This window comes from Glandiceps talaboti, chromosome 2 (assembly GCF_964340395.1).
Source record: "Glandiceps talaboti chromosome 2, keGlaTala1.1, whole genome shotgun sequence".
In the NCBI taxonomy this organism is placed as follows: Eukaryota; Metazoa; Hemichordata; class Enteropneusta; family Spengelidae; genus Glandiceps; species Glandiceps talaboti.
Window position 1 is genome coordinate 32241126 of NC_135550.1, and position 144179 is coordinate 32385304.

At 35.5% G+C, this 144179-nt stretch overlaps 7 protein-coding genes across 18 annotated transcripts in view; 4 read left to right on the forward strand and 3 right to left on the reverse strand.

The window, feature by feature from the left end:
- Nucleotides 1–638, reverse strand: part of LOC144453689 (uncharacterized) — a 3213-nt gene extending 2575 nt beyond the window's left edge. The window contains exon 1 of the mRNA XM_078145021.1: nucleotides 354–638. Coding sequence (XP_078001147.1) covers nucleotides 354–480 — 127 coding nt within the window. The 5' untranslated portion in view covers nucleotides 481–638. The remainder of the gene's footprint in view (nucleotides 1–353) is intronic.
- A 125-nt stretch (nucleotides 639–763) lies between these two features.
- Nucleotides 764–7062, forward strand: LOC144450904 (lysocardiolipin acyltransferase 1-like). Its single transcript, XM_078141664.1, has 7 exons — nucleotides 764–853; nucleotides 2100–2323; nucleotides 2786–2795; nucleotides 3122–3310; nucleotides 3919–4050; nucleotides 4450–4581; nucleotides 6047–7062. Exons 2-7 carry the CDS (start codon nucleotides 2141–2143, stop codon nucleotides 6562–6564), a joined length of 1164 nt encoding a protein of 387 aa, XP_077997790.1. The 5' UTR covers nucleotides 764–853; nucleotides 2100–2140; the 3' UTR covers nucleotides 6565–7062.
- Nucleotides 7063–30028: 22966 nt separating this feature from the next.
- On the forward strand, nucleotides 30029–44537 carry LOC144450601 (eukaryotic translation initiation factor 5-like). Of its 2 annotated transcripts, none has more exons than XM_078141248.1 (11): nucleotides 30029–30057; nucleotides 30202–30342; nucleotides 31232–31487; nucleotides 38135–38216; nucleotides 39068–39240; nucleotides 39480–39740; nucleotides 40355–40519; nucleotides 40796–40957; nucleotides 41437–41604; nucleotides 42591–42713; nucleotides 43605–44537. In XM_078141248.1, exons 3-11 carry the CDS (start codon nucleotides 31416–31418, stop codon nucleotides 43731–43733), a joined length of 1335 nt encoding a protein of 444 aa, XP_077997374.1. In that variant the 5' UTR covers nucleotides 30029–30057; nucleotides 30202–30342; nucleotides 31232–31415; the 3' UTR covers nucleotides 43734–44537. The 2 variants fall into 2 exon arrangements, with proteins under 2 accessions (XP_077997374.1, XP_077997382.1); XM_078141256.1 differs by having other exon boundaries at nucleotides 30035–30085.
- A 2203-nt stretch (nucleotides 44538–46740) lies between these two features.
- On the reverse strand, nucleotides 46741–49886 carry LOC144447597 (ciliary microtubule inner protein 1-like). Its single transcript, XM_078137677.1, has 3 exons — nucleotides 49760–49886; nucleotides 48702–48938; nucleotides 46741–47991 (listed from the first exon to the last, which is right to left on the reverse strand). The coding sequence occupies exons 1-3, from the start codon at nucleotides 49816–49818 to the stop codon at nucleotides 47763–47765; spliced, it is 525 nt and encodes a 174-aa protein (XP_077993803.1). The 5' UTR covers nucleotides 49819–49886; the 3' UTR covers nucleotides 46741–47762.
- A 1323-nt stretch (nucleotides 49887–51209) lies between these two features.
- LOC144447534 (kinesin light chain-like) lies at nucleotides 51210–89197 on the forward strand. 11 transcript variants are annotated; one of them, XM_078137584.1, is made up of 17 exons: nucleotides 51210–51520; nucleotides 59794–60070; nucleotides 61307–61534; nucleotides 61946–62024; nucleotides 62468–62696; nucleotides 62928–63015; nucleotides 63626–63727; nucleotides 64096–64179; nucleotides 64396–64629; nucleotides 68662–68679; nucleotides 70438–70505; nucleotides 71536–71644; nucleotides 74449–74610; nucleotides 78117–78152; nucleotides 82475–82605; nucleotides 84577–84643; nucleotides 85440–89197. In XM_078137584.1, the coding sequence occupies exons 2-17, from the start codon at nucleotides 59804–59806 to the stop codon at nucleotides 85542–85544; spliced, it is 2007 nt and encodes a 668-aa protein (XP_077993710.1). In that variant the 5' UTR covers nucleotides 51210–51520; nucleotides 59794–59803; the 3' UTR covers nucleotides 85545–89197. The 11 variants fall into 11 exon arrangements, with proteins under 11 accessions (XP_077993710.1, XP_077993725.1, XP_077993717.1 ...); XM_078137599.1 differs by having other exon boundaries at nucleotides 84577–84634; XM_078137591.1 differs by lacking the exon at nucleotides 78117–78152 and having other exon boundaries at nucleotides 74449–74637.
- Nucleotides 89198–91570: 2373 nt separating this feature from the next.
- LOC144450947 (BTB/POZ domain-containing protein 9-like) lies at nucleotides 91571–99443 on the forward strand. The gene is made up of 11 exons (XM_078141709.1): nucleotides 91571–91696; nucleotides 92133–92385; nucleotides 93072–93438; nucleotides 94119–94383; nucleotides 94746–94968; nucleotides 95361–95480; nucleotides 95739–95848; nucleotides 96650–96839; nucleotides 97178–97285; nucleotides 97738–97816; nucleotides 98242–99443. Exons 2-11 carry the CDS (start codon nucleotides 92201–92203, stop codon nucleotides 98503–98505), a joined length of 1911 nt encoding a protein of 636 aa, XP_077997835.1. The 5' UTR covers nucleotides 91571–91696; nucleotides 92133–92200; the 3' UTR covers nucleotides 98506–99443.
- Nucleotides 99444–132503: 33060 nt separating this feature from the next.
- Nucleotides 132504–137676, reverse strand: LOC144453536 (15-hydroxyprostaglandin dehydrogenase [NAD(+)]-like). Its single transcript, XM_078144850.1, has 7 exons — nucleotides 137584–137676; nucleotides 136297–136423; nucleotides 135451–135557; nucleotides 134776–134872; nucleotides 133647–133723; nucleotides 133060–133208; nucleotides 132504–132624 (listed from the first exon to the last, which is right to left on the reverse strand). Exons 1-7 carry the CDS (start codon nucleotides 137674–137676, stop codon nucleotides 132504–132506), a joined length of 771 nt encoding a protein of 256 aa, XP_078000976.1.
- Between the last annotated feature and the right edge of the window lie 6503 nt (nucleotides 137677–144179).

Sequence of the window (144179 nt, forward strand, 5' to 3'; positions counted from 1 at the left end):
CCACCATGACAATCACATTTAAATATGTGTTGTCTTTTGTTTGAGGGACATTAAAATGTTCGACCTAAAATGTTAACCCCTTTAGTACTCAAATCTAGCCTGAAGTATAGTTAGTTTATATTATTATAATATGAAGATATACTACTAGGGTTTATTTACACCATGGTTATAACTATTATATAATAGATTGTATTCAATGGTTATCACATCAACACACGCACTATCACTTTCAAAGTTTACTCGTGATAGAACAGTCAACATGGCAGTATTATTTATAACACAAAAAAACCTCACGAAACTGAAACTAAATGTAAACAAACTGAAGGTGATGACCGATGGTTTACTAAACTTACTCTCATTATGTCTCCCTCTTTCTGCGTCTTCATTTAACTCCATCATACTGGTTCCAAATGGATTTCTTCGCCTGGTGACGAGTGAAGTGTCACACTCATTCGTGTCAAATTCCATATCCATATTCATCTGGTGTAGCTAGCTGATCGCCGAATGAGTCTAGCAATTAGTTGTAGTATCAAACAGGTTGGACAAAATGTAAACTGTTTTGGTTTCAACTAAGTTGGAGAGACTAAGAGTACTACTCCTTCTACACCTCAATTCGTACACAATTTAAATAATTTTCTAATCGATTCTTACACAGGTAAACAAAAGGACTGAATGAATGGAATGAATGAGCGTTGCAACTGACAGAATTGCGCCCCCACGCAAGTTTTGATCATGCGTACAAAAGGTATCTACAACCTTTGACCTTGAAAGACAAGCTGCAATCTGTCGATTGTACTGACTGTGTCTGAAATGATATCACTTGTTCCACCTTGAATTTTTTTATCCGATGTGGGTAAGTGTTAATTATCCTGATATAAATGTTAAAGTTCGGGACTCATGAGTCCAATTTCATCTGACTTTTTCAAGACAGTGTGCTTGCAATGTCACTATCCCAAAAGTCGTATGATTCTTGTGTGTATTTGATTTTCGAGTTGCGCCCGCAGTAGTTGAAACATGGTTGAAATGACCTCATTCATCTGACAAAAAGTGTGAATAACTACCAGTTTAGGGTATATTTACTCGTAAATGTGTACCTGTAGATTAGTCTGAATTATAATTCAAACGCTAATGCTCGGCGTTTGGGAGCGAACGACCAAATTGTAAGCTGTACATACTGTACTGTGTACGGTTACTTCTTTTCACGTCACAATGACTATTATATAACAGTATAGTAAACAAGATTATCTCTACAGACAGTGTTCATTGTTGATCTTGATGAAGTACGATTGTTTAGTTAGTTATGGTTACCTTAGTGATGTATGTCATCAATTAGCTACACGTTTTCACTTATTTGCATTTATCAGTGTAATTTTATGTTGATACATTTTTTGTTTACTCTGATATATTTATTCATAGTACAAAGGGCAGGACTATCATTCATTGAGACCCTTCACTTGTTTCTAAATTACTGAATAACACTTATATTCACAAACTAAACCACACAACACAACTAACACTAACAATTTAACTACATTATAAAATTTGCAATTGAATGGTTTTTTAGAAAGTGAAAGGAACAAATAAATAAAACAACATTATAATTTTAGGAAAGACATTTATTAAGGTCTAAGGTAGGGAATGAAGTGCAGTTGTTAGGCCACCCTTCCCCCATATGTTTATACACAAGATTTGTGTTGTACATTTTGAGATCTGTTTAATATAGACACCTTATTGTATAGAAACAAGCAATTACATGTATTAAAATATCACATGTATCACCCAACAGTGTATTTTAACTTTTAAGTGCAGTGAGGAGGGTAAATCTACCTGAGTTCCAAACATAAATATTAATAATTTCTTTTGTACAGCAAAATAATTGAATTGTTATCATATCCCTCCTTCTTTGTTTTGAATATTGTAACACTGTGTGTTTTCACTGTGAATTGAAAAGTTATCTTACATTACACACTCATCACATTAAATATATTGTCTGTTGAAAGATAGAAATCATTGTACTGTACCAGTTCAATAACAATAACTTATACCCTATTACACTATTGTATCGTTGCACACACCATGATGTGTCTTTTCTTCACCAGATTTAACCATACAAGAGACTAACCAAGAAATAGAACCAGTCATGGCTGGAATGTTCCGTAATCCTGTCGGTGGTGTGTTCTTTGTGGTAGGCATATTTTGGCTGACCAGCTTTCTAGGTGCGGTATTTATCATGGGACCTTTCCTACCACTCTTATTTATCTACACCCCACTCTACAGGAAAATTAGTGATCACATTTTAGCCAAGTGGGTCACATTTCCTGTGGTAAGTATGCATAGATTACTCCTAATGCAATCTGATGTGTCTATGATTACCTACAGTTCTGTGTATTCAATATCGCTGACACTGATAGCTTCTTTTGTTATATTTCTCTGAAAAATAAGTGAATAGAAAGTGAAATTTGGTGCATATTTTTTTTGCAAAGTGAAACACAAATCACATTGCCAGCTTTAATTCCAGGAATAACTATGTACTTTTTCAACAGGCAAAAATTAAGCTCACTTTATAGCAAGAGAAAGAGGATATGAAATGACTTTTTATATCAATAATTACCATGGTATATATATCATAGACCAGTAATGGTAGAATATAGTAAATATATTTCAGCCATGGTTATGTTCAATTCAACATCATATTATGTCCATATTTATAAGATAAAATTTATAATGTGTGTTTCATAATCCTATCTTTATTTCATGTGTATTATTGCTGCTGCTGCTTCTACAGGCTCTCCTAGGTAAGACATAGTACTTTTATTGCATATTAGTAGAAATTACTTTAAATACTCTATCTGAATATGTAACAGTTTTATATGCTGGTGCAGAGTCATAAGGATGTTTATATTTGTTCAGAGAAAAGATCATATAAACAAATGAAGATTTTATATGTGTATTAGTGTGATGGAAGAAACAAAACACAAAACAATAACACTTTAGTTATATAATGTGTTCCATTTGTGATAAGAAATACAAACCAAATATTTGAAATGGTTATGACTTTGTTATATTTCACAAATGATTAATGTATGCTGCTGATGTCAGAATGTCATTTTTGTATTATCAGAACTTCTTTATGGCATCAAGATAGTGGTGAGTGGAGACTCCTTCAAACCAGCTGACAAAAGTATCATGATAATGAATCACAGAACAAGACTTGATTGGATGTTTCTATGGTGTTGTCTCATTAGGAGAAGTGCGTTACATCATGAAAAAATTATGTTGAAAATAGGTTTGAAGAGCATTCCAGGGGGAGGTGAGTTTAGACTATAGTAACATTGGTAGCATTTCATTAATTTAATATTTGTAGTCTAGACTTAAAGCATTTGTAGTTCAGATCATCTACATATTGGGTTTGGGATTGTATCATACCTGTATAGGTAAATGGGAATGGAACATGTTACTACAGCCATGGTCTATTAAAGATAATCTAAATATTAATTACCGATATGACTGGAAAGAAAACCAGTTCAATGCCATAAATAGTTAAGAATACGCAAAGGATCTTGTTTGATGAATATTTTTTTACAGATGGTAAACAACGTTAATTTCTTATTTGCAAAGTTTACAAGACAACTGTGGGTATTTTGAACTCTCAAGTGACAGGAGACTTCTTATGGTTATCTGTAGACCAAATATTGTCTCTGCCACACAATCACCACAATTTTAGTAGGTTTGTAACAAACATATTCCAATGTTCTCTTTCTGGATATTCTATGCAAGTGGCCTTCTTAACTGTTGTTGGTTCGGTGTTTCCTGTCAGTCTGCACAATGCAATAGGCCTACTGATCCTTGTTGCTAGATGTTTCTTTCAGGCCAGGCAATGCAAATAGCCGACTAAATCTTTGTTGGTATTCTTTTCAGGTTGGGCAATGCAAGTGGGCCATTTCATCTTCATTCATCGTAATTGGGAGGTGGATAAAGAAATCTTAAGTGACATCCTGGACTATTTCAGTGCAATCAGACATCCAACACAAATTCTGATATTCCCAGAAGGTAATTTGAAACAAAAAATTAACCAAAGAAGTGAATGAAATGTCCATATAATAATCTCTCGGTACCAATGTTCATTCAAAAGTCCTTTAGATTCTGACAGGAATGGTGCCCTCTAGAGTGTTTTTAGAGAAATGAAAATAACTGAAGTGAAAGTTAAACTTCTTCATTGGGAGATAGTTTGCTCACATATATGGAATTGAGGATTTACTTTTTTGAGAGTCAAAAACTAAATGTTGTCTTTTCATTTAACAACTAACTGATAAAAACAGGATCTTGGGATCATAAAATACACTGTAGCTTTCTGACTTTTGTAGATCATATGTAGGCATTGGATAGCACCACCTCCACATCAGTGGAATTTTTACCCTTGTCACTTCTAACATCATATTAAATTTCCAGGTACTGACCTTAGCAAGGATAACAAAATGAGAGGAATAAATTATGCCAAGAAGAATGGACTACCAGTGTATGAATTTGTAATGCATCCAAGAACCACAGGATTTGTATTCTTGGTGGAAAAGTTGAGGAAGCGTAAGTGTATTTTGTTATCCATCTTTTCTACGACATGTTTTAAAAACTTAGATAATTTAAACTTTACTTTGATATTTATCTTTTATCTTTGTGTAAAATCTGAAGACACATGAGGGTACTTTGCTATCCATTGCTTAAACAGCATGGTTTAAAAAATGAGCAAACAGAATGTTGACTTTGATATTTATTTTTCTTTATTTCACGTAGAAAAGCAGAGTACATGTAGGTGTACTTTGCTATCAAAGTGTGTCTACAGAACGTTGCAAAAGGTGGTTGTGACTTCAGATGTAGTAACAATAATGTGATTTGTAAATATTGTTTTATAGTAATGGATGAAAATATTGTTATGTCTATTTTGTAGTATGGTGTGGGACTGTGTAGTGTTATACTTCTTACAGAAAAGTGATAATAATTAATTAAATTATGGCTTCTTTCCAAACTCATTGATAAGGAGACAAATGTTTGCAAAAAAAAATTACTTGAATTTTTTGTACCTGTGTATAATAGATCTGGTCATTAAATGCCTTCTTACGAGTTGCAATTCAGATTTGTCATGTGACTACTAGTAATCAGTCACGTGACTACTACTAATTAGTCATGTGACTAGTAGTAATCAGTCATGTGACTACTACTAGTAATCAGTCATGTGACTAGTAGTAATCAGTCATGTGACTGAAATTACAACATGTGACAACTTTCAAGGACATGATTAAGAGATTAGACATTTTGTTTTTCAAAAATTAGGACATTTTGTTTTTCAAAAATTAGGAATACATTACATGAAACTCCTTTCATTTGAGATGATCAGGCAAATGGAAAACGAAATACAATGTAGAAGAGGTTGAGTACTATTATAGTATAGTTTGTATCCACAAGTTTAAAATTCTATAAAATTGGCAATGTTTGAATTGTCAGTAGGTTTGTTTACACAGTCACTGTAATTGTAGTTGAGGCTGTGGTGACACATGTCAGACACTGACAATGACATAGTGTGAAACAAAGGTTTGTTGTATGTTCTGTTGTTTGTTTGTTTGTTGTACCTGTTACTCTTAACAGTTGACTTAAATGGATGACCCATGGCCTGGGTAGGATTACAGTTATAATTTATTACTATTTGTCTCAATATTTGTGGTGTCATGAAATCCTGTCACCACACTTCATCACAATGCCGTAGGCCTGTCCTCATATCATTCAAAAAATAGCTTTAAAAAACCATAAAATTATATTACCCTATTTGATGTGGATAAATGTTTTGACGATAAAAAGGAAATGTTTGGAATGAATAGAACAATAATTGTATTGTCCATTTTTTCAAAATTAAAGTTACATGTATAGCGGTGACACTAAGAATAAAAACCGTGTTTTAATTCTTAGTATACAACTTGTATGTGTATAATTGTTGATGTGTTCTCTATATAGGTGTTGTGTTTGTAGCTAACATATCATTTTACCATCATGTTTACAGAGAGAATGTTAGATGCTATCCATGACATCACTATAGCATATCCTCAGAATATCCCAGAGAATGAACTAGACATCCTCAAGGGTAACTTTCCACATGAGATTCACTTCCACATTGAACGTCACCCCATTGTTACTCTACCTATCAACGATGAAGATCTTCAGAACTGGTGTAAACAGAAATGGCAGGAAAAAGAAGCTTTACTAGCAGAATTCTACAAACATAAAGAATTCCCAAATGTTGAAAACAGAGAAGTAGGAATCAGTAAAAAACTTGCAATGACTTTCACAGCATCACTAGTGTTCTACACTGCCTTCAATATTGTTGTTTTGATGTGGATGCTGTCCAGCAAAGCTGGAATCACTTTCTTCATCATTGTGTCTATTTTCTATATCATTGCTGATAGAGTTTTTGGAGGAGTAGACCGCCTTGAAATCCTATGGTACAAATACATGAGTAAGATTTATTCATATATTTTCTCCGCAAGGACACCAAGGGAAAAGAAACTAGCCACAGAATGAATAGTTTCATTAAAAGTCATTTTTGATTTTTAAATTTTTGTACAAAGCCTTATATTTGTGATATAATTTGAGAGTTGGCTAGACTATTATTTACCAAAGTCTTTGTTTCCTATATTCCCCATTTTTTGTTCTAAATAACTTCAATCAAAGAATTATATACTGTTTATTTTTATGTTAAATATTCTACCCAAATGTTTTGATATATCGATATTATTACTTTCCCACTTAGTTAAATGTAATTTGAACATAAATAATTAGACAATTATCTTTTTATGTTAGTGAAATTTTAGTAATATTTTGATTTTGTATATTTATATCAAGAACCTAAGTATTCATCACCTTAAAAGGAAGAGAGATTGATCTGTTTAGAATGTTCGGAGATCTTCAAGGATTGCCTATTGGTGACGGGCTAATGTTCATGACCTTGATTTTGATTGAACGTACAGGCTGATATAGGTTGGAGGAGGTATTATACTATTGTAGGTACATGTGTTTGGATTTTAGGATTTCATTTTCATTCATCTATATATTTTGAGGTGGAGGGGGAGGGAGAGAGAGGAGGCTATGTGTAAGTGTGTACCTTTGAGGGTTGACAGTGTTAACTGTGAGGGGTCACATATGGCAATATTCAAATACCAAAGATTATTGCATAAACACATATTTATTTAGGAAATAAAGCCATTCTCATTATAAGTATCTTGACTAGATGATTTTGTCATTGTATTTCATTTAAAATGGCAATACAGAGTTTACACTTTCTTGTTTATAATTACACAAGTTTTATTTCACAAGAAGCAAAAGTGACAAGGATCTTAAAGTCACCTTATGGCTTGACACTGTTCTGTGTTCTACATAGCATTGTGCTGCACTGATTAGTCATTCCGGGTTTTCAATTAACTATTATTTTACATCATAACTGATTTCTGTAGCAGACATTATCATTAGCTGTATACATGTATTCAAGTTGATAAGGGTTGATGTATTGTGCTAGGAATACTAAGAAAACAAAGACATTGTCAGATCTAAAGATGACTGCCCAATATCAGTGCCATATGACTAATGATACTTGTGTAAATATAAAGAGGAAGTGAAAACCTGGTACTTCTCTTGAATCACATAAGACATGTGGAGTAAAATGATAAAGTCAGTCTAGAGATTATGAAAATTCCTTTATTTCCTACACTTACATTTCCCTTTATTTAACTTAATAACTTAATAACTGTCAGAATCACAGAAAAGAGGGATATTTTAAATGTTCTGTTTATGAGGCTAGTCATCCAATTTATTTCCATACACATCACATTCATGAAATCAAAATCTCACATGTCATATTTTGAGCTCCATTTACAGCAATGTCTACTTCATGATTACCTTGTGAACTTTGCAATGATAATCATACACATGTAGTGTATGATTCTAGACAAATGATGTATTTGTTAAACTTAGAAAGGATTTTTTACATGACATGGCATTTTTGTTTGTACAGGTATACATTATGTACAGTATTCTATCACAGACAGTACCATACCATGTTGACCATTAGTGTCACAAATTGGTGCATGATTTTATTACTTCTATCCATATTTCAGTGCAGTGATTCAAATGACTGAAACTACCTGTAAAGTATCAAAACTCTGCATGTGTTTAAAGGTATGACCTTGACAACACAGTTCAAAATCAAATTGTTGAAAAGGTTTATTTTTGATATTTTACCCCAAAGCAGGATGTTGTGATGTCAGATGATTATAACTTGAACTCTGTCACCTTTTAAGACCCTGAAATGTCAAAGTCAATGCAAGGTCAAACATGCTCTAATAGTCTATTTCCAATATTTTACATTCAGACCAGATTTTATGACATTAATTTAAAATACAATAATTGAACCGATACTGTAATTTGTTTCATTTGGAGAAATGATCTTTACTTTTCTGTTTTTCATGAACCCACCCAGTAAGTCACCATTTTTTAACTATCACGCAAAATGTATGTTCTAGTTTGGAACAATAGGGCTGAAGTGTAAGATTGTGTACACACTGTAGAATACTGTATTCAGTAAAGTTTCCATACATTTTTACAAACATATAAAAACAAAATCATATATTTTACAAAAGTCAATACACTTCATGCTGTAAATGTACCGTATTTAGTACCAGTGTACAGTGACATATACTAGTGTAGAAGAGGAACTAAAGGATAACTTTATGTGAACTTAATTTTGATATATTTGACTATACCTATTAAATAAACTGCCAGTTATCTTCCAATTTACAATCACAAAAGAGATGAATTTGTTTATGAAACTCCTCACGTGAGTTTGTAATGCTCAGTATGATTAATAGAATTATGCTTGCAGCCATATGTTTTATGATACAATCTTGTGCAGGAATAAAACTACACAGTCTCACACAAAGGAAACCTCCAAAAAACTGAAGAAAGTCCATATAGCTGGAAGTGGTGGTTGTCAATTTGATTTTTTTCAAACATCATAAATGTGTCATTTTAATGTACACTTGATGTATTTTAAATAATGTAAAATATGCTCAAATGAAAACTTGTTTAGCGTTAAACAATGGGTGAGATGAAGTCTTAATTGAATTTTGTATAACTATTTACTGTATGACATGATGACTTAGAGGTTTTCTGATGTTCAGTTTTGGACTGTCTAATTACTTAGTTAACATTTCTGTGTCTATTTAACAATCAGCTAAGCCATTTATGAATGGAGAATTCACTAAATGACTGGATATAAGATATTGATATAGGTGGTCTTCTGACTATATCCCCTATTTGTCACAGTTGCAGGCTCACAATGGGCCTTTTAGTATGTTTAACAATGCTGAGAACACTGTTATCAGATATTTTTATCATCTCTAACATGCTGAGAACACTGTCAGTATTACAGGTTGTAAATCATTTAGATAATAAATGTGTAGTTGCCAAAAGTCTTTTTATTATGACAATCTGAAAAAGGCAATCAATTCTTTGACTAATAATCATAGTACATTGCACACACACACACACACACACACACACACACACACACACACACAGACAGACAGACAGACACACACACACACACACACACACACACACACACACACACACACACACACACACACACACACACAGTATTATAAGAGGTTTATTGTTCTCCAGACTTCAGAGGACCCAAGTGTGAACACACGTTTGCCTTTGATGGTTGAAAGTCTGAATCATCAAAAATATTTGATAATCTGCCAGAAACAATTTGCTTTTTAAAAATGTGGTAGGTTAGTGGTGGAAAGGTAGTATTTCATATCGAATTCTAGTATTAAATCTGTGGTTGTAGCCAGTATTTGGTTATGTCTGTACTCTTAGACCGGTGGTCAGAGCTGTAATTCAGGAAATATTAGTAGCTTTGAAAAGAATTTTGTGTAAGTTGATTTTAGAGAAAAAGTGAAATGTATACTTTTGACTATTGTACACTTTGGAAAGATGAGGCTTTGTCTGACAAGGTATTCACACCATTGAAACATTTCTAGATTTGTTTAAACTGTGTCAAGACATGTTTTAAGGTAAGTGATTCTAAAATGAATTCAGTCACAGGTAGAGACACACTACCAAACTGAATGTACAGCATACTATTTTTGTGATGGATGTTGTCCAATATTGATGTTGAAATCTGGTCAAATGATATCTGTATTATACAACACATTCATACAACAGTATGTGATTTCTGATTATCAGGAGATCCCTGCTAAATAATAAACCACTGCTTTGTCATTCGTTCATTGTTATTTATCAAAATGATACACTAGTCTATTCTTTATTTTGTCAGGACATCTGTCCTGCAGTTCTGATAATTTAAAGAGTTTAATCTCCTTTTCATTGTTGATTGATACAAATATAAAAATTATATTATGTGGTGTGCAAGACTATGCATGCATTCTGAGTTGTCAAACCAAACAATGCAAAACAAGTGCAATCTCCTTTCATGTAAACATAGATATAGTGTAAAAATACCCCAATATTACCAGTATTTAAAGTCTTGCTCTTCTACTAAACAGTGGGAGGGTGACAGGTTATCAACTTTTATATTAAAAAAGCAACATTGTGGGCCAGTTGAACATGAATACTTGCCAACACATAGGGCATTTTGTAAGAAGTTTGGCAGCAAAATATGTTTGATAAATAGTCTTTTAAAATTGCGATTTTGATGTCCCTGTCAATAACTCACAAAGTTTATTTTATGTGCAATAGGATATATACAGGAGGATTCACCATGAATTCAAACAACCTATTCAAAATAAAGTTGACTTCAAATAGGGGGGTTCTAAAGCCTGTCAAATGATTTGATATCTCATAACATAATTATTGTCACTATATTTGAGAATAACCTGTATCAGTTTTCAGTTGTTTATTGGTTGTTGTGTGCAAGTAATTCTTGGTACCTGCAATAGCATTTTACCTCATCCTAGGGAGTCAAAATAGAACAAGAAGGTTGACTTATTCTCAGTACCTGCAATAGCATTTTACCTCGTCCTTGAGGGTCAAAATAGAACAAGGTTGACTTATTCTCATATGCCTATAGTAATACATGTGAAGCATGTGGGGCAGAAGTTATGGTGATGACCAAGTTATTTTTATGACGTGCCTAGGCAGTAATAATCTATTTCAGATACCAAGAATTACAAGTCATAGAAAGGGCCTTGTCACTGGGAGTCAGAGCTGTGAAGTGATAAAATCGGTCAGTGAGGAGTATTTCCAAGTAAAACAAAAACACAGATTTCATCTAGTGTAAGCATATTACACAAGTTTGAAGGGAATAATTTCAATGTTTAGAGTACAGTTTGCCATTCAGTCTGTATAGAATAGTAGCCATATTGTTAGTTTGGTTATTTTGGTTATGACATACAATCTAACTTGGCCATGCTACAATGAATTGTAAGCTCATGTTATTAGTTGATGTATTGAAAAGCAAACATTTCAAATTTCCATAGTGACACCAATTCTTTGACTTTAATTTTGTTGTAGATGTTCTCACGTTGTCATTTCTGAATATAATCATTCATAATCTGTTCAATGAAGAAAAACACTCATTATCACATAATTGTGAATATCACAAATGTATTTGAGTACATGCCAAAGTCAACAATTGATTAGTACCTAGAATGAGACTATTTTAATTTTATATAGGTTGCAAGCTTTATCACAAGTATCCTATGATTATCAATTTGGTTATCATAAAATGTGACAACGCTACCAGATTCTCCTTCTGACTGGATCTTGTGTACATGTACATACAGGTGGCTGTGTTTTACAGTATATAGCAGCTGAAATGAAATGACAAATAAACTTTGTTGTATAGAATTGGTATCATATTGTCAAGAAATCTTGGATTTCTGTACGCAACAGGTTATTGTATGGTGTTGTTTTAGAAGAACTTCTGTATTACGAATTAAACTTCATGATAATTAAGACCACTCAGTGTCCACTCGTTTTTGTATGACAGACATACACAGATAAATATACATTGTATTTTTTGGATCTGTCTTTAGAGGTTTATAGTTGTTGATATTTGCACTCTTTACTTAATTAGTATTACTATAACTTACTTGTAGCCATGACCATGACCATGCCCTTAGCAAGAGCCAAGTACTGGTACCTTTTGCAAAGATGACAACAGTAATATGTATGTTGGCTAATAAACATTCAAAAGTGGACACATATGTACCTAGCAACTAAGACTGTCCATAGGAAAACAAAATACTGTGTAAAGGTAAAGATGATGGGTGGTCAAGTGAACAAGCTTTCTTGAATGAATAAATGTGCCTGCTGGCTATAAAGACATTGCCCATAGCAACAGGTGAATTACATTATCTTTAGCAAAAACTGATAAATATAGCATCCAAAATTAAACAAATGTGCATAGAATAGAACCATGACTATATCGTCCATAGCAACAGCTACACGCCAGTGTCTTTTGTAAAGGTAAGAATTGTGAGGGGCACTAGTGAATTAGCATTCAACAGTAAATGCATGTGCATAGCAACAACCAAACAACAGTGCTCATTGCAAAAATATCGACAGCAATGAACTTGAACATTTTACCCCAAAAGTGTAAAATCAACTGTAAAACAGTTTGTACTTGAAGACATTATTGCATCGTGATAAAGTTCCCTTTCATCTCTAAGACCACTATATTTTCTACAGTCGTGTGAACCTTTATATAGGACGTAACATGTGCAGTCAAATGAATACAGGTAACCCATATCATTACACAAGTTAGGTCCCGAGGTATGCTAAAGTGAAATTTAAACTCAGATACTTGACACGTATTCACTATACACCGGTACCACGTCAATCGTCACATATACTGTATAAATACAATTATACCGTGTAACTTACCAATAGCAACCGACGTCGGCTGACAAAGTTTAACAGCAGTTGAATACAAGTTCCTGAAATTGTGTGTGTGTACATTAGCGGTGTCCGGGCAGTGGATACACAGAGTGTAAAATCTATGTAGAAACTTTTCTCGACCATTCAAGGTTACAGAATGTAGTATGCGTCCGGTCAGATATGAACTGTGAAGGGAAACAATGCATCGATTGGTTTTATAAACAGGTCTATTTTTTGAGTGAAAATTTATAACAGTTTGACAATTTGACAAAGCTTTGATAGGTAGGTCATAACGTTACATTGTATTGTGTTGTGTTGTGTTGTGTTGTGTTGTGCTGTGCTGTGCTGTGCTGTGCTGTGTTGTGTTGTGTTGTACGCACAGGTTAGACAGTAATGGTTGACTTCAAACATGTTTGGCCTCCACCAAGGTTAACGAGTTAGTGGTCTGAGAGTACGAACAAAGTTGTTTGTTAATTCTGTTATATTATATTGACTAGTGACAGTGCGTAAGTTGTACAGTTGTACAGTTACTGTAATTCAAGGACAAAAGAGGACACTGGCACTTTCTGTAAGTATATGTCCCTATATTTTCAGATATGACCTTTCTACCAGTAGTATCTTTATATTTGACCCAGAATTTCACCTTCTGAGTCAAAATTTAACAAAGAAAATGTATATCACTAAACGTAAAGTAAAGTATTTCAGGAATATATATTGTACGAAGACTTGCAAGGTTTATTAGAGCAAGTAAAAGCTAACTTGACACCTGAAAGGCGAACTTTTCTTACATTCAACTGCAAGACATCAACATATTGACAATAAAACTAGTGAACAATAGACGCCAGACTAACAAGAAAGTGTGGCTGGCGAATCAGAGTAAGCAAAAAAGGCTAGATGAACATTTACCCACTACTTTATGTCATAATGTTGGTTTTAAACTTGGTTTATTATAATTTGCTAATCTCTTGGTACTTTTAATTTTCATAAGGGAAGGTTGTGTTATACTCTGTGTGTGTATGTGTGTCTGTCTGTCTGTCTGTCTGTCTGTCTGTCTGTCTGTCTGTCTGTCAACAAGATATATCTAAAGAAAATTTAATTGTACGTAATTTGGTACATGCATTGATGAGAACAAGGCGCACGTTTTTGATATAATAATGTAGTTTGTAATTGTAATTAGTCATTTGCATAAATAGGAACCATTGATGATTAGGGAATGCAAACTTCAAATTTCGTGTACGTGTCCACTATTGTGATACTAGTATTATACATCGCCACACAGGCATAATGCTGGCTGTGGCCTTTATATATCACGAATATTCAGGCGAGCACTATAGTATTTGATCGGTGATATTGATGCTGGTGAGGGCAGATTTGAAACTGTCTGTTGTCTTTACTTTTTTGAATGGATAATTGTAAAAGAGTCCATTCTGGAATTGTCGGAGAAATAAGTAAATATTTATGACTTTTTTGGCCATAATCGGGATGGACCAGGCACAGTTCTCCTAGTAGAACGTAATTACCGTATTTGTAGCTTCATACAGGAAAGTTTAATAGTCCGTTCACTGCCCTGCGATTTTCAAGGCATGACCATTGTAGTTTCCTGGGCATATCAGATACACTCTCTTCCCTCGTTTAGTTTCCGGTGACAAACCGAGCTGCCTTGGGTTGAACTTTTCAACTGTGCTTTTATCAACTTTGTGCACATGTAACTGTATGGTCCCAAATACTCGCGCAATATTCCAGAGGTTGTCTTACTAGGGATATATATGAATATGTTTTGGTTTGATGATGTTGGATGTTGTTTTAATTTCAATGACCTATTTGCATTATCAATATTTTTGGTAATTAGGCAATATCTTAACGTCTGCTTCAATCTTCATACGACTTGATATATATACGTTGACAATAACAATACGTATCATAAAAATTCTTAATAATTCTTACTTCAAATTTCATATAAATAATACCAGTATAATACGTTGATATATAAAGGATATACGAACAATAATCCTCATTAGGGCATTTCAGTTGATATATGATTGTAGTAACCACGTTTATCGCTAATCATCAGTATGATATAGGTTGTTTTGACGGTTGTCGATCTACTCCATAATATTTTCAGTACGACAAGAAGAGCATTGAATGTCTAAATCGTCCAACTTTTAGTTGAAATTCTTGGAAACAACTTCTTAAATTTTAGTTTTAGACCCACTGACAATGAGACGTTCGTTTGATCCTTGCAAAGGTCAATGTAGGGTGTGTAAAGTATATCTGCACACGCTCCCAGAATGCACCTTTTTCGATGATGATGATGATGATGATGATGATGATGATGATGATGATGATGATGATGATAAAGCAGATGGCTAGCTAGCTCTTAGAGTATGAGAGGACAGGAGGCTAGCTGGTGCGCGTTCACACGAGAAAAATATAATTTCTCATGAAACATTTTAGCGACACAATGGAAACTGTACCAATTTTATTTATATTCCACAGGTGGTAAAATGGACTGTAATGTCCATTTGTACCTCTCAATTCATTTATGTTTCAACATGATCCATTCACATATTTTATTGACGCAAATGCATTGATTTTAGTTCATATACAGGAACCTCTGGTTCGTGATCAAAATGGTGGAAATGTTTTGGAAATTCTTCAGGGGCATTTTCTTCGTTTTCATAATTTTCTGGTTAACAAGTATTTTGGGGACAACTTCATTTGGAGCTCTCTTGGTACCGATGTTATTCGTGTCCATTCCAGTGTACAGAGCAATGGCGGATAGTTTAATAGCGATGTGGATTACATTCCCAATGGTAAGTCATAGAATCCATAGTTATCAACGTTGTATGCAAAGAATGGTGTATTCTAAGAGCGATATTTGATAAATCACGTCCAAACCTTCTATCACTTAAATTTACCGGCGAGGAGGAATGATAAGCCAAAATGCTTAGATACCTCTACCAGCATTGTTGTGTTATCATGACAGAAAGCGATTCTTATACTTATATTGTCGAAAAACACGTTTGAAAGGGTAGATTTACGATTATCTTTCTTATGTTATTTTGTGTTTGTTTGTTTGTTTGTTTGTTTGTTTGTTTATTTGTTTGTTTGTTTGTTTGTTTGTTTGTTTGTTTGTTTGTGTATGTATGCGTGTGTGTGTCTGTTTGTGTGTGTGTGTGTCTGTCTGTCTGTATGTATGTATGTATGTATGTCTGTCTGTCTGTCTGTCTGTCTGTCTGTCTGTATGTATGTATGTATGTATGTATGTATGTATGTATGTATGTATGTATGTATGTATGTATGCATGCATGCATGCATGCATGCATGTATGTATGTAATGTATGTATGTATGTATGTATGTATGTATGTATGTATGTATGTATGTATGTATGTCTTCACGATGTAAGACTGTCAAACCAATGTTATGAAGCACGATACACAAATCAACATCTCACTACCAATACTTAAAAGAGATACTAATGTTTTCATTTATCTCTCTCATTTCTCCCCTCTCCTTTCTCTTATCCCATATGATGCCATGTGATGGTATTGTCTTAGGGTTGCCTCGGTAAGTCTAGAACTACTACACTCTTTGCCATAAAAGCTTAGCATTTGGGTGTTTGAGATACACACAGCATTTGGGTGTTTGAGACTCACACAATCCTTGTTTGAGACACACAGCATTTGTGTGTTTGAGACAGAACCCTGGTCATAAGAGCTAAGCATTTGACGATTTTTTTGAGGATGCTAAGCTTTTATGACAAAGAGTGTACAATTGTGGTATTTTGCATTCATCAGTGATTTGTCGATAAAAGAATTCCTTAGAAACCAAAACCACACACCTAAATGATATTTACAGGCCTGGTATCATCAACAGAACCAAGTTAGATATTATAACACGTTGGTACTCTTAATTTGGTGCTGGTATTTTATTGCGTATCTCTTAGGCATGCTAATTTTGATGTGTGGCTGGCTGGCTGGCTGACTGACTGACTGACTGACTGACTGACTGACTGACTGGTTGGTTGGTTGCTTGGTTGGTTGCTTGGTTGCTTGGTTGGTTGGTTGGCTGGCTGGCTGACTGCTGACTGACTGACTGACTGACTGACTGACTGACTGACTAACTAACTAACTGACTGACTGACTATCTAACTAACTAACTAACTAACTAACTAACTAACTAACTAACTGCAAGGTCACTACCTACTTGGTTACTTCAAATACATGAAATACAAAACTACAAAACATCTATAGTATGCGGGTGTGACGTAATTGGTAACGACGGATTCTTAATGTATGACGTCATAGAGTTGAACATGCGAATACATGTAGTATAAGTATATATGTACATGTACCATGTTTTCTAGTTAAGCAATAACCCCCGCCGAAGGCGGGTATACACGAGATTTTGGTACAATTCGCGACATATAGCACGAGCCGAATGGCGAGTGCTATATGGAGCGAATTGTACCAAATTCGAGTGTATACCCGCCTTCGGAGGGAGTTATTGCTATTATATTATATCAAAATGTGTGTCTATTTCTTCTAAATGTGATTCTGTGGTTATTTATATGCCCGAAAAGGTGAATTCGCACGTACAGAAAAAGATCGTCGGTAATACATCGTCGGGAACGAGCATATTTTAATGAGTGGATACGTTCATGTAGCCCCCACACACACTGCATGAACACAAACCATACACTGCATTGCAATGCATTGCATTGCATTGCATTGATAAATTACTTTATTTACATCATATAATGCATAACGAAAACGCATTGAAAACTAGCAACAAAGAAAACGGGGCAAGAGGTCAAAGAAAGTAACAATTTTGTTTGGATATTTACATAAGAACAATACAATCTTGTACACTGCTAAAAATAGATATCTCGGCATTGAATCAGTTGAATCGTAGAAAGCGCGAGACAGTAAGTCAGAGACGCGACGTTACACAGTCTACTTTAATTTAATGGATAACAAATTGAACATTGACTGAACCTGAAAATGTACAGTTTTGAAATAATCCTGACGCACCTTGACTGATGGTTAAAAGTTAAATCGGTGTTGCTTGATTCAACGCGTAACGAGAGTAGGACGCTGAGACGGCTCGTTGCATGGGGAGAACTTGTACCTTATCAGTGATGTTGAAGCCACTGATCGATCGTTGCTTTCGATCGCAAGGTCATCAGTGGAATTATTTGGACTACTGTAACCCAAACTATTGTACTGGATACCTGACACACCTTTACTCTGGGGAAGTGTTAACTTATTGGTATAAGAACGAACACATTCAGCTTGTATGTACTATTCATATGCTAGTTTAGGGGCCCATTTTACCACTGCCAGCCGTGGTAAAATGGGATTTTACCACAGTTATTATCCAATCAGAATGGCGCATAGTATCATGATATAATATAATTAAGCAATAAACCACCCCCTGGGGATGGTATACCAAGAGGTTTTGACCAGTGAACGAAATATATGCACGAGCGATAGCGAGTGCATATATTGAGTTCACTGGTCAAAACCGAGTGGTATACCTTCCCCAGGGGGTGGTTTATTGCTATTATATTATACCAGTATATTGAAAATATCGGAAACAAGATAAGAACTAAAGTTTTCTCGTTTCATATGCGCCTGTGGCTAATTTGCATAACAATAACGCTGCTTTCAAGACAGCTGATCTTGGCCTCAACGTGAACGTCGTGCAGCGAGTGGATTTATTTTATCTGCTGGTCGTTTCTAGGGATAATCTGTACATTGATCGGCTCATTAAAAGTGCACAGTGATGAATAAACAACCTGTTTGACTCAAGGTATAAACTTGAAGTGGTTTATTGAATACAGCATGCTTCGATCGTTCCCGGCCGAATTCGCGACTCGGTGAAGTGATAGACAGGTTGATATTTACAATGTATTACTGGAAGTTACGTACGTCAGTAGATTTTCGGGTTTGAGGATTTCCCTCTCGGATTGATGACTGATACTCTAGGACAGGATTCCAGACAAATTTCTATTTAGATTAATGGTAAGTCGGCCAGTGTAAGCTCTTTCACTTTACGTCATTTTTATGACAGGACTGGACAGCTCACTTCAGCTAGCCGCGCCAAGGCTGGGACCGTTTCGTGCATGCCTTGACCTTAGTACATCATACATGTAGTAGGCGATGATTTGAACAAATACGCGATGACTTGATTGCTTTCGAAATTTCCTTCAATAATTTCTCATAAAATATTGTCTCATTGAGAGAAAATCCTCCTTTGACAATTCGAAGAGTTCACTATCAGTATCACGGCGGACTACAACTCAACGCTCGTAGACGAACAAAATTTGGACGCGTGCCAGCAGTGCATTATCGTACCAGCAGTGCATTATCACTCGTTTTAGACGCGCTAGTTCGATGTCTAGACCAATCAGATCCCTCGATTTCCACCATCAATATACTGGTATAATATAATATCGGTTTTTTATCTATAGAACTTGTTTATGGCATCAAGATAGTGGTGAGTGGAGACTCCTTCAAACCAGCTGACAAGAGTATCATGATAATGAATCACAGAACAAGACTTGATTGGATGTTTCTATGGTGTTGTCTCATTAGGAGAAGCGCTTTACGTTATGTGAAAATTGTTCTGAAAGCAGGATTCATGGCTGTACCAGGCATGGGTAAGAGCGTTCGATGATTGTTCAGTGTGTGTGTGTGTGTGTGTGTGTGTGTGTGTGTGTGTGTGTGTGTGTGTGTGTGTGTGTGTGTGTGTGTGTGTGCGTGCGCGCGCGTGCGTGCGTGCGCGTGTGCGTGTGCGTCTGTCTGTCTGTCTGTCTGTCTGTCTGTATGTCACTAGTATATGAACATGGAAAAACATATTTGAGTGTTGTATTAATGTTGTCTGTTGATGTTTTTAAAGGTTGGGCGATGCAGCTGGGTCACTTTATATCCATAAAACGTGACTGGGAATTGGATAGACAAGTTTTTGCTGATACCATCGACTATTTTAGTACAATAAGATACCCTACGCAGATTTTACTTTTCCCCGAAGGTAAGTATAAAACTTTCAGACCACAACGTGTATTATTGCTTAGATTTCCGTTTTCTTAGGAAAATATCTTACGAATCTTGCTGCTACAAATGTATCGATCTATAGTACTACGTATACTATAAATATACCCTGTACAGGTAGGAATATATATTCAAAAGGTTGTTATATTTAGTCTGTAGACCTGGAAAACAACAATCTATGAAATATTACACGCCCCTGTGACTTTCAACGCACGACTAAATTTACAATTGTAACTAATAGGTATCGCCCGAACTGCAGCTTATATCGACAACACTTTTATTACTGCAACATTATTCCTTTATCGTTTATTTTTTCATTTGATTAAGGTACTGATCTTAGTGATGCCAATAAAGTACGAAGTGCGGACTACGCTAAAAAGAACGGTTTACCCATCTATCAATACGTCCTCACACCAAGAACGAAGGGATTTGTGTTTATGGTGCAACGACTTAAGAAACGTAAGTGTCCAACTGAATATTTACACTGTTACAATATTTACAACGAGTGACACTCCATGTTGCCATGTATTTCAGACAGACAGACAGACAGACAGACAGACAGACAGACAGACAGACAGACAACAGACATAAAAAGTTCACCCCACCCTTTGCTATTCTGTCGTATATTCGTTGTATGTTTTTCCTTTTCTTGTCTTTCGATTCCGAGTGTACATCGTTTCTGTAGACTTGTGACGCACTATTTATTTTATATCTGAATTCAGTCACGGTTCTCCCTGCCCCGCTCCACATCCACACGCCTGTGTTTACGTGTGAAGCAGAGATTATACGTCGACTAAACAATCATTTACTAAAGTGTAGTAATATTTGTAATCTTGAATTCATCCACAGAGAGAATGTTAGATGCTGTCCATGACATCACGATAGGTTACCCTCAAAATATCGTACAGCATGAACTCCATTTAATAAAAGGAAATTTTCCAAGGGAAATCCATTTCCACATAAAACGCTATCCAATCGACACGCTGCCTTCTAGTGAGGAAGGACTTCAAGATTGGTGTGAGCAACGGTGGAGAGAGAAAGAAGATATCCTGGAAGAATTCTACAAGAGGAAAGAATTCCCAAACGTAGAAAACGTGGAAGTGGGAATGAACAAGAAACTAAAGCTTACATACCTTACATCGATATTATTCTATTCAATTGGCAGTGTTGTGTATGTGTGGTGGATATTGACCACCAAATTCGGATTTCTCTACTTTTCTACAGTTGCCATTGTTTTTTTTCTCGTACCTGATAGGATATTTGGAGGACTCGATAAACTCGAGATGTTATGGTATAAGAAAACGAACAAACTTTACAAGATGCTCTTGGGCAAAACAAACATGCGACAATATTAACTGGTATGGTACGATGACCTTTCAATGTGAACGTACACAGCCTTTTGTATGCACAATCACTGACAGGTATAATAGCGTCATCTATTTGCCGACTTGACTTGACGAAGTAATTTGAGTTGAGTTGAACCTCAGTTGTTCAAGGATCGTGGTCCTTTGCGAAATTACTACTTGTATATGTTATGTTATGTTATGTTATGTTATGTTATGTTATGTTATGTTATGTTATGTTATTGTTTATTAAGGTGACCTATGTGGACTTATTTAAATTATACAATGCTTACATAAAATTTACAAACAAGAGAGCCACATCCAGCCCCCTGGCTTATAGGACACAAAAAGAAATTTCAAATTAAATACATAAATAAATAAATAAATAAATATCACTTACGTTCTAATTGTAAATAAAGGTTTCCCTAAGGTTAAATGCTTCAATGGGAAATTCTAACAGGTATAGGTGTAGTTTGTCGTATATGTCCATATGATTAAAGTTTGGCATTGAAGTTATCATTTTATCCAGTAATGTTTTCCTTAGACCCTTGTATAAATTACAGTAAAATATGAAGTGTACTTCATCCTCTCGTGAGGTTTGGCAGAAGTCACATTTCCTGTCTCCGACTTCAAGCCCACAAAATCTACTTGTTTCTATTTTAAATGGGAGTATGCCCAGTCTAAAGTGTATAAGATCAATGCCAAGTTCAAGTTAACAACCTCTCTCTTCAGAAGAGAACTGCTGACTGTTTCTGTACATTTGCAACGGGTTATAATACACCCTCCATTATTTTTTTTTATTCCATGCCGTGTATACTCCAGATCCACGGGCTCTTGATACTTTATCCACAAGTTAGTTTTGATTCACCTGTAATGTTATCTGTGTTTTCATTGGTTTGCTTGACTTGAAGTCGTGTACTTTTTGTACTAATTCTCTCCTCTTCATGTATCAGTACTTTCGGTGAAGATCGATAACCCGGTAAGCCATTCTAAGATTTTCGACGTGTTTAAAGTTGCAACTGGTGCTCGACGTTGAAATTTCACTTTTCAGGTCTTTGTGAATTTTCACATCCTATTTTCTCACATCAATTTACCAATGTTAAGATGAACTGCACTTAAAAAAACAGGCCTGTTTGTATGATTATATACTTTTAATGTATTAAAACCTATATTCAAAGCCATACAAGATGTACATCCTGGGTTTTATATGGTATAAAAGTTTAATGATCAAACATGTTGCGTTAAAAGCACTGACTATCATTAGCATCGTTCCATTAGTTTCGGTAACAAACTTAAATGGACAGGTGTAACCTGATATATCTCAATTCAGTTGATACTGCTAGTGTTAACCATATATTACCAATAAGTTTTACTACTTATGCAAAGAATGTATATTTTAAACATTCCAAAAAGTGTATATTATCGATCATGTTACGCCGACTCATCGCTTGTTTTTACTTTATACATCTATATAATTCAACTTGATGCGCCGCACATATAGCAAGTTTGATCTCTGAGTGACTGCTATTTTAGTTTCAGTTGTAACTTTTGTCATTTACCTCCAATAAAATGTGAGGTCGCGTTATTGTTCTATGGTATGTACCTGTCTGTCTGTCTGTCTGTCTGTCTGTCTGTCTGTCTGTCTGTCTGTCTGACTGTCTGTCTGTTTATCTCTGTCAATGCCATCTCCCCCACCGCCAAACGCTACACAAAGATTTATATATGTAGTTACACGATACCCCCTCATACATACATACATACATACATACATACATACATACATACATACATACATACATACATACATATATACACACTGGAGGTGTACACTCTGTTACACCATAAACAATATTCTCCCCCTTCACTGTCTATGATTAAAGTAACATTAACAATCAACTTCACAATTCAAAAGTAGTTGTGACCGTTACAAGGAGAAATCTGAAACTTCTCGCTATATACGGCATTATACGGCATTATATATGGTCAAGTGTATGTTTAGTTCGGTCGTCCTATCGATTGTTGAAATATGATTGTTGGGTCTATGGTCAAGTGTATGTTTAATACCGGAGCAAACGAGAGACGTTGATCATTGAGGTAGATATGCAGACTAATCGTGTGATTTAATCGCTATCAATACTATGCAGTCACACAAACCAAACACATTCCCTTCTTATCCCAGTCCTATCACAAAGCTGTTCAAAGTACAAATGTTATAACACGGATTGGGTATTTTGAATTTAGTGAAACTTTTCATAGTAACACGGAACTACCTTTGTGCATGTGACCCTACGTTGTTATTTCAGCAATCGATAACTCGACTAAACGCCGTCACATAGTTCTGTATCCATTTGGATGCCAACAAATCTGAAAATCCAGATATCGCCGTCTGGTACGACAAAGTACTGTATAACAGCGAACGACGTCGACCCGGGTAATACCAAACCATCGATGCATTTTATATAAATTAGTTCCTTTTAATACTTGGATACTAACACAATATACCCGTGACACATTACATCAGAATGGTAGAAATGCTTCGGAATCCCTTCGGGGGTATTTTATTCGTTTTTGTCATTTTCTGGATAACCAGTATTTTGGGTACAGCGTCATTTGGTGGGTTTTGTGTTCCCCTGTTGTTCATGTCCACTCGTCTATACAGAAAAGTGGTGGATCGTCTGATAGCTTGGTGGATTACATTTCCAATGGTAAGTTTACGCAAGTTTAGTACATTGTAAGTGTAAATTAACATAGTTTGCCTTGCCTAAAAGCCACAGCTGAACAATAACTGACTTGCGGTATTCAGTTTTAATTGTAACTTCAAATAGTAAGGTTCTGACTGATTTAGTACAAATGTCAATGTTCATTTACATATAATTTACATATGTTGCATATGGTAATTACGTCATCGAAATATTGTTTTCGATATCATTCATATTTGAATATCTATATCAGTTTCGATAGTTTTTATTTCATAAATGATTTCAAAAACATTCATAACTTCCACAAATTTTAATTTTGAAATGATTAAAAAAAAACCACTTTATATTTGTGGACAAAATATGACGCTTCCCATTTTAACAGTGTTGCCATAGCTGCGGGATTATTAAGAGATGCATACGAGAGACAATTTGTATCTATATTTCGTCATCAACAATTGCAAGGGTATACATAAACTGTGTATGATTCCCTGCTGCAGACTGGCCAAAATAACTACATGTACTTGAAGTTATCAGTCAACATTTCATCCATTTTTAATTATCCTAACAGATGATAATCCTCGTCTGCAAAAAAGTAGGCTACGCTGACCGCGATGATTGTAATCCTATTGGCTATACACGTTTGAGATATTATATAAATATAACCTTGTGTGCCAACAGAAGAGCTAGCACATTTCGCCACCTAGTTACAAAATAGAGATCATGTTACACTCAGACCAGACATTTCGGTGGTAGGCCTACTGCATCGCTATCATCGCATCTTTGATTAGAACTGAAGTTGTAAGTTTCACGATCATAGGCACAACGTTTTCATCCTGTATGTTATGAAACATCTACAGGTTTATTGTACAAGTCAATATCAGAAGCTGACAAAATAGTAAACCTGATATTATAAATTGAGAATGAACGTCATGTCGCGTCGTCATTATAAAAACGAAAGAGTATTCGACACGAATAGATTGGGGGCTTCACCGTAGCCATTTCATACGAACCCAAATAAATCCTCGTGGTCATATCATGTTTAGCGCTTAAGTCTGATGCATTTATTAACATGCATGTATTCTCTCTTTTCCTCTTTAATTCATTCCTCTTTCTATCATCTTTTCAAGGGATGTCTCGGTAAGTAAACTTACAGTGCATACATTCTGACTAATCGACTCCATTTTGATTTGCAACAGACTAGAAAGTTTTAGAAATGTGTACACGTTGCCGACTTCTGTTGCACACAACCTTTAATACGTTTGGAGTTTCTAGCTATTTGTGTCAACAGAAAGTTTAAGTAAATCAGTGATGGAAACTCAGTGTATAAGCTTATCACGGATTGGGCAATCGCGCTTGTGTGTTTTTGGTTTCGTTGGTGATGGGGGGAATTAAGATTTGGAGTGTCGTTCAATAAGTTTATGACAGTGTTATTTGTTTGTTTGTTTGTTTGTTTGTTTGTTTGTTTGGTTGGTTGGTTGTGGTTTTTTTTGTGTGTGTGTGTTTGTTTGTTTGTTTGTTTGTTCGTTGGGGAGAGGTGTTTGGAATATCCTTTTTAATAAAGTTACATTATCGCTTTGACTTCACGATGCATTACTTGATGTAACAAACAAGATTAAACTTACATACAACTTTGATTTTCACTTAGAACTTCTTTATGGCGTCAAGATAGTGGTGAGTGGAGACTCCTTCAAACCAGCTGACAAGAGTATCATGATAATGAATCACAGAACAAGACTTGATTGGATGTTTCTATGGTGTTGTCTCATTAGGAGAAGCGCGTTACGTTATGTGAAAATTGTTCTGAAAGCAGGTTTCAAGTCCATACCTGGTTTAGGTAAGATATGAGTATGTATGTATGTATGTATGTATGTATGTATGTATGTATGTATGTATGTATGTATGTATGTATGTATGTATGTGTGTGTGTGTGTGTGTGTGTGTGTGTGTATGTATGTATGTATGTATGTATGTATGTATGTATGTATGTATGTATGTATGTATGTATGTATGTATGTATGTATGTATGTATGTATGTATGTATTTTATTTATTTCACTCTCACTCTCAACAAAATATGCTGAAGTTGTTTTTGTTTATCTCTTAGGTTGGGCGATGCAAGGTGCTCACTTTATATCCATAAAACGTAACTGGGAATTGGATAGACAGGTTTTTGCTGATACCATCGACCATTTCAGTGCAATAAGATACCCTACGCAGATTTTACTTTTCCCCGAAGGTATGAAGTATAATACTTTCAAAGCACAACGACTGTCAACTCGATCATTATCACAACTAATCGTATACATCATTCATTATTGAATTATTATACACACTGCAACATTTATCTGATATTCTCTGATATACTTTTATTTGTTTTCATTCATTCTTTTCCCTCTACCTTTTAAACAACATACTCAAGGAACTGATCTAAGCGCTGATAATAAAATGCGAAGTTCCAAATATGCCAAAGAGAATCGTTTACCTGTCTATGATTATGTTCTCAACCCAAGAACAAAGGGCTTTGCATTTATGGCGGAACGGTTGAGAAAAGGCAAGTGTTTAGGATTCGAATTGTCTTTTTCGAGATGACAGGGAACCAATTTTGGTGCAAGACGTCAAGGATACAATTGTTACTCTTTTTGTGTGTGTGTGTGTGTGTGTGTGTGTGTGTGTGTGTGTGTGTGTGTGTGTGTGTGTGTGTGTGTGTGTGTGTGTGTGTGTGTTTGGTAACGAGTGTTTGCTTTATGAACGATTATATCTAGCCGGGTATTGCTGACATCTGCCGACAGTATAGGTCAGCACAAAGTTCCTCTATCACCATAAGGAGACAACCTTCTCTTGCATGACAATTTCATTAATATATTGTGATTGTTTTCTTTGATTCAAATCGCTAAACGTTTGGATGTAGATATAATGTAGTTTGAAATGTTCTTTTAACAGTTGAGTTGTGTCATGATGTGATGTGATGTGATGATGTTGCTGTGCACATCAACTTTTTTACAACGTTGTACATTTGCATTCAATGTGGATATACACCAACCAGTATTCGTGTCTTTACTCAGTTTAATGTTTCCACATTTATTGTTGATTACAGAGAGAATGTTGGATGCTGTCCATGACATAACTATAGGATATCCTCAGAATATCGTACAGAATGAACACGATGTGGTTATGGGCAACTTTCCACGTGAAATACATTTCCATATCAAACGCCATCCCGTTGACACACTGCCCTCTAGTGAGGAAGGACTTCAAGATTGGTGTGAGCAACGGTGGAGAGAGAAAGAAGATATCCTGGAAGAATTCTACAAGAGGAAAGAATTCCCAAACGTAGAAAACGTGGAAGTGGGAATGAACAAGAAACTAAAGCTTGCATACCTTACATCGATATTATTCTATTCAATTGGCAGTGTTGTGTATGTGTGGTGGATATTGACCACCAAATTCGGATTTCTCTACTTTTCTACAGTTGCCATTGTTTTCTTTCTCGTACCTGATAGGATATTTGGAGGACTCGATAAACTCGAGATGTTGTGGTACCGGAATAAAAATAAATTGTATGACATTTTCTTGAGGCGTAGTCTGGGACAAAAGAAACAGAGAACGGAATAAAGACCTAAACACCTAAAAGTTTAGGTTTTAGAGTACCAAATTTGTATTATTGCAAAAGTTAATTTTACCTTGCATGTAAAGCCGTGACTTTATTGATACCATCCTTTGTTTTGTAACTATGTAGGTTCGCTTTATTTGTTGCTTGTCTTGCATGTGTGGGTGCTTGTATTGTATAATTTTCACACAATGAGCTTTACCTCATACCGATGGGGATGGGTGGAGGAGGAGAGTTTATACGACATGGTATAATTAGAGGGTCCCATATCCTTTCTATATTGATGGAAGGTGATAAGGAAATCGAATAAAATGTATGATTTCAAAATGAATAAAACGGATGAATACATAATTAGACAATATGGATTAAAGAATATGGACAACCCAAACATTGTCGTGAAAGAGTACGTAAATCTCAAAATCTCCCCTACCACCAGAGATGCGCTGATCTTATACTGTAATGGTGCCATTTAACTTTATAATAAATTTAAATACAGATTATTTTCTGATACATAATGGTAATGTCTTGTAAAGCGGGAAATAATTGTTCGAAAGAGTCTGAATAGCCTAAAAATTGACTTTAAGAGTAAAAAACCTCCAGAGCTTAGGTGGAATGGAGGCTCCTAACACCCCCCTCATGAGAAGTGGACGTACCTCCTTAAGCTCTTCCCCCTAACTTTTACTGTCAAGATGCTAATAAACTTTTTTTTGTAATGTTTCAGTCCCTATTTAGCAAGATTAGTTACTAATTATATTGTGAGGTATTTGATATGCGCACAGAAATAAGTGTTACGGAATAAGTGATGGGACCAACCTGTTTTAGGTTTTACAGAGAGGGGATCAGACATTTTGTCGGCCCGATGGAAACATCCATCGACCAAGACCCCCCCCCCCCCCACATCCCACCAACCAACCACCACCACCCCTGCCCGGTTGGTCAAAATAGCCACTCTATACGTTATGGAAGAGTAACTTGTTCCAAGAACACTTTTGAAAATGTGTTGTAATTTCTATTTGTGCATTTGAACACAATTTGTATAAAAAAATCTTTAGAACTCTAGTTTGTTAGTGTAATTTACCCTCCCGTACCCTCTTCAAAGGCATGACTGAGTTATTATAAAGTGTTATGTATTACATTTTAATACACAAACAAACAAATCAATCAATCAATCAATCAATCAATCAATCAATCAATCAATCAATCAATCAATCAATCAATCAATACGTCATCTGAAATGTGAACAACATATGTATGTATAATTATCAAGATGATCATTTTGCTGTAAACGATGACTAAAACATGAGAGAGAGAGAGAGAGAGAGAGAGAGAGAGAGAGAGAGAGAGAGAGAGAGAGAGAGAGAGAGAGAGAGAGAGAGAGAGAGAGAGAGAGAATCACCCGTGACATGGACGAAAAGCTATCCTCCAAAGTCTGTAAATTTCCCCAGACGAGTGTGGGCGTGGGCTGGGTGTGGGGCTATGAGTCATATCGTATGACACGAAGCTATATCGTTTGGTTTTTACCTTCCATAAGAGAAGATTATGTTATGCTTTTGTTTGTTTGTTTGTTTGTTTGTTTGTTTGTCTGTCTGTCTGTCTGTCTGTCTGTCTGTCTGTCTGTCTGTCTGTCTGTCTGTCTGTCTGTCTGTCTGTCTGTCTGTCTGTCTGTCTGTCTGTCTGTCTGTCTGTCTGTCTGTCAATACCATTATTTAAAAAACTACTGTATATTATATTATGTACTTATTTGCCAGAGGTCGAAATGAAAAGAAAATTTACATATCAAGTGAGGAAAATGGATTAGTTAAGTAGACACATCGGCAATGAAAAAAAAATAAAGTATAGATTCTAATAAAAACTTGGTACACATCTTCTATTATGATAATGGACAGAACTGATTAGGTTTTGATACAGTAATGGTTCATTTGCACAATTAATGGTTTTCAGTAATGTAGCTGTAACTTGAGAATGCTTATTTCAAATTCAATATAATTTGGTGCATACGTCATCTATAACAAAGTGTACACGTCTTTTAAAGCTTGTTGTTATGGTTTTTAGTTTTAATGAGTAGTCTACAACATTAATGATTTTCATTAACTATGCTGTATCTTAATTTCAAGATTCAAAATTATAGTGTGAGCAGTCTATAAAAGGTCTGTTGCTGAAGATGATATACATATTCGGCATTAAATAAATAGAAACGAAACATGGAGGTTGGAAAAGACAGACTACATATGTAGTCATAAAAATCACATTAGCCAACTTCAAAGGTAAAAGCTGGGGGCAAACCGATCCATAGTACACTGAAACATGTACATCGTCACACCGTAACACGCATTGTAACATCCGGGGTACGGCGAAACCAAGACTTGCGCAAAACAAACAGCTACACGACACACATCAGTAACATTGCAGTACGTGTGGCCAGGCGGTCCTGTGAACGTCTGTTTGAAAATTTAGTGCTCATTTTCGCTCATTTTTTTCATACGCTGTATTTTAACATATGTTTGAATACTAAATTTATATTAATATAGATGATTTCATTTGTTTTGTTACAGAAAGGCGAACTTCAACTTAGGATTTTCGGATCCATAGCAAATTTAGTCTGGCCAAGGCATTGCGTCCAGCTACCTGCCACTTTTCTTGTTTTTATATTTTTCACCATTTCAAAGTGTTTATGTCTAATTTGAGTTGTACAGGTAAGGACCTTCGTTTAATGAAATTTTTAGTGGTGAATATGTTACTGACGAAGTCGATTTGATCCATAACGGTGGCCATATGTTACGAGGCATGTCGAGCATGCTTTCAACAAAAATTCAAGATGGCGTATCAACTAGTCTGTCACAGGACACGAGTCTTATCAGAAAACAATGCCTATTAGCCGAGACATGCGTACCCCAAGAGTTTAAACTGTCGTTGCCTGTAACTATAATGTAAACTGTGGTTTTTATGGGGACTTTCGGGTTTCCAAACTGAAGAATAATGCGTTTTGATGGAGTAACATGGCTACAAGTTCGAGAACAGTTCAATGCATGTGTCGTGCAATGCATCTCATTTTGTCTATGCGCTTACCATTGTGTATTGTCCGCAGCTGGCGCATATTGCGTACGTGTGGTTCTTGACCTTTCCCCTAGGTATAATCTGAGGATTTCGCAATCACAGGATGACGACTTCAGTGATATAAATTTGTCTACAACAAATTTGATAGTTTGATTTGTGTATGCTGTCAGTAAAGTATTTTCATTTTATACTGTATATACATGATCATAATTCCACAATGTCAAAATATGACATCACTATATATACGATAATATTACTAGATAGTAACACTATGTTTTAGTCAGGTATCAAATCACAGTTTCTTCTTTTAAGTTAAAAGGAAGTATGGATATAACTGACTTGTGATTGTCTCCTACAACCACATCTATTCCAAACTTAGTGTAGGCAGTGATGGCGAGTAAATGTAAATTCTGCTAAGAAATTTACTTCCTGCCCGCCCACTCAACTTCAAGTTTGTGGTACATTACTCATGTTGGAAATGGAGGGAAATCACAAGTAAATTCAAGAAATGATTTTGGTTTCTTTCAGGTGTATTGGTGAGCCCTGTAGAGCCACTTTCTCAACCACATCATTGTTTGAGTCGAACAAGCCCATATAGGTGTATGAATGTCCCTCTTTACTGCAACATTCGATCAAATCATATGTCAAAATATTCCACGAGTACGAAGAGAAATAAACATAAACCCAGAATAAGTCCAACAAATAAACCAAGATGGCGCTCAACGTCAACCGCAATGTCACTGACCAGTTTTACAGATATAAAATGCCTCGCCTCATAGCAAAGGTTAGTATTCTTTATGTTCCATGAGTATTGCCTAGTTTCAATTTTTTCCATGTATGTGTGGATCTTTTTTCTACAGGTACATGCACATAAAAGATAATGTAAGAGAAACATTCAGCTTGTCCATGTCTTTGTTTATATTGGCTTTAGATCAAGTTTTATTATATCAAAATTCTGGTGAAGTATATGGAAAAACTATATTAAGAGGGGTTCTTTTGTGTGCATGTTTGCCATGTCACTGGTATGGCTAGTGTGAACTGAATAAATCTACCCATGGTTCCCTGTCATTTTATTTGTGTTTCCAACCCAGTATTTTAGAAAACTATATGGGATTTTACATGTGTGTGCTAGTATTTAACTATATGTAGTTTGTATCTGTACATGTTCACCTGTTTTACATGTACGTACATGTATGCCACAAATCTGTAACATTGCTCTCAGGCAATTACAAAAAGTGAAGCCTTTTCCATGATATACATGTAGACGTCGTGTTTTATAAAATTGTATTTAGGATTATCTGTCAGATTTGTTGACTGACAAGTGTAATTCACTACCATCTAATGTGACATCTCAACTGTTCACAGTCTATGGCATTTTGAAACAGTTGTCACAGCAACCATCTTGAAGATACCATTTCAATGATGCAGTACCCTAGACTGTAAAGTCTTCACAATAGACATTTTAGTTCACAAGTACAAACCATGGTTAGATAAAATGGTTTTTGCACCGTACACAGTGTCATTGAAAGTTAATTTGTTGTGGAATATTGGCTTTTTATGTTTTTCCCCCCAACCAATGCAGAGCTGAATTACAGTAGAGCCGGACAAAATAAGATTATTGTTTACTTAATGTTGAAAGATGAAAATTATTGTTGAAAAATGGGAATGAAAGATATGTGGAAAACTAAAATAGTCCCAAAGTCAAAGGAGATTTCATGTTAGTAACATCTGACTCAAAGTCATACAGAATCAGTGGTGCTTGTAGCCCCAGGGATTTCAGACATGCCATCAAGATAGCAAGGTTTCAAGGTTCTAGTTGATTACAGAATTGTATTGTTCTCAACAAATTTATTCAAGTTTATTACATCATTACATATATTACTTTTGAAAATGAACTCAATAGACTGGAAATTAGGTGTTTTAAGTTAAAATAACCTAGTGAATAATCTAGGGGGGAAAGTCAGGAAGTTTTGAATATAACAAATGACCATGCTCACCATCTAATTTGCATTTCAAATGTTCTTTTTAGTGATATGATATGTAGTGCCTTGTAGAATAGATGAAATTGATTGTTTTCAGATGTAAACAACACCATACATTTTTGAACAAAAATGAAAAGCTGACAATTGATGAATGTGTCCTTTTTCTGATGCAACTTGCTTTGAATAAATTTATGGACTGATTCCATGTTTTAAGCTTTTGAGAGAATTTACTATTTTAATGCAGGGGTGCTCCAAATCTTAGTACATATGTTACTTTGCCAATTTTTTGAGTAGAAAATTGTAGTTTTGTTAATGCTGGTACAAGGAGGTCTATGTCCCAAGGCTTTATACTGGGTTCCCTCAAAAATCATGGTTTAAGGAATGTATCTAACACGTCATGCCAATTGTCAAACCGTAGCAAACCACTGTTGTGAGATTTTGTATTTTTCTGAAAAATGGAGAGATGTGTATGTACTGGTGTAAAGCAATTACTGCAGTTTTGTAAGAATGGTACGTTATTCACTTAATTGGGAGCATGAACCCCATTGCACATTAAAAACATAGCAAAACAGGTATATAGTGAACAATTTATTGGCATTCTTGTGTAGCAAAAATTTAAATTCTGTATCTTTTGAAATGTATGATTGTCATAACCTCAGACTTTGTCAGTTTGAACTCTAAATTAACTCATACTTCCTAATTTAATGTATTGTTAGGTGATTTCCAAAGACTAATGACAGCATGCGATGAAACAGGGAAAATCATAACAAAAACCCAATTTCAATGATTTACTGAAATTGAATTTATGATTTCATCACATTTTTATCTACAGTGTTTGAGGACATTGTAATGAATGTCAGAATATTGAAATATGTCAGTGTATTAAGGCCAAAAAAAAATAAAAATCTGGTTCTGGTCAGGGTAAACTTTCTAAAGTGGTGCGACGACGCGCGTTTTTTTTTTTTTCCTAATTTTTTTTTTTTTTGGCAAATTAGTAAATACACATTTTTGACACTTTACATGCTCTCGGAAGATGTCATACAACTCTGGAAGTTGGCACTGTTGTATGGCAAGTTTTGATACGATGCGGATCAATCATCCATCAGGGCATCACTAGTCACATTTACAAATTTATCTTATCGCCCAGTGATTTGCAGTTATAATCCCGATTTGCAGTTATAATCCCATCCAAGATAATGAGTCTTGCCTTGCAACCACTGTATAATGTCATTGTGCAACTTGCAACGTTAAATAACGAGAAATAGGTCTGTCCAACGGACGTAGAGGAGGCAGTGTTTTCTTTCGAGCACCGTCCATCATCAGTCTGATACGCAGTCTGTATACGGTACGATGTTTGACACGTCTTTCCAACTCATCGCAGATGGAAAGACGTGTCGAACATCGTAGCGCATACATCCAGAGCTAACTGCTTACGCTACAGGAAAATCTTTGTATTCAGAAGGCAGAACGAAACGATCACCAGAACTAAGAACACCTCGAAAGTCAGCTGAATTGATATCAACATTTCGATTGCTCACGACGTACTCAAACTTCTGACATTTTCGAAACATGTGAGCGGTTTACCACCTAGCACAGTGAACACACTATTTCCCGTGATTCCCATCAACCACGCTCATCGTACATATTACGTACACATATCGTACGGGGGATTATGGGTATGCAACAGTACTAGAAGAAAAGGGTACCCGTTACCAAATAGAAGTGCGCCATCACACGAGTTAAATTTTTTCCGCTAGCCTTGCATACAGTGTTGATCGACGGGGAATTGTAAATAAGGAACGGGAAAGCAAAAATTATCGGAAAAAAAAGGATCGACGCGGGGGTATTCAGGGCACGCGCGCGCTGACCAGAACCAGACATATTTTTTTTTTTGGCCTAATGGTGTAACTGTTCATCCTTCCTACATGTGTCTGCCTGTCACATTCTCAAAGTTACTAGTTTTGTCTATGATTGTGTTAATAATAATAATTTAATAATAATAATAATAATAATAATTTATTCCCACGTACGAAATTTGATTACAGAACAGAACAAAATATCCTTATGTATATACATAAACATGTTATTCGGGAAAAGGGTGTGGAAGTAGTTGTTACACAACTAATCGAAATTGTTCATCCTAACTGCCTGTCAGATTCTCAGAGTTACTAGTTTCAGCTAACTTGTTACTAGTTTCAGCTAACCTGTTACTAGTTTCAGCTAACTTGTTACTAGTTTCAGCTAACTTGTTACTAGTTTCAGCTAACCTGTTACTAGTTTCAGCTAACATGTTACTAGTTTCAGCTAACTTGTTACTAGTTTCAGCTAACTTGTTACTAGTTTCAGCTAACTTGTTACTAGTTTCAGCTAACATTTTTTGGTTTATCTGTACCTACATTTACTGTTAGGGGCCTTTTGTTTAAAACTTAAGAAGTATTAAAATTGTCGGAGTTATTTTTTAGATTAGGTTATTTTTACATACCATAACCACTGCTAAATTTTGACACCTTGCGTTGTAATTTGTTCAGCAAAGTATGTCTGTACCTTAGAGACATGCAATGAGGAATTGAAGTGTACTCAGCTGTAGATCTCAAAGACATGAAAACACAGGATGATAGTATCTAACAGTGTGGCATTTAATTGTTTGTCTGGTGGTTGATAGTCTTTTTATGCTACTTCCTAAAAAAGACAGATTGTCAACTGAAGATGGTGTATGCAGTAATGTTGATTACTGGGTATCTAGGTTTTAATTGTCTAATGGGCTCATCCCACATGACATCCATGCTAAAACAGAAATGCTAGATGTATTCTAAGCATGTGACATGCATAATTTATCACTTGTAGGAAATCATGTGCAGGTGATAGGATTGTCGGAACACCTTGTTTTAAGGTCTTTTAAGAAACTATTTCCTTTAGGAACAAACTAAAGGATTTTGTCACCCTACTACAGATGTCTGTGAACTGTTGTAATTTATACAAGTGTAAATTCACAGACAGATTTGAGAATAATCTATTCTGGTCAAATTTGTTACAAGAGTAAATAATTTATTACTGTTTAATCACCCACCACTGGTAGTAATGAGTGACTGGAGACTTTAAAAGCTTGTTTGGCAATTTAATGTAATACACCAACATTAGGCTGAAGACTAGGAATGCTTACAAAATTAGAACAATTTATGAAATTGGCACACCAGATGACTCATAGAGTATGTGGTATTAAAAAGTACATGGTGCCTTTGTTACAGGGCCGTAGTCCAGTTTGTTTAGGTTGAGAACAGTGCATGGCAAACTCTTTGTGAATGTTGTTGTATTGCTTCTATATAGCATACAAATATACAGTCCACAGAAAGCAGACATCATGGATAAGTAAGGATTATACTAAACTAGTTCAGTGTGGTCTATAGGTGTCATTTCTAGAATAATCACAATGATTTCTCCTCAAAGATATCTGAAGGAAACTTGTCAGTTTTATAAGAAACACACCTATTTGTTAACACGGTTCAACAGTTCGGAAACAGTGTATGCAACTGTTGGAAATGTGACATATCGATATTGGTTCAACCCTGGACAGTGTTGATGCCTTGTGGATAGGTATAAGCAAGCAGTTTCAAATGCTGATATCTAATCTGTCATGGAACTTAATGTGTAGCAAACACAGACACCTGGCAGTATGCCAAGCTAGTATCATATAAAGCAGCATTCATTCCTCCTCTTTTAATGTACAATTTATTGAGATATCAACTAATGATCATTTGATGACCCCAGCTGTCAAAGGAAAATAATGATGTCATTGGTGTGCAAAATTTATATGAAAGCAACTGATTGTTATTAGATATATATTGTACATTTATTTGCATGTGTTTGAAACTATGGTTTGGATGCTGTATTAATAATGTAGTATGATACAGTTTTATACCTAGATATTTTCCAGGGAATATTTTCCATGGGAGTAATTGTTGTTAAAAACATAAACCCTGAACATAATGGACATTTACACATGATGTAACAAAGAGTAGCTTCAAATATCACTAAATATATCATTACAATTATTGTGCTGGCTTGGCATATAGACAGTACCGTAACCTGTTATATTTATAGATTTATTTTGCATTATTTATAATTCAAAGATGACACAGGTGTGTAGTGGCAGAGGAAGATCATAATGAGAGACAGATAACCTAAATAGATTTTATGATTGCAAAATACTAAGATGGTTTGAATGATTATCGAAGTGATATATGTATCTACAGTATCGTTGCTGTTTTCAAGTCTGGAGAAACAATCATTTTTGTGGCGTTTCTTAGTGAAATAGCACCAAGTTAGTGACGTTACATAGTTGTGAGAGTGTAAAATTATACTGGTTATTACCAAGAATGAATGACATAATGGTAGAACCTTCTCCACTCATAAGTATATGTTCATGTTTATGAATTTTGATCAGTTTGCTGAATTTACAGAATCAGAGGGCAGGAGATGTGTGACTATGCATAATGTATGTAACCTAGATACATACATTGCTGTTGTTTGTGTGTGCGATTAATAACATCAGTGGACTAATTCCAGACATGGAATGTTTGGGAATTCATGTCACATTACACCATTGGTGTAAACATAGGCCTGCCATGTTGTCACTGCAATGAATGGATACACTGTTGACATCGCAGACAAACAGACTGAAAACTAGACAAGTAGAAGGGCTCACAAGCAGAATTAATGATGATTTCCCAGCCAGTATTTGCATTTTTATCCAGTTTTTAATCTGGAATATTTTGTAGATCATATGTTAAAAGGAAAATTAATGTATATTTCCCTATGTATATTGTGAAGAAATTATGCCAATTTCAAAAGGGAATCTAGAAATATACAAATGCTAGGAGAAGTTATATGATAGTGTAGCAGGTGATCAGTGATTAGACAAAAAAGGGGAAAACCCCTCCTTCAAGCCTCTTTATTTTGGTCTAAATATGTTGTTTTTTATACTACTGAAATCAGTTTTTTTTTTGAGAAAATCATTTGACAAAAATTAGATTAACCCTTTCATGACTAGAGACGAGTTTTAAATAATATGGGGACCCAATTTATATGAATATTTTCATAATTACAATAATATTACTTTATTAGGAAGTAACATTTCTTTAATTCCAGTCTAAAATGAAGTTGATATATGCCAAAAACTTACATAAAACAAGAATTTTATCCACACAATTTTGGCGGGAATGTTTTCAGTATTGAAGGGGTTAAATATTTTCTTGTTTGAGAGAAATTCAAGGATGATTTTGTCATAAACACAGAAATAGTGTCACACTGACTTGAAAATGTCATTAGTGAAGGTTACAATTACAATACCAAAACTTATTGAATATTCTGAAATATGCAGAACATGATGCAAATTTTTAAAGATGATGTGTGTATATTGAGTTATTGATTGATTTTCTGTGTTTTATTACAGGTTGAAGGGAGGGGCAACGGAATCAAAACTGTTATTGTTAACATGGTCGAAATCGCTAAAGCCCTTGATAGACCACCAACCTGTAAGTGTCACCTCCCATCAATATTTTCACATGATTGTATTCAGTGTAGAAGGGTAGTTCTTGTGATTTGATAAAAAAATGGTGGGGTAGGGGTATGTTGATACTGATATACATTAATATGAGGATCTAGTATAATTTAGATCATTGGTATTGGTCTAATATGACAAGGAAATATACAATATATTCTTGGTTGAATGTTTGAACAGTATCACTTTCAAACTGAAAACAGATTAATTGAAAACCAATTATTTTTCTGTTTGCTCATGTCAATTGGTGCTCAGATAAGGCCTGTTTGCTGATAAGTATTCTATTTGTCCTCTCTTCATTCATAGCCATATGATATACCAGTAATAATGTTTTCATATTAAAAGAACTTTTGAGATAAGAAATTTCCTATGATCCCACATAGTTAGGCAAGACAGTAAAATTAGTAAAGTTTCCTCACCGGAGAATAGCATGCCGACATGTACTATGTACAGTATATAAACAGAATAAGTGAGATGTTGGGTGGGGGGTCATGTTTAAGTGTGGTGTGTGTCACTGTGGGGGGGGGGGGGGGTTGTACAAGTGTGGATAGGAGTCATGTGTAAGTGATTTGTGGACAGGAGAATTGTGTCTAAGTATGGTGTGTGAGCTGGGGGACTTGTGTAAAAGTGTGGTGAATGGGAGTGGTGGAGTCATTTGAAGTGAAAACTAGACTCAAAAGTTATTCAACAGGTGTCTATCTTCTGGTCTTGCTCTTGAATTACACCAAGATGTACATTTGACTCAACATGCACAAGTCTAGTAATGTTGTATTCTTGTAACATGCATCCATGTAACTAACAAAAATACCATTTCATTATTTACAGATCCTACCAAGTATTTTGGCTGCGAATTAGGAGCACAGACAACTATGGACCAGAAAAATGACCGTTATGTGGTCAATGGTTCTCATGATGCACCCAAGTTACAGGACATGCTTGATGGCTTCATCAAGAAATTTGTCTTGTGTCCTGAATGCGAGAACCCAGAGACTAGATTTGTAAGTATGATGTATTTCATTCAGTTTGATTTCTTTTCTTTACATGTAAAGTGGCAATTAGTTCATCTTTGTAACAAGTAGGGATTGGTATTTCGTACTTTACACGTTCTAATAGAAGAAATCATATACTGTTAGCAATGAGAAATTTATGCAAGTTACATGTAGGTCAAAGCTGCAATTAAATTTAGATTATGAATTCTGCATATGTATTGTAACAGCCAACCTAATTTTCACCTTAGGCCGTCAACAGCAAGGCACAGACTATTGGTCAGAGATGTGCTGCCTGTGGCTTCCAAGGTCAACTTGACATGCGACACAGACTGACAACCTTCATCCTGAAACATCCACCACTCCAAGACGCTGCTACTCCAAGCAAGAAGGACAAAAAAGGTAAAGGAAAGAAAGTCAAGCAACAGAATGGTGAGGCTGATCGCAGTTCCCCAACTGGTGGGACGAGTCCTGGACCAGAAGCTGATGGCATGCCTGCTGCTCCAGAGAAGGTAGATGCTAAATTTGTGCTTGTCTGTGTGAGTTGACAAGAATCACAGTGAAATGTGTGTGGAATGCGGGTAGATTTCTTACTACCCTCAATGGTAAATGTCTTGTTAAAATAATGTGTGCCTGGGGATATGATGGATGAGATTGTCATAAATATTTAAAATCTAGGGAGGAAGCAGAATATGAGAATTGCTTCTTTTTATCCTTGTTATCTCAAGATTACCCTGATATTTGTTATTGAATGCTCGGCCAAGGCCATGCTGCATTGAAGAAAATCAAGTATATGCAAACATCTGTTTTGCAAAAAAAAAATGTGATCTCACCCTAGAAATGATCTTGTACCATGACATTTGGCATGTCAGCATCATGCACTCTAGTCTAATGATGAGAAACTGTGACTGCAAGGAATAGTAAAAATTCATTATATGAAATGATTGTGATAATGAATCATTCACTTCTGGTGAATGTTGTGGACAAGTCATACATTTGTGTTTTGTTGGCAGGAGATAATTTTGAAGTGGATATAGTATAAGGCTAGAGTTTACCTGTAAAGACATGTGACAACTGACACATGGGGATGTTTACATATCTAAGACCTGTTTGATTCTTTATACAGGTACATACTAATGATGAGGATGTGGAGTGGTCTGTAGATACATCAGATACAGCCATTGCTGAGCGTATGGCAGCTCTGAGTGAAGGTGTCAAGGGACTTGCTCTCACTGATGATTTGGAGAAAACACAAGGAGAACGTGTGGATCTTTTCTATAACTATGTCAAGGTAGTGTAGTCTCATTTATCTGTTGAGAGAGCAGCGCAGTATTGATGATTTGTATGTACTAATTTGTTTTCGCATCACTTGAAATTGAACGTTTGTTCTTCCTACATGGTTTTTGAAATTTATGTGAGACCTCTGTAAGTTTAACTTGTTTTGTAAGCAAGCATAAAAAAAGGTCAATACGTGAATTAAAATTGAATATAGATTGAGGTGTGCTTTGTAGGAGAGGAGTTAATGTCTGAATAAAAAGACTAAACCATATTTTGTTTGAAACAACAGGACAAGAGAGATAATGGACAATTAAGCGGTGCTGATAAGGAAATCTTGGCTGAAGCAGAGCGCCTTGAAGTCAAAGACAAAGCAGCTCTAGTTCTGGCTGAGTTACTTTTTAATGAGAACATGATCGCTCAGATTAAAGAGTACCGTGTGCTGTTCCTAAGGGTAGGGATAATCTAAATCGGATATGAAACTGAGTATTTTTTGTTGAATGTCAGCAACAGGAAGCTGAAGACAATCTCTAGAAATGTATTCTATTGTGTGTCTTCCCTCATCCAGTTCATTTTGACCATCTGTCTTGTCTAAATGTTCATTGACTTGGTAATGTTGTCAACTTTTGATAAAGAAGAATGGCTGGTGAGAGCCCAAACTGTGAAATGGACCTGGTAATTTTGCTAACTTTTAATAAAGAATGGCTGTTGAGAGAAAACTGAATAGAAAGATTGCTAGACAAGTATGCAGAGTTTGTGTACAATTTGATTGTAAATTTTTTTGAGCACGTTCTTCAGAATTAGTTGTAGGTTTGTCTGGGTAAAATGTTTGTTGCAGTGTTTAAATAAGAGAATGTGTGAAAGCTGTGTCTCCCATGTACATACTCTAAGAAGTTATGATTGACCCAAATCATGAATTGATACTATTTACAGATGGTGCATGACAGTAAGAAGGCACAGAAGAATCTGTTGGGTGCATTTGAGATTCTGGTTGGTAAAATGTTTCCAGATGTTCTACTACCCAAAGTACTTCATGTCTTGAAATCACTATATGATGCTGACCTACTGGAGGAAGATGTTATTCTGGCATGGTCTAAAAAGGTTAGATGATAATTTATGAAATTGTGTGAATAGTATGGTGTAATTCTATGTGAACAGTATGGTGTAATTCTATGTGAACAATGGTACAATCTGTGAACAGTATGGTGTAATTCTATGTGAACAGTGTGGTACAATCTGTGTGAACAGTATGGTGTATTTCTATGTGAACAGTGTGGTACAATCTGTGTGAACAGTATGGTGTAATTCTGTGTGAACAGTGTGGTACAATCTGTGAACAGTGGTGTAATTCTATGTGAACAGTGTGGTACAATCTGTGTGAACAGTATGGTGTAATTCTATGTGAACAGTGTGGTACAATCTGTGTGAACAGTATGGTGTAATTCTGTGAACGGTGTGGTACAATCTGTGTGAACAGTGTGGTGTAATTCTATGTGAACAGTGTGGCACAATCTGTGTGAACAGTATGGTGTAATTCTATGTGAATAGTGTGGTGCAATTTGTGTGAACATCCTACATCATGCATACAAAGACGGTGTTATGTGGTTTACAGAATATTTTCCACAATTGCATCTTTTATGAAAACAAAACTACCTGTCAAAATTGAAGATATCGGGATGGGATATATATTTCTTGGTGTATATGACACAAACGTTACTGTGAAAATTGTTTGGGCAAGAAGATAGATGCTCTTCCTATTGAATAATGTACAATGGATTAATTAAGTCTTGTGACAAAATATACATTAAAAAAAGATGAGATGAACTCTAAGAGATGAGCTTGATTAATCAAGTGAAACAGTTGCTGTAGTATTTTGAAGTTAGGGAATCCTGTCAGAGTTAATGTTATAATGAGGATTGAAATTTAAAGACAATTTTATTTTTGTTTACAATTGGAATAGAAACCACATATATTAATATGAATTATGGTCTTATTAAAATGCCATGAAAATACCTTTTACTCCATGTTATCACGTTTTTTTCCTAATAAACAGCAAATTGATATATGTGTTGTGTTCATTTCTGTAGCCATCAAAGAAGTTTGTGTCCAAGGAGATATCTCAGCAGATCCACGACAAGGTTACACCATTTGTTAAATGGTTGGAAGAAGCTGATGAAGAGTCTAGTGATGATGAGGAGGAGGAAGTTGAAGTGAGTCTGTGTTTTAGGATTTGTATAGTCAAGGTCCTATCTGTATGTAAACTTATCAATCTTGAATTCTCATGTAGGTGTGTTATGAAAATTGCATTCATTAGATTCCTTGATTGACAGCCATGTGTTCTGCTTCATATGCTACATGCATGCTGTCGATACACATGGGAATGTCCTATCTTCTCTATTTTGACTCTCTAGCATAATTGTATTACTATAGGTATTGAGAATTTATATTATCACTCGTGTAGTCCTGCTACACATACAGTACGTAATTTGGAAGTGTAGAAGCATACACACAGAGGAAGTGGATGGGTTTTCCTTGGAATTTTGAATTGTGCGTGTGTGTGTGTGTGTGTGGGGGGGGGGGGGTATTGGAATAGATCTGTGGAATTTGCATTATGAAACATTGTAATTGCACAAAGACTGAGTTTTTTGCAGTGCATGAGTATTGATACTGGTGATAGCTCTGTAAAGTAGCCTATTTAGATTGAAATTGATATATTCATGGGTCACTGCCCAATATTGTAAAGTGTTGTATATTCATTAACTAATTTTTACACCATAATAATGACGATATGTACATTCACTGATTATGTTGAAAGTGATAACATTTTTTAAAAACCATGAATGATAGTTATGTTTTTGTGAAGTTATTGATTGTTTCAATGAATCGTTGTTACAATACAATGTTTGTGCTATGTACAATCAAGTATTCAGGCAAGTAACACAAACATGTTAATATCACTAAGGTTGTCTGAAAGCCTTACAAGACATGTACATTCTGTTATGTATTTGAGACCATGATGTGATGTGGAATACAAGTTTTTTGTGTTAAACTTTTGATTACGCCAAATGGTAATTCTTATGCTGGCATTGTCTTTTTGTCAGGTTGTGTACTCAAACCGCAGTGGTGGAGAACTGAAGATTGAGTCTGTGCCTGCTAATAACGGAACCAAACAACCACAACAAACTGAAGAACCTGAAGCTGAAGATGAATTTGACATTGATGACATTTAACAAATTACATACATGCTAAAATCAGGGACCAGTACCTATTTTTTTCATTCTTCCAAGCACATTTTCACATCTAGTAGGTTATTGATATCTTTTTTCCAGTTGATATGTTTAAACTACTTCTAGATGAATAATAATCAACATGTGATCATTACAGCATTTCTTATTCTGATATAAATTGTTATGTAGTGACAAGTATTTCTAAAATGATTTTATAGTCTCAAAGTGTATGACTGGTGTGGAGGTGATGAATAACTCAACTGAATCTTGCAAGTCTCTGTCTCTGGACATGCAGAGAGAATGTGTCTGCAATATCTGACAACTGAATCTTGCAAGTCTTTGTCTCTGGACGTGCAGAGAGAATGTGTCTGCAATATCTGATAACGGCATACAGTTGTTGTATTGTGCACAAGATTTGGGAAATAAGCACAGAACAAAAGAAACTGTTAGGTATGATAATAGTATGTTAGTTTACAAATGTACATGTGAAATCTTTACAAAACTGGAGGAACTTTTCATACTGATGCACAAGCAGCACATAGTGTTTTTTGAACAGCACAGTAACCTCTCTTGAAGAAATGGACTTCATAGAACCTTGTGTATTTTGCAATACCAATGGACTTCTGGTTGTATGTATGAAAAGGACAGTTTTACAAAGCTTTGGAAGGTGTCATCATCCAATGGACACCTAGAATCAATTGTCATCCAGATACAGAAGTAGCTTGTCTGTGTGTGTGATTACGTCAAAAGAACATCAAATGGTACACACCTTTTTTTTTGTATAAAGTAAAAAAAAAAGAAGAAAAAGTAGTAAATGTAACAATGTAGAATTGTGGATAATTAAGCAATTAAGATAGATACAATTTATCAAGTTATGAGTGTAACATACATGATACAAATAACTACAGATGTCATAATACTGTCCGATGACTTCAACAGTATCTTGCTTCCAATCCATGATAATATTATAGCACTAGAATAAATGGACATACAGTGTCGACAGGATGGTCTGTAGTAAGTTTTATTAAACAGAAGCACTGTGTGTGCACATAATCATAGATATTATGAAGTTAATGTGAATCTCCAAGTGCACCAAATTTAGGAAGTAATCCTTCCTATATGTCCTTCACAAGGCAAACTCTTCCAGTTGGTCAGATAACCACCTTACACAACCAAGAACTCTCTTTAAAAGTTGACTGCACAGTTAAGGAATCTTTTATTAAACACTTTTTTGAGTCAACAGGTCTGGTCCCTGAAAAGTCAGATTCCATTATAAGACTTGTCAAATGCAAGCCATTTTACCAAGGCAGTGTTTGTCAATGCTAAATGTATTGGTAATAGTTTTGATTGCATGTTGCTCTTCTCTTCACTATATATGCTTATATATATTATATATTTTCGGGTATTTTAGGAACAAATTACATATGAAATTTGACAGTTATCTATTCTTTCTGAGATTTATAAGGTCGTTGGCCTTTCTTTCAGTAACTTTTTCTAAAGAATCATGGTAAGAGATTCTGTTTTGTTTTTCAGTGTTTTCATTGCATTTTGTAGGAATTTTAGTTTTGTTTTGTTTCACAAATTGTACTTTACTTAACATTGCAATGACTTGCAGCCAATTATTCAAAGATATTGATGTTACTGATCATGATGCTAAGGATGTTCATTTCTCTTTGAATATTTAGCATTCGAATAAAGATGTTCATGATAAATTACTATATGATTGTTGTTCGCGTCAGCTTGAATGGAGATGTAGCCCAACCATGGTGCTAAAATGTAATACATACATTGTGCAGTGTTTGAGATGTTATTGACTGGTCTAAGTGGTGTTTTGATAACAGTATTGTTACGAGGTAGAGATTTCATAATACCTGCTGGAATGGTTGAAATTCCCCCAATAAGAACCCATGCAATTGTAACTTGTGTGATTACACTTACTGTACAACACCTGTTCTGGGGCCACTTTACCAGTCTGAAATGTACATTGAATTTCATGGATGCTCCATATGAATTTTCCAAGCTGTTTGACATTCAGCATGTATATATAGTTGTCAATGTGATGCCTGATGGGTATTCCTAATAGTATAACTATGGAAACTACATAAATAACACCATTGCACATTTGATGGCTAGATATGTAGCTGTTAATGTGATGGGTATTCCTAATAGGTTACTATGGAAACTACATAAATAACACCATTGCACATATGGTGGGCTGTATATGTAGTTGTTAATAGGATGGGTATTCATAACAGGTTACTATGGCAACTACATAAATAACACCAATGCACATTTGATGGGCTATATCATGCCACATTCCATACACCCTTACTTTTGGTTCAAGTACATAGGAGCCATCATTCACAAAACATGCCAAATTATACTACTCGGCATTCATGGCATTGGCTTCTCCTTGGACTGTCACATGCAACTACAGCATTTGAAATATGGAGATGTATCCTCCACAGGTAATCAGTATGACAAAGAATTATTTTACAACTTTATATTTGGATGACATGTCAGTGGGCTTGTGTCACAGTCGTTTGATTGTGAACAAATATGATGGCCAAATTGTCTTAATCTTACAAATTTGTAATTTGTGATTACTAGTAGTTTTGGAATTAGGAACCTACAAATCCTGTCATCTTGAATGGGTAATTCCATTGATAAACATTCCTTTGGTCACCCAAGACTGAGAATCGCCCAAACTACAGCTATCCCACAATCCTTTGCATCTGCCCAATTGGGATTGCAAATTAACTATTACATTGTATATGTTATCCAATCTGAAATTGCCCAATTCATGAAATGGGTAGGTAACTTTTCCCAGTTCATGAAATAGTCAATTGTGTTGCCCAGGTTATGGGTATTGTAAGATATGCCCAGTACATGAAATGAGCATCTTTTATAGGACACACACACAAAATAGAATAAGAATCAAAGAACTTTATTATCGTGTATTTACAAACTCATCATTTCACAATTCTTATTTTATTATAATTCCGTGTAGCTTGTGTTTTTAATAGAGTTCGATAATCAACACCCCATTTCAAAACTCTTGGCCCTCAAAATTTAATGTGGCCCCTTTTAGATCGTAATCTATAGTCTCATTTGCATAAGGTTGACCATTCCATGAACTGGGCAAAGTTACATGCACATTTCATAAATTGGGCAATTTCACAGATTGGGTGTAACATATACATTCAAATTCAAATCAAGTGTCTAGTAATAAAAGTCGAACTTTAATTCACAATATTTGAATTAACCTACACCAAATATTTTTCTTTCAAAATGAAACCATTCTTGGCACACCATACCACGCTTTACAAGATTAAAGTGACAGTTTAATTTCTAACCTACAAAAAAAAGACATTACATGTGACAAATGTTTGTATTGTTGATAAGAGTAATTTACACAGCAACAATGTTTGTTGTAACTGGTTTATGTTCAATGTCTAGAAACACACAAAGTCTTACCGCAGATATCTATACCCGTGTTATCAATGGTTAACTTACTTGTCAGAATATACTCAAATTAGAGCTTGATCCAGTCTTCCAACTATGTGTTGCACACTATGATTTGTAACATACAGGTTTAAAATAAACGTCTGGCACTTAATACATTCGATTTCACCATGGCTTTGATTGACCAATAATAACCACCATTTATGGTTTAGTATGTCTAAATTGCTTGTTTTAATGTAAAAGGTGCTTGCGCACACATATGGTCCTTGTGATTTTCGCATATCCGCCGCCGTTTTCACATTTCTGAAGTGGGAATATAAAGTCTTGAGCGGTGAATTCAATCACCTGCATTGTTTTCCATGTCATAATTAAGCACCAGTCAGCTGTGCTTTGTTTGTAAAAATTTATTGGAGTAATGATTCCTTTGTTTGATAGAATTGGTAAAAGTCATATAAATCTTTTATTCTTATCAAGATGACAATTTCTACTCCACGAGCTTCTACATCTTCAACGGAAAGATACGAAAAGATGTGAATAACTTATTCATTAGTTGATAGCGAACATGATCTAGTATAATCCCTGGTAAGGCCAGTTCAACATTTTCCGAATGCCTTGCTGCCCTCTAGCGTTCGGCGATAGATATCTTCCGTACATTTCTAATTGACAAACGGGCTTAGCAGACTTCCAACCGATTTCTTCGGCAGTAGTCCGTGGAAAACCCGCAGCTGCCCATCTATGGCCTTCAACCCCTGTTGTTTTGTGAACATCTCGTTTTCTTTGCTTCTCTGTTGAAGTTCTGAAATTGTAAACCAATTTGAAACCCGATTGTTATTAGTCTGGTCTGGAGAATTATTACATGTAAGACAATATAAGGCTTACAGTTCCATGATGTGAGCCTAGTGGTGATTAATTTATGTATTGTCAGTCAAGTAACGAATGTGTAGAATGTGACAAATAGGTCTTCGGTCACCTCTACTACATTCAATCAATCTATAACCTCATGTACATTCAAATTCGTTTCGGTTATCATGAAAACAGAAGACTTTTCAACCCCATCCCACATATTTCATCTTTCTTATCTTCTATTCGTGATGCAACTCGTTGATATTGACGAGTACATATTCTATATTCAGTTAGCAATATATCGAAGTCGTAATCGAAATTAATTCAGTGGTCATATGGATAAGAATGTTCATTTATTTTAGATTTTTGTTCTACTTGAGAGAAACATAACGTTAAATTTATTGACTCGAGTTACAAACACGGAATCGGTCTAGTGTGCATGTTGTTTCACTAAAAATGTGTAGAAGTTTGTTATTGTACATACAGGAAATGATTTGTGAACAAACTTTTCGCACACTCTTTCGCTTGTACCACTATTGAGTTACAAACATGGCCTTGGGTTTAAGTTATTTCACATTTCTTTTGAAGTGGAATTAAAAATCCGAAACAAATGCAGTTCTCATATCATTCAACATTGCCAATCTAAACAGAACTAAGTTTTACCTTGATTTTGGTCGTTTAAGCGAAGGCAACTTAATTCCTTGTCCATCTACTTTGTCACCTTGCAGTCCATGTTTCTCTTTTTCCAATACGGTTTTACTCTTTCGCAAAGATGGTAGTTCTGGACTTGGGCTTTCACCGATAAGTCTCCGATGCATTCGATTATACTCATGTGTAAGGAATCCCCACTTTTCTGGCCACTTTCTCAAGGAGTGAAATTCATAGTTGACATGGTCCTTCCTATGATAAAACAAAAAATGCGTGACGACGGAGCAGCTCGAGTGTACAGATATACAAGGCACAAATCACCCTCAAGTGTAATATCCAGGTAACTCTTCTGAAAGGTCAAAAACCTCGAAGACCACCTGTTCCCATAATGGGTTTGTTAATTCAACTTTTTCCGGTCCATTCTTTAATTTTATGATTTATGGTTACATTTTGTGAATTAAATAAGAAAACAATGCGCCAAAGGGGATTAATAACGTGGAAGTGGATATATGTTTCCCACGTTGCTATGACACTTTCTAAACAAAGGAAACTTGAGTCTGTATTACATATTAGGAATGCGATTTATACACCAACTGAAAAAAACACCTTATTTATACTGTATTGAAAATCGTCACTTCGATAATTTCACTTTCCCAATAATCTCAAAATAGATGTGAAAATAACGCATTTTACCGTTTACCAATGAAACTCTTTTCCATGTGAATATGTGACAATGTACTGGTGTTTATGTAAGAACAAAGGTTTATAAAAGTGTTTGTTGTCTATGAGCCAATATTATTGAATCGAATCTACCACATTTCATTACAACTTATCCAGACAATATATATATCTGAGTAGACCAAATAAAATGAATTTATTTCAAGATTATAGTTCGGCACTAAGACTGGTTCGAAAGTTAACGACAGGATAAGGTGGTGAAGTCTCAATATATGGACCCTGGTCGACAAAGACGAACAAATCAACAACAAGTTTAGCAGATTATTACTACGTTTGTTGAAGTTTCATCCAACTAGAATCAAAATCAAGTAGCATGGAATAAAGTAATTACTCACCAAATTTCATCATTGTGTACGAAGTTGCAAATTTTACCGATTTTCCTACCTCCAAGCATCACGATTTTTTGAATAGTTACACAAAGTGCCAGTGATTCGAAAACACCAAGTCTATTTTATCGCATCGTCGATAACTTTGTCATATATTCCGCGTACAATCGAACTTTCTGAGATGTTTAGAAACGTTTCCTTGGTGACGACTATTCCATTCGTGCAAAGGGGGATAATCAACCAAATGAAAAATGACCACCTAGTCAGTTTTACATTTTATTTCTAGACGAAGTCAAATCCAAACAAATATCTTTAAAGTCGATCAGACGACATCTGTTTGATTAACCGCAAAAGGTTCCCCAGAAATATACTATCATGATGAATAACATGCGTAAACAGAGTTCAACAAACACCTAGATTTAGCATGAAAAGTATCAAAATTGTCACCAAGGTTTGGCAAAAGACACGGAGAAGTTTTGTAATCGAAAATGAGACTTCGTGTATTGAGAATTTCCACTGCGCTAAAATATGCCGACATCTAAACGCCGAAGATGCCGATAGCCTAACCCAATGCGCGGCATCGACATGTACTGAGCCGTAAACTGCCACGTCTATAAACGAATCTAGCTATTTCTCACGAATACAGAGATAGAAAAAGCAAAAATTGAGAAGTGAAACTAACTTTCCTTCCCCTACCAGGGTTCTGTCTCCACGGTAAGCCCTTATCAATCTTTAAAACTAAACGAAAAAAAGAAAAGAAAATTAAATATTTTAAAATAAATAAAATTTCAAACAGTATAGTCTTATGTTGCTTTATATCGTCTCTAATTCTCTTCTCTTCTCTTCTCTTCTCTTCTCTTCTCTTCGCTTCTCTTCGCTTCGCTTCGCTTCGCTTCTCTTCTCTTCTCTTCTCTTCTCTTCTCTTCTCTTCTCTTCTCTTCTCTTCTCTTCTCTTCTCTTCTCTTCTCTTCTCTCTTCTCTTCTCTTCTCTTCTCTTCTCTTCTCTTCTCTTCTCTTCTCTTCTCTTCTCTTCTCTTCTCTTCTCTTCTCTTCTTTCCAAACATTAATGTTTTGACAAAATCCCAATTTCGCCATTTTGAAAAATAGGATAATGGCTGAAAAGAAACAAAAGGAGAAAGAATAAACTATACAAAATTAGCTTGGATATGATAAATTCCAACATGAATATTTTCAATGACATGTTCAATACAGTCATGTTGTATTGTTTTCGGGAACGCATGCACTATAAGAGGCAAATAATATTATTATAAATTAGCAATCGTGTTTTTCTTCCGTTCCCTTTCATTTATACAGTTTCAAAGATATGCTGTATTTCTTTAAAATATGCGAAGACGAATTTATGTAATGAAATCTGCCCAGGCGATACTGCTGGGGGTCCCAACCGTTGAGTCATATGATTTGCTATGCATTATGGGTAATAAATTGTCGGCCATATTTGACAGAATTTGAAGAGGTGTAGCTGACGTTCGTCTGTCTGGAAGAAAAATTGTGTTGTCGACAACAGTTACGATGCTCTGATGTCGAAAAACCACCATAGAATATTCCGAATTATTTGCTGTTTCATTGTGTAATCAACTCTGCCGCCACCGGGTGACAGTGACATATATTTTTAACGCCTAGAGAACGAGTGCAGTGAAAACTCCGGCTGGCGAGGCTGGCGATTCTCCTGTTTAATAAATGAATTGTATCATCCGACCGAAGAAGAACTGGTCAACACTGTTTATCACCCTTGTGTCTGTATTCTGAAAGGTAAGTTAATGTTTCTAAAAATGGGAGTGACTAAGAAATGAACTTTACAAGTATATATTTTAGCCGAATAACAACCAGATATTGGAGAATAACGCCCTTTTTGGAACGAAGTGGTTTGATGACGTCAGATCCCCAGCCTTTTCAGCGAAAATAACAAATTTCTGACATGAAAACACGGTTTGAATTGTATTGTCATTATTTAGAGTTTATTTATACTACTTGTATTTCCACCGATTAATAAATCGAAATATTAGTAAATATTAAATTTAAAAAACTTAAAAAGTAAAATTTATCTCAAAATCATGTCAAAATGTGTACTCGATACTGTATAGGTCTACGGATATATTGACTTTAATATTGTTTATTCAAATTCTTTTATTATTTTTTTCTTCTATAAATATAATTAGCGTTTGTTTTGAATTCATAGTCCTTATTCCATACTTAATAGATGTAGACTGCCAATTATTGGAACCTCAGTTCCTTGAAGGGCCTCTTTAGTCTAAGCACATCACATATTCTAAGTGATATAAACATAAAATATGATGAAGGCTTTCTTGTGCAGCATATCAATGATGTTGCCATTAGAATATTGTAAGTAAGGACACTGAGCCAATGTTCTCTTTGAATCAGTAACCAAATGGGCCTCTTTTATGTGTTTTTAGACAAAATTATTTAATGAAAAGGAATGAAATTATCCTTTGGTTAATGATACTGGAATTTTATAAATTACATAATTGATATGTAAAATGTTATCATCTGTTTCAATTGTCATTTATTTTTGTTATTGTCACATGTCAGACAAAAATGTTGTCTATTTACTCGCGTCGCTGTAGGACAAGAAAAGAAAATGTAATTTTGTAATATTGATGTGAATGCATGGTGTAATGATTCTCGTATGGAATTTTTGCAAACAAACATTTTGTGATAGGTTTTAGATTCCTTTTGCTTTGAATGGAAGTTTTCAATCATGTTTCACAGTTTGAGTCGGGGAATTTTGAAAGAGTTTTAATTTGTGACTAACATGTGGACAAGGATTGCATGTATATTGTAGATGTATGATGGTACAAATGTCCTGTAGCATAATATTTTTCAGGAGTACATGGAAATAGTGTTTCAACTGCATAACCACTCATTTTTGTTCATTTGGAACAGGTTAGACATATGATGATTGTCTCAAATTTTAGAGATAAAATACATGTAACGATTAATTGGTAATTATAAGAGGGTTAGCACAAATGGTTGACAAAATTTGCAAAGAATAATTGTCAGCAGTATCCTAGTTTAGGCATGTCTGAATTGAATGAATGGTGACTTAACAAGCTATGTACATACCATGTAAGAAGACGTAGATAATTATACCAAATGTATGTATCCTTTCTGTGAAGTAGTAGTCTTTGCCGCCCAGTATTGGGAGTTGTTCAAGTACATCGTCATGTATAACCAATTTCCTTTGCAAAACTTGAAATTTCTGGTTTGATATTGCATTGAGTTCCACGTGGTGACATATTATGTTACAGGGTAATATATATTGCAGCGTTTGACGACATAAATATTGTAAGAAGTGTGTCATGGATTTAGATAATGAGTCATGATGATTTGAATATTTTTTCCATTGTCATATTACTCTACCAGATGTATAATTACTTCAACCATAGCGAAACAGAATTTCATCAAATTTGTTTCGTTTTTCAAAGCCAAAAGGTGTGGTGATATCGAATAAAGTTGATACATCTATTGACGAAGTTACTTGATGGTGATATGGGAAAGTGAGCATTTAGGTAGGGAAGAGGATCTATGCAGTAAATTGATTGGAATTTCCTTCCATGGTCGCCATGTAAAGAAGACAGCAAGGCCATAAAACATGGTCAGATATTCTACTCCACTACTGAATAACTTCTGAAAAATCTACAAGTTTGTACAAGTACATCTATCTGGGGTCAATCGTATCTGTAATCCCATATATTTTATGCAAATTTCTAAATGGATCAGTCATTTGCTATATATATGCATATGTATGTTAGCAAGATGATTTCAATTCAAGGGCTTTGTTGAATGAATGTACACTAAGGTGGTTTTCATGACTGAAGTTTAACGATGGTAATAACATTGATATGCAAGGACAGTGTTTGTAAAACTTGTATATATGTTTAAGGGCAAGCTTCATTGTTTGTGCTGTAGTATGGAGTAGTTCATATTGAACAGTTCATTGGAAATGTAGTAAAACAGAATGTGGTGAATTGACAATATATTTTATAAAAGTGATGGTAGTGCTACAAATAAAAAACTATTGTGACAATATGTTAAGGCATATATATTCACATTTATATTTGTTCTCTGCTGTTGGCATTTCTTGTTTTCTCTCTGCAAGTTTCAAATTTACACCACAAATACAAAATGGCAGGGATAGTATATTTGACATGCAGATGACATCAGTCAGCCACAGTTTATTCAGTTGAATTCAAATGAGGATTGATCTTGCAGTTGCAGTCATGCATGTGGACCCTTGTACTATGCTTGTGGAATTTAGAAGAGTTAGGGAGGGTGTCAGTCAATCATGTGTTCTTGGCATTGTTCATGTACCATGTACTACTACTAGTCAATAAATGTAATGGACAAAATTTCCATTTGTTCCATTTGTAAAGTGTTGCCCAAGGCAGTTTCACTTTGCATAATTTGATGTATACAGCAATTCTGTTATTTTAATATGTGTACATATTAAAATACTAAATTGTAATCATATTTGCATGTTTATTTTGGTGAATAGAACATAACTGTTTGTGTACTTGACTATGTTTACCCTAGGTGGAGGGTTTCCACTTTGCATATTATTACCTGCATAGTTGGTAGAATTATGTAGTAATTTGTTGAATAATCAGGGAAGATGTTTTGTACCACCCTTGGCGAATCCTTCTAGAATGACAGAAAAAACAGTATTCCCTGAAAGACAGTGTGTGTGTGTGTGTGTGTGTGTGTGTGTGTGTGTGTGTGTCTGTCTGTCTGTCTGTCTGTCTGTCTGTCTGTCTGTCTGTCTGTCTGTCTGTCTGTCTGTCTGTCTGTCTGTCTGTCTGTCTGTCTGTCTGTCTGTCTGTCTGTCTGTGTGTCTGTCTGTGTCTGTGTCTGTCTGTCTGTGTGTGTGTGTGTCTGTGTGTGGAGATGGTTTAGGATGTTTTCTGTGATCTATTACTATATGTTACATACTTAACAGGATAAGTAGTCTTAGAGACAAAGGAATACAAGCATTAATATGTTTACTGAAGTACTTGTCACCTCTTGTAATTCATTTATCCAATAAATTTTGTAAATATTAGTTTATATCTAATTTTGTGGCTACAAACTGAATTTGAGGTTAACCTTCAGATTATTCTACCTCACTGCTTGATCTGTTGCATAATATCATAACATAACAAATGGCAAATGAAGATCAGTTGCCTTCTCATGAAACTTGTTTAATAGCATGATGCGTTTGGTCTATAAGAACTCCCAATGGGAAAAAACAGGCATTATTAATATATATATATATATACATGTTCCTCAGTAAAATCATGTCCCCATCAACAGTGGCAGGAATTAGAACTTGCCTTACCAACATCCAGTTAAATTTTGCAATAAAGCTGGTACTTATGGAAGGAATGCAATTAGGTACTCTTTTCTAACATATTTACTTACACAGCGAAGGGAAAAAGTGACATTTTGGATGTTGGATTTTTGCTGTTTCAGAAATACATTAATGTCGACATGTACATTGATATTTAGTGCTTATTTTATTGTTCAGGATGGTTGCCAAATTTGTTTGATTGATGTCGTCAAATTGTCTTTGTTGAATTGCTGAACTTCATTACATTACTGAAAATGCCATTCACCCAATAGATTGTGAACCTTTATAAAAGCAGGATGACATGTTTAGGAGTTGATTTGATAAAACTTCACTACAATCTGTATAGATTCTTCTGAGTGTTGTTGACCACCATTTATGGGCTCTCTAGGGAATTGCCAGTCATTGTGCTTCTTAAGAACAAGGGTATAATAGGTTTTCTGTATGTACTACAGAAACACACTGTTTTGTATGTTGACAACAGTGAAAGGCCAGTCTTGGGGTTACAGTAAGGGTAATCCAGTAAATCGCCTCCACCCAGTAAATACCCAATGTTCAATTAGCAGTTAGATGTCCATGTTTTTGTCAGTATCTAAATGTACCAGATTGTGTAAATTTACAAATATACATGCACATATATGCACATCATGTGTGTATGTTTTTGTGTTCATGCGTGCATGCTTGTGTCACTGTCAGTGTTCCTGCTAAGGCTTATTTAAGCAAGATCTCCGTCTGCTCTTGTACTCAAATTTCATGTTTTGTGCAACCCTTTATCAAGCATCAAGAGTGAAACAGAAAATATATACAAATAAAGTATAATTAATGATTAATTGAAATGTTGCCAGAGAATTTTATTTCTCTCTATTCAGCATCCAAGAGCAGGTAAAATGTGTTCACTTCATATTGCAAATAAACATGATTTTGCTTCAGGCCTATGGCTGAAAGAGAGGATACCCCCCTTCTGGACCATTTCACCCCTGGCCCTGCAAGTGAGGCCACCATGTCACCCTTTCCATTTGTTATCCTTCTCCTTAAGTTGCTCAGTCTCAAAAAACTTAGAGGGAACACTGGTCACCATGCATGTGTGTGTTCATGTGAGCACACATTCATGTGTCACTGTGCATGTGTCTATACATGTAGATAGATAGATCAATTGTATGATTATCTACAGAAAAATAAGCAAAAAAATTGACAAACTGTGACAAAAAGTTACAGAGGCACAGTGTACTTTAAAAGATATCCAATTACATTAATGTCTTTTAAACATTGAAGGGTTTGAAGCTGATTATGGATAGGGGTAGATTGTTCCATAGAACAGCACCACTGCACTGTAGTGAAATGCTGTAATGAAACAAAGCTGTTCAGGTATTCTGAAGGTCCTACTCCTAAAGAGTCCTATCACAAGCCAATTTTACACCATTGGAATTCATTATCATCTTTAACCTACAAAACTGGTGTCTGATAACTTGTGTTTGTGTTGCATACTAAAGTAGTTGTATGTACAAATTCTTGAGAGGTGTTTGAAATACCAATAGCTTTAATAGTTTGTTGTCTGGTATTCATTAAACACTATTCCAGACAAACACATACCTTTGCTTTAAAAAGAACAGTAATTAATACCTGTGGGTCTGTATTCAAGTGAAATTCATACTTCATGCAATTTTTTCACCCGACTTTTTGACCTAAATGATGTAATTTACAGTTATGTGCAAATATGCTAATCACTGTGTCAAGATCAGGTATGATATGTTCAAGTAGTATTAAATGCATACCGTGAAACTCATGTATTCTACATGGACCTGATAAAAGTATTGTTTCATAGAATAACAGTTTTATTGGCATTACTTTGGATCTGTTCACTGTCCTTTCTATGCTGTATTTGTAGACTGTCTGACACTTGAGTCTTGAGATATGTATGTATATGAGTAGCCTTACTAAATACCGGTGTTAGATACAATTTCACTTGGTTTTTGAGTTGGTTAACTAGACCACTATTAGTGAACAGTACATGTAGTTGGATGACTAGACCACTAGTATAACATTTAACTTGGAAATTCAACATTTTTCACTTTATCATAAGCATAGAATATGAACTCATTTAAATTCAGTCAGTTCTCATTCATCTAGCCATACCATCACTACTTTCCTGAACTATATCATTTAAATTAGTCAAAGCAAACTGAAGTTTTGCTGTGAGTGTCATAGTTCATGTTATAGGTTTTGATTAGTTTTGAAATATTCAATGTACAATTGATAACATTGTAAGTTAAAACCCATCCAGCTGAGAAATGCATATATGGGGTTTGTAATTTGAAAAATGCGTATGTGCACTATATGATGAAGTTTCTGTATGTATGCCATATTGGAAATTTGAGTAACTGTAGGACTGAAAGGTCATATGTTACTGTCTTGATACATAGTATGGTTTTACCACACTTGTGCACTCTGTTTTTCTTCCACACCCTTCCATTTTCATTATACCACAACGCCAAAGGTTACTTTCAGACTCCTTCATTTGTGAAATCATATGATATAATTATATCAATATATCAATATTATTGATAATTGTATATTTTGGCGGGGTTGTATTCAGAACTGTTTCAACATGTTCCATTGGGAGAGCAGTGCTAATGCACTGAAATGGTGTCTGTATATGAAAGATTAATAAATAAATAAATAAATAAACTGTACTGTTACTGTCTTTTTCTCTTCTCAAGGCAGGCCTTAGCCATTGTGACCATGGACAACAAGCTTCAGTATCCCTGAATCTCACCTCTATGTGGGCACTGTTTTTAGAGCCATACTTTTGCTTTCCCATCTATCCTGAGCCTGACATTGGCACTTGTGCTGCATTTTTAGAATTATATGCTTGTAGTGAAGATTGTGGCCCAAGGAATTGATATGTTAACTTCACATCATGATTATCAGATATAAACATGTAGAGGCTTGACATCATGGTTGTCAGATAGAGGCTTCACTGTTAGCTGTTTTCCAGAGAGGAAGTTACACACATGTATAAGTTAGCTCTCCATCAGGTTTTATTCACATGAACAAACCTTGACATGGTGAATCACCAATTGAGGACAAGGGAAGAGTTTGAGATTTGTGTGAGTTATAAACAGGCTTTCAATATTGGAGTATATTTTATGAAACTCTGTGAGTTACATACATACTCACTATAAACTCTTTAGTGTTTGATGCGTAGTAGCATACATACTGGTATTCAGTTATTACACAATTTAGTTTATCTATGATATGAAGAGTATAGCAGAGTCTATTTTCATATGTTTAGTCCAGAGTCAGACCACACAATGTACATGAACTAATGATTAGGTGACTGCAACATGAACAAGGTACATAATTTGCATGAATGTAAGTGTATGTGTCTGTTCATGATTACACCACATTTGTCTGTGATTAAACCAATTAGATTGGATGGCAATGACAGGATTGTGCCACCTGATCACAAGTAGGCATTTCAGTTTGCTAATTATCTTATTAGATTGGCACCATATTACCATAAAATGCTGACATTTAGAGTTACTTTTTCTGAATTCAAAATTTTCATGAATTCAAAATGTACCAGAAAAGTCTCAACACAGTGAACACTGCACAAGTATGTAAGAAGTCATTCAAGATAACAAACAATTTTTATGGTGAATTATGGATAGAGAATGAATAACTCCCCGATATCTTGATAAGTTATTGCCTTGGTGTTGTACATATATGTAAATAAGTAACTAGTAAAACATGTATTGCCAGTCACCCTGTTGCACTATTGTCTGGACCATTCACATAGTGCAGTGTTTACTCATTTTACAGGACAGTACCTGGCTAGGGGTGAACTAAGGTTATGTTTGTCATCACACACTGCACTTTTCTCTATAGATGCAATGATAAGATAATATTCATATGGCTTTTAGCCTTTTAGTTAGGTAGATATCGGCAACATGTTAGGCCTAGGAGAAACGTTGAACTTCTCATGTACCTAATCTAATTGTATTGAAGTCGACACAAGCCCAGAATGAAAATGATGCGGAGTAGACACCAAATCTAATCTATCAAATTTAATACAAAAACGAACAGTTTAGAGGGTCTAGTTGTGTATGACAAGCTTAGGGGTTAAAATCATATGGCGGATTGGACGAGATTTTTGTTGGTACACAAAATCAAGGAAGACAGAAATTTCACTGCCATGTGCTATTTTAGCATTTAATACATTATTTTCAACATGAGAATGATGCACGTGCTGAATGTTGTTGCCGAACGTTTGAAATTGAAATGACTGCGCATGACAAGTGCATTGAATTTTGGTTATTTTGTATTGATGCTTATGTCACGTTGCACTTGTCGTTATTTTCGACAGGCTGTGTCAATTTTAATTGCCTGTCGAATTTAATATTAGTTGCTGCAACTAATTGTAATAAGTGTCGAATTTGTCATGTACCTAATCTAATCATTAGATTTGACACATGAGAAGTCTGATCCCAGACCTTACTATTACTAATAGCTTGTATTTGTCATATGAATCTGTATTTAGCTATTTCCCATTTCTTGATATACAAACAACTAGCACCAATTCCTGCTAAAGAAGTTTTGAATTGACCTTAGTATTTTATTATAATAATGCCCTGTTAAGATTGAAATAAACCCTTTCATTTGCATATTTTGTCTTTTGTAGGTGGTAACCCATGGTCATCACATCCAGCATGTCTTCGTCTTCCTCTTCCTCCACCACCACTCCATCTGTAAACCAGGAAGAGATAATATCTGGAACAAAACAGGTGATACAGGGACTTGAACAATTAAAAAATGAACATAATGGTATCTTAAATGGACTCTACCAGTCTTTGAAGGCTGTGAAAAAGGACAATGAAGATTCCAATTTGGTGGAAGAGAAAACTTCTTTGTTACAGAAGTCTTTAGAAAGCATAGAACTGGGTCTCAGTGAAGCCCAGGTAAGGAATACAGTTTTTCTGTCACCATGACAACACTTGGGATTCACTTGTAAGAGTTATGTATGCACACATGTAATAAGATTTATTAGTGCTATTGCATTTTATTGTGGTGGCCACAAAACATAACAAGTCCTGTTAAAATGGCACAACTACTAAACAACTATAAATATTGATCTGCACTACTATAATATTGAAGTTATTGATTTGAACTTATTGCATCACTTTCTAGAGTAATCGTAACCAATTTTACTAGAGGGAAGTAACCAGGTATCGTAATCCTAATAAAACAAGACATACAATGTTACCACACAGGTCAATATTATAGAAATCTTTATGTAGAATGAAAAAAGAAAATTAAGAAAGTGAGTGATGGATAGATTCCTAATAGATTCCCAATTTTAACTCCCAGTTGGCATACTCAAGATGAATCCCCAAATAAGTATTTTTCTCCAGAATACAGCTATTTACCCATCATACACAGAGCGATATTATTCATCTCCTTTTATACCTGGTAGTTATGTCCACCTATTGTGCTTGTGGCAGGAAATGTACTCAGTTTGAAGTCTAGTGAAGCATGTAGACATTAAGTGATCTATAAATAACATGCTTTGAAGGAGGAACTCATGGGTGATGAATGATCAGTCTCCCTTGTCAATTTTAAAACACAAACACATTTATAACTTTGCATATTTTGTAGTGGTCTTATTGCAGATCTGTATTTCAAAGACACTATAAACCAAATCAGGTAGAAATATTTCAAATAAATAATGATGTGTCATGTTTTTGTTATGATTTAAGTAGCCCATTATGTTTGAAAAACAAAAATGGCTGTACTGAACTATAGAATATGTATAAATTACTTGTCAGACAAGGCCACATTTGAATTATTGATGTACAAGTATGATTAGGTAGCTCTGTGAATCAACCAAACTATAAAGCATATCCTTCAGTGATTTAATGTTGAAGTGCTTCTTAGGCTAGGTTTTATACATGATAAAAACAGGAAATCCAAACAAAGGGCTTCCAGTTAATGTCACTTGTACACCATTTCACTGTCTTTTGGAAATCGGTAAAGAGTGTTTCCTGTTAACTGTCAGAATATCCTGTATATTAGGTGTTTGTGTAAAGTCATAGCAGACATTGCTGTATATAGAATTATGAAAGTAAAATTGTATTGTGAATTATTTTGAGATGTTTGTTATTAAACAAAGCTGACTGTCATACTTTGAATTTCAGGTTATGATGGCACTAGGTCATCATTTGAACATGGTAGAAGCAGAAAAACAGAAACTGAGAGCACAAGTTAGAAGGTTATGTCAAGAGAATGCCTGGCTTCGAGATGAACTTGCCAACACACAACAAAAATTACAGTCAAGTGAGCAGTCTGTGGCTCAGCTTGAAGAAGAAAAGAAACATTTAGAATTCATGAATCAAATGAAAAAATATGATGATCCAGAAGCACAGGTGAGATGTGAAAAGTATAATTACTTAATATTCATATTATTAAAGAAACATGGGAATGAAACAGTATCCTTGATGAATAAGTCAGTTTTCTGTGTGAAGTTGTAAATTCTGTGTAGTTTGAAATGTTATTACTGTATGCTATACATTGTAGATAGCTTCATTGTTGTAAAATGTAGATGAATATTACCATAAATGCAGTTTTTAGATAACTCACTTTAGTTACAAAGTGAATAATGTTCTTTGATTAATGTGGTTAACTTCAGATGTGTAAATTTTCAAAAAGGTCGAAAAATGCACCAAAGGTTGAATACAGGTTATTGCAAAAAGTGGCTGTTCAAAAAGTGAGAAGGCATTATTTTGTGCTGTGTAATCTCTGACTTTAATTATTCATATTAATTGTTGACCTTTCAGACTGAAGAGACAACAGCCGAAAAAGAAACTCCTTTAGATTTAGGATTTCCTGAAGAAGAGGATGAACAACCACAAGATGGTTAGTACAGATAACCGTTTCATGTCAAGTGTGAAAGTGTTATGCAGACCATTGAGGATGATTATACAGTAGATAAAAGAAAATGGAGTGAATCTGTGATTTGAATGAATGATGTGTAACAGATATAAAAACATTTTGAGTACTTAGGCAGAGAGATGGGAACAGTTCGTTAAACACATGAATTCAACTAATTGAACAGTCATAGGCATGTTATGTTGCCTTCAGTTTTGTATGTTTTAGGTAATTGGTAAGTTCTTAACCCTCAACAGACACAGTCTGGAGAGGTTATGTCTTCAATTGTAGATATAAAGTACAGCTATTGTTATTTGTACTTCCCTTCATTTGCAGTTGTCATGCTACATAGAGAATAGCTGTGTACTGATTCCGTCTTGAAGTTTTGTAGTTTCAGTAACACATATTTTTGTTTAATTTTGTGCTCACAGAAAGTTTCCAACAACAGCCATCAGCAGCAGCTGCAGCAGCCACAGGTGGTTATGAAATCCCTGCCAGACTTCGTACATTACATAATTTAGTTATACAGTATGCATCACAAGGTAGATATGAAGTGGCTGTACCACTTTGCAAACAGGCATTGGAAGATCTTGAAAAGACATCAGGCCATGACCATCCAGATGTAGCCACAATGTTAAATATCCTTGCACTTGTGTATAGGTATGTATGAATGTTATCTACCTTATATTGTTATTTACTAGCAGACTGTGATGTGTTTGTATGAAGAATGCAAGCAGCAGATGTCTTTTGATAAGTGAACATCACATCAAATGCTCTCTAGTTTCAAATATTCAAATATCTACATGTTATCATGTCCATGTATCTACACACTTCAGGATAAGCGTTTATGAAAAGTGAAGTTTTTAAAGATTTTTGTAATGTTGCTTCCAGGGATCAAAATAAATACAAGGAAGCTGCCAATCTTCTACAAGATGCCTTGGCTATCCGAGAAAAGACATTAGGACCTGATCATCCAGCTGTAAGTAAAAATTAGCAAGAATTGATGATGAATAGACTTTGCTGTTCTTTTAAATAATTTATGGTATTTTCTTGATATGCAAGTTACTCAAATTTTTATTGTTGTTGGATAGCTTTGTAGTGTGGCAAAAAATATTTATAGATTATTTTATGAACTTTCAATTGATTGTACAGAATTTATGACGAGTTTACAGCATCTGTCATCAATAGTTATAATGTTACCATTGTGGTCCTGATATATAACAGGCAGAAATTGTATTATTTTGTAAGTCTTTGAACCTAGTGGAGTTTAGCCTTTTTGGGGTATTTATGTGTCTGATAGACGAAGATGTGATATTAAGATGTGAATCAGTGATTGTGTTTATAGGTAGTGCAGTGCCCCTAGCTGTCTATTATTCAAACCCAATGTAGTTATATTTTAATATTAGAGAGCTGACATTAGTTTGATGGCATCATAAATTAGTAGCTGTTATACACTATACTACTTATAATTACTGAAGTACTTGGCAACAGTTTTCAAACTTTGATCTTGGGTTTTTGTCTAGTTAAAAAGTTGTTTCAATTTTGCATTATTTTGGTTAGATCTCAATATGTGTATTTGCTTGTCACAGGTTGCTGCAACTCTCAATAACTTAGCTGTTTTGTATGGTAAACGAGGAAAATACAAGGATGCAGAGCCTCTCTGTAAGAGAGCCTTAGAAATCAGAGAAAAGGTTTGATAACTTTTAAGGTATATGCATGTAATCTTGAACACTGACATCTAAACTCCTCAGATGTTTACATGAATGTAGATACCAACACAGAAACATAATGCTCATTTATTTGTCAAATTTCAATGTTATGGTACATTTTACATGTAGAAGTGAAGTTAGATTTTTAAATGTTATGGAATTTTTAGAATTGATATTCAAATATCTCCATTCAGTGGTAGAGTACAATACACGGACTGTTTGCATGTGCATTGTTATACCCACATGTAAAAAGTGCAATCTAAAGCTCAAATCTCCGATGGACTATTTTGAAATTTGATTATGTTCCTGTAGAAGTTAGATTTATATGCAATTTTCCTTACTTGACACAGGTGCTTGGTAAAGACCATCCAGATGTGGCTAAGCAGTTGAATAACTTGGCTCTTCTCTGTCAGAATCAAGGCAAATATGAAGAGGTGAGTAACCTTTGGTGTTGCCTAACAGTTGTCACTTTTTAGTGTATAAAAGTTCATTCTTACAGGACTGCAAACTGTTTTATTTATTGTTGAACTCTTGTATCCAAATTATCTCCAATAGTCACTTCACTTCCTGAATAAAGCAGTACCTTGTGCAGCGTAGTGACCCATGGAACTTATTGTGAAATATAACAAAAATAATTTGTGCATTTATAGGTGGAGTGGTACTACCAAAGAGCACTAGAAATTTACCAGTCAAAACTGGGACCTGATGATCCCAACGTTGCCAAAACCAAAAACAATTTAGCTTCAGCATATCTAAAGCAAGGTAAATACAAGGCAGCAGAAACACTCTACAAACAAGTGCTTACCAGAGCTCATGAAAAAGAATTTGGTGCTGGGGATGAAAAACCAATCTGGATGCAAGCTGAAGAAAGAGAAGAGGGAAAGGTGAGAGCATATTAATGTCTTGATCTTGCCATACTAATCATCAAGTTAATGGGAACAAGAGTATTTGCTATTTTAATTGCAGGTGATTGTGTACATATGTGTCATTTATAACTATCCTACATGTCATTCTGAATGTGCTATGTCTCAATTAAACTTGGTCTGTAGCTCTGTTCAATGGATCGGTGATTATTGTAAGCCCTTTAGATTACCACTCGTACATGGTATGTCTTAGTATGGAAAGTACAAATCTGTGAGATTAGTGAAAATGGATTCACTTTAATCGTAACCAGTGGTGTGATTTTGAACCTGAGTTTATGCAGTATGTAAACTAAGTTACACTAATTAGCAGGTGGAAATAAAGTGACCTTTGCGTGACATTTGTTTTGACTTGCTGTGTTGAATTTGGTTTTGAAATTGAGATCTAAAAGCTGCTGACCATGATCATAGATCTATTGAATATGAAAAAGGTGTGAATACTAGTACTTACTCTTAGCTCAAAGTGCCAGGTAATCCAGAGAAATAAACATTCACAGTAGTGATAAAAATAAAAAGGCACCTAATATATTCTGATAATGACTTGTTGGTTATTAAACAAAACAAAAAATACATTTTTTTGCAAATTATAGTTAATATTTTCCTTTATTTTAATGTAATAATATATTAATAAGTTTTCTTTAAATTGCTAATACTCGCTGGTTTTGTCAAAAAGGTATACAAATTAAATAGTGAGAAGTACAGATGATTTTGAGTCTATTTATGGCTATTGACAACAATTCTGTGTTTCCTACAAGGGTTATCTAGTGTTGTGTAAATGATGCCATACAGAGTAAATGATCATTGTCATGTTGTTTAGATTTAGAAAGGTACTTGCATGAAGTAGCCAGCTCTTACACCATAAACCCTTTCATAACTACAAATCTATGTATTTCATATATTCATACACACTGACAAAATGGCTATACTGTGTTAAAGTTTGCAAATTTTGTGTACAGAAAGACTTCTTTCATATATTTATTGTATTAAAGAAAACTTTAGATAAATATGATCAATTTTCTTTGTATATTAAAGTTTTTTTTTTTACTGATTTTGTAAATGATATTACATTGAGTACATCATTGTATATAAAAGTTTGTAGTTGAGGTTTTGAAAATGTGATACATTTTTTTAAGTGAGGAAATAACAAAGTAAACAAATGAAGCTAAATCATAGAATACTCTAGTGCTAGTATAGTAGACAAGGCATGTTTGCGCTATGGCACATAGAAATGCAAGGTGTGGTGGCAGACGTACACTCATTGTAAAATTGTACATCAAAATTACTGATGTGACCCGACTGTCACTATCATGAAACCATATCATTATAAATCATCAAAATGTATCAAGTTAAACAAGGTATCCAGCATTTACCTAATATTATTTTCTGATATGACATAAGCTATTCTGGTATAAATTACACTTTCAATATAACCGACAACATGGATAAATTACCAATTAGGAATTAAATTAATCAGAATGTCAAATAAACACGCTTCAGTATTGAATACTTTACATCTCTAATTGAATTGGTTGAACAGAATATTAATGTATCAAGTCTGGGGATGACATTGACAGGCAGAATCTGTCTAGTCAAGTATGTCATTCCAAGATAAAATGTAATTACTTGCATGCAGACAGGAGCTGATCTGGAGCAAAGCCATTAAAATAACCATGGTCACAGCCATGAAATATTCTCAAGTATGTGATCTCAAATTATCAAGTGAAAATGTTTGACGTCATAATATTAGTAAGATTCAGACAAATTTGATAGATGTAGTGAGTAGACATTAAAACTAGAGATTTCTTTTCAGTGACAGAAGCTCTACATCATGTTATTTTCAGTGGAGGAGGAAAGTGAAACACCCGAAAAAGGCCCCCTAGACTTCCTCCTATGATGTTGCATGTTAATGTAAAGGCCAGTGATGTGTTCAAGATGATCACGTGATCCATTACTCGGGGTTTGGTGAAGATGTAAAGGAAAGAATGGAAATAAGACATTTGTGACGTCTAGATGATGGAACTTTTATATCTAATATGAATAATAAAAATCTCGGTTACTGAATTTATAATCAGATGATGTCATCCAGAGGACATTGCAGATGTATTGAGGTTGAATCACAATACAGAGATAATATCTGAATCTATTAAATATTGAAAGTGTGTTGTGACAATATTATCAGTCATGACTAGTCATTTTAGGGCTGAATATTTCATTTCCTAACAATTGCACATAATGCCAGTAGAGTTTCAATGATGACAATAGTGACTACTCTCTACAATTTATTTACACATAAAGTAGATAATTTCAGAAAATAAATGTTTCATGTTTTGTTCTTTTGATATTTGATTTGATAAATGCGGGTAGAAGTCACGGGTTATTATTTGTTGTGGAAATAGTTTTAGATTTTGAATAAAATTAAGATATTTGTGGCATTTATTCGCACAAATATGTATTTTATGCTAATTCAACTCGTGTATTTTGCAAGTGAGGAAATAATTTTATACAGAGATCCTTGCCACTACCCTTTGATGAAGCAGGTTATATGATGCCAACATTTATTTCATTGCAATGCAGAACATTTACATGGTTTAGTGTTGACCAATTGTGTATAGACAAGTTTTTATTTTTTATGACACAGTAATGGGATAATTTGTGTAAATGGTGAAAGGGGTTTAAAAACTTTTGACTTTTTTTTATGTCAACTCATTGATTTTATTTTAATGAAATTGTGTTAAATTAAAAGAAAGGGATGAATTGTATTATGAATAAAAACAACTGATGTAATAAAATGAGAAAATTTAAAATAATTATTAATAAAAAGGCACAAATCCATATTATAGAAGAGGAAATACAACAAAATATATTGTCACTTGTGATAATAAAACTAATTACACATCTATTTTGCTTGAGTTTTGCATGTATAACTATGCTAACTGAAACCCCCAAACACAGTAAGGAAAATATGTTGATGGTGTCAACTCAGAAATATGTGGGCATGTTTGACACTTAGAAACAGCTGTTGTTGTGGAACTCCTAGTTTACTGAAGTAAAATGTAATCAAATCACTGAATAAATAATGTGCTGGCATTTTTGTGTATATATAGTAGAATACATTACTGTCCCAATTCGGCCATTTTGATTTTTTGTGTGCTGCATGTAGGTATTTAAACAAATCCAAGGACAAGAGTAGCATGTACATGTATGGTTATCTATAAACTCAGACAAAAGAGATTATATGTCTGCATCTATTATGTGCTTCATAATTCTCAGTACCTGAAATAGAATATTCCTGCCTAGGTACATCATAAAAATAATGAACATTCGATTTCTTGGTCAACACCATAACTTTTGCTCCATGTTTCACTTACTATTAGCACGCGTGAGAATAAATAATCCTTTTTGTGTAATTTTGACCCTTTAGAATGAGGTAAAATGCTATTACAGGCACTGAGAATAAGTCAACCTTCTTGTTCTATTTTGACCCTCTAGAATGAGGTAAAATGCTGTTGCAGGTACCAAGAATTGGTCGCCCACTTATTTAGAATATTAATAACAGTTTTGAACATGGAACAAGAAAGCTTGATTTTGTGTACTTTAAACTGAAATATTTGTGTTGACTTTATAAAAACAACTTTCATTTTCAGCCACCATGTACTATTGTATATGTGAACCAAATCATTATAATAGTAAACCTCTAATTTGTATGGCTATGAATTCACGTACAATTTGTATCAGTCTCAACTACAAGTGCTATATGTGATGTTGTTTTGAGTTGTGCTTTGTGCTATTTTTGCTTTACTTTGTCAGTATTTTTTTTTTTACTTATTTATTTTTTTAGCATGTTATGTGAACAATGTTTTGCACATACTCCATGGCAATAAAGTGTGTCAGTATTTGCTTTAGGTTTTGTTGTGTTTTGTCTTGCTTGCTCACAAATGTTGATCAGTCCGTTTTCCTTTTCCTTTTCCCATTGTTGTTCGTGCCTGTGTATTGCAGTCCAAAGCACAGCAAAAAGTGAGTATTGTGTGCTGCATGATGTTTTCAATTTTAGTTCAAGTTCATCACCTCCCTTATGTTTGTATGTCTCTGTGTTCATGTCCTTTGGCTGCCTTTATGTAGTTGCGCTGTACTCCAAGGTCTAGCACAATGTTATGTTATAGTTTACAAATAACACACAATTTCAAACACCTTTTCACACTTTGAATTTATACCTTGAATTGTATTGTACTCATTCTGGTGGGAGCCAAGCCTTCACAATTTACTGGAAGTCTCTGCCAAGAAATGGTAGTCTTCCCCAGTACCATCCAGCCTTTTCTCAAGACAATTAGAGGAAACAGTTTTTTAACACAATTAACAAAAAGGGGGATTTCTATTTTGATGCAAATTCCCAGCTGGTCTTGCCATATTTGGTCACAATTATTTTGTGTTTAGATTAACAATGGCTTCATTACAATCAGACTGAAAATTATGAAAATATAAATGAACAAACCATAAGTACCGTAATAGAAATAAAAAAAATCAAACAAGATTTGGAATTTAATGCCGTGTGTACATAATTAAATATTCATATTCCATCAGAATTCGGTCATATTGGATTCAGTACAATATCGCTATGGAACTTGAACTCAAACTAAAGTATTGTCCCTTTTGTTTTCAAACTGAAGAGAACACTTTCAGCAGGATGAGAACAGTACATGAGTGTGTCACATTTTGACCACAAAACATGTAACACTTTGATAGAACATCATCTCATTGGTATGATGATGTATATCCCATATGTATTGTACTAATCATTTTAATTACATAATTTGTATCTAAAAGAGGAGAGTGAATAGCTGAAATTAACTATAATAGTGCTATTGCTTTCAGTCACTCTTAGATATGTTAATCCACAACAAAAAGCTGTTACAGGTTTTTTTTAACAACAACTAACTTGCTCTGTGTAGAATGTAATAAAGCTGCAAAGATGCCAACTTCATAAAACTGACATCATTGTAGTGTCATTTGTCTAATGAAAAGTGTGTTTTGTGGTAAAAGGGCACCTTTAAATGTACTGGGTGAAATGCGATATAAATGGTGTATTTATGAAGGTGAAAATATACATGTCACCTTATAATATTTTGAATTAATGAATGATAAGAATTATGAGATTCCATTGTTACATAAGATAGACTTTGGTTGGTTGTATACTGACATGAATAAAACATGTTAGTATGAAAATACAAATACAGGAATGTCATTTCACAGTGTAACCCTAACAAGATTTCCTGTCTAGTTCTGTGTCCTAGCATTTGTATGTGTCACTGAGTTGAGGTATAGTAGGTCAAATTAGATATCAATTCCACAGGAAAAAATTCAACCAAGTACAAAACAGAAGATACCCAAAACCCTGCAGTGCTGTATTAGAGTGGGACAAAATAATCATCACAAAGAATCAAATATAAAGGAATGTATTGTTTGTGATTACTTTGCCTCAAGGTATTCTCATGGTAAATTACTCATGAATAATAATGAATCTATTTGTGGTGTGATTACTGGTCTATTTGGTATCAAAACAAATCTAATTGACGACGTTCCTCTATACTTGTTTCAAGCTCAGACCACTAAATGGTCTGAGTTTCAATGTAGAAACACAGGTTTAATGCTGCCATATTGTAACTCACTATTCAAACATAAGTCAATTACTGAATTCTTTGTACTAAACTAGAGAGACTTTCTGTACCTTTATAGATTTTTAGACATGTTTTCTTTTTTCTCTCGTATCTCTTCCAGGGTAAAGGAAAAGAAAATGCTCCATATGGTGAATATGGAGGTTGGCACAAAGCTGCAAAAGTTGACAGGTAATATGAAAGTAGTGTGGTGTCAGATGCCTGCTGTACTCACACAGGCATGGTTGGCATTTCATATGTAAATGTGACTAGTAGTGATTATGCTGCACTATATATGTGCCTTTCATTGCCATTATCCGTCTGTCATTCATAATCATATTCATATAAAGTCATATCATATTTGTCATATTTCATGACATGTTATTGTTCGCCATTTTTAAATAAGACACATACCTGATGTATTTAGTTTCAATGATTGAATTTCAATGACATTTGTGAAATTTAAAAAATCAAAGTAACGTGTGTAAATTGATAAAAGGAATATAGTGGCAAAGAAGGGTATATCATTATGAATTCTACTGTATGCCTCCTGGCAAGAGCCAATCAAATATAACATCCAATATCAATATTGTTAATTTCACTTTTGTATGGTTCATTATTTCCAACAGTAAATAGATGTTCAAGTAGAAAATGAACCCACATTTTCAAAGACAATTCAGACAATGTGCAAAGAGGCTCTTGCCAGGAAAAGTACAGTAACATTAATGTGTAGAAAATCACAGCCCATAAGAAAAGCATGCATTACCATAAATCGTGCCATCCAGCATCCACAAGCCAAGTCATGCCATAGCTAGCCACCTGTAAAATAGCGGTGAGTTGGGTAAATCAAGGAATAGGTAGTGTAGTGTAGGGAGCATGCTTGTGTGCATGACAATTCCGATATTCTATGTTTTTACAGTCCTACAGTTGCTTCTACACTGAAGAATCTCGGTGCTTTGTACCGACGACAGGGCAAATATGAAGCTGCTGGAATGCTGGAAAGGGTTGCTCGTGAGGCACGTGCACAGAATGTAGGTTTGCTTCTAAACTTTCCTAGTTCTGTAGTTCTCGCCAGGTCAGCCCCACTTTCCTGTCTAGTATGTGCTTAATGCAAATTGTAGATTGGACGTTGTGGTAGAGGAAAATGGGGTTGATAAGGTTGAAAATTTGTAGAGTGTGTTTTTGTTGTTTTGGCTTACATGACATGGTTTCTGTGTTACAGCCCAACAGTTACCACAACCTTGAAGAATTTGGGTGCATTGTATCGTCGCCAGGGTAAATATGAGGCTGCAGAAATTCTAGAGGATTGTGCCATCAGGGCACGGAAAAATGTAGGTGGAATAAAACCAACCAACCAAGCAAGCACAGATGTTGGCACTGCTTCTTATAACCTCCACTTGCATGAGTTACAGAACGTCTTTGTGTTGCATGTGGAACTATCAGTTTTATTTTTCTTTCTCCGTAGTGAATTTCCCCTTGATTAACTCTTTTTATCCTCTTGTTCATAAAAAAAAAATATGATGGAATTTGCCACAGACATTACAGGATCACTAATATGTGTACTCAATCAAGATGAATATGTTGTAAATCAAAAGATAGCCAGTTTTATGTCCGACTGTGAGTACATGCAAAGTATAAGACTGCTGAACTTCAATGATGGCTAATTGACTAACCCAGAATGCATCGGAATGGTACATCAGTGGGTCATACAAACTTGTGAAGGATATCATTTGGTCATGAACAAATCAGACTTCTTCAACTTGTTCCCCCTAAAAGTCCCCTCCCCTCCTTTCCCCATTTGTATTATTGTTTTAATAACTCTCTATATACTATTTACACACATTTTCCTATTTTCTAATACACTAGCACTTTGTATGCTATGTTTTACTAATCCTAACTAACCTTAGCCCCTGATGTTAACTGGCTTTTTCTTTGTCTTGGTGGATGTTTTACATGCTGCTGTCCATAACACACCTTGGCCTCTGTGCTCTGTGTTTCTGAAAGATTTTCTTTTCTAATATTTAATTTGCTTTTACAGAATTTATTTCATGTTGATTAACCTATTTTATTATTTCCAGGTACCTTTATTTGCTACCTTCTATTACATGTGGTACTTTCCCCAATCAAAAATCGCATACTTCATTAGTGAAATACTGTGTACAGTTAAAGCCCCAGATACCCTACCCTTTATACTAACCTTATAAAACTACTATGTCTTTTCTCCTCTGTATTTGAGCATGTTGTATTGTACCTCTGATCAAAGGAGACTGTCCTTGTCTTCATCTTTGTAGAGTTAGGGTGCTGTAGTATTTAATAATGACTCTATTCTTGTTTGTTATTTTCCATCTTATATGTTCCTGGGGTATTTGCAACCTGCAGCAAAATGTCAGTGTAAGTAGTTCCCAACCATGGTATATGGTGAGGTTTCTTCTCCTCCAGTGTCTGCACATGCAACTTTGGTCTGGTTTGCTGGCTTGGTCCATTCGCTTCATCTCCTTCCATTGTTTTCTACCCCCCTCTATGTCAACACTCCCATGCCCTTCATAAGGTGTGCTCATCTCAGAATGACCTGTAAAGCATGTTAAGTGGCTGCTTGGGAAATCAGCCAACTTTCATAAAGAAATACACTATTTATGTGCTGTGCCGTGCCGTGCTGTGCTGTGTTGTATTGTGTTGTGCTGTGTTGTATTGTGTTGTTTAATTGCTTTTGTTTATAAATGTAATGTTTCCAAGTCTGCTAAAAAGTTATTTTGTTCTATTACTCTCTAATTGCAAGCTAGACTAAGAGTATCTAATTATAAGTAACTTTGATGTAATGATCACAAATAATGAAGTGTACATTTATAAATTTCAAATATTTTAAAAGTTAAATGCATTACCATATAGAAGACTTGTTTCTGCTTCATAGCACTGAGCTGTTTTCAGAGTCCAAGTATGTCCTTGAATTCAATCTAGTTTGCAACAGTTTCATCCCTGCTAGAAAACTAATATCGATCTTTTCACTTATTTATGCATTTCATTAGAATTTTATGACACCAAGTCTTTGTTATGACAGCAGGGTGCAGTCAAATTTATTTCTGATTTTAGTGTTTGGCACAGATACAAAATGATATTGATTATGCACTATACTGAGACATGCTGTTGATAATTTTTGATGCGATACATTTGGTACTTAAAGATTATAGAAAATCTACCAAAAGGATTAACAACCAAAAATTGGCAGATTTCCATCTGATTGTTGTCTCTCAAAGTAAAGATTCACGAAACAATAAAACAAAATCTTAGATCCAGTCGCATGAAATCTCCTGTAAGTCAATTACATTTATTGTGATTGAATATTACTTATCTATTGGTAGGAAAAATCTCTAGAATGGATTAAATTTCTGGTCCATGTAGTTAAACTCTAATTTTTATCCTCTTTGTTTTACTGTTAATTGCTGTCAATCCAAGCATTTAATACTCATAGCTGTATTTGTAATGTCTGTACAGTTAAACTCACAATAATTGTAATCATCTTGTTACTGTTAATTCTATTATGTCTTACCTGTTTATGTAATTGATGGAACAGCTTTGTTATTGATAACTTCATTTTGTGCAATCTATGTATGGCACTAATGGAAAAAAGCTGAAATAGCTTGTCATAGCAAAATTACTCCTGAACTAGATGAAAACTAAAATGTGATCTGTACTCACAGGCAAGATTTACAACAGTTTTGGAAAAAGAAGCATGACCACCTAGGCTGGAACTTCATATCAAGTTTGCAATGTTTTATTACTTCACACAACTTTGATATTTTGATTGGCCATAAAAATTGTAGTGATCAGTATCAGTGGTACTATGATATCAAATATTCAGTTATTTCATTTCTAGCCTGGTGAGGAATGATCATTTGAGATTTATTTAGAAATTTGTATGAGATAGAAATGCATTCAGATGCACTACAGTATCATTCTGACAAATATAGAAAAAATACCATTTCACACATGATTACTTTTGTTAAGAAAGATATCAGAGATGTTTCTCAAAAGTTATCTTTAGTCTTACCATGTCTAAAGTTTGTCTCGTCTTGTACTCGATATCCTTATTTTCATGTTAAAGTAATATTTAACAAACACTTTGTAACTTCTATTATAGGCTCTTGATGTTGTAAGACAAGCCAAGGTAGCTGAACTACTGGAAGCCCAAGCTGCTGCAGCTGCTGGTGCTGGTGGTGGTGGTGAACAAGCACAAGCACAGGCTAGAGAAAAGAAAGAAGAAAAGGTAGCCTATGAGAAGAAAGAAGGTGGCAAAGAAGAAGTAAGTCTTGGAGTAGAGTGGCAGGGGGTGAGTAACAAGCGGTGTTATCATAGCATTGTAATCTGAGTGATGGCTATTGCTGGTTTTCTCTACTCTCACACTGCCAGCCTTCTGCATGCTTGCAATCTTTATACTCTCAAAATATCGCTGTATCAGAGTGGAAGTATTTGCACACTCAACATTCTGATACAGCACACTTTCAATCAGCAGCACCGGGTCTTTACAACAAAAGTGTGATGCTTTCTGTGCCAACTGTTTCAACTGCTAACAACCTTCAGATGGTATAATTTATGCTCAATATTTTCATTAGTACTAAATCTAGTATTGAATTCACTCTAGTTCCTACTAATTGTTCTCAAGTTTCACCTCACAATTTGCCAGTTCAAGTTTACAGTCCTGCAAAAATAGCGCCTGATTATGATAGTCATTGTACTTCAGTTCACTGTGTAGAAATTGTACCCCAGTGAATAAATTTTTTATTTAAATGATGTAAAACTATCAAGTGAAAGATGCTATATCAATCACCAATATCTTGTATTATTATTTTGTTAATTTATTCTTCAGTTTGTTTTCTTTGTTTGATTATGGTTTTGATTTGCATATTATTTATTAACAAACATGAGGCAGTTCATCAAATGATGTGAAAGTGAGAGGTGTGGTAGGGTTTTGGTAATACCCTCTTGCAACGTATCTCAAATAAATTGACGTGATTCAGAGGGAAAAGAAGGGAATTGCAATACTGGAAATCCAATAATTACATATACATCAAACTGGCAGATTGTGTCTTACTGTTCTTTTCACATAACATTAACAACTAATAAGGACATTGACAATCTGATTTAGATCATTCATTTAGTAACATAATCACACAGTGTGAATTTCCATTTACTTGTAATAGTAGCAAGACTCATTACCTGTGAACTCATCACAACTAACTACCCACCCCATCATGTATGTGGCTATGCTATTTATTTGTTTTCATCACTAACACAAGTTTTGCTTAGTTGTTGTTGCTACTTACGGTTACTAACAATTACACAGTTGTCTTTTATTTCAGTTCCTACTGTTTGATTGCGTCAAACAGTGCTGCACTTTGTTTTTGCTTGTTTTGTGTAAGACTTTTGTACTGTTATAATTTGTTTGTTTGTTTGTTTGTTTTGCCAAAATCTTGTCGTAGTCTTTATAAGCATGCCTTATAATGATGACTTTATTTCTGTTCCTATGTACCTCTTGTTGAAATAGTCGACTGGCTAACCACGCATGAAGAGTAATCTCACCATTACAGCAAACCTTTTTATTTGCAGGTTCTTGTCTATTCTCCACCCTTGTGTATAGTCTTGTCTGTAAAGCTTTGTGCTAAAGTTGTATGTTGTCTCTTGTAGTATATATTCTTTGTATACTGTGTAGATATCAAAGTTAAATGCAAAGTGTATTGTCTCCGTGATCCGTGATCATTTCATTTACTGGTATGTTGTACATGTCAAACCATAACAATATACAAACAAGTTCAAAGCATCGTTATCTTGTGTGCTTTGGTTTTGTTTGTGTGTGATTATATATCATTTCTACATAACTGACCACTAGATATTCATTCAGTGTGTGATCACCGAGACAAACAATCTATAGTATCTTGTTAATCCCAAACTTCTTGATCTAACCTTTCATAATAACCTAACATTTCCTTTGTCTAGAAAAGAGATTCACTTTTTAGTATTGTGCTGTTAATAACTAGACACCAGAAATGACCAAGCCTGCGATCCTTAACAATGCCATGCTGTTACCCAACTTGTTAGCAAATATTTATTTTTTCTCCTTGATATTTCTCCTTGCCCTTGGAATGGCAGCTGATCTTGCTAAGTCTGGTTTTGCCTAACCTGAGGTGTCGCTCTGCCCTGTCCCTTACTCATAAAACAAGTCTATAGCAATGCTAGGATGTCTTGTTTGTTTTCATTTTTTGGGTTGCTGTTTTTTGTTTGCAAGTATGCAGGAGCTAGTAGTGGCTGGTTCTGACTGGCATTCTGTAGAGTAGATCTGACTTCAGTAATCCATCACTTAGTGAGCAAATGTCTAAAAAAAAAAAGGAAGAGACACTGTCTTGTACTCACTGTTCTGTTGTTTTTTCAGTAATTTTTGTTGCCAATGAATTTGTGTGTTTTTGTATATGTTGAATTGTTATACAGATGTGTGTGGTGTTTTAAGATTCTGATAACTTAATCTTTCTACACAGGACTACAGGTGTACTTTTAATTTCTATAGTCTAATTACAGACAAGGCAGAGAAAATAAAACAATGCCAGCAGAGTGTTTGTTTTTATATTATGTTTTATATTAGAAATAGAGTAAAAAGCTACATTGGCAATATGCATACAACTTTTGTGCTTGAAAACAGGAATTATACTCAGATCATTTCAATATTGAGTTTTGCATACTTTATATGAATGAATTGGCCATTCAGAAATGTCTTTATGTGGTGTTAAAGTCCAGCCCCAAGTTATGAGCTCTTTTATTTGACTCTCAAATTTTGAAATCTCCTGTTGTTGTTTCTGTCGTGATATACCAAAACCAGAATTATTCACTGCAAATTTAATGGTCATTGTGTTCATTGATATTACATGTACTTCCTCTGTTCAAGCACTACATTGATGTGTATAATTTATGATAGAGACTTGTGCATACCTACATAAGTAAACTTGAGACTTGAATTGTTCAAATATGATACATAGAAGCTTGTACAAAAGCCAATCATGCCAAACATGTCGAAGAACACTTATTTTTAAATCTTGTCAGTGTATTGCAAGTATTAAACATTTGAGGAAATCTTTTTTTTTTAAAAAGGTGTATAAATTTTTCTATTATGCTAGTTTTAAAAAAGTGATTATTAGAACAAGTATGGGTAATATGTATTTGTTTGTCAAATAAGCTTTTTATTTGCTGTAATTAATGTCACTAGTGGTACACAAGAAAACTGGAATTTTATTTGTGTGTATAATCATTGTGAGGTAGACATTCAAGTTGAATCCTCCAACACGTATGATAAAATGAAACTGTCTGTCAAATAAGGTATGGGTACATAAACAAGAATCTTGTGTTAAACAAGAGTGATGGTGGTTGTGGATGGTTTCACCATGTTACATGTCGTGTATGTAAACTTTGTCACATCTGCGTAGAGGTAGAGAACGCTACACATATACTAATACTGAATAGCATAGCATGTCACGATGGTAAGCCAAGGTACAAATCATGAAAGTAGCCATGTAGTCATAGTATTGCATGTATCGCCTTGTCCCAGCCTATTTATTTGCTGATTGCAACAAGATTTCAACTAGTTGTATTCAACTAATTGTGTTCGTAGATCATTGTAGGTATAGTTTTTAATAGCACCCTAATGCATTTTTGTATGTAAGTAGAAATCTGTGAGTTTGATTTCTATCTTACTATATTTGTAGTGGATTTCTTATTGCCTATGTTATTTCGTTCCTGTTTTGTTTCTATTTTTTTCCCTTACAGAACCCCTACCTTCTAGAACCTGTTTATGAGGAGGAGGTAAATAGGCCACAGTCATGTCAAAAAATGCCAAAAACCTGCTCATACCCATGTTCCATTAGGAAATATCAAAATAAGAGTAAATCAAAAACATATCCATATGCCCATATGACATATTCAAATAAAATATAGCCTCAAATGGTTACAAATGTAGCCAAGTAAGTCATGTATATGTGTTGGTTGGTTAATGTTAAAGCATAGTGGATGAAATTTATTCCATGGTTAAAGACATTGTTTTCTACATTTTACTTGGCTGGTCAGTAAGCTTTCAGATCATCATATTCCATATTCATTCAATATATAGCAGTTTATAGTTGAGCGTCAGCAGTAAGGCAAGTTATTTACGTTATTTACCAAACATTTTATGCAAACATTTTTTCTACCAGTTACTGTGTTTACACAGATGCAAATGAACACAGCAACACAGAAACTATGCACTGTTTTATTCTGTGGATCATACACAAAGTATGAACACCTTGAGAGACTTTTTGTGCTTGACTGAATCAAAGGTATGTCCTCTAAGCGGTATGAATACCAGAGAACAATATGATAGATGAGTTTGCTTCCTTGCCCTCTGTACTTTCTCACCCTGGTTTATACACAAATATGCTCTGAAGCACCAAACTGTGCTGATCCATTGAAATCGTCCCTACTATAACTTACAACATGGATAGTGAAGATTTGAATAATCCCACCGAGTGTGCCCTCTAATGATAGCCAAATTTTGTTGTTGTGAGTCAAAGTGATAAAAACTGACATTTCTTGTGAGTCACTACATATTATAAAAGATAGGAGAAAACCAAATCTGGGTGCGTCACTAGAAATTGTGTGGGTCAGTGGCACATCAAATTGGCTAAGAGGGCACACTGATCCCACGATTGCTTACATGTTTACATGTAAGCATAACGATGTTACCATTTAATAGTTCAACCGAAGATTTGGCATTCTGTGCATACATTTGTATACATGGGGACCAAAAGTCCACTGACTAATGTGTGTGAATAGAGGAAAATATGTTCCAAGAAAGAGTATGTTAAAACCTTTGACTCTGTCCTATAGACATTGAATAGAGGGATGTTAACTTGTGGTATACCATTGAATCTATCTTAATTGTTAAAACATATACTGTGCAGTTGGTCACCTCACATGGAACAGTTCAGTGCACAGATAGGCTACAAATGGTAATCGGAATTCGGCACACATATATTAGTGTATTGATTTTATGATGTAGTCATGACTACACCATAAGATTTAATTGATGAAGCACTCACCCAACAAAGCTTTTCAAGCAGAATTTTGATAAGAATTTATCTGGACTTTTTTTCATGTGATTAAGACAAAGACATGTATGCATGCACACAATCTGTACAAGTTAACTGCAGCATTGAAAAAACCAACAACAGCTATAATGCTTTGTTTTCCCCCTGTGTCATATTACTAATAGGGAAAAGGAAAAGATATACATATATAAAAAAGTGTATCAGTAACAGTTGAAAAGATAGTTGTCTAAGTGACAGGACTGAGTTTTAATACAAATTCTCATACCTTGACCCCCAAAGAAGAGATGAAGAGACATTCAGTCCTTTCCATTACCAAATCTTGGCAAGAGAATCTTGAAAATTTGCATATTACACAGTGTAGTATGTAAACTCTTCAGTTCAGTCCAGTCCAGTCTTGTCTTCAGAATAGTCTCGTTTTTACCTTGAAATTGCCTATATAGTATCAGTTTTATTCCATAGAATTGAAGTGAAGTTCTGCATGGTACACCAATACTCATGTTACTAGTATATGTGTATTTGTGTGCAACTGCATGAGTGTTCATAGGTACATACATGTGTGAGTATGTGCATGCGCACTGTGTGTGTGTGTGTGTGTGTGTGTGTGTGTGTGTGTCTTGTGAAAATATTTAAACATTTTGTTAGAGCAGGACACCATTATTTTTTTTCTCATGAAATTCCAGTAAATGGAAGACATGTGTTTTTATCCTTATAAATTTCCCATGATGATACAGAAGGCATGTTGTGTTAAATAGTATATTTGAATACTAGTACATTTGTTCACACAATAAAATTTACATAATTGATTGAAGTGCGTGATTCTGTATAGAAAGAACAATCTGACATGTAAGCAACTGTTGTTTTAGCTTTAAAACTCACCGTGGAGCTCTCAATGATTCCAACATGGACTTGAATAGTTTGTTTGCCTAAAAGTAGTAAAACTAGTAATCAGGTGGTAGGACTTCTTGATTCAATTTGTTTTGTGGTTCCCAGTTCTTTGTGTGGTTCTTGACCCCATTGCCTTGAACTTGATTCACTTGAGGGTGAAATACAGAAAAGGAGACAGACAAGTGGTTATTGGCATGCTGTTTTTAGCACAATTGAACTGCGGTTCAGTAGTGCCATAGGCATGGTGAAATGTCTGTCTGTCTGTCTGTGTGTGTGTCTAAATGATTTAATGTCAAAAACTGCCAGACCGATTGCCATGGTATGTGGTGGAGATTTAGGGGGTGTAGATGGGAAATTGTTCAAATGAAAATGATAGTATCAAGAGATGTGCGTTTGCATTAAAAAATTTAAACTCCAAAACTACTGGGCAGATTGGCCTGAAATTTGATGGGAATGTTCTTAGGAGTGTTTAAAGGCCAGGTCCACTATATAAAGAGGATTATGGGTAATGTATGCATATGCGGGAAATTCAAACTGCATTGTTCATGACACGATTCCATCAGTGATATGCAAATGAGGGCTAAAATGTGTCTTTTTCATCAAAAGTCTGTAATTTCAAAATGACTGAGCAGATACGGCTGAGATGTGGTGGGAATGTTCTAATGAGTGTTTAGATGTATTCTTCATATGATGATCTCATCAGTGATATGCAAATTAGGGCTAAAAATGTGTCTTTTTGGTCAAAAATTTGTAATTCCAAAATTACAAAGCAAATCTGACTGAATTTTGGTGGAAGGGCTCTTAGGGAGGTTTAGTTTAAGAATTGTTCATGATGTGATGATCCCATATTAGTGATATGCAAATTAGGGTTGAAAATGTGTCTTTCTGGTCAAATGTCTATAATTCAAAACCACGGAGCAGATTGGGATGAAATTTAATGGTGATGTCTATAGGGATGCGTACATAAAGATGTAGTTACAATACGATCATCCCATCAGCAATATACAAATTAGGTCTGAAAATCTCTTAATTTTGGTCAAAAACTTGTATCTTAAAAACTACATGGTGAATTTGGCTGAAACTTGGCAGGGATGGTTCTGGAGGTGTTATCTGCAGTTTTTTGTTCAAAACATTTTGACAGAACTGGCCCTAGCAACCATGGCCTCACATTTAGCAACAGTGAAGTGATAATGCATTTTACAAGAATAACAACATACAGGTAGGTAAGTGAATAAAGAATAAAAAAAATGTGTGTAAATATGCCTAGCAACAAGACCATGCCCATAGGAACGTCCAAATGATGGTTTATATTGCAAAGATGAAAACTGAAGGGTAGGCAAGTGAGTAAAGATTCTGAAAATGTACGCAAATTGTGCTACAACGCCATTGGTGCTATTTTTTAAAAGTGAATATTTCACAATTGAGTAAATGAAGATCAAGAAATGCAAGATCTATCCATTTTGTAGAACACTTTGCAGAAATGATATTTTTCGCGTCGAAGCTTCCAGACATCTCTGGTTGGGCAACACACTTGCCAGTAACATTTGATAGCCTGACTAATGGTTTGAGGGGCTGAAGCTTGTTAACCCTATCTCTCACTACCATATATTAATACTGCATCTCTGCTGTCAGTAAGCATCAACTCAAACACTGATAGTCCAAAAATAAAAAGACTTACCATAATGAATGATACTATACTTCAGTAGATGAAATAACCAAAAATAAAGTAATGTGCACAATAACATTGTTAAAGTGCTTGCTCCGTGACAACTGATAAATTGGTTGTTGCTTGACGTTATGCTGTATTAGTCATATATATATATATTATATATATATATATACCCCACTCATCTTCATTAATCAACATCACCCTTTTATTTTTCTTGGCAGCATTATTCATTCAGCTGTTCAGCCGGTGCATGTAACATGCTTAAACCATGTACTCACCTTTTTTTAATTCTCAACCAAAACAGCTTTGTTTTTGTTTATGATTTCACAATGTTTGGCTTAGCCATGAAGCTAGAATAATAATTTTGTCATGTCATTTTCCAAAAGTATCCACTCACCATGATTTATCATTCAGTGTATGGACTTGAGTGTGCGTGTGTGCTGTGTGATGGCTTATTTAGTTTTAATTTCTTATGTTGCCTACACCAGAGTGGTAACGGGAAATTGAAACGCAGTGGATCCTTCTCCAAATTGAGAGCCTCCATCAGACGAGGAAGTGCCAAGTTGGTGAGCAAATTAAAAGGCAAAGATGTCGAAGGGGAGGACAGTATAAGTACAGGGTGTGTATGGGTTTTAAACTCTCCAACTTTATTCAAATAACACAACTATCTTTCCCTAACATGTTGCTTTTAAAAAATAAAGGCAAGAGATTTCTTGTTTTGTTGTAGTGAATGGTAAGGTTGTGGGCTTTTAGTTGTTAAAAGTTAATCATCGTAGCTTGTATTTTCTTCCACATTGAGAGCTCTTGCACTTTCTCTGCTAAAAACAGTGTGTATCATGGTAGTCTGTGTAAAGGTATGTCAGCCTTACTATTTCCTTTTAATGGTGCCTCTATCATAGACATAAACGCGATCTTTTGTACATGGTATGTTCTGTTTCACCCCTCCTGTCCTGTGTCGTCATCTTGTGCACAGTAATAAAAAAGAAATCCCCAAGTTAAAGAAATTGAAATACCACAAAATAAAAGAGATAAACTTTTCATAAAGTGAACTTTTCACCAGCATTAATGCAAAGTTGCAAATACTTTGATAATTCATGCATAAAATATAAAAGTAAAAGAGTGATGAATTTATTAAATTTTGTTGTCACATAATTTTAGAAAAGACCAGTATTATTAACCTGATAAGTATACATGTAATCTGTTAGGAAGTTAAAAGGACAAAATATGTTAGTATGTATTGTTGTTGTCAGTGTACCTGTCTGTTGTATCCATAGCGTACCTTTCCAGTGTCATGCGATCCTTCCATTCTTTCCCTGACTTGTGTCGATCCATGGGAATATTGTACTGTCAATGTGTGGTGTGTGTGTGTCTGCACCATAACACTGAAACCTGTGTATTTCCCTCCTTTGACTTGTCTCCTTCATTTGCTTTCTCATAACTGCATTCTGTAGCTGGCCATTTAGTGTAGATGATGATGATCATGATGAGAATGATAACCTAGTAAGTAGGCTAACAACTGCCTGCCAAATCACACTACCATACCTCTTAGTTGTGACTAATGCTTGCTGTATGTTGCAGCAATTTGTGTTTTGTACAACGTTATTTTGAGTGATTCGTTTTCTGTTTGAATACAAATTAACTGTGTGCTTGATTTGTTTTGCTTTATGTGTTTAACCACAAGCATTGATAAATAAATTTACTATGTGTATTGTTTAGTCCCCCCCCCCCCTGCTTGTTATACATGACCCCCTGACACAACCCAACATTGATTGCTTTTCTCAACTCTTAAAGATTTAGAACTCTCTGAGCAAAGACCTCGCATTTTATTGCATGCATCATTTTCTTATGGTATTCTTTTCATGCCTCTCTTTTTGCAGCAAACTGGCTTACTTCCGTAGTTGCTTTAGGTATTCTAGTGATCGGTATTAGTGTTCTGGATTTGATAGTGCTTTGTATTATTAATGTACGTTGATAAAAGATATAAAACCTGTGCTATAGTAGTGACCTTGATGTCTTGAGTATACAAACAGGAGCAGGATGAAAGTGGGATGCTTGGAACTGGTGATATTTGCCTCCTCCCAATTTGAGTTGAAACTTATCCATCAATATTTGACCGTTCTTTGGTTTACTTTGGTATTTCTTTCATTTTCTTATGTTTCCTGGGTTCTTTTAGTTTTCCCGTAAACTTCACCTGCTTATATTAGTTCCTTTTAGTTACACTACCCACATCATTCTATACATGCATCTTGTATTAATGCCTTGTCTGTAACAAACATGGAACTCTAGCTAACATTTCTAACAGTGGAGTTTAAAAAACCATACCAGCTGAAGGGGATGTAGTTGACAATGTGTTTGAAATGGCTCTGTCCTTCTGAGGCCTTAACACAAAAGTTATCCAGAAAGACAATTCCATCTGATAGTGTCCTTCAATGTTTAGAAATCTGTTCAGTGTTTTAAATGTTGGTGACTGCCTACTAAAGCTTGTTCACAAATAATATTGTCTCATTCTGTATTTATTTCTATTAACACTAAGAACGACAAACATTCTCTTGTGTGTTTCTTTTTTTTTTCTCTCTGTATCTCATTGCAGGACCATGAAAAGGGCAAGTTCTTTATCGGTTCTAAACAGTAGCTATACAGATATTGAGGTAGGCTTGGTATGTATTCCACCGTTGCTTTACTTCTTGTACAGATAGTGAGTAAAGATTTATGGGGAAATGCAGCATAACACTTAACAAATATTAACAAATGCGATGCATCGCTCTAGAAAGGTCTTTTTTGATGTTATTTCCTGTGTATGTGTATTTGTATGAAAGAGAATTAGTTGCCACATGCACACACACACACATACACACACACCAATACTTTGCGTTAGATGCACAGCAATATGCAATATTTCAATAGAAAAGATGCAGCTATTTTTCTAAAGCAAACAATCACATCTTTTTCGCAACTCCTCTATGGGCACATGCATACTGTTGTTGTATCATAAACTCTGAAGTTATAAATTTGAAAGTGACAGACAAACTTAATACATTCAGTGGTCAATATTATCCATCAGTACAGAAACAGGTTGAAATCATGATCACTGTTGAGGGCACTGATTTTGGGTTTTTACTTTTATTTATCAGGTATACAGTTACAAAAATATGTTTACCCACAGGTGATGCAATACTATTTACGGTGTATGATGTTATGAGTATGTTATTGTACCTAGGGAAACATTGAAAAAAACCACCAAAATATAAAATGTTTCAGATAGTGCAGCTTTAATACACTCTGTGTACACATCTTATATATAATTTACATCTTGTGTAAAAGTGCACAATATTCTGATTAGCTGCTGTACTATTGTGACATTACCGGTATTAGGTTCTCCAGTAGTGACCTTGAAGCTTTACTTTGCCATTTAAAATGCAGTGAAAAAAGACCATATATTTTAATTTGTTGCAGCCAACATCAAGAACCTTGAGCCAAAGAGGTAGAGTTGGTAGTCATGAAACACTTACAGCTAGCAGAAGAAGAAATTCAACACCCAAGTTTTCAGAAATCGCTTGAAAAAAATTCTAAAAAACCACAATATTCAACTGTGTGTAACCAGTCAACTTGTCGTTGTGAATAACTGTGTGTATTCAAACAAGAACTCTTATAAAACATACCTGTAGTAGACAAGATAGAACTTGATGTGTCATAACTCTATGGTTGATGTTTGTCTTTCAAGTGGAAACACAAATCAACCAATCTTTCTGTGTATGCATTGAGACAAATTCCAGTGATACTTGCCATTGTTTCAATTATTCTGTAGATGTCATGTTATTAAAACACAGAACCAAGCATACAGGATATTGACAAGAATTATGTGTTCATTGAAGAACTCCATCTTGTCAGTACCTACAACTTATTGGCAGTGTCAGAATTGTTCATAAATGCTAGTATCTAGTTATGTATGATGCTATATAGGTGAATTAGCAGCAGTATGTAGTACATAGATTGTCTGATATCTACCTAATGAGGGTACTGTAACATAGGAATGTGACCTGTCCTCATCAAATGGCTATGAAAAAAAACGTATGATCTCTGTGAAGGCATCAATATGTGTATCTGTTAGATTGATAACATTAGATGATGAGATATCAGCACCTCAATGATATAATGGTATACATTGTACATCAGTGCACCCTCTAATGATAGCTAAATTTTGTTGTTGTGAGTCCAAATGATAAAAACTGGGATTTCTTGTGAGTCATCACATAGTAAGAGATAGGAGAACACCAAAGTTTGGTGCGTCACTAGAAATTGTGTGCATCAGTGGCATGCCAAATTGGCTTAGAGGGCACACTGTTGTACATATACTAGACCATTGATTAGACATCATGAGAGTGGACAACTATATAGAATAGCAAACCAGATAGATGGCTGGTATTGTGATGGTGAGTTGGTGTCTTAGCTGTGTGCTGGTTACTATTGCAACTATTACTGATACTGTTACGTGTAGTAATTATTGCATTCTTAGAGCTGACAGGTCAGACCTATAAAATATGTCCATTCTAGAGTTATTATACTATTGCTGCTAATTCATGAATTTCTGACATTGCTAACCAGATGACTGACATCTTAATGTAACTTAGCATAGGTAGTCAAATGTGAGTGAGCTTTATCATATTTCTTTGTCATAACTGACATCTTCACATGAGACAAAATTTAACTTTCAGACATTGGAAAGGTCTCTGCATGTATCTTCACAAAGTGTGAGATATTACTATTATTAGTAAGCTATCAGATCTTTAGTATCCATGTAGGCCGTATCAGAGTACCTTGTGAAATACATCATCACCTTGGATACATGTGAATGGTGTCAGCAGCTTGATATGTATTGATATACATTATCAATTTGGAAACATTCATGTGCCGAAGTAGTCTTGCTGCTAGACCCCTTGGCTTATTCTACTCACTGTGAAGGTGACCAAAGGTTTCTGCTGAGGGCATTCGTCCTCAGTTGCACCTTTCAGGTGTAAAGCGACCTTCAGTCACTTGTGGTAACAGAAGAAAGCCTGAGGGCTAGCAGCTAGACTAGTGTCAAAGTGATGTGACACTAAGGTTTCAAAGTTCAATTTTGTCTTTTGTTGACATTCACAAGGACAACCTGTATATATCATTGCAAGCACCAAAAGTGGACAAAACATGTTTGTCAAATATCTAGCTGCAATCTAATCAAACCTAATGTAGACATTACATAATATTGACTGTGTTCATGCTTTGTTGTCAAAGTCATCTCCATCTTTGTACATTACTGTAGCTTTAACATTCTTCTGTTGGTGTAACTTGGCACAAAACTTACAGGACTGAAGAAATTTTGACATTCTTTTACTTGTAGTGTTATAGCCTTTTGCTTCGTGAACTGTAGCAGAGTAGAAATTCATATCAAAGTTGAAAGAGGGAGATTTAGTTTACAAAAAGAGAGATTTCACTATTAAGAGATGTGAAATAGTTAAGGAAGTAGAAAGGGTTTCCATGTAAAGACATGGAGTGTGAATGTTCACGTAAAAGAAGGCTGAATATTGCTGCAAGTAAAAGTTTGTTCAGGAAAACATTCTGATAAAATAAATTTGGTGACTTTTGTAAAGCAATGTTGCACTTTTTTTAATGCGAACTACTTGTAAGTGTGGAACATTTTGCAATAATGAAAAAATAGTCATTATGCCAAGATGTTGGAAAATTGTGAATATATGTATATTTGCCAATGATTTTGTTGTATTTGCTAGTGATAGTGAAATAGTCGTAAATTGTGGCTGGATTTACAATCACCAACTTATATTGTAATGACAGGACAATTGTATAATGTAGTGTAAAAATGTGATATCTTGCAATCATGTCATACATTTAGAAAAAATCATTTCAGTTGAATGATTTACTGTGTTTCCCCCCAACATTTCATATGACCAGTACAGAATAAATCTTGTATGAGCTAACAAGGGAAATAAAGCGTTGTATTTTTAGCTCATTTGAATATCAGTTTATTGTACATATGTTGATGTTGAATTCTAGTAGATTTTTGCATTCTTTTACATTGCTCTGTTTGTATTGGTAAGCAGAGTTCATAATCTGAGATGGTTTGTACTCCCCAAATTCCAACTGTTTATTTATTATTGCAATAGATTTTGTACTGTTTTATTTGCAACTGTGTTTCAAACTGGTGTGTCACTCTTCAAATAGTAGCAGTCTTCATAGATAGGAATAAGTACAATTGCCCAATCTTTCTTTCAGTGTTTGGTCAAAATACCACTGTCAGCAACTCTGATTTCTAGTGCTCATAGCATAACTTAAAATGCAGCATCGCCTCTTACATTTATTGCTTGTATTACATGTACCATATTTTTTTTAATTTTCCTTTTCTTGTCAGTTGTGTAGCATGATAAGTATTTCAAAGTATTGGTATGACGTGTGTGTAAACAGACAATGCGGTGTTACCAGTCAACCAGCTGTGTCAGCACTGGCCTCTTTGAAGGTTTCTGTACATTACTGCAAGTCGTACACAATATCATGATTCTTGTCTCTATGGCAACTGTATTTGTAAATGCACATTTCTGAATTCACTTGCATTTATACCATAACTTATCCAAATGTAGTACCATCCTGTTGTATTGTCAGTTAGTGTGTTCTGGGCAGATACCCCAGTTATACATGATACTGGTATGAAAAAGGAGTAACGCTGAATATAGTATAGGCTTTATTTTAGACTGATAGTCTTTCATTAATACATCTTCTCTGTATGAGTTTAATCCATCCAATTCAATGTTCTACAGCTAATTGACCATCACTACCACCACCACCATCACCATCACAGAATGATTTTGTAGCACTGCCAAAAATAAAATATAAAGTTTTTTAGACTAGGACACACCAGTGGAAAAAATTTCAGCATTTCTTACTTATGTAATTTTTTTCTTTCCAGATCTCTTGTATATTTCAAATTATATGTCAAATTTTTAATTTGTTTCTGATGAGTATATTGTATGCATGTTAATTATATTAGATTCCTTATTTCGGAGTTTTCTCTGTATGGATTGTATAAATGAGAATGGAAACGCTTGGGGAGATAATACTGGTATATACTTCAAGTAAATGTGGATTTTGCCAATATTGTACCGTATAAGATTACTATTGAAAATATGTCCATGCACAAATGAATAAAGTAATATCAGTATAAATTATGTCATATGTTGTCCTAATTGGTTTTAATGTAGGAGTGTCTTTGTGTGAATTGAATATTGTGAGAGAATGGAATGAACTGTGTCATTATCTTAGTTATCTACATGTCACTAAAATATATGGGTTTGTCTGAAAGAGTTCTGGACGAATTATATGCTGTGAAATCAGACTGATATAAATCAAGTAATCTGTTCCGATAAATTACTACTACAAATCATATCAATAATGTATTCAACCCTCAAACTTATATTTCTATTCTAGTTAATTATGTTATTTGTTCATTTGGAAGGAAAGTCAAATAATGGGAGCTGCCCTTTGTTTTTGCAATCAATAAAGAAGATGTGTGAATAAAACAGACCATAAGCGGAAGCTGAACTTGCCCTGTTAACAGACCTGCATGAGAACACACTACTTGTCTGTGATGCGAATCGATGATGTGTAAAACCCCGTGGTGTTATAGCGCCATCTATCGTTGTACAATCATATAATATCTTTGACTAAACACGTACGTGACACACGTCAATATAACGGAATTATGGTTTCAATATGATTCTTGTTTTGTTTTACAGAAGGAAATTTCTGTACATGATTGTATAGATTATGGCCAATGACTCATTTTATCGATCGCATGTATGGAAAAATGTCGATCGCCCGCCCTATAGAATGGTATAAAAGATGAAAAAAATGTTTGCAAAGAGTAACTTTTTTGTTTGAATACATGTAGTACATGTATGTTATAGTGGCAACTAAATACAGGTGATGAGTTGCTGGCAAAAGTTCTCCGACGTCATGAAATCGTCCTTGCATTTATATTTACTTTGGAATTTACATCGAATTCGTATTTTTCACGGACAGTTGGATTGTTTTTGTTTTCTTTGTAAATGAATAAAAATTATTAAAACATACAAAAGACGTGGTAGATGTTTTGACTAGTTTGAATCTTACGTTAGTGTTGATAGTTTGACTAGTTTTAATATAATAATAATAATAATATAATAATGTTGGTTTTATATAGCGCTTTCCCAATTCCCATCCAGTCTGGGTGCTCAAAACTCTTTACAATTATTAACCCGTGGCTCGGATGAACGACCCTTTATACTTCCTCAACTCCCTGGGGAACATACAATCCATTGCAGCCTTTATAAGCGCATGGGATTAAAGCATTCACATTGCAACCTCTATCCTACCAGGTCCCCAATTATACAGCTGGTTTGACTGAGGCACAGTCATGGTTCAAATCTTGCTCAAGGACTTTGGCCACTCAGAAACAAACGGCATCGATGGGGCTCGAACGTTAGTGTTGTCTGTTGATAGTTTGACCAGTTTTAATTGTACACGTTAATGTTTATAGTTTGACTAGTTTTAATTGTACACGTTAATGTTTATAGTTTGACCAGTTTTAATTGTACACGTTAATCATAGTTTGACCAATTTTAATCGTACGTTAATGTTGATAGTTTTGACCAGTTTTAATTGTCATGTTAATGTCGATATATTGAAAGGTAAGATAAAATATGTCTGGCCAATTCCTAAATCATATTTATTTAATTAATTGATTAACAAAAGACATCATAGTATCTAAAACAACAACAACAACAACAACAACAACAACAATGACGACGACGACGACGACGACATCATCATCAACAACTATCCCGATGTGAGAATATTTAAACATGTGAAACTTCAATAGCTGTAGCAACCCTTTTTTGTAACCGTTTGTTACAACGACTTCATTGCAATATCCTGCACATTATTGAATTGCCTGTGGTAGTACACTGCATAGTAAGCTTGTGGTGCAATGTATCTAATCAAATTGATTTTAGGGCTCGAGCTCCCACCCAAAATCAACACCCCAATGTCTAATTATTGAAATTTTAACAATTTTCAGTAAATTGTTGTTGGTTGTCTATTAATCGGGAAAAAGATTTCTAGTGGTAGTAGTCTAGTCTGCCCACACCTGTGAATTTTTAGCGCATAGACTTTCACAGCTTGAAAATTATCATATATCATGTTTATAAAGTCATAGATACTTGTCTGTGATAAAGTCAAGTGTACAAGTTGAACTAGAGCGCCACCAAACTTTGAACGATATATTCTATATGTGCGGTGACCTTTCATCTCTTGAAATGGTTGTTTGTTGATAATCAACTACAATGATGTTCGGTCTGTGGATGAATATATGAAATTCCTAGCACCATTTATTAAAGTTCAAATGTGAAAAAATGATTAGATAAACACTGTTAATTGATCAAATAAAGGATATTACACCATTTAATATCTTACCATTAAAAAAAAAGTCGTAGCTCATATTATTGTTGGTACTAATTTATGTGCGCGTAATGCGATTTTACAAAATATGTGCGTAAGCTGGCTCGGGAGTGTTATGCTATGGTTGTACAAGTAGACGGAGACATTTAATCGAAATGTTTCCTCCCACTGTCAATTTTACATATAGAAACACAGCCTGGACTCCATAAAAACAAACAACTTGCGATTTGGTAAGTCTGATGTTCTTTATAAATCGCTGTCACAAAGTGTGTCCCACATAAAGCACGGTGGACCCGTAAAATGAGATCAGAATGTGTTGCAGGTGTTCACGGCTGCAGTGTCATAAGAGGCTTCGAGCTTCTAAAACTTGAAGTCGGAAGCGGACAAATACCCTGTTTAGCGGGTTATTTATACGATGAACCTCGCATTCTGCACAATTGATATCACCAGACTAACTTAAATTCACCATGTCGGTCGTATACAATGTAAATTAATGGTGGTAAACTGTGCCATGGATATTTTATATGTGTTGTGAGACTGAGAGACGTATCGAAATATTGTGCAATCTATCAACAAACTCTTCAGCAAGTTGTAGGTACTGGGTGTACATGTCATTGATTTCGATAGCAAGCTATATCATATGTAATCTCCAAATTTAATTTACAGGACATTAAATAGCGGAGCGTGTCCAGTGGTACATTATCATAGCAACATCAACACAACAGACAATCAAAATGTGTGACAGTCATCTGTTGAGACCTCACACCCCAGTTGGAGAGGTCGAACACGTTGATCACCTTTCCGAACAGATTGGAAATCTATTTCTTAACCAAGAATACAGTGACATAACATTTGCTGTGGAGAATACAAAGTTTCATGCACACAGGGTGATTTTAGCAGCAAGATGTGAATATTTCAGGTAAGATTAACAATATTGAATTATCATTTTTAGATATTATGTTTTTAATAACATTTGTGTAAACTGTAGTTTATATATACATGGTTTCTATTTTTACACAAGTACTACAAGTTTATTAGTGTTGTTTTTGTAACATGAGACATTAGTTTCTGAACCTCATCTGCCACTTCATCCATAAATCTATTATCAAAGTATATCAATACACTGATATAGTTACCTTAAACATGAAAATATAAATATTCTATATCCATATTTTCCTTGGAACAAAAATGTGTTCATGTTATTTGTAACAAATTGACATGAAATGAAAATAAAATGAGCAAAAGGCATGATGATACATGATATACATATAGATACACTGCTATGAAATGAGCAATAAACTGCATTTAAACAAATTTTGAGATATATGAATAGACAACACAGTGTTAACTCTTATATGGTAATCTCTGTATAGGGTTTGTTGTAATAATGTTTTTGTTACAGGGAAACATGTTGTACTTGTATTATAAATATAAGTTTTTGGGGACATGAAAGCCAGTGTTCAATGTAACATCATTTACTGTCAAGAGGTATAATATAACATATTTGAAATAAATGATGCCTGGCTGGTTTGTTATGCTAAGGCCATAGTGTACCCTTATTGTTAACATTTCAGGGACTAAGGGTATCTTTACTTTCTCTTTCAGAGCACTTTTGTTTGGGGGGATGCGAGAATCAAGACCTGAATGTACAGAAATTGAACTGAAAGACACCACATCACAAGCCTTTCATGCACTACTCAAATATATTTACACTGGTAAAATGAATTTACAAGATCTGAAAGAAGACGCTTTGCTAGATATCCTTGGACTAGCCCATCGCTATGGATTTACTGACCTGGAATTATCAATTTCTGACTACCTGAGGGCAACTTTGAACATCCACAATGTGTGTCTTATCTATGATGTAGCTAGTTTGTATCAGCTGAGGTCACTCAAAGAAACATGTTTTAGTTTCATGGACAATAATGCAGCTGATGTTATGAGTAGTGGGGCATTTATAGCCCTCTCAGAGGTGAGTGAGTGAGTTTCTATGGAACTTGGTCATTTTTCTTTTGAGTTATTTTGCATGTCATATTTTGTGGGGAATGATTTAGTATAGTTAGCATAGTCAGGGTATGATTTGTATAAGGCAACATGATAAGTCAACATGATGTTAAAAAACAAGGCCTTGTTATGAATTTAGAGACCCATAGGTACTACTACAGATTAGATTGTTCCATCATGTGGTGTTTGTGTTTGTTCCAAAATAAATATAAAAATGAATCTGATACAGGTTTGTATGATGGGTAACTGTTGATTGTTTAAATTCTATGTGTTGCCCATCCATCCTATATAAGAGCAGGATAAAGCTAGTATTATTTCATTTGAAACATTTGTATCTGTTTGGTTTTAGAATTGTAGACGATAAAAGTTTTTGTATCTTTGACTTTTACAAATGATTACTGATCAGATTACATGTATTTAGTATACACACAGTGTACATACATGTGTATTACTTATTCTAGTCAACAGAGACACATGTAACATGATTGCTATACTGTAACATGAAATCATCTTATTGAATTCTTGAAGTGCACAGGCATTGTGAACTATTGCAACTACCTCACTAAGAGTGCACATTAGTTACATATATATTGAAAGAACGTCATCAGTTTTGGTGTAGATTTGAAATCATATCTGTTTCCTTTCCAGTCTGCTCTAACAGAAGTGATATCAAGAGACTCATTCTGTGCCATAGAGATTGACATCTTTACTGCTGTCTTAGAGTGGAGTAAGGCCAACTCTGATGTGGATCCTACTAACATAGTCCGGTCTGTCAGACTACCTTTAATGACTCTGCAGGATCTACTAAACATTGTTAGACCTACAAACTTGGTGTCGCCTGATTCTATCCTGGATGCAATTAAGATGAGGGAAGAAAGTAAAGATATGGAACTGAAGTATAGAGGATATATGTGTAAGTGATTGTAGCATCTCAAATAGACTGGAGTGGGGAGAGGTGGGGGGGAGTGGGGGTGGGGGTGGAAAGATATGAACTGTATCGACATAGTTAATCAGAAGCGGATTCCATTTCATAACACCCTTTACTTCACGTGATTGTCAATATGTGCGTACATTGCCAAGTTCATTTAATTTTGTTGTCTATGGCCACTGGCAGGGTCTGTGTCTGTGTCTCTGTCGCAGTCTCTGTCTGTGTCTGTGTCAGTGTCTGTGTCTGTGTCTGTCATTACCATAGCAATCGTTGTGTCCAGGTTTCAACTTTCTCACTGGGTAGCAGTAGCTCTTATTCAGAGAATCACTTTTGAATTTGATTTGTAGCATCAGAAGATAACGTAGCCACCATACGACATGGAAGTCAGGTGATACGAGGTGAGATGAAAGCAGCATTGCTGGATGGAGACTCTACAAACTATGACTTAGATAGAGGATTTACCAGACATCCCATAGATGAACCTACTGGTAATGGTGGTATTGTTATCAAACTAGGAAAACCATGCATTATTAATACTATAAGAATGTTACTATGGGACAGAGATATGAGGTATGATATGTCTAAGTTGAAAGATGAATACTCATAGCAAATAGCAAATATTTAAATATAGACAACTGTCTGTGGTACATCATAACAAATATGTAAAGCATGGTGTAAGTGTTGCTTTCACGGATTCCATTCATTTATGTTCTGAGTAACAAGTTTTATTCTCTTCATCTTTAAAAGTAATATAGCAATTATCATTCACCATTTGCTGTGAGATATTAGAGTTTGCTTAATAATATCTGCTATTAAAGTTTGCCATTTAGCATTTTGATTTTGACTGAGATAGTTGTTTGATGTAACTGTATGTAGGACACCATGCATTAATTACTGTCTTGTGATTTTGGTGAAGATTTGTTTATCCTTGAGTGACTTATCTAGACTTTTATCACTTGCAGGTCCTACTCTTACTACATTGAAGTGTCAATGGATGACATAGACTGGGTGAAAGTCGTAGACCATACAAACTATCTGTGTCGGTCTTGGCAGACACTGCACTTCCCTCAGAAGGTTATCAGGTATGTGTAATAAATTAGATGACCTTTGACCTGTAATCTCTGTAGTGCTCACATTACACTCCTGTAGTGTTCATCCTTGTTTGATCAGCTTACCAGTGCTGAGAACTGAAAGCTGTATTTCTAATGCAAGTGAAATGACAAAGACAATCTGTCAAATTTCATGATTATATCTGTCTTAGTAATTCATTTCCATTGTAGGAATTTTGTAATTAAATTGGGCAACTGTTAACTATTGTTTGTTATTGTCTATCCTACCAGCTATATCCGTGTTGTTGGTGTCCATAACACAGTCAACAAAGTCTTTCACCTAGTGTCTTTTGAGTGTTTCTACACAGCCAAACCATTCACCTTAGACAGTGGTATTCTCGGTAAGAAATTCTCGTTTACCATCATTATTATTTGAAGTATGTATTCCAGTATATACTTACAGTCAAACTGATATGAAAGGGAAGCTAGACATAATCTGTAACTTACTCTCATTTTTGCTGAATAGCTATGCCATCTAGCTTTGTTATTTTCTGATGTCAGGTTTATATAGTTTTGTTTCTTTGTTATTTAGTTGTAGGTCACTAGATGATCCTTCAATTTACATAGAAACAAAATAATGAATACATCTGGATTAAGGCTTCTGTTGTTAGACTAAAATAATCAAATGAAGTGCAAAGGTTGTTTGTAATACACAGCTGATCAACTGAGTAAAGAGCATTGAACTTTCAATCTGTCTGTGTGGACAATCTTTGTCAGAATGATAAATTCCATAGTTACAGCTGACCTATTTTAATTAGGTTATTATACCCCACCACCTGTAGGTCAGCTGTAACTATGGAACTTGTCATTCTGATAAAGAATCATTGATCAGGACAGATCAAAATCTCTATGCTCTTTATGAAGTTGATGTACTTGAATGTGAGCTGTTTGATAACACCAGGTATCCAAAAGTATGGATATTACAAAGCCACTGTATTGCTGACTTGCCTAAGTATTAGAAATCACATGATTGTAGTCTGCAAAATAATATTTGTCAACCTGGCCCTCTAGGACAGTGTATATGGAAATCACAAAATTATTATTTTAATTCCTGTAACAGGAAATTTGAAACAATGGGTATCCAAGATGGTTTTATGTGAAATGTTAATGAAATTGATTGGTTGTCATTTTGCTTTGAACAGAGCCAAATGAGAATGTTGCCACAATCCGAGCTAGTGCCTGTGTGATAGAGGGAGTAAGTAGGAGTAGGAATGCCTTACTGAATGGTGACACCAAGAATTATGACTGGGACTCTGGCTACACATGTCATCAGCTTGGAAGTGGGGCTATAGTAGTTCAGTTAGCACAGCCATTTGTTATTGGGTCCATGAGGTGAGTTTAGCACAGCTATTCGTTATTGGGTCTATGAGGTGAATGTAGCTGAAGTATTAAGAAGATATTTAAAATGACACAATCATCTTTTATTTGGTAGAAATCAACTATAGTATTTATTTTGTGACTAGGAATGTCCATGTAGCTTTTTAAGGAAATATGTAAATTGTTAGATTGTCTAAAACGGTGGTACAGTGACAAAAAAAATGTTCAAAGTTGTTGTTCCATTGTGTAGACTTATTATTAGTTGGGGTTCTGACATTTGACTGTCTGTAGTAGCCTTTCTTGGCCTTAGAGACATATCACATAGTCACAATTGTATTTTTCAAATCCTACAGACTTCTTTTATGGGACTGTGATGATAGAAGCTATAGTTACTACATTGAAGTCTCCTGTGACCAGCATCACTGGTATAGAGTTGCTGAAAAATCAAGGGAGGCATGCAAGTAAGTTTGGTGTTGACAGTTCACAGTGACATGGTAATAAACAGTCATTCAATGTAAATAGCGCCATCTAGTGGTGTATCTAGCTTTAAACTTTAAATGTCAATGTCAGATTAGAATTAAAATAAAATTAAAATTTTGGTGTGTGAACAAGTTGTCTGGCAGAGATGTTGAAGTTTGCCTCAAACAAGATAAACCACATGACTCTATAGATAAGATTGTAGTAATTCAAGTACATGGGGACCAAAGGGGTACAACGATTGGGGTTTCATTCACCAAGGAAGCTGTTGTGAGTCATGTGACATTGTCTGTGGATCTGTGATAGACATGCTGTTATACAAATAGTTAGATGTTCCATGAAAGGTCTGTGTCAATTGCATCATGAAATATGTCAGTAAAATTACAGACTGAATTAAAAGATAAATGCATACTAAGTTGTATTGTTACTTTCATAGATCTTGGCAGACCATCATGTTTGAAAAAAGGCCGGTTACTTTCATCAAGATTGTTGGTACTCATAACACAGCTAATGAGGTAATGACTGAGTTCTTAATTCTGCTTTACATGTTACATGTATAAACTTGTTTTGAAACCTGCCCAGAAAATGAGAATGAGAAACTGAAATTACTGGTAGATCAGTTGTTTCACAATTTGTACAATAAGGAAGCATAAATGTTTATTAAGCTGTGTATAATATGAAACCCTGAAGAAAAATCAAATTAAAATTGAAGAATAACGTGTGAAACGTAAAATAAGATTTTAGTGAGTCTGGTAAGGCTGCAGAGCGTAAGTAATATATTCAATATGTCTTATAATTACATAGTAAGTCTTTGAATTCAGATTTTGAGTTCATGTAGGCATTTTCCACCCCCCAACCAAAAAAGATCGAGTAACCCTGAAAGGGGAAAAATCCAGAAAGTTTGACTGTTACTAATTGTTGATTTAATATATGTCTACAGGTATTCCACTGTGTACATTTTGAGTGTCCAGCCCAACTTATGGGTAGTACACAAGAAGAACAACCAGTACCGTCCACAGGGGGTGCCACAGTGGCATCAGCACAGCCTGCCGATGTTGCTTTAGTAACAGTCAACCATGCCCAAGGTGCCATGGCAGCTGCAGGGCTGCCCCCAGGTCATCACCCATTCTTACCACATGGTGGTGGTGGTGGTGGTGGTTGTGGTGGTAGTACAGGGGGTGGCAGTGGTGTATTTCGGTTTTAAGAGAGATTGCTCAAATGACAACCCCCTTCAACAGTTCAGTTTCATACATTAGCTATACCGTACTGTCGTTTTATACACAGATACATGTATAGATTTGTATTGGATCATTTGTTGCTGTTACTTAGTCATTGATTTTTAATCATGTTTACACATAACATTAGTTTATTGTGTTGTATCTTTATACATTCAATACAAATAGGATAATTTGGATTTTACTTATTTGAAGAGAAGTGTGTTCATCTCTATCCAGTTTTTAAAGAAATTATACTTCTGTGAAAAAAAAATCCATGAATTTTTAAATCTTTAGCAATAAAATTCTAAATGTGTGTTGAAAACAATTAAAATTATATCAAAGAGCAAAGAGTGTCTTTGCGACACTGAATAGGCTTACCTTGAAAACGAAAGTGATCTGTATTACACTCTTGCCAGTGGGGGCGCTTGTTACTTTGACCCTAAGCAAGAAGACTAATAATGTATGAAGTAAGATGGCATAGTACAATTGGGTGTTGACTGTGATCTGGAGTTGTCAGCAACTTAGAAACAAGTGCAATTTATGAAATTATTAGGTGACGTCTTTTTATCATCTTTATTATCAATACTAAGTGTACTAAGTGTGACAACCAATCATGTATGTTTAACACTTCATGAAGAAGTGAACATCCACTAACCTCCTGTGTTTAACAAATTCTAGTCAACTGCTACAATGTAAAGTCAGTGTATCATTCAGTAAGTAGAACAGATTTATAGAATCTGGTGCAGACATAGTAATAGTTACAATTGTCAACTCACCACTGCCTATTTCTACACAACTGAAACCATATAACTTTGATATCAAAAGCAATTCAGTGAAACAATGTTTCCTTTTTTTGACAAATTAACTTGAGATTCTGTTTTTTTAACCAACGTTTTTTTATTGATGATGTTGGTATTTAATATTACACACACACACAGACGAACACAGTGTATACACACACGTACGTACACACATGTACACACACACACACACACACACACACACACACACATGTATGTATACACATGTACATGGCTGCACAGATGTACACACATACACACATACATGTATGTATACACATGTACATGGCTGCACAGATGTATACACATGTACACACATCCACACACACATGTATACACATATGTACACACATACCTGTGATATCAATTCATTTTGTTCATCTAGTAATATTTATGTTATGCAGTTAACATTTGTGCAACGGAAGTATAGCTCCTTTAAGTTTGAGTTGTATTTTTAGAATCTTGACACCTGTGTTATCATCATGTTGTGATAAACCATAGACCCCACACATGTAGCGTCTATTGATAAACTATGAAACCACACATCTCACGTAGTGTTGGCAAAAACATACAGATTTCATACATGTTTATATCTTTCATTCTGCTTGATTTCCAAAGTGTTATGTACATTTCATAGTGTATAGTAGTAGTTAGCTAAGGCTTGCCATGAAGTGTTATGTATATTTCATAGTGCATAGTAGTAGTTAGCTAAGATGTCTTGCCATGAAGTGTTATGTATATTTCATAGTGCATAGTAGTAGTTCGCTATTAAGGCTTGCCATGTACAGGGTAGATATAGTGTAGTTTAGTATTTTATATTGCAGATATGGTATTATAGCTGTATAGACAATGTTCAAGAGATTGTAATGCTACCATGTTAATCAATTTTGGTTTGAATTGTGGTACAATGTACATTTTTATCAGTATTGCAAATTGTCAAGCATTGATGTATGTTTCAACTCTTGCTGCTTTTAAAAAAACAATGAGTTAAAATAATTGTTGCTATTATTACTTCATGTTGTGTAAATTACCTATACCTGCCTTATATCAGAGAAATACCTTCAAAAGATATATTATGTGGATGGTAAGCTAGCTACAGCTGTGTTCATCTATGACTTAGGTGCAGTGTTTAAATGAGAACTGATTGGTTAAGATATCATATCACAGCCAACCAACCAACCAACCAACCAACCAACCAACCAACCATCCAATGAATGAAGAGAAAAGTGTGGTTAAGATATCCTTTCACAACCAACCAACCAACCAACCAACCAACCAACCAACCATCCAATGAATGAAGAGAAAAGTGTGGTTAAGATATACTTTCACAACCAACCAACCAACCAACCAACCAAACAATGAATGAATGAATGAATGAATGAATGAATGAATGAATGAATGAATGAATGAATGAATGAATGAATGAATGAAAAAAAGTGTCACAAACAATAAACTTTATCCAGATCTGATGTGAAGCTAGATATTTATGGATCTATGCATGGAAATAGTTTCAATCTTTTTGTCACAGAATTTACACTTTGCTATATCCTCAGATGAAAATACTAGTAGCTGTTGATGAGCCTTTGACACAGGGCAAACCAAGTCATTGTTGATTCTGAATCTTTCAGTGTTTTATCCAACATGTTCTCCATACTGTAGGTATCTTAGACCTACAAGGTGAACACCCTTTATGTGGCTTACATTTCCCTTAGCTGGGAATGATATGTCAACATATTTTACACATGTTCTAGCTATGGCAAGCCTTGTGAAATGATATTCACTATAGTGAGAGCATTCATATCAATACTTCAATTTGTATCAATCTAATCCATGTATTATATTTTGTTTAAAACTGTTGTATTGTATTGAGAACTTGTATCCATAAGTGCCAAAGTTTTGTCAAGTTGTCTCAGCATTACTTAATTCAGTACCATATATGGTAGTGTAGTCTAGTCAAGAAATGAACACTAGTGAAGGCTGTGTTGTAGAGATAACAAAACACGATCAACATCCAGAAATGAAAACTAGTGAAGGCTGTGAAAATTGGCATAATTAATAACATGTGTAAATATTTTATTTGGCAGCTAGATGTGTATATAAAATACAAAATAATATTGTACATAATAAATTCTCCATATGCAATAAATATATCATATTGATATTTTGTATGTGTGTTTTCTTTTAACCTTTCGAATATCATAGGTTGAATTATACCTTGTGTAATAAACGGTTCTTATCATACCATATCTGACTCTGTCACCCCCACCCCACCCTGCATTATGTCAACAATGATCCTCTGGTCAGACTCCCCGGTCTGTCATAATGCCATCAACAGCCTTTTAACAGAGAACATCATTACATTGCAGAAGTCACATCTTGTGTATATTTTTTAGGACAAGTGAAATTTAAAGCTTGATTGCAAGTACCATTATGTCTTTGCGGTTATTTTCTTGCAACATGCCAGATATTGTCCTAGACTGGTGATTAGTCATATTTCTGGACATATAATGTTCCGTGTATGTAATAGTGAAAGTTGAGCTTTTGATAAATATTTCAGATTGTTATAAAGGCTCATGGTTTGCATATAAGTGAGGTATATGCTAGAACCAAATCTTGACGAAGTCCTATGTAAATCGCCAACCTACATTATTAGATACATCAATGATCACTTCTGCTCCAGTCTAATGGCACTCTCCACGTCCATTTTGTCAGATATTTTGTAGCTGCTTAGATGAGTTTTCTAATGCCATGATTATAAGGATGTCAGTGAAAGTGTTCATATTTATTAAACTCACAGTGGTAATTTCAATTGCCCCATCTTTAGTATTTGGTTGGTATAGTAATGTCAGTACAAATACCTCGTGCAGTTTGAAATTGCAATAAAGACCGACACAAAGTTCTTTCTCTGTACAAGTGGCTAGGACGAGAAGAAGAGATGATGCAAACTTCATAACCTTAGCCAACAACACTAGTATTTACTAACAAACATGCTAGCTGAGATGTATATTTCATAACATCCATTGTGGTGTATTATCCATATTCAAACATCTGTTTATAAATTATGTAAAACAAGAACTACACTGAACATAAGCTGTCGTGAAAATTAACGGTCTCCCTTGCAGAACAAAGAACACGATCAGCTGCATGATTGAAGAAGACTGCAAACATGGTTTTGTGGTTGATCATTTACACTTGCACTTGAAGATTAATCATGTCATACAGCAACCAGAGGTGAAATGACGTCACACTTTGCTGGGATGAGTAAAACTTTGGGTTGTAAAACACAGGTTGTACACCTCCAGTTTCTTCAGAGTTGGTAATAGTGTACAAAGAATGGCACAAATCTCTTGAATATGACAAATGTCTTGGCGACTGGTGATTTAAATCGATATACACATAAATGTCCAGTTTTGAACAAGACATCTTCACCCATCAGTTTACCAGGACATGTATAATTATATTTCAGTTGATGGCAGCGACTCCACAAGCATTGACTTGAGTTGGTCAGCTGAAGGTGCTGGTTGGCCGGCCCAACACCATCTTACAATCCTCAGAAGCTATAAAAAAAATACAATAGAGTGAGAAATTGTAAGAATGTCGCTCAATTTCACCGTTAGTGGCACTCTGGGATTTTATGTGATATCCATATGAAATGAGCATGGACACTTGATCGAAAATGCAAATACTGCGAGAAAGATTCTGTCTGTCTGTCTGTCTGTCTGTCTGTCTGTCTGTCTGTCTGTCTGTCTGTCTGTCTGTCTGTCTGTCTGTCTGTCTGTCTGTCTTTCTCAACAGGTTGAAAGCTAGTCAGACTTTTGAAATCTTTGTGTTGGGTTTGGAGAATATACATGTCCATGTAAACGAAGTAAATCAACACTCATGGTCATACTTGTTAAACAAGATATACACTATGTCACGACTTGCATTTTGATAGACTATATCATGACTTACACTTTGCCGAAGGTTTCCAGTTTGAGAATCCTTCTCTAACGACATCAGATACTCCTTAAGACTTTCTTTACTCCATGGCAACATGTGTCTTTTCATATACCAAGGAAACAACATTCTTAATTCCTGGCAGTATTCCAGGTGTTGAACTCCGATTCCCGATGGTATTTCTTCTTCTGCCAACAAATCCAAGACTTCCACTTCATCAAGAGTCAATATACGGTCGTAAAATGAAGCATTCGACTCAAGTTGCGATTGGCTGGCACTTTTGATTGACGTTCCAAAATGCATGTCTGATTGGTCAGAACTATTGATTGGCACATTAGACTCACTTTGGTCCTTACTTATTGGTTTGATATAATTATCGTTTTCAACTATGATTTTATCTGCCGACTCATCTTCTTCTCTCATGTCAGTCGGTGCCAAAATTCTGACTTGCTTGATTGGTCTGTCATTTTTGCATTGAACCCCCGTATCGATACTTCTTTTTGATTTGTCTTTGATTGATTTAGTAAATACCATACCCATAAGGCGTTTTTGACTCTTATTACCCTCTGAACTCGACGCAAGCACTTCTTGCTCAAGTGTAGAAGAATCGCACACATTCAATTCATGAGACTGTACTTGTTTCAATCTTTTCGATCTCGAGTTTGATTGTTTTGGTCTTGCCCCTGTGACAGTAATCTTTTCTGGAACTTTTTCACCAGCCTTTAGTATACTCTTAGAGGGTTGGCTTGATGGTTTAGTGACTGTCACTATTTCTTCCTTGTGTTCCATACTTGGTACTTTACTTGTACTTTTCCGAACGTAAAACTTTGACAATGAACTCTCTGGTCGTTCTAACTCTTCAAAGTTTTTGGTTTCTGCTTCCTTGGATGATTTGCTTTGGCTTTTCCTTACATAGAATGTTAACTGAGAGCTTCCTGATTGTTCAGACTTGCCACAATCTACTACTTCAACCTCGGGTACAGCCAATTTGTTTGGTTTGCTCGAGGCGCTATTTTTATCTGTTTCAGTGGTCAGAGCATGAGTCATTTTCTGTCCTCTCGAACTTACATCGGAAACTTTGGTCTTGACTTCAACTAAAGTCTTCCCAGTTGACTTCTTCGTTTTAGTTTCAATAGGGGGCTTTGCAGGGGGAGTTGATGTGGTACTTTTGTTCTCTAACACAGACTTCAGTGTTGAAAACGTTGGAAATTCCCTGGCTTCTTTGCCCATTGAATAGATTGTATTCCTTGTACCAGGCTCATTCTTGAAAAAGAACGGTGATGACTGTTTGTTTGTTTTCTTCTTAGAGGCTGCCAGTGATTGCATCCTCCGTGCAAGGCTTACACGTTTACTAGTTCCTACGTAGTTTTGTCTACTTAGAGAGGTCGGCTTAGTTGGAGGAAAGCTACTCTCTGATGCATGTCGTGAGGAGAATCCACTGTCGATGCTACTGATACTGTCTGTTTGTGAAAACCTCTTTGAATGTTCTTCGGATGACATTTTCCTTTGTTTTAAATCTTGTTTTGTTGATTCCTTTGTCACTTCAATGACATCCATTGGTTTTACAACGTCTTCATCTATCTCTTCAATTGTATCCTCGTTCATAGGTTCTTCGAGATCGGCACACTTGGTGAACACACTTGTGCTATCTGTATTGTCTTCCTCTACGACTTCTTCAAACACGGGGTTGTCGTACGAGGTTGATTCAGCACCACTATCATCATTATTATTATCACACGCACTACTTGGTAGTGTTTGGGATATTGATATTGTCGGAATTTCCTCTATGTTAGATGACGTCATTTCTGTGACAGCAGAATCGTTACATCTCATTCTCTGAGTTAAACTCCGAGACTTTTGTCGAATTCTTTGAAAATGATTGTAACTCAGATGGCGACTAGTCCTCAATAAATCAATTTGAACTGGGTGATTTGGCGGTTCGTGTGACATTGTAGAAGAGTTTGTAAGTCGAGAATCCCCCTCTCCCTTACTATGTACAGAGATGAAAGAACTACTGGCCAATGGTTGTCCCTTCCTTGAATGACACTCATAATATGTGTTGTTATCCGCACTCAACACCAAAACAGTATCGTCGTCTTCGGAATTCGAAGCGTCTACTTCTTCTTCAACTTCCAGCGTACTTTTCTGTTGTGACCCCATGTTCTTGTTCAACCAAGCTTCCGTGTAAATTATTTTATTTTTCTTTCCTTCTATTGAAGTATTAGAGGTGATTCGAGTATCTTCCTGAGATTGGGTCCTGAAATTGCATCCGTTGTTGAGGTGATTGTCTAAGCTTATTTGGACCTCTATGGGGTCTGCGGGTAAGATGAAAAATTCGTTTTTCATCTGAAGGGATTTGAATGGACTACCAGGAGAATGTCTGAACTTTGACCTTGACGATTCTGTGTTCACTGCAGATGCAGCAGACGTTGTATCCATTTGGTTCTCCAACGGTGCCTGCCTCACATTCACAATGGTCCCTGAGTCAGGAATGACGATTTTACCATGATCGTTACAATTTTCCGGTGGACTTGGCCTTGTAGGTATGACCTTGTTTGTGATGTTTGGTTTCTCCGTGAAGGTGATGAGTGTCGGAGGTGTCGACCGGACACTACGTTGTGAAAATTCACTGTAAGAACACGAACTTGCTGGTGAGTGCATGTTATTGCTCCCTGATATAGATAAATATTGCATCTGTTTCAAGTCTTTTGTATTATCTGACGGTTTGTCGGACTCGTAAATGGGCCTTCTGTTTTCTGGGTCTGTTTGTACTTTACTATTTTTACTAGAGTTCACTAGCCCTTGGTGATACACAACTTCTCCAGCTGGTGTGTGGTAAATGAGCTTTTGGTTGCTCGTGTTAGACTTTTTGATTGGAGAAGGCATAGATGTCTTTTGTAACCATGACAACATTTCTAACAGCACTAGAGCAAAAGAGCGAATGTCAACTGAAAAGGCAGCATTTTCATTGGAATTTGAATTGTTTACAGCATCCGGAATATGGGGTATCGATAACGCTTTATGGTGACGAAAATCCGTCAAGGAATCGTTGTCCGTTGATGTGGATACGTCAACAGCTTTGGTAAAGTCTGAAATGACGACTTTCAATACCATAGTCTGAAATAAAAAAAAAATATTTTTCAATCAATCGAACATTATTTAAATACGTCAACAGTTGTCTTAAAGGCCCAGTTTTACGTTTATGTTTGAAACAATTACAGTTGTCTGGTAGATCTGTAGAAAGTGTTGGTTCTGAACAAAAGAATGATTCTCTGTAAGCATTAAGGCTCCACTGATATTAAAGTAAGACTAAATACGAGAACTTGGGATTGAAAACCTGGCCTTTACATTAAATCAAGATTACGACATTAAATAATGGCTGAGAAACAAATTCTTCGACAGAGACATAGGTATATGGGTCAATAGTCTGGACAATAACAGTTTTAAAGACTTCGAGGTTTAATGAGTTCTGTTAAGTGAAATTTATAGCGTTTGTGGTCGTTTCCTTTATTAATAGGTATTGCATGTTTCCACTTGTTCAGATGTACTTTGCACTCAGTGAGCAACCAATTCGTACATATGATTGTTTACCCAACGGTGGGAAAAATCGCCGTCTGCTGTACGCTAACGTGGTTGAATATTGTGAACGCTCCTTACCTATTACTTTATTCTTGGGGGGTTGGGGTGGTGATGTTTATCTTATTATTTATGAGGATTACCATGACGAGTACTTTGACAGGGAAAGTGTAATAATTATTAGCCAAAAAAAATAACTGTGCGTTTCCGATAACACGGTCTCAGAATATAAGGTAGGCAGGTCGGGATTTTATTGTTCAAATTCTCCTGTTTAAAATATAGCATTATACCAACAAGAAAACTGGAGTGTGGAATATCAAATGTCTGGTCGTTTTTGTCTATTAGCTGATTACTTTTGAATCGGTTTTGACGAAATCATGGACATTCCTTTCTGATCGAGGACATATTTTAAGCCAATGTCATGATAAAAAGCACGAAAAAATACGACAGTTGCTGAAAATACTACACAGACCTTCTTTGGCTGAAAAATCTATTTATCACCCATACTACTATAATGTCAAGCTATCCCAATATCGAAGGCTTTGTTGAGTCGGTCTTTCAGACTTGGTACAGGTACACACTAAGTGGACTTCTGTAATTTGTCACAGATTGTTTCTTTTATTGAACTACTACTACTACTACTACTACTACGGTTAGTAGATCACCTTAGTTAAACTGAGGTCATCGCGAAGCAAAATTCACGTAGTCCACATTACATGCATGAAGGCTACGATGTGATATTCAAACACCAATTCAATTAGCGCATCCACCATTGTTACTCAGAACTGTCTTGAAGTTAATTTGAATTGAAACATGTGAAACGCATTAGCCAGGACACATTTTGTGTCACACACGGTCAGCAAGTTTACTACGGAGAGAAATGCACCATTTCACTGCGTGAAAAATACGTTATCTTGTTCCGTAAATAGACAAAAAATCATAGACAAAAGAATTGTATTCATATTCTCAGACATTTTATTCAGTAATTGGTTTGTACGTTTCCGTAATAAGCCTAAATGTAGACAGAACATCGTCTTTGTCAACGTTCACCATCCTTTACGACCATCATAGATTAGCGTCAAATATTACTGTTTTGTATTGGTATATTCGTCAACGTTTTTCTTAATTTGGCATACCTCCGAAGTAAAGGGTGACGTGTACTTTAGTACATGTAAATGTATACGGTCCAGCCAATGCCTCGAAATACGAGTACTATGTAGTCTCAAACTGGGAAGTACAACACAGAAACTGCAAAGGGGTTGAAACAATCTCTAACAATAGCGTCTTCTCGTGTCGTTTCTACCTTTACAATACCTATGACGGAAAGCAGGAATAAAGACAGTCAAGTGAACTTTGAAACCCCAAGAAGCCGAGATGTGTGGTCCAGTTTGGGAATTCACTCATTGCCAATGTACTGAAGCAAATCTCCGAATGGACGCAGGAAAGCTAGGATACCATTGCTATGTTCTCTACGTGCAGTGTCTGTTTTTAGGACTAATTATAATACACTGTTGTTTTGATCCACAGGATGTACAATTATGAACGCTGGTTTACTAGCAATGCCAAACAATACTTGCTAAATTAGATATTACGTATTGTGATCGTTGACTTACTTTCAGTGTGGACTTTTATCATGATAGGTTTTCTTTCAACGAAAGGATTTATTTCCATCGTGAGATGTACATTTATACAGAGGTCGGTGGAGTAAACGACAACTTGTCTGGAAACTGAAATAGCAGATCAACGTTTGTATGTGTCCTGCTTTCGGCATTGGTTTGAAACAGACAGATGCCCTTGATAAGGAATAACACTCAATTCACTTTAATCTGATTCTCATTGACTTGTCATTGTCTGTGAACCAGCTATTTGAAGTAATCAGACAAAACCTTTGGAAGACTTTGTAAACTTTTGGAAGACCTTGTAAACTTTTGGAAGACCATGTAAACTTTAAATACTGTTAATATTGTCATTGTCCTATTTTATCATGTACTCCAAAGAAACTACGATTGAACTGAAGATGGATTTCAAAATCTGGCAGTGGTTAACTCTCCGATTGGTAAACGGTCTTTTATTGCTTGTAATGTATTTAAGAATAGGCGATACCGAAATGGACTAGTTTGATAATGTTAGGCATACAGCCTCCAAGATTACGACGACAACAACAACAACAACAACAAAAAAAAAAAAAAAAAAATGAAAACCCACCTCGACTGCGCCATCAATCAGTATATTGGTTGCGGTGACGTCACTATGGATAACATTCATCTCATGTAAATATCGAAGTCCATCTACTACTTGATTTGCTATGGTGTGGACATTTGCATCGGATATGCTTGTTTTGTGGTTGATAAGAAAACTTCGAAGAGACCCGTGTTTGTATAAGGCAGTACAAATATATCTATAGACGGGAAAATAAAGACAAGTGGGAATTACTGGACGTTTTGTCATATACCAATGTTGAATCCAGACAGCAAAGGATAGAGCGAGACAGACGCTAGACGTCTATCCCTTGAGTTATATGGTAAACGTCCAAGTTGATAAACACTGTATAAGTGATTTGTGAATGGACACTTAATAACTTTTGTAATTCTCATTCTGATGTAATTAAGAATTGATTTTCCTTTGACACGCTTGAATACTACATATCTAAGAGATGTTGATCGATTGTACAATCATGAATATTTATCAGAATCGCCATTGAAACAAGTATGACAGATAGTGAATTGCCTGAGGGTAGTATTCATTGTTGTTTACCTGTTGTGGTGGACAAGATGACACCAAGTGTGAGCAGGGCAGTTGGTAACGCGTGTATGGTCACTATCTGAATGCCAGAGATACTCGGTTATATTAGGATGACATCCGAACTTGGAAATCCTCAGAAGAATCTTTACTTCATTTTCCCAAACTTTGTTTCTTGATGGATGAAAAAAGCTCAAGGTTCCATGATTAGGAGACTTGGCTCCGTTGTCCCAATCAACAATAGCAGTACTCTGTGAGAGGGAGAAAGAGAGAGAGAGAGAGAGAGAGAGAGAGAGAGAGAGAGAGAGAGAGAGAGAGAGAGAGAGAGAGAGAGAGAGAGAGAGAGAGAGAGAGAGACAGACAGACAGACAGACAGACAGACAGTGACATAGAGACAGACAGACAGACACATACACAGAGAGACAGGGGAGTAAATACAGTGTATACATTAACATCTGTTGTTTTTTTAGTCTAGAACGATAAACGTTCCGTGGGATAAAGTCAGGTGTTACGAAAGGTGCATCTGTCAAGATACAATAAAACAATTGACCCCGTTCATTTAGGCGAATCCCCTCGAAGGCTTCACTGAGTTAAACCCCGGAGGGAGGGGGTCTGTGGTACTACTAGACCGCGAACAATCATAAAGAATCACATGAACATGCGCATAATATTGACATATATATATACTTCCAGTGGATTTGGTTTTCCAATAGAAAGGACACATGGAAAGCGGTAACCTACAAAGAATATAACAGTACTTCAGTTCTTACTTCTTTATTTTCTTCTGTAAATGTTATCATCGATTCGACCCATTTGACTTGTTCTGGCGCTTCACTGCTGGCGGGCACGGTGATGCGGTGTGCCTCAAGCGGTTCAGGTGTTCTGGACGAGGTATGGACATGACGCATCACGGCAGTACTGGAGCCCGTCCACTCCAATAACTTCATTCGGATGTTTTGATTGGACACTGGCCGAAGAAAAACAGATTAAATAAACATTTCAATGTAAAATAAATGTGCAATACTAGTAACTTCATTATATTGCTTTGGGTATGAATAGGGAATTATGCTAGCATCGTGTTGACATTGAGGGTTAACATTTCGTGTCCAACACACAGATTTTGCCTATGACGTCTTTGGATTTACAGTTCCGTCACGATTTCAAGGTAAACAGACAATGAGAGAACATTTACCAAGCTTATCAGAAGAACGAGTGTATTGGACCACATGTGATGGATAAGTGGAACCTAAACATTTTAACAATCGCTTCAACGAATCTGACTAAATTGGTTTTTAATGATGTCGAATCACACAACGATAACACTGGGTAACTTGTTAGGTATGTGTCTCTACCAATTACTCACTTCATTTTGAGAGTACCTTATCGAAATTAGACATTGCCCCCCCCCCCCTCCATTTATCAATCGGGGCATTGATAAATTGGAAACTATATGAGTGTACTGTATGGTTATCAATTGTCCACTTTTGTTCGGTTAAAGTATCGAGATACGTCGACGCGTCTTAGGCAAGGACCCCACCACTATCCCGTACAAACGATGACCTAGTCTTACTCTTAGTGGCAAACTTGGAATCATTGAATAAACTGCATGTTACTTATGTGGTGTTCAATTTATATGTCTACAACGTATCTTCAGTGTACGTTCAGTGTTTTTCATTTTAGTAACAGTAGAGTTATCATATAAAGTGAGCACAAGTCGTACTCAGAGTACTAAATGAAATTATCTAGGTAAAGACACCTTTACGTGCCCTTTCACAAAGACTGCAATAAATTGTGAAAAGATTATGACGCCTGTCACAACGACCATAAGTCCTGACAGCATTCAATGAAGTCGTCAATACAAATGGCATTGAAAACACCTCACAATGTCTGCTTACTGTCATACTTCTCACTCTCAATGAATTGTTTTACCCATTGGTTCAGTTAAAGGGTCGTGTCCTCATACAATGTCTTACCTTTCGTCTTGCACGTCCTGAAACAAGCGAACGCTTCCTTCTTACAGTCAACCGTGGAGAGGCAGTAAACAATCGGATTTAACGCCGAAGCCAACGGGAGAAGAAACCCGACCAACCACTCGCCAGCTACGTTGGAAATAGTTACACCAGAGTACACACAGTAGACCACAATCAACAAAGGACCCCAACAAAAAACATGTAGTAATATTATATAGGCAAACCTCCTTATTGTTAAGCTGTCTTTCTTGATAACCCTCGCTTCAATGGGAACCACATTTACTATTGTCTGTCTTCTTCTATACACGTGACAACTAACGGCTAGAAAGCACAACACCGTACAGAAAACACCTATGCTGATCAATGCTATGACGAAAGCACTGAACCTCCAGGCAGAGTTCGGACGGACGAATATCCTTAAACAGAACACGCCATCTTGAGGCTGATCTCCGTTTTCAAAATAAGGCAGTGGTGTTAAAGGTAACGCTGACAATAAAGCTACGATTGCAACTATTACAATGACAATTACGGTTAACATACTAGCGTAGTTTTTTCCTCGTTTCACTTTTCTTGGGAACCATTGTTGTAAAAACACGATGATTGAAATAGTCATTAGGATAAAAACTGATGTCTGCATTGATAACGATCCCAGGAATCCAAGAAATTTGCACAAGGAATGTGAATTCCATTCTTCTACTGTCATATCATCGTTAATTCTTTGATGTAAATCCACAGAAGTTAATATTCCAATATATATTCCCATAAGAATATGCACGACGGACAACGCTATGAAAAGTACGGCATAAGATGGTGTCTCTTTCCGCAAGAAGAGTCTGGTGAGGAGGATGGTAGCGTTGCCCAGCACCGCCGCCAAGGCAACAGTCCACATGAGTACACTTAGTGGTTCCGATGATATGATAGACAGCGTTACATCTTCGTCAACCGAAGACATCTTGATGGTTAGTTTTCAATCTCTATCATCTTGGCATTCTTTTACTTCTCCAGATCATTCCTGAAACGAAAAGAAGAAAAAAAATGAAATGATTAACGTGACAATAATGAACGAGATTAACTAACCAGGAATTTTGATCAAGATAGACAGTGTCGAGATTAGTTTCAACAAGCTAAGATAAACTCGAACTGAAAGTGTAATACTATATTCTACATCGTAATTGTTAACTTGTTTGTTGGTTCGAGTTACACATCTTCAAATGTACGTACACTATTTAAGTTCCGTGGTGGTTGATATAAGGATCAATAGACAGAATACCCGTGAACTTCAAAGTTGTCGTTATACCAGACAATTGACACGTTGGGCCTCAGAAGATGCTGCTTGTTGATTCTAGGCATAATACGCACATACACAACCTAGTGAACAACTGGAAACCCTAATTAATATCGCCAACAATAATTTTTCACTGTTATTATTGTCGATCTGAAGACTGGACAAACCTTGAAGAGGGTGTAAGTGATGAGATGAACGGTACACCAAATGCTATTGACAGTATACAAGCTGACTAGCTCACGGCCAAGAGCACTACACAACTAAACAACTATGTGTCAAAGCACTGACTGAACTGGTACATCTAATCATCAATTACGTCAAGTGATGTCTTCTCCAATCCACCGTCTAATTACGTTCACTTCATGCGTACTCACGGCCATTGCGATTACAATCTGACAGCTATTGTTATTGATAATGAGGCGAGAAAGTGTAAACTAATCACTCGATCAATTTGTGCAAAACCTTTTGTTGGTTAACAAGTTGCCCGCCTTAATGAACTCACTGCAACGTTGTGTGAGTTTGATGGGCTTTAATTAACATAGAAATTAAAAACCCCCACATGTTTACTGGAGTTCATCAGCTGTATTTCAAACTGCAATGTGATGGGGAAATGAAATGATGCAAGCGCTTCTCATTGCAATGGTTCCTTATTCTAGGCATCTTTTTATAACGACAAATAGCACATCGACCACAGCCAAGTATTTAAGTTAACGTTACCAGAAAGAAAATCAAAAGGGCAGGGTAGGGGGTATTTGCATGGTTGTTTTCACCATAATGACAATAGTTATTCTATAGCTGTGTACTAAATGTACATAACGAAAACAGCGTGAAGGATACCAATGTATACTAGTAGCTTTTACTTGATTGCAACAATGAGACAAACCTAACATTGATACCTCTAACATTACTGTAGTCACAGACAAAGTGTGCTGCCGTCTACGCTGTACGTTATGCCATCATATATTCTATTCAACGCTATACTCATTTTGGTCACTTGCAATCATTGGGGGAAATTGAAATGACTTGAATGAAATTTCATATCAAACTTCAAAGTTTTGAATGTATTTACACACTAACAAGCTGTAATTATCCGATGTGCACTTTTATTTAGCCAACTCACTTTCAAATGTATCTCTAAAATGCCAGATCCACGAGAAATGTTTAATGTCAAATTATATAGTTTTACCCTGTCAGCAGCACCCCAGATAGTGGTCGTTAACTTAAGATTACCTGAAGGCGAGTACCGGTAATTTCAAATTGTAAATCATAATGAAATATTATGACGTCAAACATGCAGGCATCACCATCGAATTGTATACAGACTAAGATCCATAATTTCCGATGTCGAAGCCAATCCCACCTATTCACGCAGCGAAAGTCGTACTTTCTCTAAAGAATTGATTAAAGGAAATTGGGTTTTAAATTGGCCGAGAAACCGACAAACCGTCTGATTAATAGAGAATTCTTGTAAAACGAGCAGGGGCTAATTGAAATGAACCGACGTATAGAATGGATTGGGGCTAAAATAAACTTGAGCTTTTCACTAGTGGAATTTCAAGTTGGTCTTAGAGTTTGACCACGAGTGTGGATTAAGCATTTCTATTGGTATAATCTTGAACAATCTGGTTAAAGCTGTAATGTAATAGGGTAATTGTCATCATGTAATTAACTATTCTACTTTGCGGTCTAAAACTCGAAGGGTTTAAAAAAACATCGTCTCAACAAACAGAACGTGCCGGGTTTTGTCGTAGCTTGCAGATATTTAAAAATGATACAGTTGATTGGTGCTATAGCCACTAAGTTGAATTTTGTTGATATCATAATATAATCATATAACGGTATCAGAGTAATCGACTTTCGTATCGTTCCACCTCTTTCACTACCAGTACCAACCTTGCCACTAGCAGTTTAACTCACGGAGTGCATTTGTGCTACACATATTGAAAAGACTTCGATCAACCTGAGAACAAAATGCAAGTTAAAACACACGCAAATGTTATCTAAGAAAGCCCAGTCATGGGTACACGACTCTCAAAACATAACTTCAAAGTGGTAACTTTGTACATTTTGTAATGTAGCATTGTAACCAATCAAAAAGATATCCTGAATTTACAGAGCGCGAACGAACAACTAGTACAGGTAACTGTAAATGTTGTATGAAGTATTTTACACCGAGATGAGTTGGGTATAGTAATTAGGTGTGTTATTCAGGATACGTTTGACATTGAAAGTTTGCACCATTCCACTTAAATTTGATACATCGTGCTACATATATGTACTCATACAAGTAAGGGGTTCCAACCCAAGACACTCAGATGAATACAACAACAACAACAACAACAACAACAACAACAACAACAACAACAACAACAACAACAATCTCTACACCTTCACAACAAACACAGAGGAAGAAATTAGATCTTTTTTTACCTTTACTGCACATCACACGAATACACCAAACAATCTGAATGTACATGTTATGTATACCATAATTAAAGGTTCGTCGATTGAAGGGAGGTTATTTTAAGAACCTGGTTTGGTATTGTTTCCTATGAAACCTTTGAAATTATTCGGAAGTCAAACAAGAACTGTCTCTCTGCCTGATTGGAGAACATGAATATTTACGAAGGTAGCAACAATACAGGAACCTTTGTTACGATCCACAAGAAGACTCCATAAACAAAATAGTATGTGTGTAGTTGTTTTGGGGTTTCGGAATCTCCGCCAGGGCACTATTGTCAATGCAAGATTTACTCCAGGCTGTGTTCTAATACAAAAGATCCTACAAAATACAATGGACAAGATAAGAGTGGAATGATGCAAATTGCGAGACATCAACTCTTCCGACGGCGTAGTCAGTGACAATAGTTTTAGTTATGTGCTAATAACAAAATAAAGAACAGTGGATAACAATTCACAGTCACTGTCAAATCACTTGTGGTTAACGTAACTTACAGTCATAGGAATGCTGAAGACATCAAGAAACATAAACTGAAAATCGCAACTTGCACGTTGCTATAGAAACGTTTATATATTTGCATTTACTGTTTCAATACCACTGAGAAAAAAGCCACCATGCTACATTTTGCATAACCTGTCTCTAACTTTATCTAACTATACTTAGAATGAAACAATCTATGTCAGTTACAAGACTTGTGTATTTACTAATAAGAACCCAGATGTATGTGATAATATGTTAACTGAACCTTCCTTGCCTTTGATTGAACGTGAGTCTCAAACATATCACGTATATGCTATGTTATGGTGTGGCTTCACTGCATCATACATGGTACATGTGTAATTAGGTGTGGATACGTTGACGGACGGGGTTAATGTGGATTGCAATTACACTTATTACCAACATCAGTAAATTTAAATATGGTATAGTAGTTACGTCATGTACCCCTGGACCCACCAATTCTAACAAATTTCCATGTAGTGTCTTCCTACGAAAACGAAACCATCGGAATATCATCATACCACTCCGGTATTTAGATCATTTTAATTTGGCCACTATTCTTACTATACATGAGCAATTATCACGACAGAATCTATTTCACACTACGCGTACGTGGTATGTATATTCCTCCCCCTCGTCGCGTTATAGCCACCTTAATACATATGTCCACGTGTGCCTATTCCGTCTACTGCCATTGCTTTATTACTGACAACTAAGGACGAAATTGTCTTACTCTTTGCCATTTTAGACAAATCGACCTCACATCTCTTGGCCCGGGTTTCTCAGTGAAGACTCAGGAGATTACCTACTCTCGAAGTGACGTCATCGAAATAATCTAAACAGCTTTGTTTCTTTCATGTCATATCCGACTTATTGGTCTAACGTTTAATTCTTAGTATACACTGTCAACATTTGTCTTTTCAATTTACTTCTGTCATCATTCTCTTACTTACAAAATCCATGTTTACCATCTTATTTGTGTTAGCATGATGATGTTCGTCATGCATTGACTCTGTTTGAGAGAGGAAAGAGTTTTAGTGATTTACTTGTGTAAATTTAAAGAGTATGCATTCACTGTGGCTGTGCTATGTCGGAAAAGGAAAGTGCTGGAAGCACATCGGAGATTAGTTCAACTGTTAAGGATTGGCTTCTAGTAACGTTACAAAAAGACAGACATATGGCGTCTTTTCATATTTTTACCAACCTCATACATCAGAATTCGTCATAACCTACAGTAGATGTGTCATTAAACAGAATACATATATAAATTAACAAGGAGCACGTACACAATTGATGGCCTGTGTTTTCTGCTGATACTATGAGAAATAGTATACAAACTGTACAGACAAAAAACGAGCTCGTTTTATGAAGTCAACAATATCTCTTGGGATGCGATTAGTTTCAATATCGGGATTCAATATCACGGAATATGAATAATTCATATAGTATGAAATCCAGATCTGGTAAATCTGGGTAATAAAGAAAGGGTTGACCGTCTTCTCCGAGATGCAAGTACTTAGAGTTATACAGACACACATTTGACAGAAATATTTGCTGAGTATAACATTGTGAGTAATATTTGTCATTATCGTATCAATAACTTGTCGGATGTATTCGGTTTTCTACTCCACTAGTCTCTTACGGGCAAAGATCGTATCAATAACTTGTCGGATGTATTCGGCTTTCTACTCCACTAGTCTCTTACGGGCAAAGATTAGTGTCGATTCTTACTTTTTTATTCATCTTCAATTTTTTGCTTATTTTGCCAAATGAGAAATACTTGGAATAAACGTTGTCATTTCAGTAGTTGATATTTTCATTTGGTATTTCGTGAAAAAACAGAACAAAACAAACAAACAATTCAATTCCATCTTTGAATACGTGTGATATTCATGAAATACTCGTTTTCCGAATGATTGGCCGAGAGAAGTTAGACGTTTGTCTTGATTGATGCTACCCTGTCGCTATGGCAACAGTGATTAAATGTTCCTTACCAGTGTACGACATTAAAACAGTGACAATAAATTACTATACAAATATATTTTGCAGATTAATTCATTAGTCAAGATTACTTGGAAGAAGTAACGCGATAACTGAGAATAATCCTATAATGACTTTTAATACAATCAATAATTAATATTAATAGCCTTTAACATGTCGTATGTATTGTCACACGCTGTGATTTTAAATGCACTTTATTCTACAAAAGTGTTATCAACCGATGTGCGAGATATTTGTCAGTTTTGGAGATAGAATAAAAGTCTTCGTCATGTCACATGTATGTATGTATGTATGTATGTATGTATGTATGTATGTATGTATGTATGTATGTATGTATGTATGTATGCATGCATGTATGTATGTATGTATGTATGTATGTATGTATGTATGTATGTATGTATGTATGTATGCATGCATGTTTCATTGATGCATGGATGCATGCATGAGTTTGTGTGTGCATGCGTGCGTACATGCGTGCGAGTGTGTGGTCTGTGTGTGTGTGCGTGTGTGTGCATGCATGCATGCATGCATGAATATCCATGTAAGTAGCAACACATCAATAAGAATCACGAACGGTGAATACACTTACAGTATTTCATGTAAAAAGACAATGGCGATGTGAACTCGCTGAAAGGCCTACGGTATTTGCTGAGCATACATATCGCCAATCAGAAGGTAGCATACATATTATAATAGTGCCATTTTTTTCCCAAATCAACATGTAGCCTTAGCCCAGATGTCAAGTTTACGGTGTTAATTAAATACTTATTCATGCTACATTAATTAAAATGTTATGCTCTCTTTTCAATAATTTCAAAGTATTAGATGATGACCATGCTAACCACACCAACAGAAACGATTAACCGATGAATACACATGTATATTAGACAATATGTATACATAGTCTGTTTACAATGAACTAGGTAAATAAAGTTAACCTTTGTTTAGGTCTGAACATATTTAAATGGACTTGCATTAACGTTTTACGCTTTCACTACGATAGTACAAATGACTATTATATGTTTTGTAATCAACCGAATCATCATCATCATGCAAATTGACAGGATAGTCTTTGTTTTTCTGACATTTGACATTTTTTACAATTTAGTTTTAAAAAATTATGTTTACATACGATTACGAGATAGCTTTCAGTTATGCAAGGTGTAATATTGGCAATTATGACGTCATTATCAGTACCTTGAAATTCTACGAGCCATTGACAATGGAGCCTGACTCACGACGTACGTGTGGAAATGGGTGGAGGTACAAAACACATGAGCGTGTCATGGACGTGTCCCTTCTTCGCTTGCATCAATATTGTACATGGATGAGTCATTGGAGCTGAAGCAAAGGGCGAGTCTTTTGTCTGCGTCTTTCCTTGACAACACTTTCGTTCTTGTGTTGCATTTTTCAGTTATAATTTCTTAAAATGCAGCTTTTTGCCGATATTATCTCTTGAGTTTTCCCTATGATATACACCAATATGTCATCCAAATATAATGTCATACCATAATTGCATCTAAAGATAACAGTTCATAGATGCTATATACAATATGCATGAAACGATAAATACGCCAGAGGCCAAAGCACATATCCCAAGAGAGAAAGAGAGAAAGAGAGAGAGAGGGATGGCAACTATTCTCAATTACTTCTATTCAATGTAGACAGTGGGATAGACAATTAAAAGGTTTTATGTGACATCAAGATTTCCGATGTTTCATTTATTTTTTAATTATGGTTTATTGAAATCTGGGGTGCTGGGAAAGTGCAACATTTCAAACTTGTAGGAAAAGTCCTTATATTGAGAAACATATTATTCTATAAATTTTATCATGTAGATTGTAAGACCAGATTTATTTCATGAAATCACAGTAATTGAGCATCATATCTGATTTGATTTATTGGCTACATTCACGTGCAAAGAATAACCTTAGTGTATATCTGGAACACCGACCGTTACTGAAAAATTGGATGAACGATGTCAATAGACTACCAGGACCGTGTTTGAAAACTGACAACGTTATCTACCTGTAAATCAATAGACTACCAGGACCGTGTTTGAAACCTGACAACGTTATCTATCTGTATATCAAAATAATAATGCTACTTGAGCCTTTCCAGTTGTATTGGTTGCCTTTGTTGACACGTCTTCCCAAAGAAAAAAGAAGTTTGTTATGTTTAATCATGTAATGACAGTGGTGAAAGAGTTTCACATCAGATATTAGTTACTTGGTGGTTCCAAGCCAAACCAAGCCAAGCCAATCAACCATATCTCCTAAGTGTACAATAGAAACTATATACCAATACGACTAGTAGAACAACGAAAGGGCGGATCTCTTGCACAGCTTTCCACGATATTTGATGATTACGCTGATATGAATGGCATCGAAAACAATGAAGGGACAGAATTTCATATGAGTAAGATACATTACAAGTTGTGAGGTACCCTTCTGCCTCCTTGCTTTAACTGAAGAAAGAGACCGGGTCCCTCTTTTCATCAAAGAATGTATTCAAATACATGTACGAGACCATAGATCCTCCACAAACGAGGGTCTATGACGACATTGCACAATCAAATGTTATTTAGTGCAAATGAAACTCGGCCATATGCACTGTTCGTATACATATACATATTTGCAGTGTCCACGCTCAGTAACCAGTAGAGAAACCATAAAAAAATCAGTTGTGAATAGTTTAATATTTGATAAACTCATATTTAAAGCACATTACAAACCAATGTGTGAAAACAGATATGATGTGTAGAAGGGGAACACGTACATACCCTTCGTATCATAAATCCACTACCTGTGACCACATAGGCAATGAGGATAAATTCATACTGTACGAGTCTTGGTGCACAACTGAATGATGTAAGAAAATGTGGCTACCAGCGCTCTGTCTCTGACAGAATATTGATGCGGCCAGACAGTAGAGCGTCTTTGTCTCGAGATGTGGTTGGTATACGAATAATTCTAGTTTAGCAAGTCACCTTTACTACAAACATATTGTTATCATTCCTAGATCCCCAAATGACGTGATGCCAAATGGATCTCTTGGCACTTTTGTGTAGTTATGACTGGATAGAACAGAACTTGAGATGTCAACTCAACCTGGTAAATTAGTCAACATTGCGAAGCCTCTTACCTTAATTTACTGTAGAATAATGAACGCTAACTACCCCTGGCTGATGTAGTCTTGTGGCTGGATGCAAGTATTCAAAATTGGAGAGAACTGTGATCGAGAGGTAACTCCAAGTCGAACTTTAAGCAAGACTGCTCACACAAAATGTCAACCGATATTCGTAGTATCATTGAACGTAGACAACAGTCTAATGTCTGCGCAAGTCCACCAAAGGAGAAGGGCACGTGTGTCAACTGAATGTATGTATTCATGTGAATTTTAGACTAGACGTGCGAAGTCACAGGAAAGCTACCAAACTGCTTTGTTTCTCACGTGTGGAGGCCGTAAAGGCTGGTTTGCTACATAAATTATTAAAATACAATTGGATGATTCATTGTGATGCGCGTGTTGATGTTTGCTAATTTTGACAGGATTAGGATATATCTCAAATTATCGCATGGGTTAAGAAAGAGAAAATTGTCTCTTTAAGTCAATTGTACAAAAGTGTGAAATTTATATTTATGACGCGATGGAAGATTGGGTCATGGTTTCAACGGTAGTCATGGTTTCAACGGTAGTCATGGCACATGATCATCACGGACGATTAGTACATCAATTTCGTTTTGTTCAAGACATCGCCCAGTGATACATCATTTGATTTTTATCTCGGCTCACTTTTATAATGATATTAATTTGAACGAGAGACACTCACGATTGCGATTTTAATATTTGGTTTATCAAAATACAAAACAGTCTTCAAAACGATCATCAAGTCTGTCGGAAAATGAAGGTCACCGAACCAGTTGTGCTCCCAATAGACAAAGGATTTCGCTTTGTGATCCGACGCGATAATCTGAGACGATCCTTTAGGTAAACATTATGCGTTGAGTTTCATTCTAAAAAAAATGATTGACAGACGTTCTTTGTCGACGACAATCTCGTAAAGATTAAACCACACGCGTACGTTTCATTGTTTATCATTTTGTTAATTACTCCTCAGACAGGTTAATTAATTGGTACGTTGTATAATTGATCAGTCTTTTTTTGCATTGTTGATATTCAGAACATACGTCCATCGTCTGAAAGTGGGTAGCTGAAGTATAAATCTAGACACAAGTGAACTCAAAGGCATGGATAGGAGCACGTACGTAGTCCTTGCTTCGATCAATGATGGTATATATAGTTTATGTACACGTGCAGTAGAGGTACTGAGGAGTAAACCTCGTTTCACTAATCACTGTAACATCACTGTACAATCTGTCTAAAGTATTCGACAATTCCATTTCGATTCCTAGGATGTTGAAAGTAATGTACCGCCCTTTATCTTTATGTGTAGGGTGGCAGTTAAGGCGATAGAATTACTGTGATTCTTACTTATATGCACGATGTCGCATAATGCATTTAAATTTCTCAATTATTGGTTAAAATTGTAAATAAAATACATTTGTAATATTTTATATAAAAAGTGTATCACATTGCAGTTGAATAGTTAGGTTTTGTTGTTTGTCTAATTACTATTTATAATATTTTGGCGATGTTAAATAAATTAAATTCAAACTATGAATAAAGGAAATGTAATGACTAACATAGGGTGAACAGTATAGCACCCTGCATGAATCATCCACTTAATCGTTAGGAGTTTGATAAATCTGATAAAGTCAAGTCTGTGATTAGAGAGCTTACGAGATTGTGATGACAATGACAAGACAACGCAACACTTAGCAGATTATTTGTAACAAAGTAAGGAATAATATATATAATTTGTAATGAATTTCATTCACTTCTTACAAACTAAAATAGAAGACGGAAGAAAAGGCGGGATAAACTACCATAACGATACAGTCCAATTGGCCTATCGCAACAAATATTTTTTTCTGCGTTTTTATGTGAAATCTATCTATTTTTATACAGAATGCGCTATATCAAGGGACGACACAAGTTTCCGCTGTGAAATCATGACGACTTGTGGCGTTGGAGTTTGTGACTGAAGAATACTACACTGTGTGCCCTGGAGAGTCGAGACTACACATAACAGTGCAATGGATCAACTTTACCATGTTTTAGAGTCAATGTTTCAGTAGATCCTCGTTTTTTCACTATTTCTCTGTGAAAGTTGACGACAAACTGAGAGAAATTACATAAATATGTGCTTTCGGCTAGCTGATGAGAAAGAAATCGTCTTACGTCTGTACGGCTCTGTAAGTATTGACAAAAAAACGATGGCGTAACATGTCGTAATCACCTTGTTCGAATTCTCATTTAATCTCTCTACTCTTAGTCGTTGGTGTAAAATATTTGTACTTATTACAAATTACAAACCAAACTTGTCCGACAAAATCTGTCTAAGATATGAAACGATTTATTTCAATTATAATAGATTGGAAATGGAATCAATTTTATTAAAGAACATGGTGATTTACGAGGTAGATTATCAAATCAAACACTTTCCCTATTTCAAATAAATTAAATCACCTCGGGTTTTAATCAATGAAACCGTCTGGAAAATCAGTCAATTTGTAAGGAACTGAGAAATCTGTTTATTAAAATTGAAAAAAAGATTGCCCCGGGGCCCCGCAAATAGGACAAAAGTCGGAGTTCGATAAAATGTAGATTTCAAGATATCGCCAAATATGGACAATACGGTTTAGCTAGCTTGATTAGTATTGGTTAAGACAGTGGTCCTGATAGAGATGAGAAATGTACAAACCAAACATAAAATAATTATTTTGACGGTTGTTAATATCACCCATATTAAGATTTCTTTCCAGGATTTCAAACTAAGCAGCACGACATATTATATTTCAAAGTACAAAAAAAAATTACCGAAAAGAATGTAAAATCATTCGACTTGCACATATGTTCACTTAGTTCATAACACAAAGCATGTTCTGACGTTTTGATATTCACTTTTTTCGGCACTTACTCTGTTTTGTTTGAATAGTAATAATTGAGTCTGTAATCGACCTGTTCAACAATGAAAGCTTTTTCGTTGTGTTAGTAGCTGCTCTACGTCTAATCTTACAGTTATTGAATACAAAAATTTTGCAAGTAATAGATGTAGTGGCTATATTAGATGAATGAAAAAACCAATGAAGAGAAAGTGGTGTTTCAATGGAGTAAATAACAGTATATGTGCTACTTTACACTGCAATAATGATAAATATAAGTAAACCAGAATATTCAATAATTTCTAATGGTCCAAATGAACCGTATTACAGTTCACTTAGTCGTGTAAATCAATTCGTATGAAACGCAAACACACAATTTAGAATTAGTTATTGTTAAGCCAAAAAGACGTTACCTAGGAAACCAATCTAAGGGGTAATCCGTATCCTTTCCCCCAACATGATTATATCAACATCAGTCCAAAGCTGCACCATACACAGGATATTGCGAACGGTATACATATGGACCTAAATTGAACCATTGCAATGTCATGATGTCAAGGTCAAAGAGTAAGCCGTCTATTGTTTATTTCTGTAAATCAATGTTGTGCTCTATTAAAGTACAGGCATGCAGGTGAATGTAATTTTAGAGCAGGGTTGAAAAGGTTCATATCACTACCACGTCATCGAGCGTAGATACTTTGTGGCGAGGTTCAACAACCTAGGGGGTCATGTATCATGGGGTAGGGGTATTGACATAATTCTATGGTTGCTAGACAATGTACGTATTCGATATTTAAAAGAGTCAAAACAATAGCAAACAAACGTTAAGTAAACGTCACATAGATAATAAAACAAAACAAAACAAGACAAATGTATATGCATTTGTACAACTATTGTAATGTACAGTTGACATGTGTATTTGCATGTGTACAACTATTGTTATATACAGTTGACATGTGTATAGTTGCGTATAGCATCAAAGGCATGGAAATCAAAGTGCAATTCATGCCTTGCTTTCTCGTTTACAAACCAACTAATATATCAGCCTGAGATTTTATTGCACGTATTCGACAAAAGTTGCGAAAGATTTCATGTACATTAAAGTTTAAAAGCTTATCAAAATTGTGTTAGGACTGTATAATATAATAAGAAGAAAATCTGCCTTCTTGGAAAATAAGTGATGACAATTCATCACGTGCTAATCTTGACTACTTCCAATCGGCTCTATATACTAGTACAGTTTAACTCTATCATTGATGTGAATATGAGGAATCAAGAGCAAATATTTAACAATACTATAAAACTGACATTTTGTTTAAATAAATTCATGAATTAATATTATCATGCTACTTGAAAAACACGTAAAATATGATGTGATGTAGGTGTTTGGACGAAGACAGTAGAAATTACTTCATAGCTATTTATCCTGATTCTAAACCAACTGATTCTAAAACACATTTCACCTTGTGACAACTTGGTGATGACGGAGAATAAAAGATATGGTAAACAATGTACTAGCTAGAATTTTAGATCCTTGGAAGTTCGAATTACAAAGATGTGGATCAAATCTAACTCACGTCATCTCCGGTCAATGTATTGTAATGTTCTTGTGTCAGGGTTGTTTCTTTCTTTCCCATATATGGTAAAATGTATTGTATCCATGACTACTAGTACACCTCCTGATAATTAACACACCCAGGCTGAAGATACAACATCAAGCGTTCTAATCACTCCTCGAAGATATAGGTGTACGCATTCTTTATTTAACGTACCAGGACGCTCGTTCGTATCCGTTTTTATCGCCAAGCATACCATTATCAAGTGTATTGTGTACTAAAGTGCATGCACCGCCGTCTTTGAGTACGAGCACAACAGCAGTAATCTAAACCTGTCAAATAATCCGTTAGGTGGCGCAACCCGAGAAGAGGTTAAGCTGCAAACAGAATAGGGTAAGAAGTATACGGTATTAGTGGCGACAGATTACAATTCTTCCTATGTGTTTGAAATCATGCAAATGCTTTAAATCTACACACACACAAAAACATTTGAACCTTTTCACCTTGTATTTTGCTCAGTTCAATGAATCTAGATCTGGTCTTCTTCAAGTGTTACGTTGTATCAGAATGAGATTTGGTGCCAACGGAAGAAACAAAAAAACAAAACATTTTAAGTATTTTTAAGATAAATGCAATCATGCGGCAGGGCACTATGACATTTAATTGTCACGGGAAGATGTAGGAGAAACAATATGAAAATAGACGACGACGACGACGACGACAACAACAACAACAACAACAACAACAACAACAACAACAACAACAACATCGGCATCATGGGTACTTTGGATAACGTTCACTGTATGGTCTTACTTCCATACTTTGGTCATATTTATGCATGAACCCATGTTTCAATAGTCTTGGTTTTATGAAGAGGTGAGTCACGTGTTGTGTTTTATGATATCCAATGACCTGTGACCTCTTCCAATACCCGATAACTTACAAGGGAAGAGTTTATGGGTGTAAACACAATTAGTACATTGTATATTTATCATATCAAACTTCTGATGATGTGAAAATTAAGGTAATATTTTTCGAAGGAATATAAACTAATTTGTTATGGGCTAACTTTTCTTCAGTGATTTTAGCATTTTCTCGTTTGTTTGATTTTATCCTGGTACATGTACAATTAAACATACATAAATGAATGTATTCCATAGGCGATAACAGTTTTGTATTTCTTTGTGTTTAACTTGACTTCGAATGACATACATACATACATACATACATACATACATACATACATACATACATACACACACATACATACATACATACATACATACACACATACGTACATACATACATACATACATACATACATACATACATACATAGTGTACATACATACATACATACATACATACATACATAGTGTACATACATACATACACACATACACACATACACACATACATACATACATACATACATACATACATACATACATACATACATACATACTTTGAAATCAACAGGTGGTTTTAGTAATATTCCACAGACAATGATTGTTTCTGTTATGCACAGAAGAGAGTTGTTAGACTATTCACCATGTTGCAAAACTTTCTTTGTCAAAACTTTCTTTGTTTATGTCTACATCAGGGTCATAGTTAAAGATCTAGGACGATGTAGATCTAGGTGTGTCACTACATTCCAAGTCATGTTTGAACCCTGCTGATTTTGGTTTGGAATGAAATGTTCACTTTACTAAGGTTAAGGTTGATTTTTCTTTCATTGACAGATATCAATTTTGTTGATAGTTACTAATTTCTCTTCAAATCACAAATCATTTTGCGAATCTATCATAATGAGGGCGGCCTACCAATACTCGTGTTGTATTAATCAGAGGTTAGACAAGGAGAGTGTGATTTGTATTTGCATGATTGCCGTCACATTCGAACCCTATTAGAAAAGTCTCGTTTCAACAGAACTTGCCGTCCCATTTTGCAATGAAAGAAAGATGTCCACGCTTCTACTTGTCAATCAACTTAGAAAGGTGCACTAAAATCTCTACATGGAATCATCTGCATGACATGATCACATTCACGGACACCTGTTGCACGTAATTGAGTGTACTCAGATTGTGACGACAATCTCTAGCATAATCCGATGACGTCGATAATTACCTACTTAATACCTCCTTTGAAGCAATAAAGGTGTTTCGTTCCAACACATGATACATTTAGGGATAATCCTTACAGGGATCTTTGTTCTACTAAGTTTGCTTCAGATGAAAGTGATTTACAAAGGTTATGGCACACAGAAGAAAGTACTTGATCAAAACTCGGACAAAGCAAGTCTGAAGTACGGATTTCCACCGGTGGTACTATTGTCCACGCGCTGCAGCATAACATTTTAATGGTTGAGTTTGATCTGAGGGACTGATCTTTTTAGTAGCAGTGAATATTTATAAAACCTCTATACTGAAGTGCCACAGCAAAGAACTTACAACAATTTGTCTTACGTAGTTACTTTAGTCTCAGGAGTCTCAAGGTTGAATGAAACTTATCACTTTTACACGGTTAACATATCATTCTCGTGTTCTACTCAACTGTTCTCAATCAATCATTTCTACTGGCAGATCTCTAACCTGCTAATTAGCCGAGATTAGAACCATTCTCAAATCAATCAATTCTACTGGCAAATCTCTAACCTGCTAATTAGCCGAGATTATTGTTGTATAACCAAATTACATATTTGAAAAATTAGTAAAAATGATCATGAATTATAATTTATAATAAGAATTGAGGACCATGTACGCGAAAGCTAATAATGACTAATGAAAATAGCTAAGTATTCAATTTTTCTGAGTTAGGAACAAGCCATGATTTATGATGGAGGTATTACACACCGTAAAACCTTGGTTTTAATGAACGTTAACATCCAAACCACTGTGCCACCTTACACAGAGCTATATATCCTCCTTATGTGTGACAAATGCAGTATCAGTACTAAGTCTTCCAAACATAATTTCTCATGGACTTTTGCCAAAAGGTCACATTGATGTTATTCTGTAAAGTTATTAAGTGACTTCAAATGAATTAATGAAATAAAACTTTGGCTCTTAACTTTATAAAGATTCAAGAACACCATTTACAATCGATAACACATAAATGTTGAGACGTGATCGACCATGGTGAAATACTTTCACTCACCAAATAGTTACATTATGATGTAAACACTAACAGTCTATTATGCAAAGCGACCAGGTTTAATTAAGTCAGGTTCAAGTTTGAAAGCCTCCATTTAAAGTTGAAGGCCAGCCAATTCTCTTTTAACTCACATTGTTCTATTAATAACACTTTTTTCCAAATTTTGCCCGAATTGGCGATGTCGATTTCAGGATGGGCTTAACAAGTGTAACGTACATGGCCTCGTGACCTAAATACTATGAGTTATGGAGAGTGTCTCTTCTCTCCTTCAATATCTTGAACACCCGGGATTGTCACATTTCCAAAATAGAGCCCGTTCTTGGTTAGATACGTTAAAATTTTACACCTTTAAAAGTACGACGATCATAAAATTGGTTCTTGAATACTTTGATATCTGCTCTTCTCTCAGAGTTTGGAATGTCCGACATGTAAATTTATTAGTACGTTGATTACAAATATCTCCATATTCACCTTCAACAAGCACACATACTTGTGTAGTCAGTCAAGCTTGAACCAATTCTCCTCTCAATTGTTTCTACATTGTGTAATTTGCTCGGCTGGTGGAGTGGTAAACTTGAAAACAAATGATACAGCTATCAACAGTCATGTTAGTTGGACAGTCATGTTTATCATGAAACGTAAAAAAGAATAGTTTGTTATCATCTGGCCAAAAGATCAAAGGTTCACGGAGATATTTGCATTGGTGTAGATGTGCGATGTAAACTGATATAAACTGCGCAGCGAAGATGTTTTACAACAACAATAGTTTCCATTAACACCTATGACCCTTACACGGTAACTTTTACCTCAATCACAATTGGTCCTTAGTCCCGAAGTACTAGTAAGCATTTTATGAATTGACAATATTGTCAACAATCTTTGAAAAAACTGCACCATTTCGAATCCCTCAACACAAACTTCAACACTTCGTAGGGGTGCTGACGAGTGTGAAGGTTGGGTGGAGAACATTTTAATATAATCACATTTCAATGTTGACACACTTGAAGAGGTATACGTCAAGTCTTGAATCAAATAGACCTGTCAAAATTGACATTCCGTGTGCTAAAATAATGGTAATAATACCTTCCTGACTGTCGTCATGAAATAATTGACTGTTTATCTAGTTCATGTATACGGACGCGCGACAATGTTTCGAGCGCCGGTAAAAAAAGTGGAAAAAGTGAAAACAGAATTGTGGAGAAAAGACATGCCACTTACCTGACTTGCAAGCACATACACCTGTTACTGTATCGCTTTAATAAAGGTCAAACATTAGCAACGTTGTATATGGCTATTGAAGGATTGTGTTACCATACATGTCTGAGCAAGTACTCTTTGTCTCACGATCATATCGTATTATACTGAAGACATTTAAATCGACTAAAGACTGTGAAACCCCCTTGATGGATTTGTCACTCAAAGGGTAAATGAAGAACGAAAGAGAGTCCTGGACCGCAGCCAAGACACACAGTGAGGGTTTCCCTTTTCTGTACAGCTGAAAATCAATACGGTAATAATTCGACGAGTCTTCGATGAAAGGAATCGTCTTTAGATCGATACGTTTTTATGGTGTGGTCTTGAAGGAAACTAAACTGGTTTTGTAACCCGTACAATTGTTGTACAAGAAATAAAAATGTCACTGAAGTATTCTCTGTATTTCCAAATGACTGCCAATAAAACTAGTAAGGATTAAATGGTGTTCTTCTAAACAAGAGTGAAGCGAAAATCCGGGCTTTCAATATTGACTTACGTTGCACCTTTATGTAAACAATCGCATCAAATTCACCTAGTTGTACTTTACAAACACTTAACAAAATGTTATATCTCCGTTACTTTCCTCCCAGTGGTTGTTAAAATAACAGACAAACAAAGGGCAACAAAACGGGACTATTATTCTCCGTTACGCCATCCCCTAGAAGAATTCTAAACTTTTCCTGGCGCAAACACAAACTGCATAGACGGAATTCGAAGAAGGCCGATGTACAAATTTGAAGAACGGCTAAAGCCACCACCTTGGATAAAGCCTACAGTTGATCTTTCAATTATATTTCCCATTTATAGACTATTTAAGGGGCAATGATGACTGATAATCGTGTTGTATAATAAACATTACACGTAGTCACTAAAACAAACTCAAATTACAGAGTAGCAGATGACAGAAATACAAACTCACACAAGTCGAATATTCAAACCCCTTTTTGTCCTCATTTTAGACTACAGACAATAATTCAAATACAAATTCTTAAACTCATTACTATTTTCACGATCCCTTGGAAACACTTATCTAGGGTTTGTATACAATGAGTTATGGTACACATACAGATATCGCATAATACAATCATATTGTGATAAATGTGTACTACATGTTGACGTTGAATTATTAACCTTGATTAGAGTAAGGTAATACGGTGGCGATTTCTGTCTTTCAACTCGTCTTTATAATTTCATGTCAATTACAGTCGTTGGTTCTATGCAATATGAACCTCTCAATAATACAGTTTCAAAGTGAAAATGGTTTGACGACTAAACAGTGGTTCAGTTGTAAATCAGTTTGAAAAAATGTATGGCGATTAGCTCTGTAAACTATTTTGATGCATCTTGACATAAGACTACTGTTATTATAGATATGTTATATATGGCGACTAGAAAGAATAAGGAAAAACTTGCATGTAAGAAAACTTGTCAAAAGGTAGCCACACGCTCTAGTCCTGTAAAATGTCGTACCAAATTATTTTGTGGACGGTCGGTTGCGCGGCATTTTTTCAACAATTCAGAATTTCATTTGTACTTTGTCACGGTTGCAGTCATCAGTTTCCTGCAATTTTACAGTCTGACATTTGTAATGTTTTATTGTTGATTAAAATGCGTGATAATATACCTACAAACGCCTCTTAATAGGTCACAGTTTTATCCTTGTCAAGTCAAAATATCCGATAACTATTCACGTAAAACAACGGGAAAAGCTATCATGCGAAGTTCACACCTATGGCCACGAGAGACGGTAATGAAGTTAGCACCTTTCGTCGCTGTATAAGTATGTTTAGTTAAATATTTCAGACGTAAAGCTTTTGCATTGAATCGGTGTATTTCGTGGTCTGGAGGAAATTCACAACGTTGCGTTGTTCTCTTGTGTCTCACTTTCACCCAAAAGTATACACTAATAATACAGTTAGCAAACCAAACTCACCTGTTCGACAAAGCTTCGTGGTGGTGTTGGTATACACGGCCTCTAGTCCTCAGGGATATAATTTTGCCATATGAATATACAACAAACGCTATACACACATAATAGTTAGTAATATGGTCCTTTGGTTTTCACGCTCACAGAGTGTCTCTATACCCAAATTTGTTAGTGCTAAAGACAACGGCATTCATTTCTCACACCCTCACAGATATACGGATACAACGTTCAGATATGTTTCGTGGAGTGGTCGGGGTTGCATTTCTAAAGACCCCCTAACACAATAGCTATAGACTCTTGGCAACATGGCGATATATGGTAAAGTGTTACTATTTTAGGTATCAAAAATTGAAGAAAAAATGGTTACAAATATCATGAATAATGGAAACGAATCAATGAGACACGTAACACAAGAAGAACCATGAACATGAGATACGCAATTGTAAGAAACATGCACTACTGGCGCTGCAATATTGTTTTGTCTGATGTGGCTGACAACAGGTTTACATGTTCTTGCCCAAAGAAAGAAAGTGGAGTAATTATTGTGTTTTAACACGTCTAAATCTATTTTATTGAGTACGTGAATAAATACACATCGCAGTGCAACATTGACAAACATGTAATATCACAAAAACGGACTCATTTGGACTCATTTGGAGTTATTACACTTGAATATATCCAGTTCTCAAAATCAAAGAATCATTGAACATAAAGAGCAAAATTCAAATAAGTGAAATATAAAATAAAAGACCACTCTTCAGAGCTCCAACCTATACAGTGTATAGAGTAGTGAGAGTCGGTATTTTGAAAATGCTATTTTTTTCAGTCCAACTTTGGTGGCGGTATAGCCTTAAATCCTTTGCCAGGAAATATGGCATTGGCCGTCCCCACAGAAGTGGCGTCTTCGAGTAGGTGCATCACTGTTGATGTAATCTCTGGCAACCTTCATAGAGAGAATTATATTTTATTGTTATTACCAAGCACTCAAACTACAATTAAGATAGAATATAACTTTTTTCATCACATACATACACAAAACGATCCTCCCACTCCACATCGTCGCTGCCGCCGCTACCGCCGCCGCCGCCGCCACCACCACCACCACCACCACCACCACCACCACCACCACCACCACCACCACCACCACCACCACCACCCCCACCACCAACGATAACAACATTAATAAAAACAACTACAACAACAATGTCGATAACAACAACAAAAACAACAACGCGATTATAACAACATCACCAATTGTAGGTGATATATGTCCTATAGATTTACTGGCAATTTGTGTGAGAAAATGTTATAGACTAAACTGGATGTCAACAATGTCCATTTTGTAGCAAGTCTTACGATCTATCATCTACAAACTTACTTGACTAAAGGGACAGCGTCAACAGCCTTGGTATAATCCTCGGTATATCTAGTGCCGTGTTCCATTCCAAGCGGCATGAATGTTGTCTCTACAGCCATTGGACAGATAGCTACAACACGAATTCCATTATCCTGTATTGCTGGTTCGAACTTGGAAAACAATAAATTAAAGCACTGAGAACATATACACCAGATTGTCACGCTATGAAAACTGTCTATTGCAATGAGATGATGTTATAGAGTCATTCTCAGACGCAAATTTAAATTGCTCTAAAGAGCGCCCGCACTCGATCAAGTACATGCACCAGAGTTTATGCATCTCTCACCAACGCCTATGCCTGATTTACGTTAGCTGGGTGATACACTTGAGTATGACAGAGACAGAATAATGTACCAAGTCCAAATGTATTTTGCTGTAATTGTACTAGGTTTGTTACTACTTGTCATAACGGATTTTCAAAGTCTTAATTGTGTGGTGAAGTTACAATGAATATCAGTATTTCTACATTTTACTTTAGTAATATTCTGAAATCATGAAGTCTGAACAATTTCTTGTTTTACTCATGATGCAAATTTGAGACTACTCACTGCTACAGCCCTGGTGAATCCAAGGACACCGTGTTTACTTGCAGTATAGACTGGTGCGTATTGTCTTGGCATTAAACCTACATAACATAACATAACATAACATAACATCACATCACATCACATCACATCACATCACAACATCATATCACATCACATCACATCACATCACATCACATAACAACATCAGATCAGATCAGATCAGATCAGATCAGATCACATCACATCACATCACATCACATCATCACATCACATCGCATCACATCACATCATCACATCACATCACATCACATAACAACATCAGATCAGATCAGATCAGATCAGATCAGATCAGATCACATCACATCATCACATCACATCACATCACATAACAACATCATATCACATCAGATCATATCACATCACATCACATCATCACATCACAACATCACATCACATCACATCACATCACATCACATCATCACATCATCACATCACAACACAATACACATGTTTTCGTGGACATTGACATACAAGTATTTACAAGAAGAACTAGTTAACATGTTGGCAGTACAGAGACAAGTATTACATGTCATTTGATATTTAAAGAACAATTTAATGGCCTCTTTTATAGACAGTAATTCTCATTCAAAGTCAAATTTCAAGTTCCCCTGGCATAGCATGTACATATTAAGGCCATGAAACTGTTCTTATCAACCCATACATGTCTCAGCACTTCGAATGCTGTGCCAAGTGTTATTAATCCAATTCATTTGTTTATTTTCCCTATTTGTAACAAGTTCCGATTGTGAATGTTTGTCTGTCACTGGTTGTAAAATGAGAATTTGACCCGCTCTACAGAATATGTTGGTCACATGTTGACACTCGAAACAGTTTTGCAGGGTATGTCTAATACAACACATTTCTGAATTGTTCATATCATAAAGCCTAAAAGGAAACCACTACCTATGAATAGATGTAGTCAATGGCAACAACTCACAAAACAAACTTTTGATTGTTAAAGGACACTTTTGATATAAATCTCTAGCTAGTTTGTTGAAAACTTCTTCTAGAATCTGCAGAGTAATGTTGCCCATCCATACTAAAATGGCACCCATAACCAAAGTTTAATGTAAAAGCACATAACACTGACCGACGATTGATGAACTATTGATGACCACGCCCCCTTTGCCACCATTTTGAGTACCCATGTATTTGACAGCAAGGTACGTTCCTTCAATTACAGCATTCTGGAAATAAGATATACGACAATGACCATAATCACGCTGGTAAAATCCGTTATTAAAAAAGGTTATAGGTATTTTACAGGGGTTATAACCCCATCCGTTCTGTCTTAGTATATCTGTCGTAGTACGTACATGTTACAACCCCCACCCTTTCTATGCAATACTATAGTACTGCATACATATTACAACCCCCACCCTTTCTATGCACTACTATAGTACTGCATACATATTACAACCCCCACCCTTTCTATGCACTACTATAGTACTGCATACATATTACAACCCCCACCCTTTCTATGCAATACTATAGTACTACATACATATTACAACCCCCACCCTTTCTATGCAATACTATAGTACTACATACATATTACTATAATATTTGTCACTAATAAATTTATGGTCTGGTTACACTGATATTTAGAACTGCCAATATTTTAAAAATTGTACAACATGAAATAGGTGAAGAAATGCCGAATGTAAAAAAATCCTGACAGAATATTTTGCTTATATACGTTATTCCATAATAATCTCTTATAATAATAACTTTTAGTTCATTCGATAATCATAATCCAACCTACCAGATTTATTGACAACATTAGCTGCCATTTGAGTTCATTCAGAATACCAGCATTATTACAGACTATGTCCAAATGACCAAATTTGTCCACGCAGCCCTTGAATGTAGCTAGAAATAACAATACAAGACAATACCTGTCAGTTCTTCTTCTGTATCATTCTACTTTATCTGTACTAATTCCCGAATTCCAAGAACTGGCAACTGTAGATTCCAAGCCGAACACTCCATTTCAAGTATAATACTTCACAATTTGACAATGTCGTCAAAAGTGTACAATCATAAAAACCCAATCCACAATTTGACAATGTCGTCAAAAGTGTACAATCATAAAAACCCAACCCTTTAATCAACATCGTTATAAATGCGAAATAAATAACTTGGCGGTGCGTCTTGGACGGTGTGTGAATGGCTAAATTTTTGAGGAATGATTTGAATGAAGACTGTGCCCTAGTCATCACAGTTGGGCACCTGGTATGATAGAGGTTACTATGAATGCTCTAATCTTAAGTACATTACTGAGGCTGCAATGGATTGAGTGTTCTCCAGGGAGTTGAGGAAGTATAAAGTCATTGTGCCGTTATAAGTCCATGTTAGGGATAACAACTGTAATAATCAAATTGAGCACACAATGAAAAAACACTCTATAAAAACTGACTTTGTTGATATATCAAGCTATCATTATTACATTTATAAATGTATTGTGTATTAGTAAAACGCACTGAGCTGAGGGCATCAATAGTAAACAAATCACACTTATTGCCAGGAACAAAATATTTGCCAACATTAGTCCATCCCTAGAGATTCTACAAGAGATGAATAATGGTTACAATCACGTGACAAAATGTACCTTCCAGCTTTTCCTTAGAAGTGACGTCACATTTATGAAATACTGCTTTATCGGCCCCATACTGACTGCGCAGGTTTTCAAGTGTCTCTTGTCCAAGCTTTTCGTTGACATCAACGAGATAAACACCCTGTTAAAACGAAGGATAGCGAGGTTATAGGTTAGTAGTCCCACACGACCTCTAACCCCGGCCTCTAGCATCGTCAGTATTCAACATACACATAGCAAGAGATAAAGACGTAAATGTAATATATGGAATAACCCAGTTATTGATAACGGAGGGCTAGATATATTGTCCAATCACAACTAGTCTTGGCTGGCAGACAATATTTGCTTAACTTGCCGAAAATACGACATAACTTGTGCACATGGTGACATATAGAAGTGTTTACACCATACCCATATTTGTCACTATCAGTTTACGTATCACATATTCACAGACACATACATACACATGTTATAGGGGCTACCATGACACGTCTTCGTGATTTATACTGTAAAAATGAATCATTTGTTGAATGAAAAATGAAGTTAAGCCTATTTTGTCCCCTCCCCCTTTCTAACCTTTCTGTTCCCCTCTCTTTCCCCCTCCTCCTCTTTTCAACCATGTTATATCCCTCACACTTTAACAGATATCCTTCCTCTTTCGCGTCCTATTATTTTTCGACAATATTACCGTTGTTACGTGTAATATTATAATTCGTTGTCACAATCTTTACTATACATTATATAGCTAAGTAATATATATAGAAATCTGACTAACGTTATCCACACAGCTTACGGCATCAAGTTAAAAAGTTAAACATATGACACTTCAACGTCGTAAAACACCTGGCCCCTTTGGGGCACTTCTTGAACAATTCCAACACACTTCTTTTTTGATAAAGCGGAAAACACGATTTCTGCATCGTCGTAAACCAGCCTCTTTTACGGCACCGTCCAAGACGCTCCGCCACAGAACTCTGGGTTGCGAGAACGGATTTCTGATTCGCGAAATTGGTGAACGTTGGGCATAGCAAATTTTTCGTATTTACTCTAAACTTTATACATAAAACTAATGATATGGTAACGTTTTAGTAATTCTAATGGATTACACATTAATTATTTGATGACATCAGAATACGTACTTCTGACACGTATGCATGATACTCACTACTGTTGCATATGGAATAACTTTAAGATAAATGCAGAACATTACTTGAGATACACAATCATTGGTTTGACTTCAAGCAATAAAGGCCTGTAGGGTATAAAACCATCCCTAGATAGCTAAAAGTTTCATTTTCCCACCTTTGCTCCGTTTTTCAGGAACTCTTCTGCCATCGCCTTTCCAATACCGTCAGCAGCCCCGGTAATTAATGCTACTTTGCCTGTTAAACTCATGACTGAATGTTTACATCAGATACTCTGGATTTGACGAACGAGGTTGTTACAAAGTGGGAATGCGCAAGCTAGCCACTATGGTCAACCCTATGGCCGGTATATCGTGACCGAGGACTAGTTGGACTTTGATATTTCAATGACACGACGATCCTACTGCTAATGACCCAATCTCTCATTGGTGTAATTCCCAAAAATGACTTTTGAACTTCAACAAGAGACTCTACATTAGGCTTGGGTCAGAATTTACGGCAGGCGGGGGGGGGGGGGGGCTGGGGAGAAATGGGGGGGGGGACCATGAAAAAAAAGAGAATTCAAAGGGGCTGCGAAAATTCTGATGGTCTGAAAGGGGGGGGGGGGGCGAAATATTTTTCTCATGGTTTGAACCAAATTAAACCTCAGGAGTGGTCGTTTACCGAGTAAATTTAAATATTTCTCGCGGCTTGTCTGTCTGTCTGTCTGTCTGTCTGTCTGTCTGTCTGTCTGTCTGTCTGTCTGTCTGTCTGTCTGTCTGTCTGTCTCTCTGTCTGTCTCTCTGTCTCTCGCCGTGTCTCTCTGTCTCTCTCTGTCTGTCTCTCTCTCTCTCTCTCTCTCTCTCTCTCTCTTTCTCTTTGGAGACTTTTTTGAACATTCAAACCTCAGGAGCAGTCGTTTACCTTGTACTTTGCAATTGTACACTTCATTTAATTTGCCTATCATACATTTTAACAATGAGGCAGTCAATAGCCGAGCGAATATGTGTGTCTGCCAAAATATAGGTAATATAGACATACATAACATTTGTATTGACTCGAGTAAAATTGGGGTATTGAAGACATTTTTCAAGTAGTCTATGGCTTTCGATAATGTGTATGGTTTGAAATTTTATGCCATTAAATGGCCTCCTACATGTCCTTATTTTTTTGAAAAAGGTGGTTACCCTCCCCACTAGCTATCATGAGGGTGCTGATTCTGCCCAGAATCAAAATTTAAAGAGAAAACTCTGCTAACTATTAAGTATCTCCAAGTATAGGTTATAGCCCAATGTGATACCTTTTTCGCCCACATATATTTATAAAGAAATCATTATAATATGTGTGGCCGGGAGGGGGGAAACTACGAAAATTCTTGGGTTCATGATTATTTCGAGGGAGGTGGGGCTAAAATCTTTTTGACAAAATAATTTCTCCCAAACCCCTCCCCCCTCCCCGTCGTAAATTCTTATCCTAGCCGTTTTATTATGTAGACTGTCGACAGTCGTTCGTGCTTTTTTTGCTAAAACTAAAGTCGTCACCTCACTCCGATCCGGAGCAATACTATAACCGCGAACTGATAGCCGAGTGCCAGAGGCACGCACAGTTCGTGCCTTCGGCAATCTTCGGCAGTCGCAGTTCCTATCAGTACGCATTAGCATTCAGTGCTACGGAGCGAGGCGACGACTTTGTTTTAGATGAAACGTAGCAAAAAGGCACGAACGACTGTCGACAGTCTAGTTATATGCAGCGATATATTCAGTCACTCTGATGGCGTAGTTATATGATTGCACTCAAAGTAATATATTACAGAGAAAACACAGGACGAACAAACGGAGAGGGGGGAGAGGGTTAGTTAACTTAATTAAATAAATTAATACATGGGATTGGAAATAATTACAATTGATAAAGAATAATGTAACAATATCTTGAACAGAAATATCCGTCTGTAATGAAAGGACTAAGCACAGAATCCTAACTTAATCACAGAAAAAAACCAAACTAATCCCTACCCAGATGAAAAACCAGTTGCATGACTTACAGTAACGTAATAATTACAAAGCTAATGATTCCCATTTATGCTCCAGGGCTCCTCTGCGAGGAAATTTAATTTCCATATCCTTAACACTTTTGAGATACTAGTAACTAATAAATGATCCAAAATTGGAGTCTGGACGCCTTTCAATTAACCGAGCTTTATACAAAAAATTTGCCCAAGATGATAAGGTGATTGACTAAATTGAATATTTTGTCACAAATGCCAAACTTACCAAAAATAACATCTGACATAGACAGATTAAGGAGTAAAATAAACTTGTCCCAAAATCAAAACGTAATTCGTGATTCTTGTAAATCAAAAAGGGAGTTACTAAGTAATAACACATATTGGATGAAACTAGCAAACAGGAGTTACTCAGTAACTGAAGTCTGATCGGAAGTGACGTGTAATCAGTGCACAAAAATATTCGGTACCCGGGTGTACAAGGACACCTCCAAGCTATACAATAACATACAAACGAACCCATCGGCATCTTATGAAGAAGGTTTTGGTACATGTATAATACTGCGTTGATTACAACTTGAGAAGACTATAGCATCCAGACATGAATAGCGTGACGAAAGTTGTCATATGCAGTACCTTATTTGTAGCTGTAGCCAGCCAAGGTAAAGTATCAACAACGTGTTTAACATTGTGATTAGTCAATAAGTTATATATGAATGAATGAATGAATGATTGATTGATTGACTGACTGACAATCTTGTCTTGTCACTGTAAAACTTCCCTCTTATTCGTAGTTGGAATTTAGTTTTCTTTGACAATAATTATCGATGTTCGTCAGTAAAAATCTCTCCTATTCAAAAATAATACAGGTGACGTTACTTCTACACCAAACACGCATACTATGTGCTCGTTTACTAGGGACTAGACGAAATATTCGAAATGATTGTTGTGTGCACACCTCACTCGGTGCTCTGCTAATGGTTAACTGGAGCGCCATCATCGATGAATCTTTCAGTCAAGTTCCAGGGCTTACTGGGGTATACTGTAAACATACAGTCAGGGATGGAATTCCGAAACAGTATATATACACTCAAGTTTATTCATGTGGCAACATTTCCTTGGTTAATTTTATTAACCAGTGAGTAGTTGAATACATGTAAACATTGGATACATGTACATGGTATACACACTGTGTGTAAACGTGCAAATACTGCCAGTAATTTCTATTCTTCATATTGTAGGGCTTAGTAACAGTTCGATTGTCTTTATTTGAATTTGTCATGTGACTATGGCAGAACTATGGTACATCTTGTTTGGATATTTATGGCTATAAATTACATGTGTACAACATTGTGACTATTTTCGATGTCCCCCTGCACTCTTGGGTCATGCTAACACATGCAGGAAACATACTAATACTACAAGCACTAAGTAGGATGTACACTCATCTGGGTTTATTGCATTCTATACACAAGACTGATTCGTCTACGTCACCGTTGGTGCTTCTGTTAACCATAAATGAAACACCAATGAATGACAGGAGTCACGTGAACACAACGAGAAATAGTTCAGTTAATGCAAAATACAATATTTTTATCATTCTCTCCCGATATTGGAATTCCATAGTCTCATAAGATCAGTTTTAGTAGATCCAATATCCTGATCGTGGTAATTAGAAGAACTTACTCCATATTCAAAACCAAACCAGACAGAAGTAATGATTTCAATTTTTTTACCACGATTTCTAGATTAGCTGTTATCACTCTAGTTGGACTTTGAATGTAAAATTGCTCTCTAGATCTCAATCTTTGTCCTTTTAGAATATAAATTTATACTTTTGTTTCGTCGTTTGACAGGTGGCGGCAAATGGGGACATTGTCCACTCATTGTACCAGAGCTAGTTGGAACTTGTAAGCGAGAATGTTACAATGATTACGTTTGTGAAGGGACGGAGAAATGTTGTACGAATGAATGTGCCGGTTCGCATTGTGTTGAAGCAGAACTTCAAGGTACTTTACAATGTAATATAGTACATGCCAGTTCACACAAATATGTTACGAATAGTGTTCTAATTATTTTACCTTTAAATAGTTCTTACAATTTTCTGTTGTTAACAAAGCAACTACAACCCCCACCTACCTATTAAATTCTGCTACTTTTTCTCTCCAGAGCCATGTAAAACTCACCAATGTCGTCATGAAGGAGAAACCTGTATCAATTTAGGAACACACTCAGTATGCACGTGTGTCACTATGTGTCCGGACACGTACGACCCAGTCTGTGCCTATGCATTCGGTCAACCAGCACGTCAATACGATAATAGATGTTACATGACAATGAAGGCATGTCAACTAAGACAGACTTTAACTGTGATCAGTTGTAAATCGATGAAAATTCAAGGAGGTCAGTGAACAACGATGTAGAGTTATCGATGTTCGACGACACACATTGTTAGATGTTATCCCTTCGTTAGTATTTTTATGAAGTTGGTGATGATTGTTGGATAATATCATTGAAAGACTCCGTCAAGTAAATCGATTTCAATCTTAAGATTAAACTGGTTATTGAAAGTCTTTGACCCAGACCTGTGATTGGCCTTTCATGTTTTATATACAAGAATACAACACAATACTCTATTTAACATATTTGTATCGTCATTCTCATATTTTTTTTTCAAATAAAATAACCAAGTTAACGACACTTTCTGTTTTTTTCAAAATACACGCGATAAAAAATAAGCTTACTTGACGACGTTTAGGTTTACCTTTTTCTAAAAAGTCGCTCCGGCTCGTCTGTCCTTTTCTGCTTTCTCCTGTTTGTGCCTCGGTCTACCTAGGCTTACCCGTCTGTCTGTCTGTCTGTCTGTCTGTCTCTGTCTGTCTGTCTGTCTGTCTGTCTGTCTGTCTGTCTGTCTGTCTGTCTGTCTGTCTGTCTGTATGTCTGTCTGTCTGCGTGAACCATATAAAACTGATATCATTATTTTTCATTTTTTCCAGCGTCAGGATCTGTACCTGAAGCAAAACTTTTCATGGTGATTGTTACGTCGTGCCTGATAGTAATAGCACAGTATTATTTTTAAGAAGTCCACGTGGTATCATTGATTCGATCTTTCAACGTGACTATGAACATTACCTATAAACAGAACCAGAACAGAACGTATAACATCACATTGAAAACTTTGCAATAATTTCAGCGTAAGAACAAAGAACTTTAAATATTTTCCTCAGTAAATCCACTATTCATGTTTCATGGCCTAATAGTGTTGATTCTGCAACGTAGTGTATTTATTCACGTTACTCTTGAAAGGTCACGGAAACAGATCTTAGGTTTCATTAGAACGCGTAGAAGAACACATCTTTAGCTGGATCTCCCAATTGTTGCCATGGAGACAAAGTGATAATCTAGGAACCATTGTCATCATTCAAATTTTGTGAGACCAATATCCATAATTTTTGCGCTTTTTTTTTACTCCTTACTTCAGATGTATGAGTATGAATTGCTAAATTGTTGGTACATTTCTATGAGATTGTGTATCTGGAAAACAAGGCCGACAGGGTGCTTCATCGTCAGTGTCTGTGACATTTTCATTTCACTCTCCTCGTGCAAAATGCTAAGTGAATATGAAATGTGAATTTATTTTTAATTGTAATGCCTGTATTCATGAAATCCAATTGACAAGGCTTAGACGAATACAGTATTCATAGCTCACTTGGACGGAGTAATGACACCGAGTTGGTTAACCACAGTGATAGAAAACATCATAGTACAAATAGGTCTTGGTTGTCATATATCTGAAGTTATAGTTTTAGTTATGCCTTGCTTCTAGTCAGTGTTGATAATGAAAATAATGGTGAAAGTTCTAGACTGTGTGTGTTTCATCACAAATGTACAAGGACAATCAAACTATAACGCCCACATACTAAAATTGATCTTAACTTTAGACAGTGACATTCCATCGAATCTATGAGTCAAACTTTTCATTATGATGTCACGGAAAGCTCTCTGTCTCTGAGAAAGCATCGGGCATGTGCCCAACATAATGTAGATAAGACAGTGACTGTGATTGGCTGGTACGTGTATCCACTTGAGGTGACCCTGGGGTTTACAGTTTTTGTATTATTACTGTCACAGTCTGCGTTTAATGAACTTTGTACAGTGAAACTTTTAGAGAAAGAAGAGTATGCATTTGATATGGCTTTAGATTTCTCGAAGACGTACTCTGTATAAATTAGTCACATATACACAGACATCGAATAGCACAGTTTCGGATTGTGGCGAGATATAAATATTGAATTCGCACATCTGTGGGTTTTTTTTCAGTAAACTACACGATGTACAATAAAACACTGATGACATCCACTCATCTACATCGAATTATTATCTTGTTATCAAAATTTGAACAGAAGTAAATATCGATATAAAACATAATACGTACTGGTTTTCAGCACATAAATTATAACGATTTGCCAACATGCCAGTGCAAAACCCCAAGTAATTATCGATGAGTGTGTGTTTGAAGTACTGTATATGGAAGACTAATTTTGTTGTTGCTGTTGTTGTTGTTGTTGTTGTTGTTGTTGTTGTTGTTGTTGTGTTATTAGTGTTATTATTGTTATTATTATTACATGTGAAGGGGAGTAATATTATAATAATAAAACTCAGTTAAAGGAATGTAGAAATACCGTCACAGATTTACATAACTGAGAAAAAACACTCATACTTGTCTAAGATACATGAATGTGCTCACTTTTTTTCTTCACCTTTTCAGTTCT

What these genes read in the sequence shown, in the direction of transcription:
- LOC144447534 (XM_078137584.1), top strand. Translation starts at nt 59,804, where the DNA reads ATGGTCATCACATCCAGCATGTCTTCGTCTTCCTCTTCCTCCACCACC. An exon ending in TGGGTCTCAGTGAAGCCCAG is followed by an intron (nt 60,071 to 61,306) that starts GTAAGGAATACA and finishes TTTGAATTTCAG; the next exon opens with GTTATGATGGCACTAGGTCA. An exon ending in CAGATATTGAGGTAGGCTTG is followed by an intron (nt 84,644 to 85,439) that starts GTATGTATTCCA and finishes AATTTGTTGCAG; the next exon opens with CCAACATCAAGAACCTTGAG.
- LOC144450904 (XM_078141664.1), top strand. Translation starts at nt 2,141, where the DNA reads ATGGCTGGAATGTTCCGTAATCCTGTCGGTGGTGTGTTCTTTGTGGTA. An exon ending in GAAGAGCATTCCAGGGGGAG is followed by an intron (nt 3,311 to 3,918) that starts GTGAGTTTAGAC and finishes TATTCTTTTCAG; the next exon opens with GTTGGGCAATGCAAGTGGGC. An exon ending in GGTGGAAAAGTTGAGGAAGC is followed by an intron (nt 4,582 to 6,046) that starts GTAAGTGTATTT and finishes TCATGTTTACAG; the next exon opens with AGAGAATGTTAGATGCTATC.
- LOC144447597 (XM_078137677.1), bottom strand. Translation starts at nt 49,818, where the DNA reads ATGCTTGGAGGTAGGAAAATCGGTAAAATTTGCAACTTCGTACACAAT. An exon ending in GTACACAATGATGAAATTTG is followed by an intron (nt 48,939 to 49,759) that starts GTGAGTAATTAC and finishes GTTTTATCATAG; the next exon opens with GAAGGACCATGTCAACTATG. An exon ending in CTTAAACGACCAAAATCAAG is followed by an intron (nt 47,992 to 48,701) that starts GTAAAACTTAGT and finishes TTACAATTTCAG; the next exon opens with AACTTCAACAGAGAAGCAAA.
- LOC144453536 (XM_078144850.1), bottom strand. Translation starts at nt 137,676, where the DNA reads ATGAGTTTAACAGGCAAAGTAGCATTAATTACCGGGGCTGCTGACGGT. An exon ending in TTCTAAGGAAAAGCTGGAAG is followed by an intron (nt 135,558 to 136,296) that starts GTACATTTTGTC and finishes TGTTATTTCTAG; the next exon opens with CTACATTCAAGGGCTGCGTG. An exon ending in GATTCACCAGGGCTGTAGCA is followed by an intron (nt 133,209 to 133,646) that starts GTGAGTAGTCTC and finishes TTGTTTTCCAAG; the next exon opens with TTCGAACCAGCAATACAGGA.
- LOC144450947 (XM_078141709.1), top strand. Translation starts at nt 92,201, where the DNA reads ATGTGTGACAGTCATCTGTTGAGACCTCACACCCCAGTTGGAGAGGTC. An exon ending in TTCCCTCAGAAGGTTATCAG is followed by an intron (nt 95,481 to 95,738) that starts GTATGTGTAATA and finishes CTATCCTACCAG; the next exon opens with CTATATCCGTGTTGTTGGTG. An exon ending in CTCATAACACAGCTAATGAG is followed by an intron (nt 97,817 to 98,241) that starts GTAATGACTGAG and finishes ATATGTCTACAG; the next exon opens with GTATTCCACTGTGTACATTT.
- LOC144450601 (XM_078141248.1), top strand. Translation starts at nt 31,416, where the DNA reads ATGGCGCTCAACGTCAACCGCAATGTCACTGACCAGTTTTACAGATAT. An exon ending in AGAACCCAGAGACTAGATTT is followed by an intron (nt 39,241 to 39,479) that starts GTAAGTATGATG and finishes TTTTCACCTTAG; the next exon opens with GCCGTCAACAGCAAGGCACA. An exon ending in ACCGTGTGCTGTTCCTAAGG is followed by an intron (nt 40,958 to 41,436) that starts GTAGGGATAATC and finishes TACTATTTACAG; the next exon opens with ATGGTGCATGACAGTAAGAA.